This window comes from Ascidiella aspersa, chromosome 2 (genome assembly GCF_963924565.1).
Source record: "Ascidiella aspersa chromosome 2, kaAscAspe10.2, whole genome shotgun sequence".
Taxonomy (NCBI): Eukaryota; Metazoa; Chordata; class Ascidiacea; order Phlebobranchia; family Ascidiidae; genus Ascidiella; species Ascidiella aspersa.
Genome location: NC_139448.1, coordinates 15,260,533 through 15,393,317, shown reverse-complemented (window position 1 = coordinate 15,393,317; position 132,785 = coordinate 15,260,533). Strand labels below are relative to the sequence as shown.

Below are 132,785 nucleotides of genomic sequence, written 5' to 3'. Positions count from 1 at the left end.
TACAGAACCACTGTTCTACTGGGTATCTTTCGTGCGTTCTAACTTTCAGTTAGGGAGGTCAGCTTTAATTGGAATCTGATCGATTGCAACGAGAGCAAACAAGATCACCAACTGTAATCAATATGCATTGTTTCTTTTAAGAAGGTTATGGCAATCCTGTCGGCAATTGTAAGGAATGATTGGTAAAAATTCCCTTTGTATTAAATTAAACAAAAAGTTTTAAATAAAATAGCTTTATTGGCATTTCAGCATTTATTATTTAAAATGCATTTTATCAATTTTGCCTTTTGCGATTTACAATTAAAGTATGTCAAGCAAACTAGTAAAAAAATATTTTACATTTTATATTTACGTTCTTACAAAAATGTTGCATATTTTTAACTTGTTACTTTAAAATCCAGAAACCTGAATGTTAGTGTAATAAGAATGGATTGATGTGCCAATGCACTGAGGCAGACGTTTTGCATTTCTCTGTGTGTCTTTATACTTTTGTCCGTCCCTCCTGTAACATAATAACACGCCGGTACAAATTAGGACAAGATGGCATTTTCTGCAAAACACCACTAATTCCGTGATTTGAATGGGGAGACAGGTTTAGGTCCAGGAAGACAACGTAACATTTGTCCAGCACATCCTTACATTAAAAAAAACATTTAACCAAATACTTTAATTTGCTTTGTTTTTGCCATTTGACGGATTACTATAACAGAAATATTTTATTTTGGTATGTAGGTTTATGTATAGGCAGCATTGCATATCATTGATGCTTAAAGTCCAATGGAAAAGGTTCTATTGTGTAGATTTCAGAATCGCCGACGCCGCAACGCTTGTATTATCGACAAGACAATTGCCTTTGTCGCCCGTCCAGAAAAGAAAAGTGAGCGAACTGTATCACTGGATTCTTGCTGGTATTGATGCCGTGTGCTGCGCGTGACAACAACGCTGATTTGTGGTGAATCAGAGCCTTTTGTTTTGTACTTACGCTTTAAATAAGGGCACGTGAATCTGCGACAGCAGTAGTTTTTTGTTATGTTTGTGCAGTAAAAATGTATATGGCGAAGGTGGCAAAAGTTACACATCTTTAGTTTATTTTGCAGTGAGTAAGCAAAATATATGTTGCTGTGCGGCAGACTTCGAACAGCAACGGGCTTTTCGCTTTTACATCGTGACAGATAAAATCAGTCCAAACAGGCAGAAAATCTAGCAGACAGTGGGTTACAGCTTACTGGCATTGTGGAACCAATATCGTTATAAATGTATAAGGCAAAACAAACGTCGTTCCTTTCATTCCGGTGGTATAAAGAAATGATAGGTTGTATGGGTACGTTTGTAAAACCAAAGATGCTATTTATATTACATCTGCGGCCTGTCACTTTCATGCGTATCCGACTTTTATCCATATTTTGAGTGTACGATGAAGCTAACGATTGCGAAAATCACTCCCTTGTCGGCTGCCGGTGATAGACGTTTCCCGCACATCGAGGCAAATCCCATCATGCAATGAAAGGCAGATTGCTACCCTGTCGGACAGTTGAACTGTTCGTTACAACCGTTTATTTGCAGAAGAACTGTACAGGTTGTAGAGTTGGATGGTTATCTCTTTTCAGGTACATGAAGAGGCATAAGCATCTGACAGGATTGTTTTGGACGGTATTTGGTTGAAAAACTTTAATTCAAGCAAGAGTTCTGTAAATCGGCCACGCTGGACATATCACTTAAAAATAATGTCATCTGATAACCTCCGTCGCATTGTACGTATAATAGTATAGAATAGCTCTGAGGACAAAGGAACAGACAAATGTATGGCTCTTTGTTGAAGTTGGTCAAATCGCGTATGAATAATTGACGAAAGCATTCAAACAGGGATTCGTCTATCTTGGTGCGCTTTAATGAACTTAGACGGTATTACGAAACTACACTGGGTTATTTTCTACGCACATAAATTGTCTATGTTTGGTGATGAACAAGCCGAGGCAGTTTCGAGTTACCGTAAATTGTCATTACCAAAATAGAATTGTACGATTAAAAATGAGAGCCGTATCGTAGATTGTTATAAGCTTAATAGAACGATCAAGGAAATAGTGAAATCAATCGCTTGATGTTGTTTCCAGTATCTCAGGTAACGTCGTTTGTCCAGTCTCTAGTACTAGGAATGTAATGCGCCATTTATTGATTATAAACCGAGCAAAACTGATGTTTTACATTTTCGCATATTTAGATCTTAAATCAGTTTTAGCGCTATACTATACATTTTACGATCACATTGTTTGGCAGTTCTGGCACGTCGCTGTTTTACCTTGATTAGGAACTGTACCAACGACAAAGTTCAGCCCGTGGCCTAAAACAATTACCAGCGTGAAGGTGTAGGTCCATTAGGCCCCTAGGACAGTACGAAGTGCTCATTAGAAGACGGTTCTGTTGTGCATTAGTAAAATTCGTTGTCGCCGAGCAAGCTAACAGTTACCTACTTGGTCTTGACAAATCGACGATAAAATCGTATTCGTAAATGTTTAATTTGCTGTTGTCGTGAACTATGACAATAGTCGAAGATTTGTTAAAACACTAAAATCCCTTACCCTATAGGTTTTTTTGGACCACAGGTAAATGTTTTTGACCGTTTAAAATTAATGTTCCTGAACAAAAAACGAACGCTGATAATAGTTTATCCGATATTCTTTACAGCATTTTTTTATTATTTTCCGAAAGTAACCTCAGTCCATGGTGATTTTGGAAATTGTCAACGATCTTTCGGACTCCGGCCAGATCAGCGGGGCGACAACCTTAAGCGTGCATGATAATCACTAAACAGCCCCAGAAGAATGACCCATCAATAATGCATTACAGGCGCAAAGCTAAGTAACGGAATAAAATATTTTACGAATTCAGAAGCATTGGTTTTGCGCGTCCAGCATATAGCATCAATGTGAATGGCGCGTCATGCTTGTGCAGTTTTCCTTCAGGCGGGGCCGTGCTTTTAGTATGATCTATCGATTACTTATCACCACAATGTAACACGCGAGCAGCATGGAAGGTGCGAAGGTATCGCAACGTTTATTGTTCCGCACGTTCTTCCATCACCTGTTAGACCGTACAATCAACACAAAGAAATTACATGACGTTGACCATAACTGTACTACATTCTTACCAACTCTTCGCCCGTTTCTGCTTTTTAGGGCCTCAGGCGTTTAGGCGTTTTAGATTGTTTTAGCTACATAAAAATCAACTTGCCATGGATAACAAAATAACTGGATTGTCAAGGAAACCCGAAGGCCAATAATTCAAGGAGGGATTATTCATAATGCAAGTATGTCCAACGACAATGATGTTCTCGGAGAAGAAGAAGAGTACCGCCAATTTACGCCTGAAAGCTTGTCCACCCTAAAAACCCGATCGAGTTACCTCAAGAAGCACAAGGATGTAATTAAAACCTCGGCTGCCAAGCTAGCAATATTCAAAGGTTTGCAAATCTCTAACTATTTTTTATTTTTATTACCAATTGGATGTAGGATGACGGACATATCAACAGTTACCAAGCTGTTACGTTCATTAAAAAAGAAGCGAACTACTTTTTTTAGGTCATTAAGTATTTAGGTCTAAACTTACTTGATTTATGGTAAAATTACCAATATAACTGACAAAAACGGGAGCCAATTTCGGTCGCTATCCAACAGCAGGTGGAATTATTAGATTACGAAAAGCTGGTTTAAGGAGGCATGTCGAAGGTTCGACATTGAACGCATATGAATTTCCATTTATAGTCGGCTCGGCCTCGTGTGTTTTCGGCAGTTATGTGACACCTCGGGAGACGCCGGCATAAATAGCTGGGTCAATGGCTCGGTGTGATAACGGGATACGGTTCCCCGAGGATTGATAATTACCGAACGGTTTGGCAGTAACCCGTTTATGGCCATCTGGCCCACAATCTGCTGTACAGCTGTAACTGAGGTACCTGTATAGAAAATAAAGCTATTTGTTTACAACTTTCGCATGGAATTTAATTTAAGGCAGCACTAAACTTCTATATTTTCGCACAATTTTCTAATATATATTTAATTTAAAAGTTGTGGCCGAGCCCTAGTGGCATTTTCTGGGAACATTTGGGCTTTAAATGTCTTAAATATTATGTTTACGTGTAACTTAAACAACAAAGATAAACCGAAGATCTATTGTAATTTTTGTTTTTTCAGTTTTAGGCGGCAAATTTTGTTATTGCTTGCGAAATATAACATCGATGGAAATATAACAAGTAAACATGTATTTTTGGACCATTTCGTTTTGCATTTCTAAGATAACGTATGTACGTTAATATATTATAAAGATAAATCGAACGTCATAGGTCATACCTCTGCAATCACGGACGGCGACCAAATAAATTTATTTTAAGGTTAAAAAAATTAAATTTTAAATTTTAATGTACAGTCCCCCGGTGAAAGCAGCGGTCTTGTAACCAAACAGTGTATTTGTATGTGATGGGCAGGCGTAGATGAGTCGTACACACCTGAAGCAAACGAAGATGTCGAGTTCGAAGAAACCCACCCCGACGCCTCGCTGCAGAACGGCCAAACACTTCCTCAGTACTGCGGGAAATTCCCAAAACGCTTGTACAATCGTCCCATTGAGGATGTCGACACCTACTACAGAGAACGCGGGAAAGAGGTGCGGATTTGGCCTGGCTTTAAATATAAACCAGACACAGATTTAGTCAGTTCAATAATACATTTTGGTTAATAGGTGATTTTACGAGTATGACGAAAATGTTGTATGCTGGGCTTTTCTGATACCCCGACGTTGTTTTGTTTTATGACGATAACCTTTAGGCCGAATCATTGTTTTCGCTTTCTGGCCGCGTAACAAATGGGCGACCGACCGTTCAGCGTGACGCAATAAAATAAGGTCGCCTACTCCCACAAGAAATTAGAAATTGATGTTTCTCGCGCGCCTTTGTCCCAAATGCGAATATCGATCATACTTGACATAACAAACCTTATCTGATTTTCTTGCGTCTAGCGACAGTATGTGTGCGCGTGCGTGCGTGTATGTGCATGTAAACGTGAGCGCGTGTGCGAACACATAGTGTTTGTAAAATACGCCTGCATTTTCATTCCAATAACCCTGTGTAGGTGCATTTTTTTTTGGCGGCCTGAAAATATTATCTCGCGGTAGAAGTCTTTTTACGCAACATGCTGAAATAACAAAATGCGCGATAAGTTTGTCATGGCTTTAGTCATTTCTTTAATGATGCAGTAGTCCGCTGTTTCGATAATATTTCGCTCGTCACCTTGTTCCACTGACAATATCAGACAGCGGTGTGAATACCCCGCTTAATGTTATCAATGGAAATGCCTTTGTACATGCCTCCGACTTGCTTACACAAACAACCGTTGGCGCCTTGGCCCATTGTAACAATGTACAACAGGAACAAAGCGCTGGGAAAAAAATTGCTACAAACAAATCAGAAGACATGGAAATGCCCTTTGTTTTCTGAAAAAAAAAGAGCTGACATATGGTTCATCACTGTAGGGATTTAATTTATGCTCCTGGAATTTCGAAGATGGAATGTGGGACTACTATCAAATCCGTTTAAGGGATTAGCAACGTAGCCCTAAAATTGAAATTACAGCATGCAGCCAAAACTTTCACAAATTCGACGTTAACTCATTTATGCCTATTACCATTACCATTTATATTTTTACATTTAAAAAAAAAGTTTCTGAAATGATTCGATGTCGATTAAAATGATAGAATGTAGCTAATGCACAATTACAGCAATGCAGGGCAAGGCGTTTAACCAACAATATGACTTGACTTAATTGTGACAATCTACAATCCCACATCCTAGCATTTCCTAATTAAATGTTTTGCAATATTTTATCCGCGTTCACTATTTTAGGGACTCCGCTAGACTCCTGACTTTCCGGTTGCCGTAAAGTATAGCCATTTTCAATGTTAAACATTTATCCATAGAAGTATAGAAATTGTCGTATTTCGTTAACCTTTTAATTTTGTTGTATTTTCAAGATTAGCATAAATATTTTATTTATGTTAAAAGTCGTTTATTTGATGGTACGGCAAAAGCTCGACATTTTGTTGGTTGTAAACTTCATTGGATAAAAGTGTTGTTGTTTTTTCTGCTGCAACTGAATAAAATTCGATGTACCAAGCATCCATAGTTGACGCTAAGGTTCTAAAATGAACACCATTGGATATGGTGTGATTGTTCCCGTTAACTGGATTGACACTTTTTGCATTTCAGACTTTCTGTGTCGTCACACGTCGCTTCAACCGCGATCGTTTGTTCCGATTTTCCGCGTCCAACGTTTTATTTGTCTTGTCGCCTTTTCACAAGCTGAGACACCTCGCCATAAGAATTGCCCTGCACTCGTGAGTATCGGCTAGGCCACAATAAGACTATAAGGTCAACATCGAACACAGCTGACAATTCAAGGCTATTGTATCTATGTTATAACATTTAAGGTAGATTAAACTTAGGAACCCCTTGTCATTTACATGAGTTTGAAGTGTCGTGGGTATAGACAAGTTTATTTAAACTTGAAGTAATCGGCAAAAAAGCTGACAGCGTTCAATGTTTTCTTGTTTCAGGTTGTTCGATATCGTTGTGTTGATTGCTATTCTCATCAACTGCGTATTTTTGGCACTGGACAATGAAATTACAAATGCCGAGTAGGTGTTCTCGGACCTTCATTTGTCAACAACTGAGTTTTACAAATCTAAAAAACTAAAAAAAAACCTTTATATACTACATATGTATTGACATTTTTGTTGTACTACTGTTTGTGTAAATAAAAGTGCTTTCGATATTCGATAAAATGTAATAAATTTGCGTATAATCGTACAAATGTACAGACCTCCCGTATAGACCCAACTATCACCCATTGACCGATGTTGCACGTAGAAGTGCTCTAGTCACAATATAGTAACAATATCGATGCACAAACTAGGTTCTCACTTAATTTGGATATTTTAATTTATGTGTTTCGATGTTTGATTTAGATATTTCTTCACCGCGTTTTACACAGTGGAGGTGATTATCAAAGTGTCAGCCAGAGGCCTTATCATGGGGAAGTTCACTTATATACGAGACCCGTGGAACTGGCTGGATTTCGCCGTTGTAATCGTAGCGTAAGTTTAATTTTTCTTAGTTATCTAACAAGTTATAATAAACGTTTTCTTTCAGAACTCATATAGCGTGTCGTGCATTCCGACTAAGCACACTGTCGTTGACTGACTGATTAAATTCGGCTGTGTTAAACTATGTCATTGGGAATTGACACCTGAACGCTAAGATGTTCCACGAAAAATCCCCTTGTCCTACCTACGTAAATACCATAATAAGGATTACTGCCAAGGCGTTAACACTTCATTCTATAAATTATGCTACATATTCTTCCAAACTTTTCAAGTACATTCCAAATTTGAGTATTGTAAGCATTTCGCAATCCAAGATACAGTCAACTATAATATGAAAAGTGTTACTTTTTTTAGTTTTTTTTTTTTTTTTTTTTTGTTACTTTTTAGTGAATTTAGTTAATGTTAAAAGCAAACAGCTTATATTGGCGTTATGCATTAGGCACAAAAATACATTCGATTCGATATTGCTGGAAAGTACAATATATATTTTTTCTTTTTTAACAGATAGAGTTTGTGGCCTTTAGGCTCTATGTATTTTCTTGAAATAGACAAAAGCATTAGAAAATGATTCAAATAATTTTGTTTAACATTGCACAACCTGACAAAAAATATAGTTTCGGCGGCCATGGCCTGGTGCACCTCCCTGGACCCGCCATTATGTACTGACCTATTTAGTTAGCAATTCAGTTGCAATATTGTTTCGTAATTAGTTAAACGTGACTAAAAACATTTTATTTGTGCTTTGTTTTGCTTTAATTTGCATGGTGTTGTTACAATTGCTGATAAAGGCATCCTAAGTGTATAGAATAACGTTGGATAAAATATATCGAACTTAAATGGAAGATACACATCAGTACATTTTTAGCAGATTTGAATCGTTCTTGCGCCATTCATTTTTTACCCTTCGCAATCCATAATCGATGGCCTAATTCCTGAAGGAAATGTCACCGGAATTCTAGCAATTGTTCATTCATTCATTAATATACCACTTCATATTGCAGGTACGCAACAATTACTGGGTCATCGGACGTATCTAGTCTAAGAGCTATTCGTGTTCTACGAGCGGTAAAATCAGTGGCCATAGTTCCAGGTAAATGTGTATTGTTACAATTCTTATCAAATACGTATTAAATACATATCGATATACCGGGTATCTGACGATTCTACCTTTGATCATATTTTGCTGATATCTTTATTTTGACAAAAGTCTAAAAACATTTGTGATCCAATATATAAAATGCTGAAACTTTTTAATTCCTTTGCAGAAATTGATCAAGCTTTTAACTTGTTAAAGCGTCAATAAATTAGTGTTTGGGTCATTTGTAATTTGTGGTTGAACTTTATGCCTGTAGCCGCAGATTTTTCGCTTCACTGACCATTCCATTAAGGGTGAAGCAGCTAATTAGCCGCGTAAAGGTATAACGCCAATAACGTTTTTAATCAGAAGTGACCCACTTAAAAACAATCAAATTAGCGGCTGTTACACCACACGTATATGTGATTTTGTAAGTGTTTCGCCCGATTATTATTTTTATTTAAAAACCTTTTACTTTTCATTGTGGGAAATCTAACAAAATTCTTTGCAAATTCATATTAATTGATTCAACAGTTATGGTTTTAACAATTTAAATCCAAAACAAATTCAAACATTAATGACCAGTATTGTTCGAGTTGGTTTGACGAAAGAAATAGTTTTAAAGTAAACATAGCTTTTGCCACAATATTAAATGGTAACTAATTGAAACATTATTTTTTGGGGGTGGGGGGCATGACAATTTTTTTCAGAGATGACATCACAAAGCGATATAACGTAACGCTACAAAGTGACGTCAACATGTGACGTCATAAAGTTATCTACACGTGACCTCATGAAAACTAACCTTTTTAACACCACACAGTTCGTATTTTCGTTATATAGTTGTAGATTGAACAGGTACAAAAGCTATAGTACCTCAAAAAAAAAAAGCTATAGGACAGTGGTTCTCAACCTGGGGGTCGCGACCCCCAAGAGGGTCGCACGAGGTTGTCTGAGGGGGTCGCCGTGTAGTGTTTGATAAAGAAAAACTTCATAAGAAACAAGCAATATGAACCAAAAATTTAGCAGTATAGAATGCACAAAAGCAACGCCAGTCTACCATTTGTCTTTGTGTGGCTTTTGCTGCAGTGAACCTGTCGCGTTTATGACTTCACAATTACAAAATTGGGGCCAAAACGATAAATTGTCTTAATTTAACTGCTGCGTCCGGCGGTTTTTAAATTATTAGGACAGTAAGCTTTCTGTTCTATTTGGCCGAATTTATTTGAAACTTTGTGGGAAGTAAATCCACGGGCTCAAGAGGCCTCCAAAATTGTTTTTACCAACTTTACCACAAAAATCAAAAAATTTTCGCTTAGCGCGATTATGTGGCGTATTTCGACAATTTTTCTGTGCAGCATAAAAGCTTCAGGTGTAGTATAGGGCACTTTGGTACCAAATTTAAATTTAGGCCAAATTACAATAAAATTTGTGCTAGGTTTACAATAGGTGACAGGCAAAGTATTTCTACTTGCCAGCGGTATCATAACTTTTACATAGCCTTTTCTAAAACATCAACAGAATTCCGGTAATAACATTTTGGTGTTGCCGTTTTAGCAAAAGGAAATAGTATTTACAGAAAGCTTTATTATTGGACTACCGTTAACGACTAACCGTTTTTTTTGTAAATTTGTAAGGAATTTTGGCTGCTCACCAAGAACTGTTACCTCCATTGATTCTCTTTAGTCTTGCACTAGGTACATGCTTAATATTATTTGACCTAAAATATCTGAATTTCACACCAACAGTGTCCTAATATTTAACCGATCATCTGACAACCCTGCTGGCTCAAACCGTAACTTTAGCTTGTTGTGCAATGTGCATAGCACATTTTAGCCAAATTTTGATACAATCCTAGTCTATATTTTTTCGTATTCGAATTTTCCCAATTTTAAAATGTGTTTTTTATTTACTCAGGTTTTATCATACACCATAATTAGGGGGTCGCGAAAGTTATCGAAAACTTAAAAGGGGTCGCGAGAACAAAAAAGGTTAAGAACCACTGCTATAGGAGGTTATAGATTCGCGTATAGGGCAAAACGCCCTTATACCGTTTAAGTTGCCTAGACTTCTATTTTCGAGGGGGCGATGGGACGCACGACGCTTTTGGGCTAAAACATTTTTTTTAATATGGTAAGAATCCTAGAAACTATTAGAAATTTTGCATTTAAATAATTAAAATAGGCAAAAAACACAGTTTGAGGGTAGGATATGGCCACGTTGTTGTGTGATTGACGTGCGCGAACGGCCGAGCGCTAACCAATCGCGAATGTTACAGGCTTGCGGACCATCGTGAACGCGCTCTTATACTCCATGAAGCCGCTCGCCGAGGTCCTGTTGATTATGCTCTTTCTCCTATTCGTGGTGGCCCTCATCGCTCTTCAGGCATACCAGGGGGTGCTGCAGCGGCGCTGTGTTGTCTACCCGGCCAACATGTCCGACGCCGCATACTTCAACTACACACACAACCCAAGTACGCACAGTTATTAGGCCTCTTTCGCAACTGCAAGTTGCATAATTAAAATGAAAAAATAAAACAATGCTTGAACGGACGGCGACGGCAAATTATGCACCTTTTTATTTTGCCTAGACCTTCACCGCGCGCCGTCTAATAAAAAGCCAACAGCGCTTGGAAACTTCTTCATTAATTTTGCTTTAATTATTCATACCCGTCTCGGTTACTGGCGGCTGGTCGCTATTTGTTCGAGTTTTGACTGGACCAGTCAGCGCTTTCAGGGCAGGCAACGTGCCTGATCGGCAAGGGCAAACGCCTTGCGCTTTGAGTCATAATCCGACACTTACCCGAAAAAAGATAGATGTGGCTTGAATTTTGCTTTTTTAAAAGGTCATTTTTAACCGGGGTTCACGCTCTAGCCTCTTGTATAATTCATACCGTGGTATCCGTCCTGGCTGTTTTGCGTTAACAGTAAACGGGAACATGATGAGAGCCTTTTCGCCCGGCGTTATGCCTTTATTTGTCAACATATGTCCTTTATATATATACACTAAACAGTATTCCTACGTTAAGGATGGAAATTCGTTGAATGTACAGCACTGTGATGTTTCTCATTTATTTTTCAAGTGAATTGGAATCCTGTGGAGGGCGAGCAAGTTGTTTGTGGCAACGCAACCGGAAGCGGGTACGCAAAATCTATTTGTCGTTGTACACCTTCGGGAAAACTCCGCCTCTCGAACATTTTTAGTCATAGACCGGCGTTTAATCATCTCCAGTAGCGCAACTTTTAGTTCATGAAATAAAATCCGGTGCGCCCGATATCCGACAAGCTTTGTTCGGCAAGACAATGGCGTTCGGTGGGAACGCTTGTACGATAACAAAGCAGATGAGGCACAGGCATTCTAAATGAAGAACCTGTCGGTCCGGTTAGTTGGCACATCGTTAAACCTCCCGTTCGTACTCCCCGCTGTCAAGAGCCTTTTTGTTGTAATTTCGTTATTTGAATACTTCGCTTTGCCAGTTTCACCGTAATATCCAACCTTGGTAATAGAAATATAACAAGACCTAATGAATTTTGTGTAATTGGGCGTTAATATGTGCAATACCCTTATACTCCCGTCAGGCTGAATCCATTTTGTTTTTTTATTAAAATAAATCAACATTTAATAACCACAGTCCGACGTTATTGACCCGAACCCAAATAATTATACTTTAGTTAAACTAGTATCTATTTTTAAACATACCAGTAGGCCAGGATGCAACAAACCAGTAAAGCTTAGTGAGGACAATTATTTTGGTCCAACGAAAACCAAAGTACCGTTTAGAGCGTATAGACACATAAACGCAAAACATGACAATAAATGGAGACTATTAGCATTTAAATGACATGCCCGAAAATTGCCAAAATTGCTTTGTCCAGAATCTGTCCGGCCGGTTACATATGCTTGCCTGATGTCGGCCCCAACCCCAACTACGGCCACACCAACTTCGATCACATGGGCTACGCTCTTCTTACCTCGCTCCAACTTCTCACACTCGACTTCTGGGAAAACGTTTACAACATGGTGAGTGACTGGATTACAAAGCGTTGCTGTCGTATTGTTATACTAACCACGGTGATCGATGTCCAATGTTCATTCAATGCCAAATAGGTGTTAAAGGGATTGTGTAAACTGTTTGTTGATTCAATGTTACTGAAACGTTCATATGCACAGTGTATGCTGTGATCAAGCCCTTCTGGAGTCGTACTGACCAACAAACACGGCACACATTGTATAGTAGATTGAATTTTCCGTAGTCAACTATTTAGTTCAATGTACTATCGTCTAATTAATCTGTATAACAATAGTTGACGTCAGTAACTAGGGCTACCGAAGATAAGCGTCTCAAAGCATCGGTATTTTATACGAACAATTACAATAAATTTAAAGTTGTCATAATGTGGCTCGTTTTCAAAATATAAGGATAAAATATGCGTCCTTTAGGAAATACTCAGAAACTAAACTAAATGGTACGAAACAACTGCTTTGCTGATGGAGTCATATTGCGCAATTTATCATAAATACTAGACACGTTTTGTAATCAATCATACATCCTTAATTTTAAAATACTTAACGAGTCATTTCGTGCATCAAAGTAATAACAAATCTGCAGGTATGAAGTGCTACTTTTTATGTCTGCCGTGTGAACGGTTCCTAAGATCATTTGTAAAATTTGTATAGGTATGTCTGTAATTTTAGGAAAACCGCCGAACAAAGAACGATTTGCGAGATGACAGTCGTGTATTCATTGTTCCATTCGATAACACGCTCGAAAGCTAGAGTTTTTACATCTTGCTGTGGGACAAAACATATTCGCGGCGCAGCGGGGGCATTTGGCAAAGACAGAAAATGCAACTTTGTGTTTTGCCTATGGTTTAACCTTGTCCTGTTTGCTACGTTTATAAACCTGTTGTAGGCGTAGGGGTGGAAGCTTCAACCGATTTCTAAACTAATTTTCGTTTTTCGTACGCCAGAAATGCCATGTGAAACAATAGCGTCGAAATCAAATACCGCTGTTTCTGCCTCCAGTCGGCAGTTTCCCCCAACATAGGTTACTTTTGAATGAAAAGGTACTTGTCTGAATGCGTTCACTCCCTGTCACAACAAAGCGTAGATGGCCATCGGCTTTTCACGCCTGTAGAAACCGAATATGTTTCTAAAAGTTGATTCATCTCGCTGGCTTTGTAACGAACAGATGATTAATGTGCTGTCATATAGTTTAACTGGCGACATCAACATGGTTTGATCGTTCGACACAATAGCATATATTTTCCCATAATAAAGAATGTGATGAAGAACTTCCGTTTTTTAAAGATACAGTTCAAAACAGAGTTTTACTATATTTGTTATACACGGATAAAACCAAAATTTGAGTAACATCAAGGTCGGATCAACACCAGTATAAAACCAATACCTATATAAACTGACCTCTAAATCGGAGTAACTCTTTACCCGTCGAAAACAGATCTGAAGAACCTTCTCCCTAACCCTCATCCCCAACTTTGCCACCAAACCCCTTAATAATACTAACCCAGACTCAAATTCTAAACTCTTCCTTTATCCGATTCCTCCCACACACCAAAAAACACCAAACGATTCCGCTTAAACTATGTGGGGCTCCCAAATGTCGATACCAAAACGCCCGCTGCCAGGCTGGGGGCCCCCGATCACCCACACCCTTTCCCCAACAGTTTTTGTTGTGAAGCCCTTTAGATTTATATAACATTTTAGTCTATTTAATTATTGTAATGACGTTTGGACATATTCCGACAGGTTTAGGTTTTGTTAAGTCTTATTTCGTCGTCAATATTACCGCTTATTTGGCCTTATTTTGACGTTGGTCCTAATACTACAGTATTAAAGACAATTTCGCTTTAGATATTATTGCTTTACGGTCTAATTCCGTGTACCAGTACCACGTTACACGGTTACAATGTTACTGTTCCATTAATTTTAGCCTATGGAGTCCAGTCTATATATAAAAGTAAAACAATTAATAAATTGCAGATCATCAGAGCCGAAGGACCTTGGAACGTCCTCTTCTTCTTGATGTCGGTATTCCTCGGACCTTTTTACTTGCTCAACTTACTTCTGGCAGTCGTCACACTGGCTTACGTAAAGGAAAACGACAAAATGGTAAAACAATGCTTAAGTTTTAGCCTTATTAGATTTTCGTGTCTTCTGAACTGTTCGATAGCACTATAAACCATACGTAGTGATAGAACGGGATACGTTGCCTTAATTGTAAGCACTGTGTTTTTGTATAATGAAAACGACTAAAACGTATTCGTTGTAAGCATAACGTTTTTATTTTCATTTAAATAGCTCACGATCACTGTATTTTCGTAAATTTTAAATCTTTTTTAATAATGTTGATAAACAAGTAGCTGAAAATACCAATTCAAGCCTCGGTATAGGTGACTTGATCAAACCACCATCCACCAAAACTACCATCCATCGGTTATCCATGTGCTAAAGTATTTCAGCTTCTCGCCAAGACGCACATGAATTTACCAATCTTTGTAAATCGCCGTATGTGTCTAATTCTAAATAGAGGAATCAGGTGACACGGTATAAAGACAAATTGTGTTGAGCTATCGACAAGCTTTCGCACAACCGTGCTTCATCAGGTCAAAGTATCAGATACTTTGACTTTGACCTGATGAAGCACGGTTGTGCGCAAGCTTGTCGATAACTCAATACAATTTGTCTTTATACAGTGCCACCTGATTCCATGAATTTACCCGTTAGCGGCGTTAGCCGAATTCGTGTGGGCCCAAGTTTTCTCCCAGTAGTTTCTTGCCTACGTAGAAAATTAAAACATCTCTTGTCGACGCAGACCGAGATGAAAAAGAAGCGCGCCCAGGTCAAGGAGCGAGCCAAGCGACGACAGATTCGCAAGAAAAAGCTGGCGGAGCAGCGTAACACCAGACGACTCAACTCTGTGGCGCCCGAACGACAGCAGCCGCCCACGGTAACCTCGATCGGCGAGATTGTGGCTTTGGCGCGGAAGAAAGCGGCATCTCCCGCAACTGGCGGCGATCAGGCCGACGGCGACGGCGAACGGGTCGGCGTCGAAAGCAACGAAGCCAAGAAGAACGGCGAGCCGCGGAATAAGAAGAGTGCGTTTTCGAGCAGCGGCAAGCAGGCGTCCATGGACAGCTCCGAGTCGTGTAAGTGCACTGTAAATTTTTGAGGTTGTAATAATCGACTTCGGGGTGAAAATTTGTAAAAAAAATGGCTTTAATAAAACTCCTAAGCGTGGAAATCTCCATCCTGTGATCCTAAAAGCTCGGTGAAAGTCACCGTGCTACTGTCGTGTTTGTTTGTGGAAGCAGGGGGCTGCAATGGCTCAATTCGTTGGCTTAAAATCGCCATGTCTGGCTCGACTTGACTGTAGTCAAGGTACTGGAGTCTGACTCGGGACTCGAGTAAGACCATGTAAGACCACTAGAGTCCCGAGTCCGAAATTTCGAACCTAATATTGCCGGGATCTGTAAATTGCAAAGGTGAAATAGACTATATGGTTGAAATTTTGTTAACCATGTGTTATGAGTGGATAAATTATATGGGTGGATTGCTGTATATCCACCTTACCTAAGTTACGTAAAGAAATACAGGCTGTAGATTCGGAGTCGACAAAAACGCACATTTTGTCGGAGTCGACCTCGGTACTCAGGAGTCGGACTCGGGTTTATTTTTTAGCAGGATTCGGAATCGGGTTGTTTAACCGACCACGCAGCCCTGGTTTAATGCATACTGTACATTTAGGATTTCCATGCTTGCCTGTATGCCCACTTTTAGTACAAATGATTTCCAAAAATACAATAAGCTTTCGTCGCACACAATATTTTTTCGACCCTGTTTGAAAATCACCCGAATAAAGTATAAATCGTTAAAATATCTTTTGGCTTGAGATTTGAGTATTTTTGTGGTAAATTAGTTATTCAACCAGTTCTAGAGTTTTGAAAAAAAAATGATTGAGACTAACGTGTTTTAGCTAGTTTTGCCCGTTAACATTGCCATTGGACTTTTTATGTGGTATTTTTATTTGTTCTGACCTATCTTTTTCAGCTAATCTCAAGGAGATAGGAAAATGGGAAGGTCGATTAAAACGGTTAAAGGAATGGTACATGACAACATTCTGCGCTTGGTCTTGTCACCCAAAGTTCGAAAAGTTTCAAAAGAAACTGAAAAAGGTACGTTAAGTGGAAGAAACGAGTATATATATATTGGTAAATATATCACATGGTCAGGATTACGAAATAGTATTATCGACGACGAGGTATAGTTCTCGAAATACCCAAAATTGTGTGCAAGACCAAAAGGCCTAATCCAGGCTGGTGTAGCTTATGTTTCATTTATAAGGTGGAATGTATGTTAACTATCGTGTTACTGGAAAAGTCGGATTTCTTCAGTAACTTGTAGAAAAATTAAACGCAAGGGATTGTCGACAGGCTCTTACAAATGTGCCTAGTGTGTGTGTTGAATAGATAAAGGGCATTGAAGAAAAAAACTAAAATTCACTGGAAAAAAGTAATAGATACTTCTACAGAACAGTATTGTAACTTTTCGGGTACTTAAATAACTCACAAGTTTGTGGATATACCCTAGTTTAAAAAGTTTTGTATAATCGACTTTTGTAGTAGTCCTAAGCCTTACTTATCTTTGTTTGTTTAAGGTAATCAAACACAAAGTGTTCGAGATCTTTATTATCCTGTGCATCGTTATCAACACTGTGCTCTTGGCCATTGACTTTCACGGCATTTCGGAAGAACTGGAAAACGCGCTTGGAATCGGAAACAACGTAAGACATTGGCTCTATCAGACAGCTAAGACATCTTGCAGAAAATTTACTGAAATATGACTCTTATTTTGTTTTTGGGTTAATATTAATTTTTACGTGCAAAAAAGCATCTCATTCACCGCGATCAGATGCAAAAATCTATACAGGTTTAAATACACACGGGGCACGAAAAACGGTACCCACCAGAATTATTCCAGACAGGTTATGGACAAAGTTTATAACCTACGTAGATTAGCTTTGGTTTTTTGGCGGGGTACTCGAACGCGATAAAAACTTATGTTACAGTTAAACTGTCTGGCGCGTACTGTTTAGGTTTGACGAATTTTAGTCCCGTCCCTCACTTACATTGATTAGCAAACCTTATTCGGTTAATTGAATCGATAAATTGACTTACCAGGCTCTTTAAAATCGCCCTGTGCAGTGCAATGGAATTGCGCAAGGCACAAGTTGCGCAGAGTGGATTTAACGCTCGTTTAATTGTATTCGCCTTCAAACTCGGTCCTGGTAGATAAACTGCGCGTACAACCCAGTCACCTATTTGATCAAAACTGCGTAAGATGCGAATCGAACTCTACGAGTAAGGGGCAAAATGTGCGTTTTAAATACGATATAAAGAAACAAGTACTTAAGTATTTTAGCCGCAAGTACGGCTTATTCAAGTTTTCGTCGTTTCGTGATTTTCCGGAAAATAAATACTTTTGAAGTCACAGCTTTATCAAAATTATTTAGGTGATGGTAGATAACTTCTAAAAAACATAATAAAATGAAACACATACTTTAACGTCGTTGAAGTATATAACAACTAAACCAGTGGTTCCCAAACTGCTGGGAGCCGCAAGACTTTGCCAGGGGCTCCGTGAAAGCATGCGAAACTTTTTCGCGCTTATCCTTTTTCTCCTATAAAGTGTTGCGTTTCTGTCTATTGCAATTTTTTTCAACCTTTTTATAACTTAGGCATCAAATTCGTTCAGTATTTTGTATTTTTAACAAACATTATTTTATAATTTTATTCTATTTATATAACTTGAAATTTGCAAGTTTTGAATTCACTACTGCACCGCGAGTTTTAATAAATTTAAAAAACGCTAAAGTAAACTATTTTAGTTTTCGTTAGGATTTGAATTTTTTCGCATTAATACCTCTTTTTTTCCACATTCACACATCGTAAAAAAAACTTCCCACGGGATAAGAGAAACGTTGCACTCCATTTGGGTTGCACATATTTTTGGGCTGCGGGATACCTTTCGGCAGCTAGCTAGTTTAATATTTGTATATTAGGAACATTAAAATGTAATTAATAAAGAACTCGAACCGGTAACAGAATATAAATACGATCGCTGACCTAGCAACAAAGCCTACGTAACCTACAATTTGTTCCAATGGCCTCCTATTGACGCGGCGGCCGAACATGCCTAATATTCCCTACACAAACTTGGTACACACAAAGGCGTTATCGTTTTTCGGCTCGTTTTAATGGAATAACATGAAAAATCGACATCGCAGGTGTTCACCTTTGTGTTCGCCGTGGAAGCGGCGATTAAGATTCTGGGCCTGGGCCCGCTGACCTACATAAAGGACTACTGGAACCTTTTCGACTTCGCCATCGTTGTGATCAGTCTGGTGGAGTTCACTTTGTTTCTGATCGACCCGATGTCGACCTTGGCCGACCTGACAATGCTTAGGACCCTGCGTCTGGTGAGTTGCACAACCGCGTACATCTTTTCGGCTATTGATTGATTTTAGGTTAACTTCTGTTGCCCATCCGAATACTTTGGACGCCGTCAAGCCGGGTTACAATATCCCTTCGTTGGCCTTCAAGCCGAGCATTATAGTTCGCAGATGTGCTACTAATAGACGATAGTATATGTCTTTATGCGATAACACACCATTCTACTCGCGCTTTTTACTTAGATATGAAACGTAATTTTGCCCAATTGTTGACAAAAGGTGGAAGTTCGCTACCTAGTAAAAATAAATTGGCAAATTACGCATACTGAAATTGTTTTTACGTTTCTCTTAAAACTTGACTTTGGGGCTAATTCTACCTTGGCATGAGGATGAATTTATGATTTATGTCTTTCTGCACAAATATGTGACACCATTTTATGAGAGTAGGTCAGTAGAACAGCAGCTATATAGCTGCTATACTGCCCGGCTTGAAGGCCAAGGAAGGAAAATTTTAACCCGACTTGAATCCATAAAATCTGTCCGATAGGCTTGAATACCACTTAAATATTTTCTAAACTAAAACAATTAAAGTGTTTAACAAATTTGTTTAAATAGAGGTCTTGCATCAGTTTATTTTGCCTTATTACCGAGTTGCCGATTTTTATACCCATTTTTTATTTGCAGTATTTCTTATTATTTTTTGTACGTGTGGCTTACAAGTTTTATTGTGCTGGCCTAAATGAAAAACAACGAAGCAAGAATTACATCGGGATATTATATTTATTTTTAGTTTGATTAACACCTCGCGGCAATTAATTTCAAACGTTTGAATGCTCTGTTATGCGTTTTTCTTCTTAGCTTATAGTTTGTACCGTATTTTTTTTTTATTTAGTATAGGTTAGTTTACGGTAGCTTACGAACTTCAACGATTTTGTTGGTTTTGCCAACCATTTGTTAGCGTAGTGTTATGACAAACCGTAAAATACGTCACTCGCGAGTGTACACAACATGTTCCTGTTTCAGAAGCGAATCAGGCTTAAAAATACCAGAAAGAACAATGGAACTTAGCTTTATTATATACGGCCACAATGGCCAGCGTCCATCGATACAAGCCCCCAAGAATGACCGGACTATCAACTTACCGGTTATCGCTTGCGAATGGGATGCCATCGTCTTTCTTAGGTTACCCGTAACTTTTACCGAACGGGATATAACAAAGGCGGCGATTTTCGAACCCACAACAGCACACCCGTATGGTCACTCGGTCCAGCTTTTGCTTGGAACAGATGTAGATGACCTTTCAAAGTCGTATGGAAACATTGACAAACTACGATTGACGATAATCGTAGTTTGTCGGTAACTCTGCGCTTAAACAAAGGTGAAACTGCAAAACTATAAAACCTTCATTAAAATTCATGAACTTTCTTACAAGCACAGCAGTGACACGGATTTCATACTATTTTTCGCATTGCTGTGCAACAAAACCAACACCTATATACAGTATATATACAGAGTGGGCCAAAAGTAGGCTTAGAGTTATAAAAAGTAGGGTTTGGGTCCAAAAGTAAATTTATTGTTTTGGGTTTCTTATACACCTTGTTCTTTACAACACCCCCAAAAAGAAATCCATTAGTGTCAGGTCAGGTGAGTGTGGTGGCCATTCAATGTTACCTCTTCTTCCAGGCTAACGCTGCGAAATAGCTGTAGGCCTATTTTCGGCCCACCCTGTATATTTTTTTAAAATATTTTTTTAATATTAGCCCTGCTTAATTTCTCGCAGCTTCGGGTGTTCCGCCTTGCCCGTCTGTGGGGCACGATGCACAAGCTTGTGAAAATCATATGGAAGACAAGCCGGGCTGTCGGCTACCTCACCATCGTTCTCTTTCTCGTCCTCTACATCTTTGCCGTCATCGGTTAGTATGCATGCAATTTCCAGAAAGTTAGAAAAACAACGCGTGAAGTTAAAAGATGTTAGCAGTTGCCATTGGACACGATTTACTCCCGTTTTACGGTGGTCGCATATAGAGACAACCCCAAACACTATTTCTTTATTTTTTTGGAAATTTCATCGATTACCACATTGGTATCGTTTATATCTGTTTCCACCCTTGCTGGTTTCATTATAAATGCACTTATTGCATTTATTTTTTTGCATTTTATCACCGATAAATAGAAGTGTACCCCTTGTTATATAATTGCTATTTATTCTACAGTCAGAAATCAGGGAATACGAAACGGCCACCATTCAACTTTAATAAGGTTCTAAAACATATTTCGTCCTTAATTTAGTTTTATTATTGTCGTTGAGTGGTATACTAAAACTTGAACGACAGTTTGATTCGCTGTCAACCATAGGCGTAAACACATGGTCGAAAATCGGGATTCACGAATACCGTGTTAGTTAGTGATTTATGCATGTAACCATCAAGCATTAGTGTCATGTTTGTCAACATAAATGTCGCAAACAAACCTAACAGCGCACAAATCGACCGTTTTACGACAACTGATTGGTTTATGAGTTTTTCACACAAAATGTGCCGACTATTTGTATAAGGTTTTAACTCTTCCTTTTTACATCTTGAATCTTTCGTTGTTAATGGTAAATATATAGATGACACACTACAACTTACTCTGTCGGTACGAGTAATGCCGTTTTCTACTTAATTTGAGTGAATGAGAAACTCAATTGCCTACTGTCTTATATCGTATAAAACCAAACGACCAAACGTAAGTCCAAACCCGTCCAAAACTAATTGGTTCGTTTTTTGCAACGTGCAATACAGTTTAAAATTTTCTTAATTTGCATATGGTAGAATATTAACCACCGCGATATAAAACTTCAAAAAACTATCCCGCTTACCCCGAAGACGATTAAGTCTAGAACAGTACTCAGTAACCTTTTTACTTGCGGCACACAACGCAGCTAAGAAAGGTCGGCGACACACCCCAAAATATATGTCATAAAAAGAATATATACATATGTATACCGCAAAATTGACGTATACATTACTTTATCTTATAATTTTACAGTTTTGCGGTCCTCCCCAAAATCACTAGTACTCCCTTTCGATGGTGGATCAGTGGACACTACGTTTTAAAAAAGCAACAATAAAACCGGGCAATTTTGTACTTTTTCGTTAATTATTTTCGTCGGACCATGAGCCAAGCCCAAGATTAGTTTATACATTACGAACCGAGGCGATAATATAATAAGACAAAAATACTAAACAAACAGATTTGTATTTCGTGGGTTTTGAGCGTGTGGATAGTTTCTGTTTTGATATATAGTTTATAGACGGGGAAATTGCCTAGTAGTTGAGTTTGCTAACGATCTATAGCAGTGGTTGCCAAAGGTTTTTGGCTCGCGGCACACTAAAAAATCTTAACTTTTTGCGGAACACTTTTTTACAACCAACCTTAACACACGACAAACTATATGTAAATGTCTCAAAATCATTAGGTTGTATTGAATAGTGTGTATTTAAATCTAAAATGCTTGCTTGTATGCCTATTGGTATACTCTCTTTTCCGAAATTACAAAAACTTTCGCGACACACTTGACAATCTCTTGAGGTACACTAGTTTGCCGCCGTACAGAGTTTGAGAATCACTGATTCATAGACTATTTCGAAATATGTTTTATGACGATTGAACGTAATATAGATTAAAAAAAGTTGAATATTAGCGAAGTTCAAACAGTTTCACCTGGATTTTTGTATACGGTCAAAATGCCTGCCTTGGTGTATATTTTTCATTTTGGTCAACTAATCACTTAAAAATACCGTTAAAAAATACAGGTAGTTAACCTCGGGGACGCACCGCGGTTTCAGAGCACTGGTCTAGAATACAGGCGAGATAAATTCCTAACAACTAACAACGGGATTTTGTCCTTGGCGCAGGAAAGCAATGGTACAGCGTACAGTACGCCAACAGCGCGGCAAAGTTCGACGACAACGAGGTACCGAGGTGGAACTTCGTCGACTTTTACCATTCGTTCCTTCTCGTGTGGCGTGTCATGTGTGGCGAATGGATCGAGCCGCTGTACGACTGCATGTACATCACCGACAACGACGGCCGCTGCATACCGCTATTTCTCGCCATACTCTTCTTCGCCAACTTCATGGTAAGCACACGAAACGCCTGACGCGAATGTAGTGCAGCTGGCGTTGACCAAGCTGTCGCTGCTCCCAAAAAAAGGGATTTGAACTCATGGCTTAACACCTGACGGGCCCATATTGGCCATAAAAGGGATCCATCAGGCTTTAGTAATTGATTAGAATTAAAGTTTGTTTCTCAACCTTAAATAACCCACATAAATACTATAACCTCCGTCTGTAGGTTACATAAACATAACAATGCAAGGCATTGTAAAAATATGCCTATCTACAACCAATTAAAATGTAAAAGAAAACCCATAAAAAGGAATGAAAGAGTCAGTTACACATCGCATTTACATTCTTCAATTAAAGCAGAAATCGATCGCCATGAGCGTTCCACGTTGCGCACCTTAAATTAAACTTTATAGCTTATCGATACCGCTGGCGGTTTACTTCGCTGGAACCAACGTAAATAAGGCAGGCGCAGGAACATGTCACGTGCGTGGTAGCGGGGTCGCTCTTGGTTTGCAAAGCTACTTAAAACAATCGCAGAGAATGCATAGGAGTTGAGACACCTGCGTTGACACGCGCGCCTGTCACTCAGGTGCGGCGCATGCCAAAAAAAACGGGAAAATTGCAGAAACCCGGCAAATTGCCTTAAGTCTCTGTGTTTCTCTCGCACAGATCCTTAATCTCTTTACCGCGATTTTGCTGGATGCCTTCAACGTTGAGGAGCTGCAAAACACGAAGAAGAAGAACAAGAGCTCACGTTCAGAGTCGCCGGGCCCATCTTCATCTGCTGCGGTGCCCTTGGTATGCCGCTTATCTCGGAACTTGGATAACATAGTTTTTTTTTTTAATAATAGCATAAAACTCAACATTCTTTTAGCTTGCTTTTGCCGCCAACTGATGTTTTTGACTTTTACTAAACGTTTTCCGAAACTAACTATATAACTGAGTGTGGTGTCGCCTCACATTTTCGCAGTATTGCACCTTACACCAAAATGACCATCGTTAAATACGGTTTCGCGAACAGAGGATAATTACATAGGCGCGATACATTGTGTCCACTAAACACCAACATTTATCTTAGGCCATCGAAAAGTTCAAGCAACGCATAAAAAAATCAAAAAGTACTGACAAGGAAAAAGCAGAGGAAGACAACAACACAAACGAAGCCACAGGTAAGTCCCTCAAACATCGTACTCAGCATCCTAATATCGGATCTTATCATTGCGGCCAGGTTCATTTCTCTTTTTTAACTAATTTGAAGTAGAATACTAAATTATCAAAATGTTTTTACATAATTATTTATTAAGTCTTAATTTTTACTATAAATTTCGTTGTGGAAGGTAAAAATGGCTTATTGCTTTAACTTTTAAACTTCCGCTAAAGTGCTGTATCGTAATAATCTGTGGGGTCTTTCATGTTCATGGCGCAAAAAGGTACTTTCCAAAGAACCCGTTACGAATATTTTCTTAATTTGAAAATTAAGTTGTTTTATTTAAAACTAAATCCATGAAACAGACGAGTTGGTTGGTCTGTTTGAGTTTGCAATGGTCCGCGTACACCTTACTCTCGATTTTGGTAGCCTATGGCCCCCAAAGGAGGATCGGGTAAAATCTCTGATAGTCGCTTCTTTTTCTTACTTTCCAGCAGAGGACGAAGGCTCGCCGGGCAACAACAACATTAGCGGCACAACCTTAAAGGTCACAACTGTGAACGAGAAAAGTCACCGCAGGCAATCCATATTCGAACTAGGCACTAATGACAAGGCCAAGCCGCCCAACGCGAAACGAAAGAGCTCGTCCAACCTTGTTCAGGTCCTGGAACAGGCCGGTGACAATGAGGGCAACGTAACCGGCCACGCCAAGACTCGCAAGGCGGGAATGCCGCGGCAAAACAGCTTCGACAGGTGTTTGTATTTTTATGAAGCTCTAGATTGTGCCACCGTTCAAATAATAACCTATATATATATTCGTAAAACGTGCATCGCTTTGTCTAAAGATCTGTAAGCCGCCAAAAAACCCAAATATGATTATCCTCTTTATTATTTTTTGTTGGAAAAATTTTATGGATCATGAAAATGAATTAACTCTTCAAAATTATAATTTTGCATAAGTCGAAACTTGATTACTCGCATCATCTTTTTACCCAGTGGTTATTTAAGGATGGTCTGAATCCCCTTAATATTTGTGAGGCAACTTCAAAAAGTCCGCAAAAAAATTATTATTTCGATAACTCGACCGCCAAACAAAAGAGTAATTAAACCCAACCAGTCCATCCCCCAAAAAATTGCTTTCGTAATTATAGTTGCGCTGTATTTCGCTTTTCATCCAGTGAATCAGTAAAACAGTCGAAAGATGTAGCCAAAGCAGATTATTGTAAAAAATGTTTTCAACAGACTGAGCTAAACAAAACAATTGCCAGCCGTAACGTGTGTCGATTGCGCTGCAGGGGAGACGCAGCGAGCACCCAGAGCCCAAAGCCCAAAGCTCGCGGCACCTTCGAAGCGATCGCTGAATGCAGCGAAGATTGTCCGGCGTCGGCAAACGAAAACCACAACGTCGGCAAAACGCACAAGAAGGACGCAAAGGCCGCAAAAATCGACAACAACAATGGTGGAGATCATCGGGCGCCACAAAGCCCCGTTTCGAGCTGCTGCCGAATGCTTTGCTTGTGCAGCTGCAACAAGGCGCGCGAGGTGGAGCCGGCCTCCAGCGACGTCGAGAATAATGCGGAGGACGCCGCCACCTCCTCATCTTCCTCTTCCGCTTCCTCGTCGGGTCGCCAGGACGCGGAAGGCGAAGAAGTTGTGGAGGAGGAAAAATCGCCGACCGAGCCGCCGTCGTGCTTGCCGATGTTTGTGTTGAACAGGTATGTCGCAAAAAAAGACAAATTGTACACATCGCCTGATACCTCAAGCATTTTCCATCGCTACAGAGACTTGAAGAATCGCTGTGTTTCATCGTCGTCGTTAAAAAATGCCACACGGGGAATAGAAATGACCCTTTACTTTAAAGTAATTTTATCTACTACCGTTGGTGTCATTTAGGCGCACTGGGGAAAGACTACATCTCGGGGGAGTCTTAACAGATCGCCCGCCAGAAAATGCACAAAGGCTGTGAATTAGACAGAAACGTGTAGGTATTATTTTTCAAACAGCAAAAAGGAAATAAACATTTAAGTTTCCACTAATGTCCTGCATTTAATTAGCGAAACTTTTTGTGAAAATGGGTATACCATATATTTCTATTATGTTTACTTCAGGCTATACGTAAATGTGAAACGTTATTGTAAAATAAATCAAAAACAGCTCCTCTGGTAATTGTAATTGTTAACCAACGTTTCGGCAACTTATATAAGCCGCCTTCGTCAGGGTGAATGACACTGAACGCTCGTACAATAAATGGAAAGCAAAAAAGGAAAAAAGCAGAAATAAACGCAAGCAACGAAACGATAAGAAAATAATTAGCGACTGCCTCTAGTCCTTCAGCAGGTGCTTGTAGCTTGCAGAAAGCATCACGTCAGTTTTGACGTTCATGGTGTTACCCTTCTTATGGATGTTCCACGATTCCAAAAATAATCAAATTGTTGTGAAAGTCTTTTAGAACAAGAGTTAAATTTGTTTATATTGTGACCTAAAGAGCAACTAACTTGCAGTAAACGATACAAAATTTTATCTTAAGGTACCCAAGCCTGAAAGAACCTCCATCGTCCGCCCACGAAAAGAACTGGCACGCGTTTCGAAAGGCCTGCTTTCGTCTGGTCGAACATCAGTTCTTCGAGTGGTTCATCCTCCTGCTTATTCTGGCCAGCACTGTTTGTTTGGCAAGTCACTCATTAGAAAGACTCATATATTTTGGCGCCGATCTGTAACGGTGGCCTCCATGATCGTCCCATACAATCCGATAATATTGCCAGATTTTCGAATTATTGTAGACTATAGTTTTTCCCACCCTTCTGGCGAATCAAATAGTACTTTTTCTGTCGTTGCGCAACACCCTGTTTCAAAGAAAACAACTATAGCTCAAATTTAGTAAAGTTTGTTCAAAGCACAACGTAAACAACAAAATCCTGATTTCTCCACTAGCACCGACTTTAGATTTAAGGTTAATTTGATAATGCTTGGAAATCATATACGTCATGACAGCCGCAATAATAGAACACTTACGTATTTTTATCCTAGATTTGGTTATATAATGTATCATTTGAAACGAGTGCAATTCTAATGGGATCAACTTGTTCGTAGAATAGGAAACTGTACGCAACAAGCAAACAAAAAGTTTTTAGTCGAACCACGGCAGTTTAACCCTTTGATGAGAGTAGCTATAATCGCACTTCTGCGTTACTTCAATGACTATTTTACAATCTATCACAATGTTCACCGTTAAACGAATTTGATTTCTGTTCAGACGTTGGAGGACATCCATCTCGATCAGGATCCTTTGCGCAAGGACATCCTGCAGAAGTTGGAATACGTTTTCACGATTCTCTTCACTATGGAAATGCTTCTCAAATGGGCTGGAATCGGCATCTTTAAATATTTTACGACGTTTTGGTGCATCCTCGACTGTGGCATCGTGGCGGTAAAATAAATATTTTTCTAGTGTTTTCTTTAGCTTGGTAATCATAGTTGTTAAGTATACAGACGAATACTTAACCATGTAATTCACTTGCGTTTAAAGAACTATTAAAACCACCTAGTTAAGACTATTATTTGACAGCAATTATAATTTTATAAAAAACTAAAGCAAACAATTCTCATACTTAACCTTGGCGACGTCTTCATTTCTTTAAACTGAAGAATTTACGCAACCCAATTAGGATGTGAGCTCCCGGTCTTCAACATTTCACCGTTTGTGGTTTTGGGTCGTTAATTATTAATCACTCAGTCTAATTTTGTAGGCGTCTTGGGCCAGCATTTTCGTGTCCACCCAGGCGTCTCAATTCCGTGTGCTGCGAGCCTTTCGGGCATTCCGACCTCTCCGAGCCGTTTCTCGGTGGCAGGGAATGAAGGTAAATGCGGAGTCTGCCAGGCGCGAGCGATATTAAATGCCTTATGCCCGATTTGCTGTAGAATATCAATTGAATAGTAATTAAAATGCTTTACATTTATAGCCCTTGTACAGTTATGTGTAAACCAGCAGTTATTTTCCCCAGCATGTTTCTCACACATTTTACGGCCCGGCATCTATATACTTATCCTACCATAATTCAGGCGATTTCCTTTCACAGATGCCTGTTAACCAAGTGCTAGGCTTTCACCATAATTCTGTAACACAGTGGGTCTGTATTTTTCCTTATGTTAAAACTGTTGCAGTTTCCCAATGATTCCAAGGAAGTTAAAGGAGGGAAAACCAATGCTCGCCCGCATCGTTAAAACCACTGCTGTTTTGTTTTTATAGGCGCACAACACCTTCTATCGTGAATATATAATACTTTTTGTTGGCCTATTTTAAAAATCAAGGTTTTTTATAAAAATAATTTTTTTGACAGGTCGTGGTGAACGCCTTGATTTACTGTATACCTTCAATCGGAAACGTGCTTTGCGTGTGCATGCTCATTTGGTTCGTGTTCGGCATCATGGGGGTCCAGTTCTTTAAGGGTCAGTTTTTTAGGTAAGTCACTATAACCCAGCCTTCTTTGTTATATTGGTAAAGCGACAGGCTATCTTGGCCTTCGCTCCTTTTGCATTGGGGCATGTGCGGTTCAATAACAACGAACAAGGTAAGAAACACATAGCGAGGGCTTCCAAAGGTTCAACTTCCCTAAAATAAAGTTGTTAAATTAACAAAATTAGGCCTTTTTGAGGTTCGCTTAACTGGTAGTTTTTTATAGGAATAGATCGCATTGAATAACCGAAAATAGAGATCTGGTCCATAATATCCGGTTTATTGAAAACAGAAAAATGTCGCATTGGCTTGTCATGTTTACTCATTAAACCGAAACTAGCTAACAAAGGTAAAAATGAATAAGAATTATTCGAAACGTACAAAAAACGTTACTGCTTCTATTTGGGCTTAGATTTGTTCTACGTCCAACAAAAACCTTCAACCTATATGCTCCAAAGCTAACAGCATTTGGGGAATTTGCCTTTAAACGATTGTTTTGTCGCTAACGTCGTATCTAGGCTTTTAATACCGCTTCTAAGACGCGTTGTCGTATTTGTTTTTAGATGTGTTGATGGTTCCAACAACGACGTGACAGATCCGAAAATAGTGAACATGACGCAGTGTATTTCGAACAACTACTTTTGGGTGAATAGTAACATCAACTTCGACAACGTCGCCAACGCCATGGTCGCATTGTTTCAAGTGGTAAGTTTCCAGACGTCCGGGTGTGAAACCAAAGTTTGTAATTAGGCTGGTCAGTCACTTAGACCCTGGTAGTACAACAAATAGTCTCTCGGGGCCATTTTTTTGTGTTCCAAATGGAAAACGGTGAAGCTATTCGGGTGTGCATTGTTGTAGGTTTTGCGACCTGACCTACGACAACGCAGCGTTGGCTCGAGAATAAGATTTTAATCAATGTCGCGACATTTTGCACAAAGGTCAAGGCGATGTCGCGATAAACATCCGCTGCAGCCGGGTAGTTTAGGCATTGTAAAATCTGCATTGCTTGCCACTGCGTCCCGTAATGGTATAACGATAAAAAAACTTAATTTTAAACGAGTGGTGCTGTATCTTGGTGTAAAAGTTTATTTTATGGAATATAATAGAAAATCTTATCTATCTGTGTCCGTACTTTTTAGTGTCTGATTGGCTGAAATGGCGATTTTGAAAAGGCATTACAGAATACAGTTTCACATCTATATGTCACATATACCAATAACGTTCAACAATCATTTGTAAATTTGAAAAACAATGAAACTGAAATTTAATACAAGACAGAAAAACAGCAGAAAAAACGACATCAATTAAGTCACTGCCCGTTGAACAAAGCATTGGAACTGTAGGAAAACACATTTTCACCGCTTACAAAAAGTGTACGTAAAAGTCGTATTAGTCTCTAGATTCTATAAAATAAAAAAACTTACATACTATCTAGAAATAAAAACTTTCCAAGGGTTAGAGTCGTTAGATTATTAGTGGTTAATTCAAACAGAAACCCCAATATATTTGAACAATGATTGTACCGCTTCAAATAAAGGCGACGTTCGAGGGTTGGATCGAAATAATGGCGCAGTCTACCGATGTGGCGGGAGTTAACATGCAACCGGTTCGAGATCGCTCCCAGTACAGCACCATCTTCTACGTGATCTTCGTACTCATAGGATCCTTCTTCATTCTCAACCTGATCGTCGGTGTGATCATTGAGAGCTTTCAGAAGCTCAGCAAGCAGGTCGGTGTGTTGAACAGACTTCCGAGTAAAGTGCTGTTATAGTTGGTAGGGAGCCAGTTGGAAAGCCTTGTTATCGATAACCGCCGCAAATACTGTGATAAGCAATTGTAAAAAAACTCAATCTGAAAACCTTTCACCGAGGTTAATCCAAGTTTAAGTGATGTAGAAAGCCTTAACGACTTACCCCACTATACGTATTAACTCATCTGTTTGTTTAATACTCTAGTCATTGGTACAATGTTCCTTTTCGGCTCATATTGACAAAAAGTGGCACTTATTAGTGGTCAAGAAATGCTTATAAAATAATTGATCAATTAACCATTCATCCTCTTGCAACTTACCTATATTTGTTTTGTGCGATTTTAACACTAAACCGTACTTTTCTAAAAATCTGTTAAACAATTCGAAAAATTCCCAAACAAATAAGTAGATAAAAAGGCCATTCGCCTTATGAGATAGGAACTTTCACTGTAAGGTGTCAATACTTTTGCCATATTGTTGTATTTTCGTCATACTGCCCTCTCGTTTGAGAAACTAGGAGCATTTAGGAATGTAAACATTAAAACTTTTTTTTTTAAATTACGAACCATTTTAACTTAAATAGTCCTCAAATGGTTGTTTTGTTACTAGACGGATTCTAATTCAGCTGTGGAAACCCTTCTGACGGACTCTCAGAAGCAGTTCTATAAAACAATGAGAACAATGTTGAACAGAAAGCCGAAAAAAACGATTCCACCACCTGAGGTAAATGAATAATAACTTTTTTTTATAAACTTGTCTCCACTACATTATGAGGGTTTGTCGAATTTTTTTATAGCAGGCAAAAAATAAGCCACAAGTTACGCTTAAAAAGGGCAGTACATGGGGCAAATAATAATTCCAAACTTTTTGAAAGTTACAACTGATTTTCTCACTCAACAGGAAACAAGTTTTTTTTGCAAAAAAAAACAAGTATAACTTTCCTCAACCACCTTCGGCTTACCCATGTTGTTCCTTCTATATTATTTACATTTTATTACTCAAGTGTGTGCTATACCATTTTTGCTGCACAACACAATTTGCTGTAAATAAACATTCTCGAACGTTTCCTCCTTTTAAATTCAAAAATAGAGTCGGTTTTTGGTATACCAGATAACTTGATGTAGATAGATATTTTGTGCGCCTGAACTGCAGCCATTAAATGTTTTGATAAAACCGATAACATTTTTGTCTACACTTTTCGAAAATATGCGAAACACAATGTCGGTCTCGTTTCAGAACTGGTTCCAGCTAAAGTTCTTCAAGCTGGTGACCAACAGCCGCTTCGAGCTTGCCGTCTTTATCCTCATCGTGCTTAACATGGCCACGCTAAGCATGGAGCACTACAAGATGTCGGACACCTGGGTGTTGGCGCTGCGTGTGAGCGACATCACCTTCACCACTATGTTCGGCATCGAGGCGATCTTAAAGCTGATCGGGATGCGCTACTACTACTTCCGCGACGTGTTCAACGTCTTCGACATGTTGGTGGTCGTCGTGTCAATTACTGGTGAGGGGCTGTGGCCTGATATACGCAACAGTGACGCTCTAAAACATTGATTCCCAAACTGTGTGTCTCTAGAGATTGTCAAGTGTGCCGCGAAACTTTTTTGTAATTTCGGAACGTATAGTATTTGTATTACCAACGAAAACATTTTAGACTTAAATACGCACCACCCATTACAAATTAATCATATTGAGACATTTACATTTAGTTTGTCGTGTGTTATTGGCGATTGTAAAATGACTCTATTAATGTTCTGTTAAAAGTGTGCCGCGAAATATTTAAGATATTTTAGTATGCCGCGAATCAAAAAAGTTTGGGAATCACTGCTCTAAACGTGTTGTGCCCTCATAGGTTATAGGCCTAATACCCAAAGTGGCGGACTGTGTCAATGTGGGCAAATTCAGACAATATAGGTAAAACAACGAACTATATGCACAGATCCTAACGAAATGTATGGCAGGTTTCATCTTGGAGCGTCTGATTGCCTTCATCGTGTCGCCCACACTACTTCGTGTCGTCCGTGTTTTCCGTGTTTTCCGCGTTTTGCGCGTGGTCCGCGCCGCCCGGGGGATCCGCCGTTTAGTGCTCACCCTAATGATCTCCATCCCGGCACTTTTTAACATCGCGGTTCTTCTAAGCGTTTTCATGGTTATTTTCGCCATTCTTGGTAAGTAACCTAAACGAGTTTTGCAGTTAACCTTGTGTTCGTTATTCGTTGGTTTAATTTTTATGCTGAAGGAATCTGCTAAACTGTGAATTTGGCCAAAATACTGGTAATGCTTGTGATAGACTTAACATGAATTTACACCACAAAATGTTATTACGAAATGACGTGAAATGTTCAACATTCTACCTCACAAACAATGTGGATTGCTTTTAGAAACTATATGCAATAAATTACATTCAGGGGTCTTTAAACAATTGTTGTGGATGACAAAAAGGTTATAAATGTTATATATTTTACCTATAACATTGCAGTATGTCACTACACCTGCCTAGCGAGAGTAAAATTAAAACTTAGTTTTCCAAAAATACTTATTTTTTAGAGGTAGGAATTATAGACAAATTGAGCAATAAATGTGACACCCATTACCAGGCCAGATAATAACTTGATAGTAAAACGTGATTTTTTTCGATTGAAAGAAAAAACTTGACCACACGAGGGCTGATCTTACCACAAACTTTAAGACTTGAACTGTTCAGCACTTTAATTTTATAAAAGGTTGATTGGCTTTTCGTGCGAAATCGCCTTTTTTTCTGTGTCCCGTTTCATCGCCAAAGCAGAAAACCGTATTCCATTTACACGATAAAACCCTTTGGTGAACGGCGCAGCGTACAATGCTAATATTAATCCCATTAACCTGACATTTTCCGCCAGGCATGACGATGTTCATGCACGTCAAGCTCGAAGGCGCGCTCAACGACCTGGTGAACTTCCAGACTTTCGGCAACTCGCTCATGGTGCTTTTCCGGCTCGTTACCTCGGCCGGATGGAACGACGTGCTCGAGCCCTTAATGAACACCCGAAACTGCACCGCCGCCGTCGGCGACTACCACGGCGACTGCGGCGAACCGATCGGAGCCGTCATCTACTTTGTTGTCTTCATTTTCGTCGTCTTTCTAGGTCAGTTTCGCCTTACGTTTATTTGCTATTTTTACGCTGCATGGTACTTAGTTATTAGATGGTCTGTGCGGATTGGACGTGCAAACTGTGACTTAGTCGCAAAAAAACCCACCAACAAGCCGTGAATAGGGCTTTATAGTGGATATGTGTAATTGCCTATGCCAGTGTTTTAGGTTACGCGACCACGGAAAGAAACTACCACTATAGGTCTAAATGTAAAATAGTTTTACGTTGGGTCTGCACCGAAATCACAATAATATTATTTAGTCATCGATATTTTTTTATTATAGCAGGCAATAAGATATTAGGGGCATTTAGTAAACGATATGTTTTAGAATAATAAATTTGTAAAATATATTGAAAATATCCTTTAAACAGACGTTATAGCTTGGCCGCGAGGTTAAAGGAAAAAAATGTTGTGAATTTTTATCTTTGGAAACAAAAACATTTTGTGTTATAATAAAACTATTCAACAAAAGCATTAATATCAAATCCTATACCTTAACTAGTACACCTAAAATACCTATCTAACAAGAGCATTATTATTAAATAACACACCTGAATTATCACGCCTCAAATACCTTCCTAAACAAGAGCATTATTGCCAAACTTGATTATTTTACCAAAACGGGCCTCATCTTTAAAACAACGTTTCTGTTCAGTGATCGTCAACATGTACATCGCCATCATCCTGGAAAACTTCCACGAGATCTTCAAGCAGGACGAGAGCGGCGTGTCCCAGGGTGACTTCGAGACCTTCTACATGGTGTGGGGCCGCTACGACCCCAGGGCCACCCAGTTCGTCACCCTAACCGAGCTATCCAACCTACTTCACGACCTCCATCCACCATTTCAACTTCCCAAACCAAATCTGGTGAGCTCGAATTAACTTGTTCGACAAATGCAGCTGTAAGAAAAAACAGAAATAAAGAAAACGTTTAAAGCTTGCAATGCGTCCTTATTACAATTGGAAGTTTTGTCTTAAATCGTTTAACTTATATGTATTCACTTCTTATTACAATTGGAAGTTTTGTCTCAAATCGTTTAACTTATATGTATTCACTTTTTATGTGCTATATAGCCTTATTTTAATTTAATTTTGCCTTACCGTGCAGCTGACTGGAAGGTCCATTGGGCGCATCGCTGTTCCGACCGTATCGCGCATGAATTTGTTTCTTGTCAAAGCCCACTTGGCGTATTTTAATTTCAGCGCGAACGAAAAATAAAATTACTTATCTGAAAATTGTAGTTTGGATGATAAATAGGCATTTCGCAAGCGTTTGCTAACCTGGATAACCATACGTTCAAGGAAAGTGTATAAAGGTATAACAATATAATCATTTAACGTTATCGATATCAGGCACATGTTTCCAAGTCCTCCTCTTTACGTTTGACTTCCAAAAAAGTGTTTAAACAAAGCAGTCACGCAGAAACGCACTTTTTTCAACAACCGCATTTTTGAACAGGTGAAAATAGGCGCCCTCGATCTGCCGGTTCTCTACGGCGACAAGGTCCACTGCCTGGACGTCCTCTTCGCGTTGGTCAAGCGCATCCTAGGAGAGGTCGAGATATCAGAGGAGATGCGCCAGGAGGCGGAGGAGCGACTCCTCAAGTCCTTCCCAAACCGAAAGACCCTCAAGGCAGAAACCACCACGCTCGTGCTGCGACAGCAAATAAGGGCCGCCAAAGTCATTCAGGTGAGAGATGGTAATCGCCTAAATGGGGGTGTTATGTGTAGTTTGGCCGGTCCCGGTTGCATTCAAGTCTCTTTTTCGCATCTTTGGCTTGAACTACTTGCCGACAAACCTCATTTGGTGTGAAAGTAGATAGTCCTTTCTGGCGTATATATTTTGCACAATCTTGACATAGTATTGCGGCCAAAAAAATGTTTATCGCAAATCTTTGGCGGAAACTAATTATAGAATGTAGTCGGGTGGTCACGCCAGACTCAAATGCTCTTTCGAAAGTTTTTTTAAGTTTTAAACGTCACTCTTTCCAAAGGTACCACTTGCAATTTAAAAAAAGGCTGTACTGATGGCATGTTTAACTCGAAGTTTAAAATAACCGATCGGAATTTGCATATACTTGGGTAAACCTTGTTTTTTTATTTTCTACTTAACTGGCATCATCAAGCAGTGTTCATTCCAGTTGGAATTCGATGCACATTAGAAAAAATACATGGCATAGATAAAAATGACACATGGATTTTAGGCGTTTGTAAGTTTGGTTAAAATCGTCAGCAAAATGTCATCAGCATAGCCCCTTTTGCATAGGATGCTTGGAAGGCGTTTTCTGCCAGGCGACGAAAAGAGCCGTCGGATCACAATCTCAAATCCCACACCCTTCAACTGATGGCGCCTTCAAAATCCAAAGTAAAAACCGAAGCCACCCTTCATCGTATGGAGGGCGTCGGTGACCTCGTATTACCGTACGACAAGGGTCAGGAAACTGCTGATGTACCGGCGGAAGCTAAAAAGCCTGTTAAGGTGGTTACTGGTGCATCTAGCGCTGCTTCACTTGTTCAAAGTTTAGCGGCCGGAATGAAAATTCCGTTTGGCGAATCGAATTCAAAGGAAACGACAGCGACTGACAACGCAAAGTCACCTTCCGAAGTAAAACAAGAGCAAGAAAGAGCATCATCGACAGACGCGCAAGCGAAAGGTGCCTCTCAAAAGGCTGACGACTATCTCGGATCAGCGTCCAAAGCACCAAGCGAGAATACCGAGTCAAGGGATTCCAAACAACCAACCTTAGACAAAAGCGCTAAAGAAAAACAAACCGGCATTCCGCCTGAGAAAACGGACTCGATCCAGGTTACTGCGCCGATTGCTGGCGACGCCGCTACAAACGTGAACAATAGCAACACCAGTAAGCCAACCGTGAGACGTATCGGTTCGGCCAAGGCACGCGGGCTTTCCACTTTGGCGAAAAGCGACGCCACAACTCCCAAGCCTTCTAGGGCGGCTTCCAAACCACAGGTCAGCAACAGCAATAACAACAAGGAAAGCAGCGAAGGTAAGGGACTAGCCGGAAGGCCTAGCACGTCCACGGGTGTGCAGCAAAGGACAACAACCGGAGAAAAGACGCCGGAAATGCGACCCAAGACTTCGCTACCCACGAAAACCCAGCCAGCAAAGACGACTGAGAAGCCGTCGGCCAGCACGACCACATCCGAGACAAAAGTGTTCGAAAGCAGGCAGCAGGCCGCCACCAAAGCCCTGCAGAACTTCAACAGCGACAAACTTAAAAACGGCATTGAAATGAAGGGCCTTGCAAATTCAGGTCGCGAAATGCAAAAGGAGGTTGTAAATAAGCGAGGTAGCGCGTTATAACAGCAATCAACCAATTGTACCGCCTTCGTTTTTTGTTTTTTCACTCGTCGACGTCATGAGCGGTGTCGTCTTACTTTTCGTTTGTTACACAAATGCATTTTTATTTATTTTGCTCGTTTTGAACCTTGTTTCGTTCGCGCGCATGTTGGATTTAAGCCCACGCCGATGTGAAACCGTATAGCGTTGGATAATTTATTCCATAGAACGTGAAGTTTGTATGTTTTTGTTTGCTAGTGGTTCGTTTGAAGGCAAAAACCAGTGAGGGTTGAGAAAAACGGTGATAACAACAAAAATGTACTTGTACCTTGAACTTACTTTAGGTAAATCTAAGCAATCAAAGTGCATTCGTCTGATACAAAGCTGGTATCTGTGCCAATCCCATACCAAATTATTAAAGAAGTGTCAGCCATGATTTACGATCCAACATAGCAAATCAATCTTATAAGGTAAATTTATCAAAAAATAGTAGGTTTACACTTTACAACTAAAAGTACTGTAACTAAACGTTTTAGCAAACAACATGGCAAAAGATCTTATTTAAGCATAGCAATGCTGCAATTTGATATAGGCCTAAGGTCGAATCGCGATATATTTGTCAAAATAACAGGGTATCGGTATCGGAATAAAATAAATAAAAGTATAGTTCATCCAAGCAATATTCGTTACTCAGGTAAAAAAATATGCAACAAAATAGATAGAATAGCTAAACGGTAAACAGTGATTAAAAAATTACTAGAAAAATTTAGGCATGTTATTAACCTGCTTATCAGAAATCAACTAAATATTTTTCACACTTCATATTTAATATTTAAATGCGTAAAAAACAAATCAGAGGAACAACAACAAAAAATAAGATAGCGTTAAGCAAGCATACAAAACAGCGCCAGATGAGTAAAGGCATTTACATGTATTTAAAATGTCAAACCTTTTGCCTAAAGGTGCTTAAGACATCATATTTCATTTTTAGCAGAAAATTATGTTGTCACTAATTATAATTAATACGGCGAAATACATATGCAGTTTTGTAAACAATAATTACTTATTGTAACCTAGTTTTACGTGTTGTATGGAATTTTTTTTATTCCAAATAGCAATGAAATACACGAGCAGGAACATATTGCGACATTTATTGGTTAGCACCATTTCGAAATAAGTATTGTCGGTGCAATCTTCGAACGGAATAAACGGCTTATGATATAACATGTGATGTACAAATAATCCAAAACATACAGCACACAATCACACAAAGGTAAAAAGCAAATTACTTTAACTCCAAGTATTCCCTCAGTGTGAAATCGACGCGCTGAGCCTTAAAAACCAAAAAAGAACATGAAATGAGGTTGTTAAAAATCCTCGGTAATTTTATCAGCAATACTCACCTCTTCTGCAAGACTGACGACAATGGTTTTATGCGTTGGTCTGAATCCGTCGTGTTTGGCAGTTACAAGGTAGGTACCGGGACTCAGAAGCCTCCAATACTCACCTAGGTGCGCTGTTTGAGACATAAAAGGTGGTAAAATGTGCAGGTTGTTCTTTAGGACCAATACAAGAAGGAAAGTTGTAATCAAACCTGACTTGTGTTGAATAAGCTAATAATTTTAGATTTTTATAATGATTATACGATACAGCGCTGTCTTTTGAGGTTGGATGGATTTTAAACGACTTTAATTTTATTTCTGATATGAATACTAAACAAGTTCCCTAGTCTCTCTCCCATACTTTCCTAAATACTTTCTGTTCACTTATAGGTTATACTTTGTCATCTATACAAATTCGCGTGTACTTGTTGTCAAGTCATGGTCGATGCCGTTAACGTGGATAACTGCGTCGTGTAAGGCTGTTCCGTTCGTGCTCTTGACGATACCCTTTACTCCCCAGTGAACCTGCAAAAAACGACAGAATATTACTGCAAACTATAAGTAGGGATCCAAAAGCTCTAAGGGAGCATTTATCGTTAAGCCCATTACCTCAGTAACATAGGGAATTATATAAAAAAAACACCTAGGGAATGATATAAAAATCACCTAGTTTTCGCAAAACGTCTTGACTTGGTCTTCATAATTTTACCAAAAAGATTTGTCCAACGATTTAAGTCAGTTCAAAATAAATTGCTACAACACTTCAATGCGGATATTTTAAAATAATAGAACACTAATAGTAAACATTATTATCATGTTTTATTTCACGGTGTGTTTTTAGAACAGAAGGTATGTTGTCTAGTGTGTGACAACGTAATAGGTAACGAGTTTGCGAGACGCTATTACCAACCGCTTTTGTATACAGGATCAATGATTGCTTGTTGCTGATCCACTCGCCGTGAAGATGACTTGCAGGAGGAAACTTTACGCAGCCGAGTTCCATCGTCGTTTCAAAGCAGTTGCTATGAAGATAGTTGAAATCCTGCATCCCTTAATAAATATGGTAACTCGACTATATCAATACTGATACAATTTCGCAACAATATTCATAATATAAATCAAAAACAGCTCCTCTGGTAATTGTAATTGTTAACCAACGTTTCGGCAACCTATACAAGCCGCCTTCGTCAGGGTGAATGACACTGAACGCTCGTACAATAAATGGAAAGCAAAAAAAGGAAAAAACAGAAATAAACTCGAGCAACGAAACGATAAGAAAATAATTAGCGACTCCCTCTAGTCCTTCAGCAGATGCTTGTAGCATGCAGAAAACATCGCGTCAGTTTTGACGTTCAGGAGCTGTTTTTGATTTATATTACCATGCCTGGTAGCAACAGTTTAAATATTCATAATGTTAGTAATTTGTTTAATAATGATCTTTAAAGATTTTTTCAATGGATTTCAGTTAACCGAGCATACAACAGTTAAAAAAATTGACCCTGCCCTAATTTTCTGCATTTAAGATTGTGCCGTCTATAATCCTACAACCAATTTGCTTTTGTAATAAGTAAATAAACCACAACAACACGTCAATATAAGGAATTTGATTAAAAACAATTGACAGGCTATATTAAACGACACTAGACACCAACATTGCCCTGATAACCTATGCAGAATATTTCTTTCTTACCTCCTAAGAGACTATACCAGGCAGCTCCGTTTGTAATTCCACCTTGTCGCCCAAAGTAAGAACACCTGTTGAGTGTTGGACTGGACATTTTCCCGTGGTTCTATTACACAAAATGAGCCCGTTTAGGCCTAGAAGCAAAATGACATTCCACAAGGGGGCGAAAATTATATTGTTTGTTTTATTTTAATGGTTTATTTCTTTATTAAAGTCTAAGACTAGATTAAAATGTTATTTAAAATAAAATTTTGTGTATAACTGATATGATGTTACTATGAATGGATGCAAAGTTTACATATAAAGGAATCATGTTAGTTGCAGTCCAAATGTCACCATTTGCATTGCTGGAAATGTCGGTAGTACAAACAACGACATTAAGTCTGCAGCAAGTAGAATTCCTGCAAAAGGTTTGCTGCCGTAAAATCTCAACGACGCCACCAACCGTCGCATAGAGTGCGGAAAGCTGCCGAAAGACTCGGTCGTCGGGACACCTCGAGTAGTGCTTGTTGCGACCTCTGCCATATCGCCTCTTCCCTGAGCGCCTCACGTCGTACGGGTAGTTGGCCACCAAATCGCCGCCGTGCAGTTGCGACGAAAGCACAAAGGGATAGCGGTCTATCCAGTCCATAACCGCGAACACCTCCGGGTCTTTGCTCTGCGAAGCAAAATGACTACAACTGAAGGTCACCACTTTTAAAAGCCATTAAACAAACGTTGGCCACCAATTGCCTAATTTCCCGTCTGATCATTTCTAAGATTGCCGGATGGTGAAGAAGACTCTTATACTACTTTTGATCTTAGTGGCACAGATGTTTAACAGTTATATTTTAGAGCAGTGCTCCCAAACCAGTGGGTCTAAATGTTAACGTTTTCTAATCGATTGGGAAATTATTGAATTATCATGACGTACAATTTATGCAACCACATCACAAATACGTAACAATTAAGTATGTTGTGCCATATTAACTATTTCAGTACGTACGTCAGTAGTAAAGATGCATTTTTTATGTAAATTTGTGTATATTTGTGTGTTTGGTTATATCTCATTGTGACTCGCAAAATAAAACTTGCATTAAAAGTGGATCGCGAACTGAAAAAAGTGGGAAGCACTGTTTTAGAGCATTGCTTACGCGTTTATAGACAATTATTTGTGGAGTTAAAACCCTAAATAAATAAGTCACTAAAGAATAGAGATTAATCTATTTGTAGTCATTTACATAGCTTGCATGCCCAACAATATTTTACCAGTCATTCCAGTATTCACGGGTCGATTTTCCGAAATAATAAAACTTACTAGTTGATTGTTACCTGGGTGTGAGTGCGCCAATAGGATGTCGGTATCTTCAGGTGATTGTTCGGTCCTCCTTTTTTCTCGTATCGGTAAACTTTGGAAGTAAGGTCGGGAAATTGACGATTAAGGTCGTGGCCACGAGCTGAGAACCTCCCAGTTAACCAGTCTCTCGCGTTCGGTGCCTTAAATAAAATAAAAGTTAAACTTTGGCCTTAAAAGCTTTTGATTACTATTGGCGAAGTTCTCTGTACCTGTTTGTTTGCCAAATGATAACCATCCGGGTTCATGCACGGCATGATGTGAATTCGTGAGCTCGTGATCATGGCTCTCACGTCGGTATTGTTGTTTTGCCATTCTTGGCAGAAGAAATGTGCCAACTTTAAAAGCAATTCCTTACCCAGAACCTATATAATTACCGCAAAGTAACATAAAAATAAAAGTAGGTGTTAATTTTAGCCAGCTTATCAGAATGTTGTACATTAATGGGTGATGAATCATATTTCTAACAACGTGGAAAAAATATTTTTTTTGATATGCGTATTCCGTAACTTTTTTGTTACAAAAAACTCACAATACACAATTCTTGTTCATATTTACTTAAACATTGAGTTTAACAGCAGCACCTCGTTGCCGTGGATAGCGCCAATCCACTTGAACTCGGGTTCCAGTGCTTCGTGTTTACCAGGAAGGTCGGAAAACTCAAGTACGAGCAGCGATCTCTTTTGCACCGACTTGCCCACCGTATAGAGACGAGTAATATCAGGACAGGAGCGCACTATTTGTTTCAGGACCTACAAGTAAAAAATCATTTAGGCGGATATTACCTCAACTCGTAGACTGAAAGCTATTTTTTTTTATAAAAACACTTATATTCCAAAGTGCGAAACGAAGGTAAGCGATAAACACCCCATGAGGAATTATATGCACCCTTATGGCGGCCTATTAAAAACAATAGGAAAATGCAGACTTAGCACACTCCTTTATTTGAATTAAACTAATTGTTAGAATAATAATATTTGAAATTGTTTGCAAATATATGTGCAGCATTTCTAAAGTTTGTAGACCTTGTTTAGCTATTTAGTTCATACCTTCATAGTTGCAGCATAATCGTGGTGAATGTATGAAAAATTGTCAAGTGGTTTGTGGCTGAAACCATGATTCTTCCACACGTTATCAAGGTGACTTGATCGAGACAACGGAACTAGCAAACATTAAACAGTAAACAATCGTTTTTTGTTGATGGATGCCAGGAAAGAATAAATAAATTGAAATGGGTCCTGCTATTAACCATGAGCAAAGGGTAAAAAATGTCATTACCGCGATGACACTTATCATTACAGATGCATTTCCCCTACTGTTAACACCAAACTTTTTTCATAAAGTTCTGGATAACTGTAAGGACTGGCAAGCGGGTCGGTTATCTGTCAGAAATGAAGCTCGCGGACCGGATTTAAAACCTTGCGTTGTACCTTACTGACTTGTCTAATTAAGAAAAAGATAAAACAAAATTTTCAACAAAACAAATACCAGTGATAGGATTATAAAATTGTCAATTTAGTTAAAATTTTATCAAAATTTATTTGTATCCGACAAACATTTTGGCTTTTACAAACTTTGTCACGGGCCGTAGTTTGGAGCCTCCTGTTCAAGGATATAAAATCATATTAAACAAACAGTCTATAGACAAGTGGTTCTCAAACAGTGTGCCTCTAGTTATTTTCTAGAGTGCTTAGGAACGTTTTCTGATAATTGGTAATATCACATATTTACCTATTCATATTGCTTTGTCATGTATGAAAAGCAATTATCAAGTATAATGATAATATTGATTGAAGAAACTGTGCCGTGGTGTTTCTTTATTTGTTTAGTGTCCGCAAGCAAAAAAAAAACAATTACTTTATAGGCCTGTAATCAGTCGTAGCCAGTTGGCAAAAACAATTACTTTATAGGCCTGTAATCAGTCGTAGCCAGTTGGCATGGCAGCTGCCCATCAGTTGACATGTTGTAAGTAAATATTCGCTTATCCAAGATACTTTAATATTGGTTATAAAGTAAACAGGTATACTTTTTAACAAGTCGATAACTAAATGTATTCGTATTAAATCAGACGCGGATCCAGGATTTTGTATGGGGCATGATATTTTTTCAGATGTGACGTCACAACGTTACGTCATATCGTGGCGACAAGTGTTACATCTAAACGTGACGTCATGAAAAATAACCTTAAGAACACCACATAGTTAATTTATCTTGTTTAGGTATACGGTTACGTATGGTGTTACTTTTAATAGAAAAGCTTCGTTATAGAGATGTTATCGATTCGCGCAAAGCGAAAACGCCTTTTAATCGTTCAAGTTGCCAAAACTTCGATATTGCGATACAACGCAGGGCGCCTTTGTTCTAAAACTATTATACAAATCGCTTTAGACATACTAGAAAACATAATTCAGATTCGCACCAAGCCTGGAAAATTTTGCTTTGGTGTAGTTAAAGGGGACAAAATGTCTTGTTTTCCACGGCCACGTGCCCCTGGATCCGCCCCTGTACTAAATCTAACCTAAAAGCTGACGCGATGTGCGACAGACGCTTGACTCGTCCGAGTCCCGAAAGCTGTCGCACTCCAAAAACTCAGGCCACTCCAATCCATGAGCTTCGAGTAGATCTCTGCACCTAAAATTACAGCTTTATTGTGTTTGCTAAAGTTCATACCTTTGATTTTGAACTACACATTTAAACAGTAAAACTATATAGTAACGGGATTAAAATACTTAATATATAATATTTTGGAGGCATAAGTACTACATGACTTATATAGGCAACACTGATTTGAGGGTCAGATGAAGTTTTTGTTTTTGATGATCCCCATACCACGTTGTCTCCCATATAAATCAATAAAGTACAAAAAAACGTATCACACCCTTATTCATTTCTCCCAGTACTTTCGTATGTACGGTGTTGACTTACCCTGCCTCGACCTCCAAGCAAGTGCTTTGGCACGGGTATAAACCGCTTACGCTGATTCGATTCATGTAGAAACATTTCGGAGCCAAAACTCCACAGGCAAGCTGATATATCTGTGAATTCATTTTCAAATGGTGTGCAGGCGCATATAGCACTATAGGGATTTCTATTTGCACCAACCTAAAAGGCGAGCAAAAATATTTGCTTACACAGACAATCCAGACATGCTTTACATAAAATCTTTGCTTTCGGCAAAAAAAACACATTAGCGCGACCTAAACCATATTGATATTAACCATATTGTAAATCAGTGCAGAAAAACAAATCATGACAACATTATTCACCTGAATTTTGCAATCTTTTTCGATGTCTGACGAAAACATATTTTCGCGATCTTTGTTGCCACCTAGCGATTCCGATACATTTTTCAAAAACCTGTTTGTAACGTACATGACATGTTAAGCTTCATGTACTCACAATAAACTTTTAGATTTTATAACATCTAGTTTTACATTACTTTGTTTTGGTAAGCAAACATGTTTAGAGGCACAATTAGGGTTGTTTGAGTCGCTGACCTTGGATAAGGTTTCTATTAAATAATTTTTTTTCTAATTGTCAAGGAAAATACGTTTTTGATGACAGTATAATGAGTATTAGTAGTATAGCAAAACATTACTTTAAAATATCCTTCAATTTAAAAGACGTCCACATTACTGGGGCCAAAAAAATTTTAAGCTCAAGTGGTGCACAAACACGATATATAGTCACTGATGTTTATACCTGTATTCTGGCGAAATGATGATTTCTGCTTGACTTCCGTAGCCAAGTTTGTTCGGAAGAGCAATCCATCCTTTGGCAACACGTCTGCAGGCAGGTAGGTTTTGATATTCGCACTCTGCTGTAGTAAAAGTTTTTTTTTATAACATTTTCTCTCCAGCAGGGGCGGAAGCCGGAAGGGTGGCGCAATTTTGTAACAAAATTTCATTAACTGCAATTTATATGCATTTAACGCCACCCAAATTAGGAAAAGATTCACAACGCCCCCTTGTAACTCTTAAATGTCCACATAGAGGTGGTACCCACCTATAGGGAAACACTGAACTAACCGAATCAATCGATCAATGATGCAAGCAAGGCACGCTAAGAAAACAAATATAGACTGCGGTAAGGTTTGAACTCACGACCTCCAGCCATACTGGGACCGTCTTTCTACCAACTGAGCTACACAGGTTTAGTGCAACAAGAGAAACAACCATAAGACCATTGCTTGCGGCATCCTGTTAGAAACCACAACTTCATATTGAAGAGGATTTACAGTAACATGTCAAGTCAATGTAAAATACATACACATAGGTTGCCTCTGAAGTTATATTTAATGGTATTTACTACGTATAATAAATAGATATTTCCGCTGTAGATACTGATACTTTATAGATACTTTATACGTCTAATTGTGTGTTCCCAACGTAATCTATCTCAGTGTATCTCAACAATTTTTTTGCCGGTTTGCTACAGGACTTTTGGCTTGTGTAGTTTTGCCAACTTTACTTACCGTATGTAAATGCAAAAAATGTATGTAGGCTACTATTTTAGTATGTGAAGTGATTATTGTGTTCCTTCGCACTAGGATTATGCTAACTATTGTTGCCTTAAAATGTCCGATTTTCATACTAATATTTCCAGATTACCTAAAGTAACCCTGTATAATACTATATCTCCTTGAAAGTGTTCTTTATTATTAATAGCACTATAGTTAAAGGCTAAGGAGCACTTGTCGTAGAATAGGGTGTTCTTTTTTGTAGTGCAAATTTAATGCAGATAACCGAGACAAAAAACCCTTTTAGTTGTTTGCGAACCGTTTTTGTATGAATCTTGTTAAAAATAAATTACTACAGGCAAATTTTGTCGAGCGAATTATTTAACTTCCCAATTTGTCGTGAACACAGTAGTAAGACATTACATTTTTATTTTGATTGCAAATTTGCGCGAAAATTTGACTGGCAACAAAAAGCTTTATTCAGTTAATTGTTTTATGACGTCATTCTTAAAAGACTAGAAAAATGCTGGATAAGTTAACGGTTAGGAAGCGGATTTTGAGCTAAAAAATCTGGTATACCTATATATGCAGGGTTTTTTTAAGGTTTGGTTTGGGTGACCGCTAAGTAGTTTTAAGAGACCGCAAGTGTTTCATTTAAATACCAAAAAGTTGCAAGTCCAAAATTTGGGAAACCGCTGGAGAAATTTGGGGGACCGTTTCGGTCCCCCAAAACACCTTAAAAAAAACACTGCCTATATGTATTACAAAACGTTTGTTTCAAGTAAGCCGTGACCTCTAACCTAGGTCTATGCATAACAAAGATTTGTATATGTAGTATTTTTCTAAACAACCTTAAAACTATCTGATTGTAACTCTTATATACAGCAGGTGATCTACGCAGGCATACAGTTAGCAACACGCGTGATTATGCTGAATAATGATGTTTTATTCGAAATATTAAACAAAACATGAAGAGACATTTTCAACTTCGTAGTTTAACGTTGAGCAATTTCGTGAAAAAAAAACTAAGGGTTATATAGATTTAAATTGTTTGTAATTAGTACGCGTGACATTAAAATGTGCTGGTCATGCTCGTTGCTCAGCTGAATGTCATAATGAGATTGCGCGAACGGATAGTCTGGATAAAATATTGGGGTCACGAGTTTAATAGCTGAGTAAACTATCAGCAGACGGAATAACTGGTATATAAACGTTGGTACCGTACAATCAAGAATATGTTTTTCGTATTTTGTCTCTTGTCAAACAAAAGTCATGTATAAAATAGAATTTAAAAATACTGTGTCCTTTTTCATTGGTGTCAGTCATGGCCGCAAAATCTGAAGCCCTATTTATGTTTTTTTTTAACTTTTACGTCGGCAATTTAGAGCACTGTTTTGACGCCTAGGTTGATAAATATCCAGTTTCGTTTTTTTAAAACAAAAAGAAATAAAAACTTTATTGTGGGTTTAAGAACGATTTAGATCGCTAACAGCTGCTTAGTCGTTTAATATTGTAAATAATATTTTCACGTGGCTTTTACAACATCTATATGCACAATAAGTTTCTACTAATGACAAGTGATATGCTTGATTGAATCACTTTGATCGTCGACATGACGTTATGGATAACGTTAACCGCTAAAATATGTTTTACAACTTGTTTTTGGTAATAAAAGGCTTACAAATATATTATTATTATTTCCTGACACTTGCATTTTAAATCGTTAATTGCTACGAAAAACTACAGCGAATAATTTTGATTTTCTATTACGAACCAACACATAAATTGAAATTGGTGAAAATTCTAAATTCGTCGCAAGCAAAATGTTCGAAAACCACTACGCAAACACTGTATGAAAGTTGCCTACCTTTAAACTAGTTCAAGGCATTCAAATAGTTTTAGTTTTTTTATAATTGTCAATTATTGAAACATCACATGTGACATTAAAAGCATATTTGCTGGCGACAAAGTTGCACAATGACCTTTTATTAATCACTTCCGTTGCTACTGAAAAGCTGCTGCTATACCTGTGTTAAATTGATAAAATTTCAGCGCTAAACGGTATGTACAGAAACCAGCAGCAGAAACTTAATTTTAGTAACTCTATCAACTGTTCACTACTGACCTGATTTAGCAATAGATTTGTAATTCATCGCACTCGTCCGTACTAAATGTAAAACGATTATAGTCAAACAAGCGCTGGACATCGAAAAATGCCTCTTTACCTTTACGGACGACATTACAACCTAATACGAAGTTTTAGTCCCAAATAACCTGTGTTGTTCTGCAGGCAGTTGCCCGCGATTTGGTTGAATGGATAAGGAGGTATTTCGCGGATGGGCGCACTCTCAGTGAGGGGTTAAATTGTGCAATCCAAACTGAATACAGATTAAAATATACAAATCAGAAAATACCCAAAAAATGTTCAGGATGCCTAAATATTATTTCATGTTTTTGTCATGTATTATTATCAATACAAAACTTGGATGATAGGGTTCGTTGTGTCGGAAGGACGTTAAATATAATATAACGTATTAAACTTTCACGATATCATTTTCTCTATAACCTTAACCGGTTGGCGCCAGAAAAGCAGTTGTCATAGTAATATTTTTTTTTATTTTATTGAAGGTACGATACAACATCGATTCGGCGAATATAATTACAAAAATGTTATAGTCATGCAAAAATGTTATAGTTATTACTATTAGATGGGCGATAGTTAAGTAAAGTCTATAAAATGGCCAAACTCAAGTAAAGCCTATTTCCACGAAAATAAGGACCAAAGCAACGGGACCAGTAGTTTTAACAGACATTTTTGAAAGCTGAAGTTTCCTGTGGTTCAATACCTCCGTTCGACGATGCTGCTCTTTTATCTGGAAGGAAATATCAAAACGTGTTTATAGTTTCCAGTTTTTTGACGCCCTATTGGTGTTATCGTTATGGTAGGCCGATGACCAGTGATTTAAAAAAGTTATCGCAAAAAATAGATCACAATTAACACGATAAACTTTATTTATAAAGGCTTTTCACAATAGCAATACAAAACATCATAAAAAACATCTTACCTTTGTCTGTTCATTTGGCATAAGACATCAATTCTCAGCTGATGTTTTTTCGTCTTTAGGGTTATGTTGAATCTTAACTAGATGGCCATACCAGTGCGATATCGAGTTGCTGTATGCACACATTTTCTCATACAGTGAAAGATAAAAACCGTGCTTCAAATTCGCACAATCTTTACCTCCACTGTGAAGAACTTGCTGCCTGGTTCGACATCACGCTCCAAAGCAAAAAACGCGTTCTGAAGCCAAAGCCAACTTCTTTGCGTCCGACCTCGCACTTCGTACCCCTCTAAAATATTAATGTCGCAAGCTGTGAGCATTTCTGTAGTCAGCAGCAAGTGTTAGTAAAGCTGTGGCCTTAAAACAGTTGCTGACCCAACACTGCACCACGTACAAGCCTTCCTCCTGTACAACATTGCCTAGCTACGTTTTAAACCCTTAAAACCAGCTTGATCATTTGCTGTTTGGTTGCAACACTACAATTGCTGGAATACTGTGGGCCACAGTTTATATAGTGTAGAAAAATCAAAATTAGCCATTCGTCATTGTTGACTGAAAGTTCCTGGGCAACAGCGGAATACGCTGCTGTCGCGTAATACCCGCACCCCGCCCTAGCGCTAATGCCGCGAACACTCCACTCACTGGCACGTTTCACTGCGCGGACTGACATTCATCAAAAGTCTCTTTGCGTGCGGCTCGGATAACGGAAAACGTGCGCATCTATTACAGCACGGATTGTGCGCGACTATATGGGCATCCTGGCGCGCTCGGGATCCAAACAAGCCGGTGATGAATGTTTGAATTCACCTCGCCTGCTGCCGTTTGCATCGGATGCGCAAAAACAAACCCGACCAGGCCGTTTATTATGTCTCTCATTGATAACTGCGCTGGCGCATTTATGAATTGCGTTTTCCTGGAAGTACCGAGGTTACGACATATTCCGTCATGAATCACACAAGCCGAATCGCTGGCCCGACGCAGGAACAGGCACAATTTGCGTTAAAATCAACACCTAATAAAGTCAAATGCAGTAAATACTGCAACAGGGGTGACCGCTGCCTTGCGAACCGGCTTTTCGTGTTGCTTCATGGGTGCGCAACAATGAAACTGCGACGACCCCGCAAGCCTTAAGCGGCGTCGAGTTCGCGACGAGCTTCACGACACAGGCTGCAGGCCTTGCTAAACAAAAGTTCACCCTCTGTTCATAATCGACTTTCCTCACACTTTTAACTTATACTTGAAATCTATGTAGAACTAATATTCTAAGAACGTTGAGAAAAACTTCGTTGGAATAACTCATTCCTACCATACGTACCCCCTGGAAATGTACATTTCAAAGCCTTCTAAATCGCAATAGAGAAATTAAAAATTACTAAACAATTAAAACTTGTTTATAGCGGTCGTATTGCAATATAGAGTACTTTGACTTACGAGCTCTATATGCAACACTAATTATATGCAAGGCTGTAAAAACAACTCACGCGTGGTCTCATGTGTTTCAAGCGGCTTAACATGGGCGTTAGACGTGCACTGTTTTGGACTCTATCCAAATCAAAACGATTTACCTAATTAATCGGATTTTTTTAAATTAAACGTTGTAAATTGTTATTCATAAAAATATAAATGTATAAGTGCATGAAATACAGTAGTCTACCGAAAAAGTCAACATGTTTATGACAGCTAAATGTTTGGAAAGTTGTGTGCAATGTCTAAAAAGGAAAATTTCTTGTACACAAGAAATAAGCTACAACAGTCTAAAATCACTATTTTAATTTTTGTGAGAGCATATTGCCCATGATTCAAACAAAAGGTGTTCCCGGTTGCCAATGCTGACAATATTTGAGACGGTTGCAGCCAACAGAGCTAGACAAAAATATAACACGCCAAAATGTTTTGCATTGGGCTGCTTTGGTGTGCCATGGCAGCAAAAGTCAGCGCAGGAAATCCGTGCAAAAAGCAGACATTCATCATGCCGCTGCGTCACGATGTGTCAGTGGCTAATTAATGCCTATAGTTGCTACGGTCTGCCGTGATATAGTAAAGCGCAACTGTTCTCTGTGCGGAGCCACTAAAACTGCTGTACAGCAACCGCGACTGAATTGTAAAATAAGGCGTTTTTGGCTGATGCTCCCGATTGGAGTAATGTCGAATGCTATCGGCAAGAGCGGCGTAAAAGGAAATATTTTACCACGAATTTTAACACTTTTAAAATCATTCGATCTGCCAAAATACCGTTAGTATAAAAGAATTATCACGTTACTGTACACCAAACTTGTGCGACCAGTTGCGTTGGCCAATAGAGTGAGCGAAATGCACTTTTTAGAACACAATAAGAGGAGGGCGTTTCGACTATGAACCGCCCGCGGCCTTTCTCCGCAGAAATCATCACCTGGCCATTTATTATGCTCTCCTTTTAAGACCGATGATTACCGACGAACGAAATGACGAGTGCGTCAGTTTAAAACGTTTGACGAAATGTCCTTTCAGCTTTAATTTATGGAACTGATTTGCACCTGCTACAATATAACAAACCGGTGTCCTGTGCTGCATTACGTGTCAAATATTAAGTGTTTTATTTTTTTAAATATATTTTTTAAATGACCCTATGTTTGAACCCCTTTGCTAGTAACCTATGTTTGAACGCCTTTCTAATTTTTAGGTCACAGTTAATACCAAATTGAGTCAAATTGAGCACAAAGCCATCCTGTAAAGACGGATTATACAACTCCAGCCATAAGATCGAAATTAGAACAACATCAACGTTGGAATAAAACTCAATTCGGAGTAAAATCAAAATAGAAGTAATAACAATAGTCGTAATTACGTCTAGATCGGAATAAGGCCTAAACCCGCTGGCATAAGACCTAAATGGCCAGAATAAGGCCTATACGACCTTTTACCCAACCTGATTTCTAGCCCGACCCATTCCTCGCCCCAACCCCCAAACAGGAGCAAATAATGTGGTGCCAGAACAGCGGCATCCCCACTGCACCGTTCAAACATGGGCGCCTAAACGTCGACACCAAAACTGCCAATACCAGACAGGTGCCCCAAAATCCTCTCATATCTACAGTTTTGCGTTATTTTATCTATTTGGGCCTTATTCGGATGAATATAGTTTTTTTCCGGCAGGTTTATGTCTTATTTCAACGATTTTAGATTTTATTCTGTCGTGGTTATTACCTTATATTTGGCTTTGATATGTCGTTGGTCCTAATGCTATGGTATTATATATTATTCTGCTTAGATTTGCTTTGTAGGTAGGTCAGTGTGTGTTCCCAAATTATATTACTTCCTTCTATACACCTAGGGGGACTTAAGAAATTTGATCGGTGATGCTCACAGGAAAATATGAAACTGTTGAGGCGAATATAGTTCAAATTTTGAAGAACTGGGAAACTATAAAAAGAGCATAAACATTTTGTTCTTTAATCAAAAATACTGGACAATCAATATAAATAGAGGTGCAATATTAGTTTGAAATTTTATAAACTGTTACCGGTACAGTTAAAAGCTGTGTCGCGTAAACCATGATTGCTAAGGTATAAACTATATCGATCTTATTTGTTCCTAACTGTATATCTCCTTAGCCAAAAACCGAAAGCCTGTATGATACCGAAATCGTACAAAAATTCGTAACCAAATTTTATAGATCCTGAACCTTGGCGCCAAATAACGCATTTCCTTCAAAGAGTGCCGAAGGAAAATAACTGCGCTTGCTCCCGTGCCTGGTATTTGGCAAAAAAATAATTTGATTGAATTTATTCGAAAATTAACTAATTTCAGCAGCTGTGACGCGCACGACGGACGTAAAAAAACAGCTGCATAAATATATCCCATGTAAAATTATATTTTATTGTGGTCATGTAGTGCTTCGTGTAAATTTGTATAGCTTTCTAAGTAGGCTAATGGATTGTTTTTTTTTACTTTTGTTACGAATACAATACGTTGTTAGGTATTCTTGTGTTAGTACAATTTTGTGTTATAAGGACATTTCAGTTTGTCATGTAAATTGGCATCACCATTAATCTTTGTTTCCTGGGTGCTATAAGACACGGTTTTTAAAAGACGAACTTTGCCCTTCAAGTAATCATCCCTTTTTTCTAACATGAAACTCTACTGCTACCACGCGGGAACGATAACCGTGAGTTAGAGAGAGTATTTGATTTATTTGAAAAAAATAAGGGCTATGTGAATTTCAAATTGTGTTAATAACTTTACAGCCCATCGCATTACGGTACAGGCATATATCAGCCGATAGAAATAGCTTACAGATCAACGTTGTGTTAGAAAATGTTTCTTTTCAATGCCAAACGTATGTAAACAAAAATATTTTAATGGTTTGTATATACTAAATCCGCGATTTTAGTTGACAAAATAAAATGACAAAAACACAAAAGGAACGTAACAAAAAACTACTATGATTGTTCAGGAGTAATTCTACAAGAAAATCTCCTTGAAAGTCCGTAAACCATCCTGAATGTGTGTCTATTTATTTGTATACGACTCTATACTGCTCCCCTGTGGCCTACTGTGACCGGTCCTTCGCGCCACACTAATAGCCACTTGTTTTATCCCTTAGCTAATTTCTAGCCCTACACAAAAAATGTTGACAAGGTGGTTGCATATAAAGCACTGCTTACTACTACGGCATCGGAGCTCCCAAAAATGTCGGCTCCCCATAAAAATAAAATTGTAATATATCATTTTTACATTAGGAAATAACAAAAAATAATTTACCATAAAAAACGTATTGTCGCTAAAAACGGCAAACACATTGGCCGATGCGAATTTTTGAAACAACTGATTGAAGTTTGATTTAGCGTTTGAAACGCTTATATGACAGATTTGGTTATACTAAATGACATACCGTTTATTCATACTGTTAAGAAGTTTTTCCGGTACTTATATGTTTTATCCGACGTTTCGGCTATTCCAAGATGCCTTCATCAGGGAATGTAATACCACCACGGAAAAGTAAGCTAAAAATACAAATAAGTACCGGAAGAACTTCTTATCAGTAAATCCAATGCCTGGTAGCAACAGCATATTAATTTATACTGTTTATTCGCGGCTCGCCTTTCAGCACAAATATTTGAAGCAAATTAGCATCAATACGATCCTGCAGTATCTGACGAGTAACAACTACTACACTGGCACTTAGTATAGGGTTTCGGTTCCGAACCGATTTTATCGAACATTCCTAAAGACGACAAGTGCTATAAAAAACGACTTATCTAAAATGCTAGATAGCAAGCCAACAATAAAGTAGAACTATAGTTATTTACGATAAGCTTAAACACACGCAAGAAGCCTACCTGCTTCGTCACAGGGGTAAAAGTAGCGAAAAGAATCGACAACAAGCAAATCAAATGCACACCGTTTTAGCGATGAAAATGATTAAAGTGCAATAAACAATTAACAATGAATGTGTTTGCAAGTTAATTGTGATCATCTGAGGTTGCAGTTTTTTATCAGTACAAAAATACGTACATACACAGGTTTAATAAAATATATAACGAATGTGTTAATAAAAAGTACGAAGCAAACATTTTACGACTAAAATGATTCAGTGTTGAGGACAATATTTAATATAAAAAAATAAATGGATAATAGTTTTGGTGACTTCGATAACTTATTTTCTTGCTGTAGGAAAAAAGTAAAAATATACTCATAACATTTCCGCATACAATCTTCTTTATTTAAATTTAGGAGTTTTTTTTAACTTGAATCTCAAGGTTCATTTGGAGTTTCTAATTTAGAGAACTGCAAAGCAGATAAAAGTAAGTTATTTTCAGCAGATTTTAATATTGACTAATGCAAAATTCGTTAGTATTTAAATATACAAAACAGATTGCAATTTTTTTTTTTTTTTTTTTGAAAACAAAGATTCTATACAGCCGGGTTAAATGGCTGACTAACGAACGCGTTTAGGAAAAATTACGCTAGTTGTTGTGAAGTAAACGCTTTAAAAACTCTCTGACTTCGTTGTGCCCTTATATTAAGGGGAGTGTCTAAAGTGGCAATAATTGCAACAAACGTCCTTTTTATTGCGCCGCGAGGTCGGGGTAAATTTCGGTCGGCTTGTGATTCGGAGTCGAATCCTCGAAGGCGGTGTTAACGTTGCCCATTTCCAAGCTCGCATCGGATCTAATTTTTTGGTCTTCCTTCTCGTTCTTGAGCACCGTGGCTCGTGCGATGCAGGCGCGTAAGTGATACAAACCAAACGACACGGCCTGGATTACGATTGGTAATACAATGGCGGCTGCAACGTTATAACCAGCGGCCACTCCTGGATTGTTCACCCAATCCAAGACCGGGTAGATAGCAGAGTCTACGCCGGTCCAGTGCATAATCAGAATGAACACGGTGTAGACAAAGGCAAACAACACGACGTAGATAAAGTGTAGGAAACGGATTGGAAAGGCGACCATGAATATATCTATCAAGGCCAGCAAGGAATTGGTGATGTGCAGGTGAATGGTGCGTGGTCTCAGGTTCAGGGCGGCGCTTCTGGTTCGTCCGATCAAAACCCAGTAAAAGATGCTGATTACGAAGGCGGATGTGGTTGCCATGGTGAAAAGCGCCCAGTTCATTTTAAGATACCACGGCAGCGTTTCTAAACATCAAACGATATGTTAGTGACGACGCGGATTACTTTGCATGGGTAATTCACCTCTTCCTTTAATTTTCGGGCAACTCGCATATTACAACTGGAGTATTTATTGTCACTATTTTTATGATTCTAGAAATACAGAACCCGCTTCTTTCACGAATAGCTGAAAGGTCCCGTGAGATACTGATAATAGGCTAATGACGCCGAAGCACAAATTCCCAAAAATCTTTTCTATTTTTTTAATGCTTAAATTCCATATAGATGTTGTTTAATAGTGTTTATAATTAAACTATATTGGTGAATAATGATTATAGCATTTTTTTCATTTGAAGTTTGTGATTTGTTGCTACACATTATTTGCAAAGTCTCAACTTATTGTTATGCGAAACATAGTACATTTTCTAACCTGCATTGCTATGTTCGTCGTTGTGTCGTCGACAAAGGCCAACAATCGAGATCACGAACGCGACAAAAAAGTAAAGAACTAAAAGATATTCGCCCCAGTTGCTCAGTAGCCGGTACTGTGGCTTCTCTCCGGGGGTATTCTGCCCAAGGTCCAACGCAAAGTCGAGGATAAGCCAAACAAGCATATAGATGAGAACCAGCAGGCGGTAGATCATGTACACCCATCGTTTTTTTGTCCACTGCATGTAAAGACAAATTAGTCCCTGTTTCCAAAGTGAATTTTACATTGCGACATCTAAAGCCGTGTTAAATACTTGAGGTCCATTACTTATGCGAAAACATTCATGACGAATAGAAGTGTTTGATACAAAAGAAATACAGCAGCAGCCTTGTAAACTTCTTTAAATAATTTAGACAATAATATTAGTAGCCTACATCGAACAGCAAATTAATAAAATCAATGTAATCGTGATTTGACATCGTTAAAGTGTGGCAAAATATCTATAAACCGTCTACTCACTTGCAAGTGATAGAACTTGTCCGGTGAAACATCGAAAAAGCCGAAGTTTTTGGCTTGAAACTCAAAGCCGCAGCTTGTAGCCATCGTCGTTGACAATATCGTGAAATATAATTTAAAGTATAAATTGTGGGCACTGGTGGTTCTAAATTAAATTAAAAAATAAAATTGTTATACTCTTCGTTTGCCTTACAATGAGTTTTGGCTGCCTTAATATTTTAAGCTGCAATTTGACAAAACTCGGCAGGCAACTGATGCCATAATTGCACTTTTCAATTTTAGTTATTTAATTTTCAATATTTTTCTTGTTGTTGTTATTTTGCTGTATGTGTGTTACAGGATGTGACGTTTGTGGTTATTGGTAGCATCATCGAAAGCCGGATGAAAGTATGCGGAAAAAAATTGTTTTAATGTTATATGTTGGTTGGCTGAAGAGTATACAAACCTCAATATGAAAATATAACGCACGACATTTACTCAGCTAGTTTGGCAGTCCAAATAACTGCTTCGATATCGATACAAATGATTAATAGCACAAAATCATATTTAATAAAACCAAGTCCATTTCATCGCTTCATTGGCCGTAGCTTGTCCTTTGTACCAAAACTAAATTACACGTCGTTATGTTAGCTTAACTATAGAGACGCTAACGCCTGCAATGTCGTATAGTCCCAAGTGAACAAAACACCCTGTTTTACGCACACAAATTAAATTAAGTTGATTGAAGTTATTGCGGACGTAAATGATAAAATATGGGAATTTAACACGATGCACGGGGTTTAAAACGTCACAGATAACTAGCTAAGGCTGTACTCAAGATAAGTCATGCATTCCTAAAGACCAGTGGTGCATTTATAATTATCACTGTATTACAGTTATAGTGCGGTGGTGATTCTATGATGCCCTATTATCGTGCTTTCTTTATGAGTCACACGATTAACTTTTTATTCTATTAAAAAAACATCTTCAATAGATTTCCTAAATCACGGGTATCTCGTTTCTTATCAACCTCAACTCAGAAGTTAATAATTTTTAAACTTACACATTACGTCTGAATAATTGTTAAAATCACGTTCGACGTACTATCTTAACCTCGCTCTATTTAATGGTGAACGATTGAAGTTGTCAAAAGTAGACTGTGCAGTGTGCACACATGATATTTTAGCAATGTTTCACTAGAGTTAAATTTAGACCACTTTTTAAACTGCTGGTTTACCTTGCTAACATGATTTGGTGCGTGTAAAATAACCTCGCGTGGCCTAAACTTACGAGAAATACTTTTTTTAACTCAATTTCTCATTTTCATGTCGCCTCGAACGTTTGTAAAATTTATGCGACATAAAGATGCGCGTTATACATATTTTGAGCAATCCAACTGTCCAGCATAAACTCACCAAAAGAACTGATAAAAACAACCTTTTGATTCTAAACTTATATTCAAAGGTGGAAAGAATGTCCGCCTAATTGCAGCACCCGGGTTTTTTTATTACGCAATTACACATTGTCGGACATTCCCTTATTTGGGTGATGCAGTGCTGCAACCAAAACAATTGACGTCATATCCACAACAACAGCTACACGTTCTACTAGTGATGCTTACAAACTATTGACGCACGGAACAAAGTTTTCCCCAGGTTTTGCGCTTACCAAATATGTTGCATTTTGTCAAATTATTATGATTTTGTCGGTTTGACAGCTAAAGTATTGGTATTTAATAGGAACAGCCACCAAATCTTTATATATGTTTCGCTGTAAATAAAAATGAAAATTGTTTTGTGCACTGCAGGCAACTTTAATTTTAATTGATATTACGATACAAGTTCCTTTTTATTATCTTTCCGGTTCTAGTTTTATGTGGCCAAATCCAAAGTGATAAAGTTCTTTAAAAAAGACTACAACAACCAATTCGCCTGTAACCTTTGCTTTTAACAAAACAACTATAGGCAATTTTAAATATACTATAGGCAATTTTTGATAAAGCTATACGATGAATTCATCAAAATAGTTGCTGTTGGATTTTCAACATTGACAGTTTCAATTTAAAATTCCTAAATATTGATGTTCCCTAGAAAACCACAAAAATACATATTATACATTATATCAGTGGTCGGCAAACTTTTTTGTGAAATTAGTATGCAAACCGCCGTGGGGCTGAATAGATTTAATTAAAACAGACTAAAACAAAAATCGAGCAAAATAGTTGTGTTTACATTATTAAAACTTGGTTAAAATTATAGTTTTGTGGGGTCATGGCCTGTTGCCCCTGTGATGCAGCACCAACTAGGCCTGTTACCCCTGTGATGCAGCACCAACTTTTATTACACAGTAGAATGAGGCCAACAACTATACCGAATCAATAATAAGCAGCTTCGGGCAACTAAAAAATATTAAAAGGCCCACTGCATTGAATGTGATTTAATACAAACAAAAATTTAGCGGAAATAAACAAGACAGCTTGAGTGACTATACATTTTGTTTAATCATCATTTAACAATGAAGTATTTAGTGATACTTCCGTTGTTTATTGGGCGTGGCAGAGCACGGTTTGTCGCACATGCGTGCGTTGTCGTGGTGACACACCTCGCGGCTATAGTAGGCTACGTCATAAATACGACATTTGTCAGAAGAAAGTTTCAACGGGAACACACAATAAGAGCTATAAAGCAACAGTATCTAAAGCGGAATATTCATAATACCATAATACCAAGGCCAACGACCTAATAGGCTATCTAAATTCGACCAGAAGCGCCCAAATTAAAGCTAAAATTGTAAGAGATGGTATAGGACAATTGAGGCCTATAAATTTGGTAAAGGTGTTTTGGGCACCCTACTTCAAACTGCGCCATTGGGATTCTTTATGTCGCACCAGACTGTTTGCTCCTGTTTAGGTTGAAGGGTGGGAATAATTGGGGCTAAAGTTTGCTTGAGGCATGAAACTATCAGGGGAATTAGACGAAGTTAGGGGTGGGGTAGATAAAAGGCTCACGTCTTGTTCCGATTTAGACCCTAATCCTACTATAAGGTATTATTATTCCGACCTTGATGTTATTCTAATTAAATTCTTATTGCCAGGTCCTTTTTAACCTCATGATCACCACAAACTTTTAACCTGACGAAACGTAATCTATAGTTGGGTGTTTCCGACAGATGTAATTCTTCACGGCGACAATTATCTGATTAGTTTTTTTGGACTAAGCTAGTATCTAGTCTTACGTACAAAGCAAAACCACTTCCAAACTTATCACTGCTTATTACACAGCTCTTGTTAATTTACAACAAGCTGAAATTGATTACCACTCTTACTGCTTTTTAAATGCATAAATTTCAAGACAAAATTGCGTTTAACCGAAAATTGAGTAAGTTAAGATGCACGTTAACAAACGACAGGAAAATGTTTTCATAAATTCACATAAAATACTACATAAATATCAGCAACCGTACTAAACTAAACTAAAATTAGGTTATAGAAAATAGGCTTCATAAGTGACAAAAAAAAAATAAAAAAGTAATCTTCCGGTCTAATGTTGAACTATTGCTGGCCTATGAAATATAGCTAGACAACAAAAGTCGCATTTCAAAAGGCAAAAATTCTCCGAAGTGGCTTTTAAGCTACCTTGTCTCTAACCTTTACAAGTCTTTCTGGCTATTTAAAAAAATTCTTTTTCATGCGTTTTTATTTATTTGGCATTGATGAGTCACCGACGCGCGTAACAAAAAAGCACGCAAAACGAACTGGACTCGAGATCCAGTAGAGAAAAGCTCTCCGTCATGGCGGCTTGGGTTTGCGCAAACGTAATTTGCCACGTTATCTCCCAGAAGCACCGACAACTATTTTCGACTGTGCTCACCATTGCCAAAATGCCGGCTTTAAGCTACGACGGTTACCGTCTCAACAATACAGCCGGAGGCAACGTAAACGAGCGGATTTTGTGAGGCGTAAAACTACATTGTATAGCATGGATAGGTCACTTTCGTTTAGATCGCTTCAATAGAGCGTTACGCAGGGCGACTTGCTTCTCTTTGAACGAACGTCCAGATTTCTTGCTGTTGATTTTCTGTCTCACCATCATGAACGGCTTGTTCTTGCGCTTTTGCTATAAAAATTGCAACACTATTATTGCACTTGTAAGCAAGGGAGTGCGCCCGGCAAACGCTGTTATGAGAATCTGCTCCACAACTTTGCAGAAAAAGAGGCGAAACGGGTTGATTACACACTGCTTTGCATTTTATGTATGAAGTCTTCTGAGCTGAATAAATAAATCATGCTTTTTGCAAATCAATCAGCAAGATCATTAAATGAATGAACTGTAAACAACAATCATTTTGTGGCGCAATGCGTTTGAATGCAAATTTGAAATTGCTTAACGAGCGTTTTCTAAATGCATAAATTTTTGGCAACACGAGATGTACGACTTGTGGTTTTCCAAATCACGCGTTACATTCGCTTCACAAATCCATTGTTGGTTTAACTAAACCAGTGCTTGTCAAGGCCCTCCTTCCAGTTTACGAAAATCTACGCGACGCGGCAAATCGAAGTTTCTATTTAAAATAGACAAGGTGATTAGACTGGAGACATGCTTTGGTGATAAATTAAAACAAGATTGTGAAGTGATAAACACGACTGGTTTACTGAAGCAAACTCCATTAACACAATTTAGACTAATAAGTACTTCTTAGTTCTATAATGCTATTAATTTAGTTTATATTGGTTTGTTTTTGCCTTGTTAATTTTGCATTTACGCAATTGTACCAGGCGACGCCTACCCACAGGTTATTGCGACACCTAATGGTTGCGAACCACTGACGTGTGATTTTTAGCGTGGAATAAGGAGGACAAGCAAAACGTTTAGTAAAACAAATCGCTTCTTTGCTATAGTTTGTCAGGCGGAAGGGGTGACGTTAAAAAACATGCGCCGTGGTTCGTACGCAGTGACGAAGCACAGCTAGGAATGAGACTGACGACATGCCTACCGATTAATCACTTTACCAACGCCTTGTAGACCGTACTGGGCCACCAAAACATTGACAGCAGTGATTACACTGGTCATGTTTTTACGCACTTAAAAAAGTAAAGAGTGCTGTTGCACGTTTTGGTTTAATCTTGAAGTATGTAAATTGTACATTGTACACTAACGTAACCAAAACAAAAAGTCCTTTGTTGCCCCAATCGAAGCGTACTGTATAGTTTTTGGATACATTCTTTGAGAATAAAATAACGCTTCAAATATCGGTGACTTTGTAACTCATAACATAAAGCATTTAACAAAACTCCTAAAGAAGTCAATAGAGAATGAATGTATAGAAGAATGTCGCAAAACTATCTGCAAAACTGCAACTTAACAAAAACAGGTAACAAGTTATAATTAAGTGTATCACTTAAAAGGCAATATGAAATGTACATTACAGCATTAAACTGTTCAATAAATTCCGCGAAATAATCAATGCCCAGCAAGCGTGTAATTAGCCAAGATTCGACTGGGTATTTTAGCGAAATAGTACACTAGGCGCCGAAATTGAATAAAATGGAATATTGAAAATCTCCGGCATAACTGTACAGTACCTTGTTGGTGGAGCTGGCGTGAGGGTTGAGTTTGGCCTTTTTACTACCATATTTGGGGCGGTCCTCTCTTCCGGCCAGCACGGTGGCCAGCCTACTTTCGCGGTCGTGCGCAGGTCTCTTCAGGACAAGCTCGATGTCGTTAAGGGCCACCAGTTCACCACTGGAAATAAAAAAACGTTTGATACCTTGAAACGTGAAACCTTTTGAAGTTTTCCGCAGTTTAGTGGTTACTGGCCAAGTTCTTGATATGTACTAGTACTTCGAACAATTTTATAGTATTGTTAATCGTTTCAATGTACTACAAAATCCTTTCACTCCTTTCCCCTACAACTGCTTCACGGACCCCAATTGTTTCGCAGATCCGATATTGAGAACAGCTGGAAAAACCGTCCTTACGATAGTTTCTAATATGGCGTTACAGCAGAAAAAAACAAACACTTTTTTATTCCAAGATAATTACTACTTTAAAGCAAACTTTACATTTATAAGAAATATTGTTAAAACCCATTGACACAAAAATAAGTTCAAATTCGTATTTAAAGTAGCAACTCGATTGCGTTTGGTTTTGTCTGTGCATTCGCACAATATTTTTAAGTAGCAGCCAAAGAATATTTTTAAGTAGCTTATAAGGTCTCCAAAGTGTTTAGTCCATATACACCACACTTCTAAAAAAACTGCCGCTACACCGAGAATTCCAGGCATTCGGGCGGGGCAGTATAATTAGGTTTGGCACGTGACCAACCAAAGCGGTCACCGTAGTGCAGTGTTTCTCAACCTATTTTCGCGGCGAGCCGAATATTAAGCGTAAGTGTAACAGCGAAGCTTTGGAGACCTAAATCTATTTACTAAACATTTAAAAAATTCATGCGAATTTACTTAATAACATAGCATAAATATAATCGAATTTAATATATGAGCCATGTCTTCCTATTGTCTTCAATAGTTATCTCAAATTTCAAAGAAATCTTGGTGGACCGATCTCAATAAATCTCCAACCATGTGAACTACTGCAGTCGGCGACCCGACCAAATTATACGGCGGCCCAAATTGGGGCGGCGGCCAATAGATTGAGAAACACTGCCGTAGTGAGACCTAACCTCTCTGTGGTGCTGATGTCGGTCGAAACCCTCTTAGTTCCTCGCCTGGGCGCCGCCTTCACTTCGTCGGTGGCCAGCTTCGCTTTGATCTTCTGGAACTCGTCCTGCGTGATGAAGCGACTCTGGCTGACCAGCTTGGCCCGGGCCGCTTTGGCCTCCGGATCTAGGGCCTCTTCTTCCTCTGGCCCCTCCCCGGCAGCGGCTGTTGTCTGGTACAATTTGAGCGTTAGCGTTTGGTGCTTTTAAATACGCAGATTGTTGTAGCCTAAGCCCAGACGGATAATTTTTTGCAAGCGTACAACCTGTTTTTATCGATTTTACGAACATGGAATAACCATTTTAGGAATTCACCACTGTCGACCTGAACATTAACGTCAGTTAAATAACATGCTCCGAACGTTTACATTTTGTACCGGTAAAACTTGAATTAAAAATCGCTTCTATTTACCTCATTTTAACCATAAAGTAAGGAGCCAAAATGTGGTGCTTGTTGTACATGGCTGAGGTAGTTGACGTAAAATGATGGCTAAGAGAAGCGCCTATTTTTTTAAGCCTTTAGGAAAACAGGTGCAAATATGAAGTGGCTCAAACCTTTACAAAAATTTTCTATTACAACGCTTTTTTAAAACGAAGTTTTAGGTTAGGCTGTTTATTAATTATTAGGAGATGTGAGTGCAGCTACTTATTTCGCGACCAAATAGAGAATAGACAAAAACACTTTCGCTAACTTAAAATAGGGGCAACAAAATTAAAACAGTTCTTGCAAAATTGCGCTGTTCTCCAAAATGGCGATTTAACTACCTCTTCGTCGGATGAGACATCGTGCCAACTTCCATCGTCATCACTATCATCTGAGCACGATTCCCATCCAGCTGTTGGAAAACAAATAATGAGCTTTCATTGTTCAGTAATGGCTGGTCTGGGTTAAAAAGTGCTTACATAAAACTGGTTTGAAAATGCTTCAGAATCATTTTCTCTTAGCGCTTGGAGACCAAGCTAAAATCACTCGATGTTTTACCACGTTATTTGTGACAAGATAAAAAAACACCGCCTTGCCTTTTTAGCATTCCGTCCACATTGGACTATTTTTAGTGTAAGCAACAGAATATAGCCAATTAATAAATATGGTGTCAAAATCATCTAAATGTGGTAATTAATTTAACAGCAAAATACAATGGCAAATTCATAATGGAAACAAAACAAAAAAATCCTGGAAAGGTGTTTACTATATAATCACACCTTATGTCGAGGATTTGTGAAAAGTTTAGAAACATTACATGGTGATTGTTAAAATTTAAATTTTGTCACGATAAAAAAAACGTAAACTATTAGTAATGTCAAACCGCTACCAAGGGGACTAAAGGTCTATTTTTACCTTGGTGGTTACTTGATGAAATTTTGGAATTTTTCTTTATACCAGGACTATGGCGACACGCATCCATGTTGTTGTTATTTTTTTAATACATATTTTATTTGTAGTATTGCAGCAGGACAACCAAAGGAAGGTAAATCCTAGAAACGGCGAATTGCGTTTATCAGTTGTTAAGTTAAAGAGCTAATAGACATGCCTTGATTCTTTTCGTACTCTTCGGGTTCTTCTGGCAGAACTTCGGAGCCAGGCAGAAAATCGTTGCTGGTAATTTCACCGTATGCTGTGCATTTCAAGTCACGACTAGCTTCGGTGGGTTTACCCTGCATTAAACGTTGTATTGATGAAAGGGTTATCTTTCATAGGCGGATGAACGTTTTAAAATACTTTAGATCAGCATTGAATACACAGTTAACTATAACAGGGTATTACAGTACAAAAAGAACCCTTATGTCAGGGGGGTCCGTGAATTAGTTTTAGGGGGTCCATGAAGGCCAAATCGAAATAGTAGTGTATATTTAAAAAGTAATCATTTTTTCAAAGACAGCAGTTTAATTACAAACAAAACGGTTTTGCACTGACTGTATTTAAACTCCATTTCACTTTCACATTTTTAGACCGAAGTCAACAAATTTATGAAGTTTATTTGTATTGTGACGTCAATTTATGACGTCATTTAAAAAAAATTGTATATGGTGGTCCACGCGACGTCAAAAAAAAAAATTGTTGGGGTCAACGGTAAAAAAAGTTTAAGAACCCCTGCCTTAAGTGTTAGTCGGCAAAAGTAACTAATCTTTTAAAAGAATGTTAGGCGTGATTCGTGAGATGGCAATAAAACGTTTTTTTTAAGGAAAGTAGACATTACTGTATTTGTTTCAACGTTAAAATTAGAGTCACAGAAACGTCGGTCAATGAAACTAGACGACAAGATAATAAATGCGAAATAAATTTGCTTCGGATCTTAAACACTTTGAAGGAAATACAGTGTGTAAGCTTAGCGCCTGTGGATAACCTAATGGTAGTTTAAGGTAGCCAAGAAAAATATAGAGTAAAGGGACAGACATACAGGCTCTCAAACACGTTCGTTTTATATTAATGGTAATGCAACGATTGTTAACACAAAGCCAAAAAAGGCCAAAAAATAACAATCTAATGCAAAACCCTCACATGGTATCATAACGTATTTTTGAATTGTATTTCAAATACAACTCAAGTACAATGATAACTAGTTCGATTATTTAATCTCGAAAAACAGCACTACTCCCGTCCGAGCTTCTATCCCAAACTGTCATTTAGCCGGTGACCACGAATAAACCAATTCGTGGTATTCTTGATTCGCAATCAAGATTCTCACGAGTTGTTGTATGTTCGCGGCGGTAGTTAGATACGCAATGCCGATCTACTGAAGTTGATTGACGTATTTGACACAGTTCCGCCCGAATGATTACTAAACTTGAAACAGTGTTTGGAAATACAGCCTGATAAGTGTGGCCAATTAATCCAACGTTTCACACAATAAACGAGTGGCTTTTAAACTTTTTTTAGCTTGAGTCAAACTACGAAAATAAAAAATAAGTGCTTCACTTTATACAAAATAATAATAGCCTATTAGAACTTTACTTTTACCCCTAATACCAGGAAATAATAGTTAAATAGCGCTATATTACTATTAGTAATCTAAAAGACAGTGTGCATCCAAGCATGCATGCTCGCCTGCATGCCTATTTGTTAAACGAATATGTTATTTTCTTAATTTATAAAAAATTAAGCAGCACTTGAAAAATCTCTAGTGTGCCTCGGTTCAAAGTTTCAGAACTACTTCTCTAAACAGGTCCCTAAATGTAATATTTGTTGTCAAATTTCAAACCAGCTTGTTTCTAGTGTGGCCCAAAAAGATTTGGATTCACTTACCCTGTCTTTTCTGAGCAGCAAAGCGGGATTGACTTTCCTGTAAAGTTGCAGCAGCGATCGAGCGGCAGACGTCACTGCTTTGTCGTGTTTCGTCTTGTATTGCGTCAGATCGCGGAGCAGCTCTTCGGTCATGGCCAGTGGACACCGAGAGCAAATCTCGCGTATGGCGTTTAAACTACGAAAGTAAAATGTTATTATTCAGTGTTGTGTGTCCACAGATAATAACACAAATCCATGCACACGACATTAAGTCATGTTTAATCAGTAAACTATCTGTCTTTGGTATGAACAATGTTACAAACCAAAGTTTTAAAGACGCTTTAATTGATAAAAGTCTCTTCCATGTAGTTTAAATATAGTTAATTCCAATGTTTTACAGCAATTTTCGTTATTAACTGTTTCTGTGTTATAAATCTAACTAACGGAAACCGTATGGAAATGTTGCATACCCGACTCCCATAACTTCGCTGGAGTTTCGCTCTGACACAAAGTTGTTTGCGATCGTCATCAACAGCGGATAAATAATCTCTGGCGGAACAACCTCATGACTTGCTTGGGCGACCGCCAGAAGGATCTTCGTGACATCTGTAGAGAAAGTGAATTCATAAAATACATCATCGTCGGCCATGTATAGCAAATTACGAGGCGAAAGGTAGTGTGATTTTGTATTTCAGTAACAATCTTTTTCGTAGTAATTTGTACAATAGTGATCCACGTTGTTTACCCAGTTAAAAAAAGATGAATCAATTTTTTAAAATCAATTCACATGCACTAGACTTTTAGTTTTATACCGGGACTTATTGTGTTTTTAACGGACTCCGAAGCCCTGTGTACAACAAATTTTAACGAAAATATAAACAAGACTGTTTCTATAGAAGAGCTTTTCACTAACCTCGCTGATGGGGTTGCAGAAATCTTTGAAGAAACGGATAAAAGTTGAAAAGCATTAATTGATGAATTCCTACAATTCTTGATATGACGATTATCATCATAAGCCGTATTTCAAAACTTTCATTTGAACCTTGAAGCTGCTTAAATAAGCGTTCACTAAAACCTGAAAGTGCAACATACATTAAAAATAGATTGAAAACACAAATAACTATTTTCCATTATACAAACTGCAGTGTTTCCAAAAGTTCTCAAACTGCTTGTGTTTGTGTTATTGGCAGAGTGTTATTTATCGAAAACATTACCTTGAGGGTCATATAGCAAATGAACAGCTGAGAAATCTGTGTTGCTTTTCTTTGTTTTCTTTTTATGTTTGTGCAAGGCTTTTAAGGCTTTGTCCCTTTTTTGTTTGGCCCGAGTGGTTTTCTTCGCAACAGCAAATCTGTATAAATGTTCAGAAATATGATTTAAAATATTTAAATAGTTAAACAATACTGCCATATTAAGAAATTTAAATAAATATATTTTGTGAACTTAACCATGTTACATAGAAAATATGTCCATGCTAGACCAACACAACAGTAAAATTAAGCCAACTTTCAAAAACATCACTACCAACATAAGTAGTCATTTTGTATCAACCCCCTTTTGGCATTACTGTTTCAAAGTTCATATAATACCACAAACAAACGTTTTTGGCATTAGTTGCAACCAAAAGACAAACAAAAAAGTGCTTTCTATATTTCCCACAAACCAGTGTCAATGTATATTGCAAAAATATTTGTGGAAAAAAGTTCCTATTTAGCTAACAAGTTTTCCTTGAATTACACTACTACTCCTTACTTAAAATCAATAAAAATAAAGTGTAACAATTTTATATTTTAATGTTGAAATTCGGACTCTATGAATCAAACATTTTTTTGGAAAAATATGTACCTTTGCGTGTATCTTAAGAATTTTTTACCACATATAAACAGCTACGGCTAAATAAGCAAAGAGAAAACAAATCCTAAGAACTTTTGTAATACAAATCTATCAGAGTTTCCTGCCAGTGCAATAGAAACAATTTGTTAGACGTAAAAAAAAACATTTCTCTGGTTGTCGGTATTACCTTATAATAATATCCCTTGCGCTGGGTCCGTCTTCTTCAGAGTCTGAATCCGATTCTTCTGAAGGCTGATCTTGTCCTAGGAAATATCTGAAAGCTGTTCCTAGTACCTAAATAAATTAAAGATTAATTATAAATGCCGCAGTGAATTGTTAGAATAATAATAAACTTTAAATTGTATAAGTAGCTGTATACAGTTAATAAAAATAAACTAGTTATTACAACCTTGGTAAACTTTGAAAAGCAGGCTGTGCTAATCACATTAACAGTTTTGGCATCATTCCATATTTTTCTGTGGTATAATTCGGTCATGACATTTAATGACATCTTGGCAGCCGTGGCATTGTTGTCAGACAACATTGTGTACATGAAGTTTTGAAGACCCTTTAATAAAAAAAACATTTTATGAACATTTAGATATGCAGAAACATAAGAAGTGCATATTATGTATGAAACACATTTTGTATATTCAGGAGAAAAATGTCTAAAACCAACCCACCTTATTAAGTTTGTTATCTTTATGTCCAGTATTTAACTTTTTTACATCTTGTACAATAAAATTAAACAGCGTCTGAAATTAAAACAGTTATAATAGCAATTAATATAAATATTCAACGAAATAGTTTTAAATAAAAAGTAACAAATTAAATTTAAGTGCTAAAAAAAATTCTAAACTTTAAGAGTGGCAGACTTTTTTTACCTTTTAAGGAAAATAATATTATCACCTTTCTTAGTAGTTTGTCTTGACATCTGAAAAGTTCAAAGAACAATTCAAACAAAGAAGCTGGGGTAATAAGATTCTTATTCCGTAAGATCATCAAAGCTCGACATAAAGTCTGTAATATAAAATTGCAATTGCTTTGTTGACATTCAGTTTTTGAATAATGTTACATGGATACAGAAAAAGCATCTTCAAAACAAAGTAAACTTTCAAGCATTGAAACAGATTTGTTTACTGTACCATTCGAGTTTCAGAATTTAGTGAAAGCATATGTTTCTGAAGTACATCTTTTAACTGCTGAGGAAACTCCTTAACCACATCTGGATAACAATGCGTTACCTAAAAATACAAAACATAAAACAAAGGATTGACCTAGGCAACAGTGCCTGAATGTCTCAACAAAACTAAAAGATTATATAGCTATTTCAATTGCATTACAGAACATATTCAATTGCATTACAGAATTAACGAATGTGTGAAGTATTTTTAGAAGTAAACACAGCTAAATTGGTAATATTTTTTGCAATAAAAAAATAGGATTAATAAAGTGTATTGCCAACAACACCTGTGCAATGAACATGACAAGTTCACATAACGTGCTTGCATCTTCCTTGGGTTGCAAAAGAAAAACCTGAAGGTTTGACTCATAGCGACGATATTGTTGCTCAAACTGAGAAATTTAAAGAAGCATTTATGAACAGCAACATATAAAATTACCACATTATTCAGATAATGACAGGCGTTGAACAATATACAAAATGTCAATTAATCAATAAACACTTTTCTTTCCTAATTGATAACAATTTTTACACTTTTTAGTAGTTACTTTAAATATCTTCATGAAGCAATAAACAATTTAATAAGACCAGTGATTCTCAACCGCGGCTCTCAGAGCCGCATGCGGCTCTCAACTGTACATTTTGCGGCTCTCACTAACGGAGTGAAAAATTAGTTAGCAGTAGCAGAATTGCAACAAAGGAAGTAAAAGAAAATAAAAGTGAATGAATTTGATCAGCAAGGATCCTGAGTACGAAGTACTAATTGTTCCCGGGAAGTACTTATGTTCCCTGGTACTTCCGTTCGGGTCTTTAAAATAATTTTGTGGTTTGTGACGTCATAATATATTTAGTCTTGATCGACAAGCTATGGCAATAAGAAATAGCTGTTTCAACAGTGATAATTAGTTAGCCTAGGCTAGCGTAATGTATTTTTGTTGTTTTCTTGTTTCTTTCTTAATGATTTTAATTATATGCCTACTGTTGTTTTTTATGCGGCTCCTTGCAAACCTTAGGTTTGAAATGCGGCTCTGGCTCTATAAAAGGTTGAGAACCACTGAATAAGACTATACAGTTAATAGAAAGTACCTCTGCTTTGTAGGAAGCTTTATCTCGCTTAATTAAATTTTGAAGTTGTGGCAAATTGTCTGGAATTTGATTAGCTCCTCCCATTACCACTGGATATTTCCCCTACGTCAAAAGGTTGGCGATGCCAAACACATACAAGTATAACTTCGAAATATGAAATAACTACGAATATGAATACATTCACGTGTCAGACAATGAGAAAACATTGACACCTAAGGCATATCTCATAGTGCTAAATACTACTAGTTTAACGTACATTTATTTTGAGTTTATGAACTAAATTAAATTATTTGTGTTGTTAAAAACATAACTAGATAAGGTACATCCAAAATATTAGGAATATAAGAAATTAAAATTGATATATCAGATGCACCGTAATATACTTTCATTTTTTACACTGCGAGTTGGTTGTAGTTTAGGTTTCATAGTATTATTGCTTCAGGGACTTACCCTGGTAGAAAGCTTTACCTTTATACTTTTAAAACACAAGTTTTTATTTTGATTGTTTGTACTGGTTTGTTCTCTATTTTACAAGAACCCATAGCATGGAATCGGAAACCACTGGCTTTAAGAAAAAGGTATTTTCTTTTTGTCATCAATAAATCATAAAAAAAGTTACGTGTTTGCATTTTTGTTGTCAGCGTGCATGAATCAGTGTTTGATACTATACAACTTCATTTTCTTGAAAACTTTGCCTGCATATTATCTAAGTTTTTATTTTAAGAAACGTCCAAATGTTGCGAGACGTCAAATACGTAATAAGGAAAGTAGTGAGGAGAATGATGAAAGCTCTTCTGTGGTGAGAAAACAACGAAAAACAAAGCACAACTTCATGAAACAAACGGTGAATTCATATATCTTTAATGTAATACACCTTAGCGGATTTTATGCAGTCGTTTAGTAGTTTTGATATCCTAACATAGTTGTTGGTATTGCTAACTTATGTTGGAAAGCGTTTAACTTTGTCGTACATTAACCTTGTTTGCTTGTTTGTCATAAAGCATGTTTTTACTGACTTCAGACAAACAAGAAAAAAGCTGAAAGAGTGGAGTACAGTAGTAGCAGCCCATCTGACAATGAAGCATCAATTACAGTGTCATACAAATCAACTAAATCAGCGGTTAGCTTTTCTTGTTTTTTGTACTAAGCTTGCTGTCAAACTTAGGTTAGTGATGCATCCATTTATAACTAATTAGAAACCAGCAGGCCCAGATGATATGGGTGCCACAAAAATATATGAACTGGACACATCAAAGGATCAGGATGCTCAAGCTGTTTTCGAAAGAGGCTTGAAGCTTCAAGATGACCTGAAGAGTGGCGCAGCAGATGACAAGTTGTATCATGGAGCTGCTGGCTACAGAAAATTTATCAAACCAAAGGTATGAATGTTTCCAGAAAATTCCTAAAAGAGTGAGTAAATTTTCAGCAAAGTTTGTGGTAATTGTTTTCATGTAATAATGCGGAATGTGCAATTGTACAATTAAGTAGCAACATTCAATGTTAAAAATGTAGGACACAGTGCAAGGAAATGCCTCATCAGGAATGGTACGAAGAGGTCCGATCCGAGCACCTGAGCATTTAAGAGCAACTGTGAGGTGGGATTACCAACCTGACATCTGCAAGGACTACAAGGAAACTGGATTCTGTGGTTTTGGAGGCAAGAAATTGGCATTTATTCCAGTTCTTTTAAATTCGAGGTAATTTCAACTTCATACATTATAATAATTTTAATCTATGTTTGTAGATTCTTGTAAGTTTCTCCATGACCGAAGTGACTACAAGCATGGTTGGCAGATTGAACGCGAGCTAACTGAGGGTGTCTATGGCCAGGGTGATGAGAATTGGGAGGTTTCTGATAGTGACGATGAAGATCTACCTTTTAAATGTTTCATTTGTAGGGAGAGCTTCAAAACTCCTGTCATGACAAAGTTAGTTTTAAAGATTTTGCACATAAAGATATATACATCACTTGTTATTCTTTGTAACATTCATCAAATGTAGCACCACTTATTATTTTACATTATTAATTACTGCTGGCCACATAAATTCTACAACACTTGTGAAAGAACTAACATAACATTTTTAAAACTCGCATAAAAACATAGCAAAACATTTATAGTAAAATAACATAAACTTCTTCTGCAAAGAAAATGCTACTTACAACTCCATTTATGCGACAAAAGAAGTTGGTCAAATGTGTCGCTGCGGTTGGGCTAAATAATGAATGTTTCGACTTTTAAAGCTATGTTATACCTTCACAAAATTAGGATAAGAATCATAATATATAATGAATCATTGCATCTGGGCCCTACCCTTGGCTATATTATAAGCTACGATGTAGTTCTAAACCAAAGAACATTAATTCAAATGAAATTTTTTTCTTACACCTATTAACTCTTAATTTGTAAACTTGCCAGTCCATTAACATCAAACAAATAATACTCACATTTTTTTCTTGTTTAGCTAATATAATGCGGCACTGCTATCCAATTTTGGTGAGTCACACACATTTACTTTTTATGTTCTTTAGGTGCAAACATTACTTTTGTGAGAAATGTGCTTTGGATCAATTCCGTAAATCAAAAAGATGCTTTGTCTGTGGTGCTCCAACAATGGGTGTATTTAACCCAGCAAAAGGTAGTTTACACCTTGTAAATTTCCACCATAACTGTTTATATGAAAATAATAAATGTATGTACGTTTAACCAAAAGGTTTATTTGTGTGCAGGGTATTGTCTGATTAAAACAATACCTAAAAGAATGTAATATTTTTATTTAAGAAATAACCACGCGGATGGAAAAAGAAGCTACAAAAGTTGCACTTGAAGCAGTTGGTGATTGAAACCCTAAAAGACAAAATGGTTATTATTGGGTTTACAGTTTTTTACCATTACTACATGATTGGATACATAGAGAGCTTGTCTGTGTGTCATACCTCCAAAGTGAACTCTGTTGATTACTTTTGTTAGACATATTGCTATGAATCATTGTAGTAAGCATTTCAAATAAGTAATCCATCTTTATGTATAGAAAATTTTTGACTAATAAAAGCCCGTCTTTATACATTCGTCAAACTGTATCGAAAAGAAGAGTTTGTCCTGCAATTTTTTACCAAAATAAACCTGCAAAAAGGTATTTGGGGTAGTTTTTGTTGATCAAACTATTTTTTTTAATCTATTCCGCACACAAAGAGACGTTTTAATAACAAACTGCTTAACTCTTTTATTAAAGAACAGCAAAATGTTTTAACTAATTGTTGTGGAAGTAATAACATACACATGTCATAATAATCATCCAGGTTGAACAACACAATAAAAATATATATTAACGATTTGATTCCACCAACGTGCAAATATATTTTTTCATTAAGTCAAGCCAATGCGGGAAGTATACAGTTCGTTTGAGTCTGGATGTTTACATCACCTTAAACAGTAGTTCCCAACCTTTTGGGGCACCCTTCATAAGATATAAATAGTTCGCGGAAGTCTAACTAGCCATAATAAACTAACTTGAAACAATACACACGAATTGTGCAAGAGGTAAAAAACAGCTTTGTTTCACTCTTATTGTAACTAGAAGCTCACCAATAGAGCACAAAGGGGTATCAGAAAGAATTTAAAATGTCTCTCGGCACCGAAGGAGTTATAAAACGGCACCCCGGTTGGAAACCACAGGTTTAAAAGGTTGGTGCCAGTATAAACTAAAAAAATATTTTGCACGAACTTCAAAATGGAACGTTAAATCTTGCGTTTGGTAAAAAATCCAAGTTTGCAAGCATTCCCGAGTCCATTAAGTACTGAATCATAAACAATTAAGTATACGTTAGCAAACAACTGGTTAAACAATTTCGTCAATAGAGCAACATTATAAAAAAAAAAAATATCGTTCGCTTCAACGCTGCAGTTACAGCAGCGTCTTTGTTTCAATTTACTACACACTACAGCTTTTCATTCATTGGTAGGAGTTCATCTCGATGGTCAGGTTTCTCCTCGGCGTTACAATATGTGGAGTGACCGGTCGAGGTGTTTTAAATGGGGAAGTAAAAGTTCTTAAGTTCTTCGATTTCGTTCTCGGCGTTCTTCGTTGCGATAGAGGGATTTGTTCAGTTGGGGTTGCAACTTCAAAACAATCAAGGCGTGTGTTTACATTTTTATTGCACAGAATTTTACATTTGTATTGTACAGCAAACAGGCCTACATCTGAAATAGAGATACTGTTGGTGAACTTCTATCTAATCCAGGGGTTCCTAAAGGTTTGGGGTGAGCCCTCCTTGACACAATTTAGTAAAACACGCGCATCCCTCTGTAAGTAATGTTTATTAGCCACAATGATCGACATTATATAGATCAGGGTGGCCCAAGGTTAACAACATCGCGGGCTACAATTTTTCTTGCATATTCTTCGCGGGCCACAATTTTTCTTGCATATTCTTCGCGGGCCACACAACGTAGGCTGCATTCGTACCAGGAGCGGATCAACGATTTTCGTTTAGTCGAGACATAAAATGTTTAAAAATGATGGTATCGTCGAAGACATGTATAAGTAGAAACTTGCTGCTATCGTCGAACTTTTGCGCAAATGAAATCGAGTTTTATGAGACTTGAAAAAAAATGCGTATTTGACAAAACTTTAAGCGGCTTCTCTCAAACCGGTCTAACACATAAGTTAGGCGTTCTTTCCATCCCTGGATCCGAATTAGGTCCGAATTTTTCGTTTATTTAACCGTATAACCAGAAAAATGTAATCATAACCAAACAATTGCAGTATGCCTTCACGGTTACTTAGATTTCTTTGATTTAACTCTGCAATAATTTAACAGTGGTTCACGGGCAACGAATAAGTATGTGGCCACATGTGGCCCGCGGGCCTGGGTTTGGACCACCCTGATATATATAGCGTTTTAAGATACATAGAAACATCGCACAGACAGTATAAAAGGTTCCTTTGGAAGAGGCTTAGGTGCAGATTGTTTGGTACAAGTCTTAAGAAAAAAATATAGTTTTGTGTTGTTGTCTGGTGCAATTTCGGGGACAACCCTGAACAGTGTGTATAGTAAACATTAATGTTACGAGTAGGATGAGTAAGTGATAGAAATAAAATAATGTGTCAGTCAACGGACAAAAGTAGTTAAAAGAAAAGTCGTGTTGCCAAAACTGTAAATTAAATAAATGTATTTGATTTTCAGTAATTAGCTTCACATTTTACGCCCCTATATTAAAACAATGGTTTAATTTTGACCTAATCTGTTACACAGTTAAATATTGGTGACCAGGTAAGAAAAATATGTAGTATACACTACAGTAAAAAACGATGCAGAAAGATATTATAGCAATATATTTTTGTTTTTCACGATTGTCATTACAAAATATATATAATATTCTGAAAATTTGGTTATTAAAATATAAATTGGGTACACTAAGCAGTAAGCACGGATCTGTTATGTAGCTTAATAATGAAGCCAAAAGGGTCGAGTAGATCGACATAATCTTGATTAAGGCGATAAGATACGAGCTTGTATCATCTTCAGTTCATTTGACAGAGAAGGAAATGAATGCACCACTTTAAAAAGGTGGGACATAACTGTTTTTAGATAAATTGTTTAATATGTAAAGCCCTAATGTCTATCTATGGACGAAACTGGTTTAATCCATTAATTTTCAAGGTTTGGTAGGCATTTACCTTGCGGGAAACCTTCGTTTTCCTTGCTGTCTTTGTCAAACTTCACTTGAGGAATAATGTGTTTGGCGAGTGTTTGAACTTGGCTGTGGAACTTCTTGATATTTTTCAACGCCGGTCTGTCCTTCACTTCCTAAAAATGGTTTTAGATTGACTTGTTACACATTAAACTATGTTCAGCGTGTTTAAACATTCGATTGTTGTGAAGGGCGTATTTCAATATTTTTTAGGGAATTTTTTAAATGGTTTTGTTCCAAACAAAAAATATAATTAAACAATCTACTTGCTGCACTTGTTTAATTTAAGCTTTTTCTCCCGTTTGATATAAACATACCCTTTCTTTTGATTGATATTTTTTACAATTTTCGTTTCACTGGCAAGTTACGCTTGACAAAACAAATGACCGGTGGAGACATTTTGAAAATGTTTCTAGGAAAAATCTTCTACCTTGAGCATGTTTTCACACAGCACAATGATGTCTTTAAGGTTGGTCGACTGCCGTACGTTCAGCTCGAGCATTGGAAGTATTTTACACAGCGTGTTGACGTATGGCGAATGAACTTCGGACAAAACCTCGCTGGCGATCATAACTGCAAGGTCGTCGTGGGCTGAGCCCTCTTCCAACTTTTAATGAAAAAAATAAATTTAATGTTACAAGGGTACTGTGGAGCAGGGGTTGTTAAACTGGGGTCCATAAACCCCTTGGGGCCCGTGAACTAATTTTTTGGGGTCCATGGAGATAAAATTGAATAGTTAATGTATATTTAATAAGCAATCAATTTTTACAGCTGAATGTAGTTAGACTTCATTTAAGTTAAATCATCAGCTTATTTCTAAAAGTCTAGTTGATTGTGAGGTCGTTTTTAAAATTTCTTGCCTCCCGGGGTTCAGGCGAAGCCAAAAAAAAAACTTAGGGGTCCGCGGTAAAAAAAGTTTAAGAACCCCTGCTGTAGAGTGTAGATAGCGGAGGGGGCATGTCATTGACTTAATGGTTTGTGAAAATAAACTGTAGTTCACGAACAAGTAAATAAAAAAAATGGTTTTAACCATGTACATGTACACTTCAAACATTTAAAAACCCACAAAAGTGGCTAAGCCGGTGCCGTTAAATGCCTCGGCAAGTTGTGTTTTTTATACCGCATTTGTTAGTATTTTTGGTAACTAAATCTATTGGAGAAGATCAAACGATCAGAATACCCATTTGCGATCGTGCTCGCAGATGTTGCTCAGGTCGGCTTTCACTATGATGGAGGGCGAGGTTAAGCTGACTAGAAGCTCGGCCACGTTGTTGATGTTAACGGACGCGAGAGGAGAGGTGGGCGGGGCGTTGAACAGAACGCGTAAGATAGGAAGGATGGCAGCCTCCACACACTCGTGCGCCTCCCTGAGAATAGAAGCAATCAATCAACGTGACTGTTGATTTGACAACTATGGCAAACGGTATTAGGGAGTGTGTAAATTTAACCGTTATTTTTTTCGGAAATCATAGGCGAATTCAGGTGACCGTCAAGAATTTACTTAACCGCTAGAAAAGGCTGGCATGCCTTGTAATACGTGCTCAAGGCCCCATTCTTTAGGGCTGACGAACTACTCAATGAGCTACGCAGAAACAGTGGCATCGCTGTCGCACGACAATGCTTCGGGCTGATTGCAACACCCTAGCAGTACGACACGTGTAAACTTTACTAAAGGTTTTAATTCTACAACTCGTAGTTATACATTTACTGCACACAGATCTGCCATTCTAAAATCGCACTGTCCAATAATAACGGCACACATTGATGGTACATCGACTGCTTTTAATTAAACAAGGAGAGGTCGATAGAGGTTGTAATCAACACAAATGTGCGATCTAGATTTCATAATAATCTACAAGGGTTGAGCAAGAAAAAAAAAGATTTCAGTAGCGAAAAATGATAACGTAAACCGGCACTATTAAACAAAGGCAACTCACTTGGACATGTATGGAAACGTGTTAAGGAAGTCGCTAATCATGTGCAGTGAGGTCGGGTCGTCTTGCGTGGCGGGATTATACCAGAGTAGTATGAGCCTAGACACGACCGCCGGTGACAGGACTCGATGAGACACCAAGACACGCGACAGAAAACACACCGACGCTTGCCGCACTTCGTCTTCCTGCAAATATCCTTCAGCCGTAAAATTCCTGAACCAACTACAACTTTGATATTGAAAAAAAACTTTAATATATAAAATCATTTCTCCATATAAATCAAAGGCATCATTAGTTTATCTTATTTTGACTGATTCATTTAAGTATATATATAGTTATATTAAAGGTGTTTGACCTTGCCGACTGATTGTAGATCGAAGCGGTGCGCTTCTCAATTTTTTTACTTTTATTGTCAGTATTATGTGTTTTGTTGGCGGGTGAGATTATGTTGTGGAAACACATACCAAGCTTAATTAGAATGATTTATGATTTGTCTAAATAAAAGCAAATCCCGCATTACAATTTGAAAATGTTGGGCAAATTATGTCGTATCGTTTTAAATAAGGTTAAACAAGTTTAAAAGTAACGGATCGAGAACATGGTCTCATAGATAAGTTCTCTACAAATAATTGCGCGATAATCGCGTTTGTAATTAGGTTTTAAACTAAAATGCAAACCGCGGAACACTACCTCATCATTAAGCATTTCCATTATTTTTGCCATTAAGGTTGCTCCGATATCTTCCTCGTCTTCACTTACTTCTGATGCATCGTCCTCCTTTAAAACGCATGAATAAATTGTTATTAGATCAATTAGGGGTCAAGTTTATTACAATTAGCAAAGTATGCGGTGGTTAAATACTACTCAGAACGCAGAATGTGATGTAACGTGGATAAAAACATGTATATTGCATATGCTATATCATTCTATGTAACGTGGTTAAAGATACATTTCCGTTTAGACAGCTTCCTTCCGTTTGGATTACTGTAAATAACGTTTAAATACGTGCAATAAAATCAACTAGTGGATGAAGGATTAACGTGAAAGTTTAATATTGCCTCTAATAGTTATACCAGTCGATTGTTGATAAGAAATTACTTTTTGACTAACCGTTTCATCGTCCTTGTTTAAATTTGAAACCAAGCCCTTTATGCCAAACCGTCTCACAATATCGTTCATCGTGTCAATGGCGGCAACTCTCACAATATAGCTGTCAACTTGTGCAACCTGGCAACGGACATCAAGGCAGCTAGTCAGTATCCGCTAATTGTACAATTTTGAATATAGCACAAAAGGGCAATTCAACTGAACTTGAATATAAAAAAAAAAAAAAAAAATATATATTAAGTATTATAAGTAAAATATATAACCAAGTATTTAAACAGAATATTTTTAAGCACGCGGCTCAAACAAACGCGAGTCATAGCATGTCAAGTAATTGCTTTGCGAAAAACTAAGATTGAATAGAACCTGCGTTTTTTTAACGTCATTAACGTCTTGTATGTAATTACGCCAAAAAGTGGCAATTTAACAATCGTAAAAAGAAATACCATGGCGAGTTGTTTGCATTTAAAATACAAATATGTAGGTTATGGTGTGTTTTTATTCATAATTGATGCAGGACATCTATTTTATATATTTTGAAAGGCTAGTTTAAATTTATAAAGATCATCTCAGTGATAACGACACTCAAGTCGTTAAGAATCACTGCTCTGTACTTAAGTGGGCCGTCTAATATTTCGCTCACCTGTAAAAAGAGGAGGAAGTGTTGCGAGGCGAGGTCCTTGGAGAAGAGACAGCTGATCCCCAGCGCTGAGATGGCCTCCTTGCGTACGTCGTTGTTCAGTACACAGGGTATGACCAGGGTGTCGAGCAGGGAAAGCACCGTTGGGTGAAGGCCCTTCGAGTGGCCCTTCCTGCGGCCCGACTTGCATCGCAGCAGAAAGAGTGACGACATAAGCGCGGTGAAGAGCTTGAGGCACTTTACCACCGTCCCGACGTCGGTCTGCAAGCCACATGTGTTATAAGCGCGTTCTCAATATACGTTTACTGGGGTTGTGGTCTAAAATGAAACAGACGTAGGAGTTTTTCTATTGTTTTACAGTTTCCCAAAACTTGGAAGTTGTTACAAACTTGACTGAAGTGTAATTTACCTCTGTTTTTAAAAGAATGTTTTTTGCACTACTCTTTTTTTCTGTTTTTGTTTAGTTTTTAGTTTTTACTTAATTATAGCTCGGAATGAAATGAGTTAAGCAATTTTAACACCCAATTTATTTCGAAAATAAACGACCTATCTGCTAATGGCATTTGAGAAAAGTGTAAAATCGCGGGTAGACAAAAAAATACCTTTTCCACAAATTCCTGCGACTGCTGTTCGGGAATGGTGGGGTTTGTCATTGCCTCTTCGATGGCCGCCTTTTTCCTCGTAATTTCGTCGATTTGCTGCTGTATGTTTACCGCTTTGTCGAAGGTTTTCGATGTCACGCATTCGTGAAGCGCCTCCTTGGCCTCGTTTAGCTCGACATTCAATTTTGCAATCTGTTAAAAAGGAACAGTACATCATCAGTGGATGAAAGCCTTAGGGGTTGTAGGTAGACTTGGACAATTAAATAATTCTAGTTTTTCTAGTTCAATAAATTAAAGCTAAATGCGTTTAATTCTAATCTGATTTGAGAATTATATGTTGCTCAAATTCTTTTTCTAATCTAATTCGGATTTTACCAAAACATTCTACTTTGTCCAACGGCATTTTTAGTATCTCACTCGGAAAAAAGAATTTGATTTAAAACTCTTTGGTCGGAACGACTTATTAGAATAATTTGCGATTTAACTTAAATAGATTGCGATAATAAATGTAATTCTAGTTCAAATTCTGATTAAATAGCGTTTTTTATAAGAATTTGGTAATTCTAATCTAATTTGAGAAAACTTAAAATGATCTAATTCTAATTATTATAATCTAACTTTAAAAAGCTAAAAAGTCTGGTTGTAGGTACCGAACAGTTCTAAAAAATCTCCCATACAAGGCATCTGTTATTTTTAGTTATTCGTAAGACAACCGCACTTCTGCAAACCTCGACTTTCTTTTCCGTTAAATCCCGTTCTGGCAGGCACAAAGGCACTTCTTCAGAAGCAGGTTGAGAAGTTGGCTCCCGGATGGAGGCGATGAGGGAAGCGACGAGTCTAACTCTTTCATCCTCTTCCCTTTAAAGATGCAGACGTTTTTACTCGTTTCAAGTTTTAATTCAAATTATTAGATATAAGTCCCGCTACATTTGAGATTGTAGTAAGACGTAATATGAATTAAAGCTCATACAGAAGTGGGTATCATTTCGAGCGTTTCGAATAACTATTCATTCATTTTCAACATAATGGGACAATTATTTTTTTTAAATAGCGTTAAAATTGGCCAGCCTGAGTCAAACAATGGAGGATATTGCAAGCAAATGAAAAAAAGTGTAAAATATTGGTAAATAACATAAGTGCCATTTTAGGTTGGTTACCTGTCAGGAGCCAATGAATGTAGTTCGATTAAGTATTCGGCAACAGGCGTAATTAGGCAAGGGAAGCACAACACGTCTATTTTTAGCACTACGCCCTTCAGGAAATCAATCATTTTTTTTCTTCCTGCAAAATACAGACACTTTTCCCAAAATGCAATAAAAATATTTTTCATATCAGTAGAGTTAAACAGCATTTACTTCTTTCTAGAACGCAGCTTTAAAAGTTAAAATAAATTATGATTGGCTTCTGTAGTAAAATAAACCGGTCTGTCAATACTAATAAAAAGAGTTGCCCCCAGAATAATTCTTTTATTTGTTTTAATTATATCTTTATAAACATTAAACTATTACCTGTGTTGTCACTGAGGTCCATCTTCATAACAATTTTAATTAACTGCTCAGCAACAAATTCTTTTTCGATCTTATCATCCTCTTCTGATTGAGAGAGGCTTGACTGACTATTCGAGTCAAAGCGGTTCATAAATGGCTCCAAATAACTATACAACAACATAATACACCAATGTCCAACGCCAGTCAAAATATTATTTGAATGAAATAACAAAGCAACAGGTGGATACAAACTAAGCTAGGATCCAGTCACGTTGAAACAATATATATTGTTAGTAGGGATAAAAACGATTGTTTTTATAGTAAAAAGTTGTTTAAAAGTGTTTCAAATACTAGAGAACATAAATAAATATAATATATATATTTATATTATATATCTCAATTCTTTAGCATGTTTTATGAAAATTGCAGTGAAATGCAATTAGGTTTTATTGATGGGCAAACTGTTTTTAAGATAAATCTCTCTTTTCAAACATTATGTGTTTTTTTTTAATATAAATAAAATACAAAATATTTAGTACTCCTCAAAGAACTTCTCCATGTAATCGCATAAATCAATGACACTGGGAAGAAATCTTTCCAGAACGTAACCATCCTCATCGGAATTGTTTCGAAAATGTTGACACAACTGATACCAGTACAAAGCTGTCTCTGGGGTCAATTTGTCAAACTCAATAAGTTTTCTAAAGCAAAACAGTCTGTTCAAGTTCAGGGTATTTACCAAAATAAATAAAAAATAAAAGAAGACATTTTAGACCAGTGTTTAAAAAAACAATTAACAGGAGGAAATTTTTCTACTTGTCATTCAGCAATGTAAATCCATCAAAAAGATCCTGAAGCTTTGTTGCCTCGAAAACAGCCGTAAGAAATCTGGAAGAGGTTTCATATGCTCCAACCACATCAAGTTTTTTCAGCAGATCAACAAGGTTCGCCTGAAGAATGAAGCAAACAACACTTTTGTACAATAACTTAGACTATTCTCTTGTTTGAGGTAAATTGGCTGTAATTACAAACACTATGGTTCAAAATATAACTATTGAAAAATAAATACTTTACATGAATGATTTGTTTTGTCCTGGGTCTATTTAATAAAATTACATTTAAGTTTTAAAATAATCCAGGGTTTTATTGGCTAAATGTTCAATTGTAGCATTACCTGATAGGTCAAAAGCCAGGCTTGAAAGAGACTAGACTTGACAACTTGTCTAACTGTTTGCGATTGATCAAGCAGACCTTGTTTAATCAAGTAAAGTCTTTGTGAACTGGTTAGTGCTTTGATACTGACTTTCTGAGATAAAACCTAAAATAAAGTATAAGGGTTACGCAGAGTAGGTTATGTATAACTTATGCCAATTTCATGAAAACGTCTCTAATATTTAGCAAGTAAACATCAAGTTAATGTTTAGATCAAAGAGTATTCATTTCAAAATGTTTGCAAACAACATACCCCAAAAAGATATGTTGCAAAAATTGTGAGTTTATGACAAAGCATATGTTGTTTGTAAAGCATCTTGTTACTATACAGTTTTCTATTAATTAAAAATCTACCATACTGTCCTTAGTTTCTGAAAAAAAGTTGAGTAAATACATTTTACAACTACAGTTTAGTTCCCATATTCATAAATGGGGCTTAAGCATTGCAGTTTTGCAATCAAATATATACAGATGGATATTTTATATTCTTACCTGGAATGCAGTTTTTCGCACGGATTCTGACACATCCCGTGTCCTGTCCAAAACCTCTGGTAGGGTTTTAGTAGTGAGTGATATGCAAGAGAGTACTGTGGCACGTACCATTGAACTGTCATCACAGCTCATGCGCAGAATGTAAGCTGGTAAAACAATATGAAATAGAAGTTATTGGCCAAAAGCAACATCCCTACAAACATGAAAATAATTAATTCAACAAAGATAATGTGCAGAAACTGGATTACATAAAGTAGAAAAATTACCCGAGAAATTTAGATTTTAAGCAAATACAACAGTATTGGCAGACGTAAAGCATTTATATACACCTGGGGTAGCCAACATGTTAATCGCAATTGACCGGTTGGTCGCCACATTTAACCTGGTCAATCACGTTGAATATGTATTATGTCATTACAGTAGCTGTCACCCACAAGTTAACATTGAAATGACCAATTAATGCCTAGACAAGCCTAATAAAGCGTTTTTTGACGTAACGAATTAACCTCCATCGCTGGAATGCAATTACTGCTTAAAATGTTTAACAAGTGTTTTGTGATTATCTAAAACATATTTCATTTGATCGCAATCAAACATAAGTTGGCAACAACTAATATACACAATGTGTATTCTGTGATCAGGCACTCCTGGAGTAGTACTGGCCAATCATAATGGCACACAATATATATATACATAAATGTATAGTACACCGTATGCGTTCAGCCAGTGTATAAAATACCATTCATATTAAAAAAAAATAAAAAAAATGATCTATGGGATTGTATTGCACAGGCATACAATTATATATCAGAATGTTCAATATTAGACACTTCTATGTTAAGGGAAGAACTAAAAAATAACTAACAACACCTGCAATTATTGGACAGGTCTGTACAGTTGGTTGTTGTAATCTGCTTAGAGCTTTTGCTGCTTGACAACGCACTCCAGGAAGTTTGTCCTGTATCCGATCAAGCATAGCTTTGGCAACACTTGAAACAACAAATTAGACGTTGTCACTTCGATAGCATTAATCACAATTTTCCTTGCATTAAATCACATTTCTATTATTATCTGAACCAATAACCCTGTGAATATACAAGTTTATTTTCAATATGATAATATAAATATGTTTACAGAAAACTAATGGAAACAATACATTTTTGTAACACCCACACATCAGTAAGTAAAGCGTGGTACAATATGCATTACTTACTTGTCCATTAGATCTGCATCCATTGCTGCATCTCGGGGAACGGCTGCCAGCAAAAGCTGAATAAGTTGACACACACGGAAGCGGATTGTTTTGTCACTATGAGAGTGATACTGACAAAAAAATAATTTGGAAATGAAATGCCTAATTTTTGGTAAAAATGCAACCTTAGTGTTACTCAAGAAATAAAATTTAGTTTAAACAGGTTTAACAAAGAAAACTATTTTTTTTCTATAATATTATTTAATCAATTACTTGTTCTCTTTTTAAAATTGTTCTTTGAAATTAATTAAAATAACTATGAACTATGAATGGAAGTAGGTATCATTTTTTTATGTTTTGATGATTACCATGTTTTTTTATCACCAAGAAAATTAAAATAATGTCAATCCTAAAATAATATTAATTTAAAATAGACATCACATGGAAAAGTTATATACTTAAAACAACAAATATCAGCAACTCTGTTATATTACCTCTGGTTTAATGATGAAGGTTAAGAGGAAATGGTACAAACTATCTTCCTCTGCCTCATCTTGGTCCTCATCATAAATATTGGCAAACAATGCAGCAAACCTAAATATATATAAAGAGGCTATTACAAACATACACAAAACAGATCTTGACATGCAGCATACACCAGTCAGCTGATCATAGGTATAACATTATCCACGGTAGAAAACACAGTAAGAGTTTGATTACCCATATTTAGGAGAGCCATTAAAAGGTACACAAAGCCATTTGGTATTGTAGTAAAACACAGCATATTATTTACAGAAAAAAATAAATAAATATACACATGTACCACATACAAGTTCATGTTGATTGAATTTCTACTCTTGTTTTGCGGAATGTTTGTGCTTTGTTTAAAAGCATACGATATGGTTAAATATACTATATGCAGCACAATGAATCTATTAACACTTGCAATATGTATGCTTAATTACAAGTGTATTACACAGATCATTTGAATTACGTACTTTGAAATAAACTGCATGCATCGCTCATTGGGTGATTCTCTGCTCGCCACTTGTAACATGCATTCAACATAAAATTGAAAGCACTCTACAAACTCTTCTTTTAGGTCATCATTACACTGAAGAATAGAATGGTTGATGGTAATACAATTATAAAGCAGCCCTGGGTTGCCATAGATTTTTTGCAGTTATGGTCTGACTAGATCAGGGGTTTTCAACCTATGGGCCAAGGCCCAGCAGTGGGCCACGGCAGTGTTTTCAGTGGGCCACAGAGCTTGGCATACAACGATACCAGAAATCATGTCATTATGAACACATAAGAGTAGGGATGTTCAAAGTAGAATACCAAGGTATTCTAGAATAATAGGTTTCGAATCTAGAATAACGAATCCAGAATATCGAATCCTAGTATAATTTTATTAAATTATTTAACCTCGATTTTGTTTGGGGAAGGGATTTTTTGCTAACATGTGTACATTATAATAAGAAAAATCTCCCATATGTTTAACATTCTTAACAACTGTCATTTGAAGCAGTTGTGTAAACTGTAATATGTCCACTGTCCAGGTTGTTGCCAAAACTTATATTTTTGCCAATAGTGAGTACAATGTAACACCGAACACAGAACTCTTTAGCAATTCGGCCCTGTTTTTAAAGCATTGTTGGGTTTTTGTGCTTCTTTTTTTGACTGAAATGATCTGTTATGCAGTCAAATAATGTACTGCAAAGAATAAGTTACTATTGACATAACGAATACTTGACAATTACGCTGTGCATTACTGTATAACCTCGCTGAATATTGGCCTAAAGTTGACCTTAAGTAACCCTATAGCGCATTTGGTGATATCCAGCACCTCTTACAACGTAATGTTACCTTTGCAACTTAACGCATTTAGGGAAATTGGAACTCCCTACCTGAAATTGCATGTTAGTCGCTCGCCCAATAATGCTTGATTGACACCTAATTATTAGACTAACGTTATCGCGAGACGCGGTAATTGGTCGCCCGAAAAAATGCTGACGTTACACTAACTGGTTCCATTTAAAGCCATCACTATAAATTGGTCGCCGCAGCGACAGGCCAACTTACCACACGCGTTTGTACAATTAGGCGCGACGGTCGGCGGTAAAACATTAAATTATATCGGTTCCAATTACCCGAAATAAATGGCAGAATTGGATTCGATATTCTACTTTGAACATCCCTACATAAGAGTCCGACAGATAAATAACAAACAACTCGACATAATGCTATGTTTGTAACATCATTTGTTTTTACAATACAATGTGTTTTCTGGCCACCCAACATGTGGTACGGATGCCGGGAAGGTTTTCCAAACGTATCCTATGTTACGTTTATTTTTTGTTTGCGAGCATTAATTTTGCCTGGTTTAGGACAGTGCTCCCACTGCTCCGCAACCAGTGTGCAGCGACATTTTTTTTGCGCATTTCATTATAAACTGCTCCTTTTTGTATTGGCTGCCCAGGATATTTGCTGCCCCGCTTTATATATTAAGCTACTCGCCTGGGCTGTCCCAAGCCATGCCATTAAGTATGGGGCGACCTAACACATTTGAAATAATGTACAAGCTTTATTAATTTATTGTATTGTTGAAACTTGGTGTTTTTCATCGAACGTTAATAATAATGGGCCAAAGCCATTTGTTTGCTAATTTAGTGGGCCCTGAGCAAAAAAAGGTTGAAAACCCCTGGACTAGATAGATTGTATGAAAAGTTGAATAGGAATTTTCAGTCTATTATAATTTATATTTTTTTACATAGTCTCCAGATTGGAAACTTTAGATATTGGGTGGGGGCGATTTTGCAGCCTAAAACTGTGCAACTGTAACACTACTTTTACTAAAATTTGCACAGCTGAAATTATGTAATTTCTAATATTTTCATGTCTGAAAATGAAGTAATATACTGAAAAACGTTAGTGCAACTAAAGTTATGCACTTTGGAGCTAATTTGCGTGGCTGATTTTATGGTGATATATCACAACATGTTCGGTCATGGCCACGGCTGAGTGGGCAAATTTCCTTGCCAACTTGGGTCATAACTAGTGTTTATAGTGTATTAAGGTTTGTAGCACATGCCCTTGCATTAACAAGGTTATGTGGTTACACAGAATGCATTCCAGTGCCTTCCTAGGATGGTTACCATATAATGTACATTGACCAACTAAATGAAATATAAGAGGAATAAAAAGCTTTAGTTTTAGATTTTTTGTTGAATTACACATTGAGTTTTAACATGGACTGGCTAGGAGGCGGCTAAAAAAATGTGCCCATTTTGCATCATATGCGCAAAAACAACAAATGCGCATATTGCGCAAATGTGCAATTTATGTGCACCGAATGTGAAATGTGCATTGGATGTAGAATATTGTGTGTTGTTATAAATTGTTTTAACGCTGTGAGCTAAGGTATAGTACAAGGTAGTTGCAAAATAATTCGAAAGCCATTTACAGAACTTTACATTTCAGACTTTAGGGACCGATTCATTCTTTCATATTGGAAAATAGATTCGTACCCAACTTCGAAATAATGGGTTGGCAGGAAAATAGCCTATTTTAAAATATAGTACTATTTAAAATATATTTGAAAGGAAAACCCTGCAATCCTGTCTAGAAAGTATAGCAGATCTCGACGAGATCTTGCGGGTGTACGACAAAAAAATGGGGTGACCGGGTGAAACTAAGGGCAAAACTGCACCCTGCCACTATAACATATGTGAAAACCGGGTTCATGTTCATTTTCTCGGGGCAAGTCTAGTCTGCTGAAAAAAAACGCGGGTGAGGCGGTGACTTACCATACTTTACATAGTAGACTGCAACATTTTCACCAAACAAAAACTAAATAATTGACCATTATAAAGTTAAAGGAAATAAAACTACTTACATCATCATATATTTTCCTTAGTGCCTCAGAAAGCTTTGTGAGATTATAGCGACTTTCTCTCGATTTTTCAAAAAAATCAAAAACTGTGTCTTTGATTGACTTCATGACTATGTCCTAATAAAAACAACAACATTAGTTCGGGTTTACAAAAAACATAAACATCGCAATGAGTAAAAAACAGCATTGCTAACAGCTGTACATTTAGGTATTTCAAGATCGGTAAAGTAATAGAATGCACTTCGCCGGTACGATACTACGGACATTGCAGGGAGTTCTCGAATGCATTGTTTTACAATTTACTACGTTCCTGTTTACAACAACTTAAAACGCTACCACGTCTCATCCGCTTTAAAAGTTTCAAAAATTTCCCGCGTATAATTTTTATTTTTAAAAATCTTGGCGAATTTGTGCAGTTAAATAACAATTATTTAAAACTATACCGGTCAAAGTGTCCAAATTGATAAAAAACATTCTTAGAAACAAAGCAAACTAAGAACACAGAAATTAGTACACCAGTATTTTTTATAACACTGCACTTAAAAATAACACCCGATCCGTTATAAATTAGTGCATTTCTAAGCAAAAGTCTACGATAATTAGTGCATCCAAAGGATTAAAAAGTCCGACTTTTAGACTTTGAGGTCTCGGACAATGCACTAATTTGACAACAATGTGCCTAAGAAGATTAGGTTTAATAATACTTGACCCACCTAACCTAAACTCAAACGCTAACCAGCACCCTAACCCAAATAATGTTCGTTGAATTTATAATTACATAAACACTTCAGGTAACAATACCTCAATTTTTGACGTAACAATCCTATATATCAGCGCTTCTCAACCGGTGCGCCGCGGCACACTGGTGCGCCATGGAAGGCTGCCAAGTGCACGGCCGCGAGCTAAAGGAAAAAATAATTCAACATATAAAACATGTATTTTTACTTGCCTATTAAGCTGAGCTCAGTGATTCCACAGTACATTTAAGTAGAAAACACAATACGACCTACAAAGAAACAATATCTAAATCAGATAATCTATAACACCATAATACTAAGACCACCCACACAATAACGCCAAAATAGCAGTAATGACCACGACAGAATAAGATCTAAAATAGTCTAGATAAGACCTAAACATGTATAACTAAGCCCCAAATTAATCGGAATAAGACTTTAATGGACAAAAATACGCCAAATAATGTGGGATGATTGGGGGGCACCTGTTTGACATTGGCCGTTTGCTGTCGACATTTGGACGCCGCTGATTTGACCCGGATTTTTTGCCCCTGTTTGAGCTTATGGGCGGGTTTTTCGTGGTGTTAGCAATTGGGTTAGGGTTGAAAATATTCGGGGAGTTAGCGATAGTTATGTATGGTGTTTGGGGATAAATAAAGGTTGTATCTGGCCTTATTTTGTCATTTATGTCTGATTCCGATTTCGTCATTATTACGGCTATAAGGTATCCTATTTACGCCCTATTCCTAAAGTTAATGTTGTTCTTATTTTGGTCTCAAGGCTGGAGTCTCTTTAAAGATATGCAACTATAAATCTCATATAATAAAAAAATGCAAGCGATTTAAGAGAAATATAGGTACACCTCAAAAATTTCGCGATCGCTTCGCTCGCAAAGCTGCTCACACTTTTGTAGGGGAAGTGCGGGACCCATGGAACATGGGGACCAATGGAACACCGGCATATTGCGTTGGCAGAACTAAATAAAATTTTGGTTGTGGGAATGAGATTTTGTGTACGGAACTTTGTCCAAAAAGTTCTACAGCGTGCATTTGGAAATGATTGATTTATTCCAATTTTTCACTTTTCTAGGTGAAAAATGTACGTTTTAGCTTGATATTCGTAAGTTGTTTTGATGGTCTTTAGGTAATTGTAAAGCAGTGAATATTTTTTTGTGGAGAGAGGGGTTATCTAGGTACATGTTGAAAGTAAGTTTGACTAATTGTATTCAGAGTACCGGCTAGCCATGAGTGTTTTTATTAGAATAGCGATTAGAGGACCTTTGAAACAGCCTGTTCCATTGGTCTCTCGATCATTTTGTGATCATATTCTTAGATTTTAAGGATAGTAGTTTGCCAACTTTTAAGACAAGAACATCTAATAAGGGGTTGTTCACTGAGGGCCAGAGCTGCGGAGTCGGACTCGGCACTCGAACTAGAGGTTCGAGTAAGTCCACGTAAAACTACCAAAGTCCCGAGTCCGACGTGCGCATGCGCAGTAACAAAAACTGATATTGCCGTCAATTGCAGTTTGTTATAGCGGAATAGCATGTTGTGTATATTTTCGAACCATTTATTGTGAGTGGATGAATTATATGACATCCCTATGAGTGGATTGCTAAATATCAACCGTATTTAGTTACGTAAATAGGCGGAATATAGGCTGCAAAGGCAGAGTCGGAGTCGGACTCGACGAAATCACACATTTGACTACTATTATATTTGCAGATATGTTCTCCTAAAAAATGAAAAACAATTGATATAATAAACCCGGGTTACAAATTCTACCAAAAATAAAAAAAATATCCTTTCAGCATTTTGTGCTTGTTTCCATGTGTTTTCATTTTATTTTTAAAAAATTTCTTTTGTCACTTTTTCTACACCATTAACTGAGTAGTTATGCACTTCAATACTCAGCGCAGTGGTTTTAGATGCAGTCATGCTCTGTTCCATAGGTCCTGTGGGGTGGGACCGATGGAACAAAAAGTTACGTTTTTTATATTTAAAAAAAAACTTAGAAGGATATGTCAGATTTAAATTATTTTTTTCATGTAGGTACCCATAGCTGTAAGCTTTCCAAAGAAAATAACCGTGAGTGTTTTTGAGTTGTATTTCGAAAGATATTACCGAAAAAACAAATTCGTTCGATGGGTCCCGCACTTCCCCTAATCTTTCGTGAATTTTAAGCGAATATTTTCAATTTATGTACGCCGGGAGTTTACCTAAAGGTCCAAATTTGTGCATTGCCACGACCTCAAGGTCTAAAAGTCTAGACTTTTATGCCTTTGGATGCCCTAATTGTCGCAGAACATTTTGCTTAGAAATGCACTAATTTTTAACGGATCGGGTGAAAATAAGCAAAATCTTAGAAATAGGCCTAAGCACGCAATTGTAATAATAGGCACTATCATTATTAATGATTCTCACCTATACGAAGACACGGGTAGTTAAAATAAACCATTCGATGAATACTTAACTGTTGGTAGTGCTATTTTCGTGACTGGCGCTGGTAAAGGGGGCACTGTTCCAGTGCCGTTCTTGGCGACTGTATTGCCACATGAATCTACAAAAAAGGACACTTAGGACAAGCCCCTAGGGTTTTTCTGAAAAAAATTCAAAGACGTTTTGACTCCATTAGCATTTGTCGAACGAATTTTTATTAATTACCTTATACCAAAATAAAAAGGCGCCACTTAATTATTTTTTTAAAACAGGCAATATTGTACTTCATTTGCACAATAATTTTCTTGCGATGCTGGTTGTGTAGTGCACCTACACCTTATTAGAAGTTGTTTGATGGACTATAGCAATAAGACCGAAATTAGAATAACATCATCATCGGAATAAAACTCAGTGCGAAAGAAGACTAATACAGGCCTTTAAATTGTAATAGTCGAAATAAGGTTTAAGACCCGTCACAATATTACCTAAACGGCCGCAATAAGATATAAACTACCTTTTACTAACCACAAACCAGGGGGAATTCATGGAGCCGTTATCTCTCCAAAAATTTCATCGCCCTTTCCCATCAAAACGAAAATCCTGAAACCGCGCCTCCAACAACCAAACCCAAAGTTTTAATCCACATTGCAACCCCATCCATTATGCCACCCCTAGCCCTAAACGGGCCATTTAGATCCAGGCCAAAATATAATAATCTTCTTACCGGAACGGTGAAAACTTCAATGCACTAGGTTTAAAAAAAACAAGAAGTTGATTGTAATCTCAAAGAACAAATTATATTCTTGACTTAACATAGTTCAAAAGGTTACTAGGCTACTGAGCAATTGGTAAAATCTGCTTTTTGGAATATTGTGAACATGCAATACGGCTCATTGGCAATAACAGACTTTGAACCTTTCAATACTTGACACTAATTGTGATAATTATACTTTAACGATGAAAACTTTCGCTAGTTTAGTGTATTTGAATGCATTTTATTGTCATTTGCACGAAATCCCTGTATCTTTTATATATAAACGTGAAGTCAAGAGTTTAAGTCACTTTTTAAATTGCATCAGAAACAAGATCAGTGTTTCTCAACCTTTTTAGCACTCTGACCAATTTCATTAGTAAAAGTATTGTAGTAAGAAATAAATAGTACTTAGGTTGAAATTACTTTCACAGTGGGCATAATTTGAAAAGCAAAAGCGATGTATTTATTTATTTATGGGATGCGCATGTTGTCTACTGTAAATCGTTTTACAAATTAGTCCAGGTGTCGGGAACCTTTTGCTGAGGAAGCCACAAAAGCCAAGCGTTCTTGGTTGTATTTCCATGAGAGCCATATAGCATTTCTTTTAAGATCTAGTGAATTGAGCAGGGCCGTTTATTTTGTTCTCATTTAAAGGACAGAACATATACTTATCAAGAATAAAAAAAAAAAATTATTTAGCTACGTTTGTTGCACTGAATATGTGATAGTGGAAACAACCTTGACCCTTGCAAGATAAATGTCGACCTTAATTCCTAACAATTCATTCTATGCCTTTGTTGGCGGCGAAATATATCTAAAAGATATTTTAGTAGTGTCTGACCTGAATTTATAGCTTTGCTACGGGATTTTGCTGTTAGCTAAGCTTTTGCACAACTTGATTACGGAGTTTTTACTTCACAAACGATGTAGTTATTACGGTACTACGTTTACTATACTTATTAAAGTAGTTTTACTACTTTTTAGTCATTGTTTTTTTCTTTTTGAATGTTTTTTTAGTATTGCGTTAGAACTCCGCTAGTTGCTGCTCGAAACGGTCTGCTAGCATATTTATTTGTGTTCGATGCGGTAGTTCATACAACGGCAAAAGCTAAACAAAAAAAGTTCAAACTTTTTGACCAACCCCCCAAAAAATGTCGGCTGACTACGCCACTGTCTTTTCGATATAAAGAGTTTTCCTTAGCTGGGATACCAGTCGCGAAGAACAAATAATATTTACGCGAATCGCCAAAAACATTTATTCTGTGTGTAATAAAAAAGGAAAACTAAGTTATAGGTAGCGGCCGTGGCCGCGTACAGTTTTATTAAAATCATGCTTACAAATTCTACAAGCTCGACTATTTTATCAAAAAAGTCATATGGCGTCACAAAAAGAGCCATAGGTTCCTGACCCCTGATTTAGTCAAATCAAGTTGTTTTTGGGCGGTTAAACTTGTGCTGCATTCGCTTAAAACAATTTATTTAAAATGGTACCCCCTCTCTTGCTATTATATTAGAATGATTTGCACTATACAGAACTGTTATCATGCAGTTAAATACAAACATAGTACGGTACAAACAAAGGAGCTTATACTGAATGTAACTGGCTAATTGACTCCAGCCATAAGATCAAAATAAGAACAACACCAACGTCGGAATAAAATACAGTTCGGAATAAGGCCAAAATAGGACTAATTCCTAAAGGTTGTAATACCGTATAAAGCGAAAAGTCCTAAATCTGTCGAAATGAGACTTAAATGTCCAGAATCAGACCTATATATACAACATTTTACCAAACCCCCACCCCCAACCCCTGAGTACATCACAATCTCCCCTAATATAGTTTCAACCCTAACCAATTTTCGAACCCCACCAATTACCGACCGCAACCCCAAACAGGGCCCATCAATCCGGTACCAAAACAATGGCGGTCCAACGGCGTCGTTCAAATTATGGTGCCCAAACATCGACACCAAAACGGCCGATTCCAGACCGATGGCCCCCGATCGTCCCATACCCTCTACCTGCAAACGTTATTTTGGGCATTGGCCTCTTCCGATGAATTCAGGACTTATTCCGGCGGGTTATGTCTTATTTAGACGATTTAGAATTTTCTGTCATGGGTGTTAGGCCTACTGCGTATTTGGCTTTTTATGTCACTAGTCAAAAACATTAATAATATCTGTTGTTCCTTTAGCCAAACTAGTAGTCCTATTTTAAGGCAAATAAGGCCCAATTAATCTGGAAAATAATGGAAAAAGTGTTTCCAATTGATTTGTGTCATTTCAGGTTTATATGTGCACCAGAAAAAAATTTCAGCTTATCTGACCTGGAAAAAGTCGACATTTTGGATTTTGTCATTCCGCGACAATTGACCAGGCGATTCAATATATGGTTTTAGATTCTCAAAATTGTTATTAAATTGCGGAGAACAGGTCACTTAAAGAAATATGACGTTATTATTTTCTTTAAATCTCGTTTGCTAAGTTTGCCCGCCGGTCTATTGTCGATGCCATATATATTAATTGGCCGGTCGATCGCTGGTATGTAATCTTAAAGAGACAGACAGAGCAACGTCGCCCATATTGCACCCTCTTAAGCGAGAAGTCTGGCTATGAAACAAAGTCGCACATACCAAGCGAGCGCCGCCGCAAACCGGTCACAGGTAAGGAATTTTTATTTTCAAAAGGTTTTTTCTTACATTTGACGCAATTTGGTGCAGGAATTATTTGCTTAAATAACACAATTGCTGTTACAACTTATAGTTTTACGTCACAATTGCTTTTACAACTTAAAGTTTTACGTTTATTAGTTATTCTTGACCGATAAATGTCACGGGTTTTTGCCACTTAAAAGCTGTATGACACGCTTAGCCAAGTGTTGTGTGCTTTAGTCGAGCATTTTGTCAAACCATTACAGAAACAACACACAACGCTACACTTTGGTTGCATGTCAAATTGAAACAATGTTTTTTTTCTAACCATCGGCTGTAGCGTGCGGCTTCAGCAAACTTTCATACCACGCCAGTCGAGAAAGCATTTAGTTAAACCTTTCAGGCACAATCAGCGGTCACCAATCAAGAGACAATCATCGCCTTTTCAGAAGCAATTTACACTTTCAAACGGGATTATACCGTATACTAAACTTACTTCTGATGAAACATCAAAAAACCTACACGGATAATCGAAAATCATATAACAAACCTTCCCAAGAACAATTTCACAGTGATTAGGGCCAAAGCCTAATGGGTTCTTACTTCTTACAATGTGTTTAACCACGCAACATTTAGGCAGAGTTCGCAAAATATTTCATTTATTACGGCAGTTTAACAGTAGGCAATTTTTTATTTTCAACGGAGATTTTCCTAACGTTTTACACCATAATTGTAATATTAGCCGACTGCTAGGTTACTGTTAGCTAATATTGTTTATTCCATCACAGAATGTAGACTAGAGGGAAAGCGAAGAGACCACACAGAGTTAGGTCTGGTCTTAGCGAGAGACGTGAGCGATCTCTCTCCAAGACAGTAGATCCGAGCATATAAGAAGATACAAGAAGAAAGCGATTAATACAACACAGCAGGAATATGTCTCTGCCGTTATAAACGGACCTATACAGAGTCACTACATTGGTACCGAGATTACGAATTTGCCTCAATATTACGCTGTCAAGCAAGTCTAAAGTGAACAATTGTTGCCACAACCTAAAGTTTTACGTCTGAGAGTTATTCCAATTGACAAATTTCGCGGATTTTCGTTACTTAAAATATGTATGACATGCTTAGCCAAGTGTTGCGCGCTATAGTCGATTATTCATTTGTAGCCTACCGTTTCAAAAACTTCACACAACATTGCACTTTGATTGCATGTTGAACGGTCATAATCGTTTTTAAACCATTAGGCTGTAAATGCGGTTCAACCAAGTTGTAATCAACCACCAAGGCTTGTGCGTTTGACGATACAGTTGACATTTTTTGTTTATTTAACAATTGTACCAGTTGTTTATTGCCTAATGCAGTGATCTGACTCATCACCACTCTTTTATCGTATAAATGTACGAAATTTCGAATACAGGAGGTGAACCCTGACTGTACAGTGAACAGCTTACAGACAAACCCAAGTATAGAAAAAATGGGGAAACGAGTGTTTTAAAGAACATTCAGTGCAGCAACATATGGTTGACAATATGACATTTTTATTTGGCACCCCGGTTTTACCGGATGCAACTTGAGACGAGCCCACGTTGTGGCGTTTATGTTGACGCACCGGACAAGTAAAACTTTACTGCAAGAAATAAACGGCGACTATAGTCCTTCATATAACAGAAAACTGTATGAGACTTCAATTGATGGTTCGACAGTGTTGTATCCTTTGCCTAACAGGACTATTTTGAAAAGCTGATTTTAATTATATATTTTTTTCAAGCCAAGTACGCCAATGAGTAACCGACACTAGACTTTGACCAAATGAAACAGGACTTGTTGACAATACTTTAGGTCAGGGTGGTTAAGGTAGCCGACATCGCGGGACACAATTTAAGTCGCTGGTTGTTCGCGAGCCGCACATAATTGGCTATAAACTTCTATGATAAAATTTTATTATTAGTTATTTAATTTGTTAACTTTCTTGCCTTTCATCATACATTTTTCAACAATAAAAATTGGTTGTACGCGAATAGGAAAAGTTTGGGCAGTAAAATAAATTATTCTTGATGATATGAGATTTCAAATTAGCTTGGTAAAACAACTCAACAAGGGGATTTCCGGGATTGATACTTACTTCCGAAGTACCAACGTTCTGTCGTTTTTGCACAGATGTGACTGCCACGAAATTAAACAATGATGAGGCCACGATAGAGGTAAAACAAACTTCCCATATATTTTAAGTTGATTTTCTAGGGAAAGAAAAAAAAATACATATGGCAAAACTTTATTGGCATTCACAGACAAACGTTTTTATTAAATAAGCGGAGTCTAGTTTTTTCAAAGTGATTCAAGTTTAATATCATTAATAATAAATCATGCTGTAAAACTCTATATCGTTGTTACCACAAAAAAAAACGTTTTACAACGGTAGATTTTGTTTTTCTTGCCATGGCAATATCCACAAAGCAGCGTTAAATGATTTACACGAGACGGATTCATGTCAACAAAGCGACTTTTTTTTAAATAACTACTCATCAGCAACTGAAAATAATAATTAACATTGACACAGATTATGCTCGCTGCTATAAAAATGTCCAAACGTTGATGGATCTACTTCTACATGAACATATAGCTATCATAATTGCCAAAGAGAAACCGAATAAACGTATGATTTATAAAGATGATATTAACAATATTGCAGTGACGTCTCGCGAAAACCGATGGTCGCCATACTTGATGCGTTGAATTTTCACACCGGATGCGGGTAGAGGGAGGAGTAAGGTGCTAGAAAAGAAAAAAAGGTGTATTTCGTTGTACCAAAATTACATCGGAACAACTCGCCGACGATGTCCACATTTGGGTTTTCTCCGACTTGCAGGCGGCGGTAAGGGGTTAAGTTCTGGCCGGGATCACTTAGGACTCGTTGTGAGGTACTTCGCCGTCGCTCTTGCCGATGATGCCGGTGGGCGAGACACGGTTGACGATCGGCGAGGCCGAGGACACGCGCCCGGGAGCCATGGTCTGACTCGGCATTACGAGAGAGCTGGGAATTGAGCTCGGCGGCATGCGCTGCTGCTGTTGTTGCTGTTGTTGTTGTTGTTGCTGTTGTTGTTGCTGTTGTTGTTGCTGCTGCTGGTGAATATTGTCTGGCGGCCCGACCACGTCCGGCACTGAAGGCGGCACCACCGAGGCTATGCTTCCGACCGCCGGCGGGAGGCCCGGGTAGCCCCTGAAGCTGGTGCCGTTAGTTTCCGGGTGCGAGACTGGGGCGGGCGGGTGTTGTGTGGGCAGGCTGGGGACGGGATGCTGCTGGCTCTCGATGCCACCCCAATGCGGCGGCTCGAGGCGATTGACGCCCGGGTTCACCGACTGGCCGAAGTATTCCTTGTTGACGCAGTTGCGCAGATTTTCCGGGATGCGCCCTGCGGTTAAAACAGGAAACAAGCTTAGTGATTCAGACGTTGATGTACCTCTGGGCCAGCCGCTTTCAATCCTTTGCCAGCCAACAGTTTAAAAAACGATGAGTAAAATGGACGAAACCTTACTTAGTATTTTCATACTAAGTTTGATTAACATTTTAACAAAGAATTTAGTTATATCATTTGAGCATTGGAATGTCATTAGAAAAAATGCTACAATAAAATTATAACGATAAAAACATTATGTATTTATGTTACATTTATTTTTGTTTCAAAAAGTACTTAGGAAGTGAACATTCCAAAATTCTAAAAAATTCAAAGCAACTGTCAGATATAAAACCTGAACTGTTTCAATTTTTCAATGTTTTTTAATTTCCCCCATTACCTTCTTCCACAAACCACCATGTCATAGCGGAATTTGTTTGTTTCGACAACATACAGCAACTTTAGTTTCACAAAAAATACTGTCGTAGTTAGAAGCATTCGTCTGGCATACTGACAAGGGCCTGGTATACTTAAATTACCAAAGTGATTCATGCGAAAGTAAAATTATTTTCTCAACGCAACGCAGACGAAACTATTTAAAAGCGGATTAGAGATAGGAACACGAAATAGAAAGAAAAAACTAAACCGTGATCAGTGATCACCAATATATGTTAGCGTAGTTTTTGCCCAGGGGCATGATAACAGACCAGCGAAACAAATCCTCTGTTGTCAAAAACCAACATCAAGGCAACAAAAAGTGCCTCGATGTATTCCGTGCTTTTTTGGCAAATTTGCCTCACTCTGGTAACTTTGCCTTTCCCAGGGACATGACGCCTTCTCGTTGGGCAATCGGAAAGCTGCCTATCACGACCATTTTCATTTAAAAAAAGTGCGGCGTCACATTGCGCGCGTTAATCGAAATCAGCAGGTCGCCTTTCCGGCTCTGAAAAGTTAGCGAAACGCTGGCACCGATGCCCTACAATCGTTCGAACTGAAAACGCGCGAGGCGCACACGTAAGCGGTCCAGCAGGTGCAGCAATGTGGAGACGAATGGTGTAGCAAAATCAGTGGTGTAGCAAAATCGGCGTTTGGCTTGGCGGGCTGTCGATCGTAAAGTCGAATTAGGCGCCCACAGCGGAAGAGGCTTGGGTTACTGCCGCACAGTGCTGTAGTATGGTGCTCGCACAGTTACTATAATTCTACAAACCACAGCTACTGACCCAGAAACCGTGGAGTTGTAACCGGCGAATAGAAGGCGTCACAATTGTGTTTGCCTTGTTTAAAATGAGTCGTATTAAGAAAAAACACCACACAAAATCACTTTAAAGAGATGTAGAAAATGCACACAGACTGTCACTATTGAAAAACGTTGTACAAGATTAAGAACTAACATCATTACTTCATGTTTAACTCATAGTATGTTTTCTAGCGCTGATAGTATTTTATTTTTACCATTAGGAATTTCAGGTTGTGATACTTAATGTTTTATTTGTAATCAAAATTCTATAATAAAATTATATTAGCAGGAACATTAATTAGGTTGTGTGTTCTACCTCTTTTAAATATAAAGATTTTCAATGTTAACCTGTTATCCCTCTTCTAATTTCTGCTGCAGCAGCCTCTCTCAGTTCAGTACAGCTTTGTTCACTGTACCATGCACTATGTGGGGTAATGATCAAATTTGGTGCATCTCGGAGTGGCGATGTTGCATATGAGAAAGGTTCATTTGCCTAAACAGTATAATTTGTGTTATGATACAAGATTGCCGGTGTGAAGATAAGCTTTGTCTGCAGATTTTACACATGCAAAAAACTTAAAGTTTTACTTACCTGTACATCAAGAGCTGCTCCTCGAAGTCTACCCTCCTTTAATGCAATAGACAAAGCCATTTCATCCACCAAGGCACCTCGGGAAGTATTAACCAAAAAGGCTCCCTGCCTCATTTGCTTAATGGTGGAGTCATTGATAAGGTGGTGGTTGTGCTCATTCAGATTGCAGTGCAAAGTAACACAGTCACTTTGATAAAGAAGATCCTAAATAGAAATAGACAGGAGTTATGTTTGATATTGTTACTTGAATACTCTTTTACTTTCAACATAGGATAAAAAATGCACATAATGTTTAATATGTAACTTTATTGTTCGTACTTAAAACAGTTGGTAGTAAGCAAATAGTGTGTAACATAGTTATATTGTGTTGGAAACTAGCTTAAAAATGCAGTTAGATTGTGTTTACATAAGTCACGTTTACAATAATAACAAATCAAATCATTTTAGCAATAACAGAAAAAATATAAATAGACAATTTTATATGTAGAAACAAAAAATATCTAACAAGATTTAGGATTGAAAGCCATTGCAGACTCACCGAATCTGTCGATCATTGATGCAAGCAGGGCAGACTAGAAAAACAACTAGCCTGCAGTGAGGTTCGAACTCACGACCTCCGGTCAAGCCGGGACCGTCGCTCTACCAACTGAGCTATGCAGGCTCAGAAGGGAACGAGTCGAGAAACAACCATACGCCAATGCTTGCTCACTCTGTTAGTACAAGCAACTTCATATTGAAGCGGATCCTCTGAACCATATCATTCATACAATGAAACATATGTACACACATATGAGTGTTAACAACTGAGATCTAGCTCTTCTGAAGCTGCTTTTTGACCAATGATTACGGCTTACATATCAATAGTACACTGAAAGCCATTGTCGTAATCGTTAGTCAAAAAGCAGCTTCTTCTGAGCCTGCATAGCTCAGAACACTCATATGTGTGTACATATGTTTCATTGTATAAGATTTAGGGTTAATTTAAATCTTGCTTTACCTGCAAAGTCCCAACTCTTGAAAATCCTAAAGCTTTTCCTATTCCTTCTGATAAGTATGGGTCATAAAAGAGAATGTTAAATCCAAACACTTTTGCTCTTTGCGCAACTGCTGTGCCGATTCTTCCTGTAATGTTAGGATGAAATGTGCAATATAACAATGTCAAGCAGATTCACAGTAAATTTCAAAATTGAAATTAAAAAAAAGTTATAGTTAATTTTTATTATAAAATGCAAATAAATGATCAAGGTTTATACATTACATACAAGAATATGTGTACATATATTTTAACTCTAGATTAACATTTATGGTCAATAGCAGAAACAAAAAAGCGTTATTATGTTGATCGACAACAATTTAAACTACATATCAACTCGTACATACCCAATCCAATAATTCCTAATGTATCTCCACGGATTCTAGTTGCACCTGCAGCAAGCTCACGAACATTTTCAGCACTTTGTGGCCGACTGCCTTCTTTTACTGCCATATGTAGCCACACTGTTCGTCTATACAAGTTTAAAATGTGTGCCAATGTTGTGTCCGCCACCTCTTCCACTGATGCAGAAGGCACATTACAAACGGCAACATCTAAAAATGTACAACGTAATACAAAGAGATGTCCAAACTACCTACAGGAAGATATATGAAGGTTATAGATGATAAACAAATAAAAAAATATCTATCCATAAAACTGTTTATGACCTAGCCTAATTTATCTTTATGTGAAAGTACCTAAAAAACAATATATACTTTTAACTCTCAAATTTATACCCATTTCAGCAGCTGCTTTGATGTCAATGTTGTCAAATCCAGCACCAATTCGAACAACAATCTTTAGTGCTTTAAATTTTTCTAGGTCCTCTCTGGTCAGAGTAATGCTATGATACAAAAGGGCTCCAACTGCTTCATTTAACACCTTAAACAAATAGCATAGTAACAATTGACATAGCACTATATATTACATCACATGGCATTTTATCAAATTATTTTGAAAATGCAATAAAGAATAAACATTAATATGATTTTTTAAACATATTATTTAACATTAATATGAAAGTTGCTTGGCAAACCATTCCACACCAATGCAAATGTGTTTAGCCACTAAACCGGTAAATATATATATATTAACTCGTTGAAATGTTTATGCTTAAAGATTGAAAAAACAGGTGGAATAATTTTTCCCGACCTATTGGGTGACATGTTTTTTAAGCATGTAATTATACTTTGGAAGAAAAAAACTCAAGATTCATTGCTATAGTTTAGAGTTATCGGCATGAATAAACATTAAAAGCTGCAAACCTTTTCATGAATTTCTTGAGTGGACTGCGCATCACAAAATGCAACGGTTGCAACGTCCTTAAGTATCGGCATCTCAATACTGCAATCTCTGCCATCCAGCAAAGCGACGAGTGGCCGACCACCAGCCATATTAACTTTTGATCACACTTACAAAAATACTTGTCAATTTTCTACAAATATTTATAGTAAAAATTGTTTAGCAATTTAAAGCAAGTTAAGTATGAATAGGCTTATAGCCAAATAGTGCTGCAAGAAAACATCCATAAACATAATTATTCATCTTCTAGTAAAACATAAACCTAAAAAACCCATTGCATAAGGATACCTTTCACCCAAACCTCTAATACAGTCAAGGAAAGCCATATCCTGCATGATAACATAGAAAACAATCTTTGGATCAGCGCTGGCTGCAGTTATAGGAAGCTGCTCGAACATACACATGAGAACACCATTTCCTGAACTTTGAGGTTTACTCATTTCAACAGTACAATATTCCTATGTTTGATTGGCCTGCCATTTGTGGCATCTGGCTCAGTGATTAAATTAAGCATTAGATGATGTATAAAATCGCTAACATTATGTTGTTCTGTGACACAATGTAAGTAAAACTGTTTCCAGGGGCTATTCCTAGAATAAAAGTTACCATTAGTAATTCATTAATTCTTGATAAAGTAGCAAATGTTTGTGGTCGAAACCAAAAAAAGATTTTCTTTGAATAAATGTCATTTGTATCCAATACCAACAGCAAAATTCTGATTTTTGTGGTTAACTTTACTAAGAGAAGTTAGCACAATAATAAAGGGGTAGAAAACAATATTTTTACTACTAAAAAATAGGAGTTTAAAACTAAGGATTGTTGATTTGATTGTTGTAAAACGAGTTTACAAAACAAATTTATTAAAAATGTTACTTAAATACCTAAAAACAGATTATGATTGATTAGTAATACAACATGACTTTTTCCTTGAATAAGTTCATTACATTTACGTTTTTTACAACATATAAATTTACTTCCTTAATAAACTGATGTATTTTATAAACCATGTATACAACAAGATACTTTTGTACACCTTTTTAGTTGTTATTTTGTTTTTTATTCCCTCAGTTTTCTTGTTTATTTATATATTTTCATCACTAGGTTTAATCTGAAACACAGTTATGCCCAAACAAAAAAAGCAATGAACCACATTCCTAAAACACATGAGCAGATTTAATAGGACCCATGCAATTCTAAGAACATAAGAACTACTTTGAGTAAGTAAAATATTTTAAAAAAAAATGGTAATTAGCAACACAATACATTGGTTGAATTAAAGCTTAAACTTTTTGATAAACACCCTCTAATTTATTTTATGTGTCTTCAAACTAGGATAAAGTTACAAAATAACCATTATAATTAGGGGTAGGTAAGATATTTGGAAACTATCAAAACTAAATGCCATACACAATATTTTTTTTTTAAATTATACAATAAAAGAATAACGATTCAAAACTATTTTAAGTGATAACATCTTTACAAGATGCCCAAGCAAACAAAATTAGTGTTATTGGTTACATGGAAGAAATAAACTAAGAACAGTTTATTATATATAGTACTGGGAGTATCACCAAATCCCTCTGTTATTCAGTATTACTTAAATCCTATATTATTGAATAAAACCAAAGAAAATGATGTAGTGTAAAATAACATCAATGTTTTCTGGCACAAACCAGCAAACTTATCTTTCATCCAATAAGATAAAAAGGGCTATTTTTATGCAATATTTATTATTTTCTATTCATGGAAATTATTTCTGTTTAAACATTCATAACAATGAATGACAATATAATTAAATATGTAGCATGACAGACTCTCACATTGCATCAGTCAAACTAATCTATTTGCCATAAAAACAGAATTTGCTATAAAACATTTTATGTTGGATGATTATCATTAAGTGATAGTAAAACAGTAAGACAGACAAAATAGCTCTTTTAACAGTTTAAAATCTACAGGTACTGTTAGGGGCCAGGACGGCACTAACATTTAAATAAAGTAGGCAACACAATCAACATGTATTTGTTAACATTTGACAATTATGCTTTTTTAAGTTTTTACAAATAATAGCATGAAGGTGCCTTAGTGTTTTTGCAAACTGGCTTCTATAAAAACGCCTTTATTGTCATTTTTAATTTGTTTTTAAATTTCTACTAAAAACAAATAGCACTGTTCCAGATTTGATTGCAGAGTATTGCACTCAGTTCAAATACCTAATTGAAGACATTTTCACAAATATATTTCATAACAAGCATATGTACCAAACTTTACATATAAAACTATGCACATAAAATCTTACTAGTACAATGATAAAGCATTTGTTAGACATAGTGCAAAAATAAAATGATAATATTGTAAAATCTATTGACGCACCTTAACAACAAACATCAATTAAACAGATAAAGTTTACTAAACCTTGAAAATCTAAAATACTAACCACATGGCAGGAAGTCTTATGCGTACCTAAAACTATAAGCCTATTTAATGGAAATATTCATTCGGTATACATGGCTGAAAATTTCTGGGCGCTGATCTAGAAAGCTACCACATTTTTGCTCGGGGTTTATATTGCTAGCAATATTTGGGTTAGGGTTAGCGTTTGGGTGGGTGTTATTGTTATATTTATTATTACATGTTTATGCCTTCCTGGCAATTTCAACTGGAGTACTAAAAAAAAATGTGGTAAGATTCCTGACCAGAGCCAATTTCTGCACTCTGTTATATTGCACTTTATTTCAAAGATAGGGATTTATTATCAAAGTCATTCAAATCTTAGTGCCAAACTGAACCATGCTTTATGCCGAATGAAAAATAAGCTTGATAATTTCTTTTTGAGTAAAAGATTCAGTCTGAAAAAAAAATGCGAGTGAACTTGTCCTTTTCCACAATGAGTCATAAATTGTCATGTTTTTCCATTTTTTTCAAGGTATTAAACTTTCAAACTTCAGTTCATATTTCTGCAAAATTATTATACATTTTATCACTCAAGAGAGCAAGGCAACATGCTATCTTCTTAAGGAGGTCTTAACCATTTGTTTGTTAAAAAATCTAAATATCAGTTGGGACAAAATCAATATGATTTTTAGGAAAAATTCAACAGTAATTTACACATATCTAACACTTTCATTATATTATAAATTTACTATTCCCTAAAATTTTTCTAAAAGTAAAGCTGATTAAAAGGTGGCAGGCGAGTGCTTTGCTAAAAATTGCAGTTGGCTCAGTTTTTTGGCGTTAACGTATCTTAAAACATATATTTTAAACTGTTCAACAACACTATATAGCTTCATAACATGTAAGATTAAATAGCAAGTGTTACCGATATATCGAATTAAAACAACATATAATATGACTGTCACTAAAAACTACATCTTTGTTTTTACATCGAATTCGAAACACGCAAAAACGGAGCATGAACCTTCAGGAAGCCAAACCTACCGCAGACCAAAGTTCGAAGTCGCCCTCTGTTGAGTTGAGTCATATGGCGCCATTTTTTGTCTTTATGAGAATTGTAAAGTAAGTAAGAAATAGATTAGTACACCTCTTTTCTCTGTAAATCCCAAGCCCCTTTTAAAAGTCTGCTTTTTTTCCTTGAACTGTTTTTTGTAGCATAAATTGCATTTCTTTTTTTAATTGTTTTGCAACGTCATGTTATACCAGTTGGCAAAAATTATTATTCAACCGCACATTAAGGTTATCTCTTATATTCTGGTTAACAATTTGTTACGAATACCTCTCTTCCCTTGCGGCCATAAAATACTTTACAAATAGGTAATGACCTCATCAAATGACTTTGTGCAGCTGTCTGCAAAGCATACTAGTCGCTAAATTTCCACATTGTTTAAACGGGGTTTTATTATTTGTTGTAATGTAACCTATTAAACTAAGCCGATGTTTTAAAGGCTTGGGGCGACATGTCTTTAAAAATGTACCATTTGTTTGGAGAGAGATATTTATAAGAATCTTTGGTGCTGGTCTAGTCAACGTTCGGTGGTTAAAATTGCTTACATTGTTTGGGTTGGGGTGGGTCAAGCATTATTATTATATTTATTCTCCAATTTTTATTTCTTCCTTGTAATTGCAGTTGTGACAACTTGTTTCGTTACTGCAAAAAAGCGTATTGTTTGAACATGGGGATTCCAAGCGGTTGTCAGGGAGTTTGCTCTTCACTATTTGTCATATAAAAAATTGACAAGAAAAAAAACAAAAAAATATATAGACTAAAAATGTAGCAGTAGTAAAAGAAGCATGAATCGCCACCAGTCTAACAATTGTGTTTATAACATTTGCATAGCAAATCAGTCTGGTTTACTTTTAATTAATGGCTAAAGCTCAAGTCTAATGGTTTTGTCTTACATACATATATACTAGGTATGTTGCTGTTCAACAACCAAAGACCAATTTTGCAGCATAACTCAATGTAACAATATTTAAACATTTTCACCACTTTAACAATTCAAAGGCAAACAAGATGTATAAAAACATACATGAAAAGTACTTTTAATTATTTTATGAGTTTATGACAGTCAACTTTTAATTGTTTTGTCTAAAGCACATAACAATTTTTTTCTTTGGGTTAAAAAAGTTGTTATGACACGAATGGCAGCTTAAACTGTTACGTTAGTTATGTGTTTCTGTGCTTTTTATGTAAATGGACATCTTGCCAAGGTTTAAAACAATCTGCCAAGAAATGTGAACTTTTTCTAAAATAATATATAACTGTAATTTGGTTATTCCAAAATTTGGGGGTTGTTTAGGAAAAAGGTTAGGAACAACTGATCTAGGGAATGCCTTGGTTGCTGTATAAATGTTGCAAATCAATCTAAATCAAAATTTAAATCCATTTTTTCTTGAACAACCTTACTACTTTTGTTGCAAATTTGCTATTGTATTCTAGTTATTAGTAACTTAGTTAAAACAAACCTATATATCTTTGAAGTAAAAATAAAGTTTATGTAAAAAGTCTTATATAAGTTTAAGTTGCTTTATTTATAAAAAGTTGTATTGTCAACTTTAAATTTTGTTTATAGCTCGAAATATATAAATATAGTGATAATGAAATATTTTATATAAGAAAACAAACTTTTATGTCTTCTGTTGCATTTCTGCTTAAATTCAGCACCCCAAATGTTTTTTTTTTAATAAAAAAATGTTTTTTGTTCAGAATTTTGGAAGTCAATTCTAATTTCAAAATTGATACAATTATATTGTGATGCACAAGGCTATACACAGTTACAATGCAGAGTCAAGCAGCCATACCCTGTCTTTCCAACAAGATGACGTTTTATGTGTCCTTGAAAAAACCAACGGCTCATGGTGGTTAGCAGCAAATTCCTTTGGAACAGTGGGCTATGTACCAAAATCCTACATTGAATCTTACTCACAGGTAATCATTAGATAATTTTGCTTTAGGTTTGAACAACTTTGCGTTTTCTTCAGTGCTTGTTTTATCAACATCGATTTTAATGTATGTAATTTTTGATTTAGATAAATTCTAATGATACTGTGATTCAATCAGTGGATAGAGCAATTTTCGCTGTTAAATCTACTGCAAGAAATGGACAGCTTACAACAGATCAAAAGTCATTATTAAAGTAAGAGTTTTTGGTATTAAAAATAAAATAATTTAAATTAATAATAAAAAACACATTTATTAAGAATTTAAGACCACACTACCTAATTATACTTATTTTGGTTGCTTGCTTGCCCCTTAACCAACTGCACTCTTACCTCAGTTAGCTGTTAGACCAGGTTATTAGCTTGTTATGGTTAAAAAAAAGATTTAATTAGAGAATATTTTAGGGAATTGCTAATTTTACCCCTCTCTTTATCATAAATAATTTATTTAAAAAATTTTACTCAATTTCAGAAAATTATTAACTCACAAGCAAGGTATTGTGTCATCAATTCAAGCACAAGAAAATGACACTGGAAAAAGAAAAGCTCCCCTTCCTCCTGGTCAACTGGAGGGAAAGGTGTCTTCAGGAAGAAGTACTTTTATATATATAGCTAACTGTTTTAATGTTTTCAATCTTTTTTATTTTGATGTATGTATTTCAGGATCTGGCAGACCTAGTTATGTTAATTTCAAAGTGAAACTAGACTGGGTGCGTGATTGTTGTATGCCTTGCCAGGGGTATAGCATTGTGCTACTTTATTTTGCCCGGTTGGCATAGTGCAGTGCTGTTATATTTTACCATAGTGGTCTTAGGTTATACAGTATTCTTCCAATGGATGTTATTTGTGGGTGTCCATATATAGTTGCGGATTTACAAGATATGTTGCCCATGGACTTTGTAAAAAAAGTACATTTAAATGTAAATATTGTCTGACTAATTTCTAATTATTTTCCTAAGGATGTTTATTTGAATCACCCCCATTTCTATATTTTTTCTTCTCTAACTTAATTCTTATACGATAGTGCAACATTTTCCTGTTAAGCAAACCTACAATTTGTCGATGTAATTGAAAAATATTTTTAATTTATTTCTATTTTTAGGCACTTAAAAAACAAAAATTGGTCGAAATTAAACCCCCCATAAAATATCCTGTTATTCAGAGTAATAAAATGTATATATTTTTCAAACGTTTAAATGATTCTCCAACGTTCATGAACTTTTTAGATTTCTATGTGCAGATTTTAATAGGGCTTTTGCTGCCTGACAATGTTATATTTTTATAATTCCCAAATGGATTGTAATACTTGGCTTATACCAAATTTTGGCTGCTCTGGTATCCAAACACTTGTTACTAATGAATATAAGTATTATATTTTATTAAGGTAGTAATGTTTTTATCTTGTTTACACGTTTGAGACAAAAATGAGATAAATATTTACACAAGTGCAGTGCCCCATGGGCAAAGTAAGCAGGGTTAAACTTACAATTTTAACAGCCATTTTCTATGGATCCAGGCAGTTTGTTTGTTGTCAGGTTTGGATTGACTTTTCACCCCAATTTTTTGTTGTGCTTTAGCTCCAGCACCACCCCCACCAACTAGAACTCATTCTCAAAAGTTGAAATCATCAGCTCCTGCTCCACCACCTCCAGTCGAAAAAAATCTACCCAAAAGTGAAACTGCATCACCCCCAGTTGAAAAGCACATTCCAGCAATTGCATCTACAGAGCCACACAGTAAAACAATTGACGAGCCCACGGCAAACATTAACAGTCAACTACACATTCCTGCAGATCTGGGGCATGACCTGATGGATGCTGTGGCCGAATATTCCCAGCTTTCTAATGCTAAACTAAGGTCTCGAAACTAACAGATTTTTCACAAGCCACCAAAATAATTTAACACATGATTTGTATTTAAAATGTTTGGTACCAATTTACCATGTAGTATGTTATGTTTTAAAGATGATTTTGTTTGCTTTTTATTGCAATGATTTTTTAATTTTTTTTTTTGTTTTAGACAAATATTGAAGATCTGTTTCACAAAAGTCGGAGAGCGTATTCCCACTTTATCAAAAACAATGGAAAGTATAATTGAAACATTTCCGGATTACGAGGTTAAAGAATTATTACAATTTAGTGAATTTGAAAACAATTAATTTTATTTATAATTATTGTATTTGCAGTTTAAATGTTTCTTTTTTTCAAAAATACTAGGCCCCAGACCCTGCCGTTGAATCACTTGGTCTTGCATTTGCCAACCTAGCTGAGATAAAAGATGATGCCCAACAAAGAAATTGGGCTATTGCTGATGATAAGGGCACAATAACTAACCTTCTGGGAGAGATCTTAACCATTTTGGTAGGTCTGTACAAAACTTGTACAATGACTGATTATAAACCACTTTTATCAAGCTGCTCAAACTATATTTAGTCAAAACATTAATTAAGGCTAAAAGTAACAAGGTTTGGTAAGTATATGTTATATGTTAGTGGTCGGCAATCATCGGCCCGTAGCAGTGTTGCCACATTAAAATTTGTATTTAAAGCCAAACTGTACGTAAAAACCTGGAAAAAATTCAAAAACATTTAAATGTATTTTTATATTCAAAACACATTAACTTTTGTTTGAATATACTTCGTGGTTGTTTGGTTTAATAAAAAATTAGAATTAGAATCGTATTAGAAGGAAAAAAAATCAGAATTAGTATTATAACAGCATTAGTATCGTAAAGAAAAGGCGTTAAGGCCCAAAGGTGGGTTAAATGCTTGACTGGCCCGATGCCGCCAGCGGGTTTCATTAAGTAGAATAATTCCTAGATGGGAGCATCTCTTTGCGGCAAAACCAGCCTTAAGTTGGCATTGAAAATTCTTGTAATAATTTTTTTTTACTTAACAGTGAACATACTATCTTATGAATCAAAATTTATAATTATAGGGCTGTGATAATTTTTGGAGAAAGTTTAGTATTATTTTGTTATTTAAACTAGTGGTTTGACAAAAGTAATTAAAGGCAGGATGAAACAAGATATTCTTATGTACTCATTGTCTTTTTACAATATGTTGAAAAAGACTGGTGATTTGCGCGCATGAATTTTTTGGTAGTGTGGAAATTCCCAGATTACTTATTACTTCCTGTACTTACTGATCTGTAAGCATAAACAGAATTAAAGCTACCGATTCATTTTACACATTTATGACTATGTATAATATACACATAAATCGTATATATATATATATATATACTATATAAATAAACACACAACATGTATTAATATATTAAAATTTCTAAAATAAACAATGTGTTATTTTTAGTCTAACACAGAAAGAAAAGATTGCATTCAATCGTTGTCTTATGATCAATACACTCCAATCCTGACACTTGCTTCTTATTATCAAATGGAACCAAGAACTGAAATCCGCATGGAAATTTTACAGGTCTGAATAATGTTGAGCACATAGTGGAGATACATCTCATTCCTGTTTTTCAATTATGTTTTTCAACTTAGATTTTGGGGTTGATTTGTTCGTTTTCCCCAAAATGCATCTCCATACTTCTCTCCTCTGTTCTTCCTGATGAACTTGCACGTGAAATTAAAGACCACACAGCTGGTATTTGCTATTGCTTTGATTTTAATTTCTCTAAAAGGTTTTCACGCCAGATTGTATTGCAATGCCTTGTTTTGTTTTATTGCTTTATTATGTTTGGCCAATTTTTGTGTATTTCAGCATTGTTTGTTATTGGGGGGGGAATTTATATAATAATTTTGTTTTTAGAAGTGGAAAGAACTTGCTATGTCGCCCTAGTATTGAGCATGGTTTTTTCAACTGGTGAACCAGTTCCAGTAAGCTATTACGGTAAGGTTTATGTTTCTGTAAGATCATTACAAAGTAACTATACATATGTAAAAAGTAATATATGTGCCAACATTTCTATACACATGTAAAAAGTAATATATATGCCAGCATATCTTGAAATGATATTAAAATAGTTACAAAGCTCCTGTACCTTACATAGGACTTGTTTTTCTTTCTTTTGAATTGCTAGGACTTTCACATTTCATGTCCAGCTATTTAAAGCCTTGTCACCCTTGTGTGTATAAAATGTGATGACTAATGAAGCATGTAAAATTTGTTTTAGCCATTGTCTAACACTTCAGTTGGCTTTTAACTGTATAATTTCAGAAACAATTGGAACTGAATTCATTAGCTTTATCATTGAATGTATCGAGGAAGGTATTGCACAGGATGAAGATGATCGTCTGCGAGACATCTTTGTTCGGCTGCTTCTTGCCATTAACCTACATTTTGTTGGTACATAATAGCAAGGTTTCTCATTTGGTGCATGTGCTTGTCAATTTGTACATATAAGGACTAGAAATATTGTAATCTTTTTAACTTTAAATGATGCTACTATTAGCGTCTTTTATGATTATATATACTTAAAAAATGTTGCAGCCCAAAGTAAAAAGTCAAAAAAATGCCTAAATCAGTAATATAAATTTACTAATTTTATTTTAAAACTCCTGTTGTAGTAATTTTAGATACACCTATAGAAAGTTGTATTACATTATGTCATATTTCAGTACACTCATCAATTATCTTTTTTTCAGTCCCAGCTGACAACCTGCTTCTTAAAGTGATCTCAGAAAGACCAGCTTGTACCCGTTTAAGTGAATGTATTATGCTGGTGTTTAACAGAGGAGGTGTGTAAATTAACAAGTAAAATTTATTTTATGTGATGATTATTCACCGTGGTTACAATAATTATGAGGCAGTTGATTTGTGAATTCAAACTCTTTTGCACTTGATTAAAATACTTCACGTTAAATTAATGCAGACCAATTTATTACCTATTTTATTAATGTGTTGATCTAGTCTGACTTTAAGCAAACTTTCTCCCATTTTGCAATGTGGCTTTAAAACTTATGCCTTACAATTACAACTAATGTAAAATACATTCGCTTTAGTTTTTAGGTAGGAAAAAACAGATTTACATGGGGCATAACTGAGAAAAACAAACAACGATTTTTAGGGTTAAAACTAGAACTGAATTATAAAGTTCATTTCATGTATCACACTCTACCTGATGCTCCCTTGTATTGTAATAAACTTACTGTAAAAATTTTTAGCAAAAATCACAAATGTTGACCCTTTTTAATGCCATAATATTTATGTTAACAAAAATCTCAAGCCTTACATGCTACTTCAGATGATCCTGTTCCTGTCGTTGAGCAATTGGGTGACCAAGATGACAGTCAAGCGCCCCCGCATTCAACTTTAAAGTTTTTACAAGATATTTTTTCGCTGAAAGAAACAGCTCAGTCGTTTCTATACACCAACGACCTTCTGGTGCTGATTGATATCATTGTACGAAATGTTGCTGACTTATCTGCAGGGAATAAGGTGACTTTGTTAAATGTTTACATATGTGGTTTTTAGAGGGTCATTGAGCTTGTGATATTTATATTTTTATTGAAATTCGTGCAACCAAGGTCTATTGTGTTTTAAAGGGTTTAAATTCTTAAAAAAGGGTGTTTGTCCTAAAATGACAAGGATCCAGGATTTTTACATCTACATTAGTTTAAAAAGCCATAAATTTGTTAAACATAGCGAGACACATTAGTTCATGTTGTACAGTTTTTCAGAGTTAACATTCCCAATCTCGTTTTGCCTATTAAGCTGAATATAACCGGTTCGACTAGGATTTGTAGGATTCTTCTGTAGTTTTAAATCAATAGATTGCAGCTGCTTTACAGCGTAATGCAGCATAAATGACCTGTGTGAGAGGGGCAAGGAAACGGAGTGATTTTTATTTCTGACGATATTTAAGGTGTGTGGCTCTTTTGACCATATTAAAAAAACAAGTTGATCCCATTAAAAAAAAGACATTCAAATATATATTTTCATTGCATTTTACTGTTTAAAATATGTGTGCGAAGTACTCTTTGTAAGATACTCAAATTAAGCTGTTGTCTTTTTCTAGTTACGGACGGAATACTTGGATCTTCTTTTGAACATACTGACTAATTCTATTTACCATGAAACCATGCATCGTTCTTCGGAAATAATCACCCTGTTGCATCGGATCCAAGACGAAGAAGAACAACCAGATGTTGAGCTGCGAAATGTTGCACAATTTGATAAAAGCATTGTGGCCAGAATTTTATCTAAGTTTGACAAAATTGTGTAGTAATTACTTGTATTTTAGCCTCTAAACTAGATATTGCAAAAAACATTTGTGGTGCTTTTGGACATCGTTTGATACAGTAACTATTAACGGTACCATACATGTGTTTTGTAACGTCGTGCTTTAACCTGTTTGTTGCAACAAAAACATCCTAACTTGCCATTTCTAGTAAGCACAGACTAATTAGGTTTTACTGTATACTTATGTTGACATATCTTGTTTTGCTTGAGGATTATATGCTTTGCAGTATTTACTGCTGTCGTTAATATACATTGGCGATTTGTATAAAATATGTTTAATTTCAGTTTACTCATGTCAGTTTTTTCAACCTTTTACATCTGTAATTGTCAACCCTGGGCTCGCGACCCAAAATACGATTGCTGACTGCGCTGGTATATATTATATGGTTAGATTTATTGAGATTGTTTCTAAGCAAAATTTATATCCAAATTTAAGTTTATGATTAAAGACGTACGAGTACATGGCTCAAACTTATAGATAAAAACTATGTTTGGCTCACCTAAAAAAATTTAGTAAAGAGAATTGGGTCGCCAAAGCGTCGCTGGTATACCTTTATATTACGACGATAAAAGGTTGAGAAACATTGGTTTACGACTAACAATGTTTCAGCTTTTTGCTTCAACAGTTTCTTAGGCAGATTAACATAAAGTATAATTTAAATGTGCAATTGAAATACTGACAAATTTATTTTATTATTTTTTTACAGTTGTATATATTCAAGATGTTGTCCGATATTATTCCACATTTTAGTGTTTAAGTTAATGTTTATTACAGTTTTAAAATGTATTTCAAAGAAAAATGCTTCATTATCTAACTGTAAAACGCTACACGTCACTAATGCAGTATTGGTTTAATGTTTTTTAAGGTTGTTTTAGCCGGCAACCTTAATTGAAAGCATGTAATGCACTAGAAAAAAGAGATATAATGCACTATAAGGCGTATTAGTAACTCGTTTAAGTCTTTCGCTTCCAAATTGATGTATTTTTAAACTTAAAAACGCTTACAGTTTCCGAAATATGCATTGTTGATATTGTTTACCATAAAAGTTACTTAACTTTAATATAAATTACGATGTTTTTATATTCCCGTGCTAATCATCCTTCGCGTCCTTCCATCCACAGGACGCTTAGGAAATAATGAGTATACAGGATAAGCTGGACTCTGTGGCAGACGTAAAGATCGACAGCGGCGTCTTCAAGTACATCCAGATACGAGTCAAGTCGGGAAGCCTCGAGAAGGTGGTGATCAGGGGTTTAAGAGGCGCCGAGTATCACGCCGATATTGAGGAGGAAGAAGCCCCGCAGATACGATCCCTGGGCTTCAATGCCCAATGCATAGGCGGCGGTCGTATTAACCACGACGAAGCTGCGAAGACAATCCACGTGTACGGTTACTCGATGGGCTTTGGCAAGGCCGATCATCGGATAACTGTCGGCAAACTGGAAAAGGAATACCCGGACTACACGATCACTTGGTCTGACGAGGGTTATTAACGACAATAAACTCTTACCAAAACAAAAACAGTTTTTGCATGACGATGAAGATCGCTTTGATGCGGTCCCGGACTTTGCCAGACGACGAATATCATGACGTCTTGCAGCAACTTGGTGAGGTGATCTCCATACCGGCACTGGCCTTTCGATTTATCAATCAAGAGAGTTTATTTGAAAAGGTTTGTTCCACTGTATCGCGTAATCTATTTTTCATTATTTAATTTACAAAATTCTAGGCGTATATTTCTATTCCAAAATTTTCCGTTTCACCTAATTTGCGAGACATTATGCTAATTAAACTTCATCAGGTACATTCGGCGGATTCTTTCAGTGGAGTTATAATGACTAGTAAACGTTCCTGTGAAGCCATCGCGCGCGTATGCCAGTCGAAAAGTACAGCTCTGTCCAATTATTGGACCTCTAAACCCTGCTACGTTGTTGGAAAGTCGACGGCCGAATATGGTACCTTGATTTAGAACTAATATCTAAAAGTAGATGGTATTTAAAAAAAAGTAATATACAACGATTGCTTTTAGCTGGGAGGAATTAATAAACATTTCATGTTTTTAAACTGGTTTTATTATTAAACATTTTCATGTTTTTTAAACAGACCTTGATTTAGAACTTATATGGAAGACTCTTGTAATACTCATAATCTCCTTCCACTAAGAGTAGTTGGTATTTTAAAAACTAAAGTACGACAATTGCTTGTTAGCTAGTAGGAATTAATAAATATGAAGTATTTTTAAACTGATATTTAAAAAGAAGTTTACATTTTGAATGTTAACGAATGTCTTTCCAATGCTGTAATAAGCTGCGAAGCTCGGATTTAATTGCTCTGGGATGGACAGCGGGAATTCCGAAGCGCTTGCCAACTTCATTGTTCAACAGAGAGGTACGTTCAGCAAGCTTCCCCAAAAATTTGTTTTTTTAACTATTTGTGCGTTCAGCTTCAGACATTGAAGACCTACCTCTGCTGTACGTTTGCGCGAAACAAAAACGCGACACCCTTCCTGCGATTCTACAGAGAAGTGGTAAGGCACGTGTTTCCATTGTTTTTTTTAGGTTTTTTAAATGACCAGAATGGCTTTTTTTAAATGACCAGAAATTTTTTTAAGACCATATTTATTAAAAAAATAAAATAAACCGGTACATGTTCATTGTTCGTCTATTCTAAGTCTTTTTTTTTCTATTCTAACGACTTGTTGTTTTTTATATTCTAACGTCTTGTTTTTTTCATCACCGGCATTAATTTTGCCGTTCCAGGTGTTGGCTTTGTGGTACTGGAAACCTACGAATCGCACCCAGATGGGAGCATTGAGGCAAATATTCGAGGTTATCACGAAAATCTAGGTGCGCCCGACGTGATTGTTTACTTCAGCCCGCTTGGTTACAAGTATAGCTTTCCCGCCTGGAAACAAGTCCTGGGCGAGGAACACCTGTCTTCCGTTACCGTAAGTCAACGTATTTGCCTGGCACGTCCCAAGTGTGTAATCATGTGATAATTAAACGTATTTAATAGAAATCTCGGCTTTCGTTTTTACTCCGCGATAATTGATTTAAGGACTTTCAAGTTGCGTTAATTTATTATTATTATCGGCATTGATTGTTTTGTTTGGTAAAGTTGGTTGCCATTGGACGAACTACCGCCTCAGCACTACAAGACGACAACCTCCGAGTTGCTACTGCTCCCAAGCCTTCGGCCCAGCACGTATACGACGCTATAAAGGACAGCGTAGAGCTCCATTAAAACGCTTTCATAGATGAAACTCGCCTGTTTTCCTTTTTTAGATAACCTCTTGTTTAATAACTTCTGCTTTTTACTCTCGTGTAACGAAAATAGGCTTATTTAAAAAAACGAAATCTTAATATTAACAGGTACATCTATGATTATATATTTTGTTCAAATCATGTTTATCGCGTCACTAAACTTTTACTGCACAAATAAATAAAAACTTGGCGGACAGTGGCCCGAAATTTATACACACCGAAAGGGTTATTTAATTTATTTAATTGATGGTAATCCTATTTATGAACATTGGCAGACAGATGAAAAATAATAAAATATTTCGTAGCAAATAGTGGTTGCTACGACGAAGTAACCACATCACATTCAGTGCACTTCGTAATTACAGCCGCATCACCGCCGTTGCGATTCGAAACGCCAGCGTTTTTCAATGGATGTGCCGGATTAAGCAAGCTTCGAGTTGTTACTGGCAGTGAGGTAGCAGTCGTTAACTGTAAAAGGTATAAGCTTGCTGAAAGTTAAATGCGGCAGTGGGCACGCTTGCAGCTATTGTCACAAAGTTTTTTTTATGTACACAGCAAAGCCAGCTGAAAGCGATACCGCGACAATATCAAGTCAATGGTAATAAACATTTTGCCCAGAATTGAACAGTTTGCACAGTTGCACAATGCTTGACAATCCAGCACAATAATTTCGTCGTGGTATTAATTTCTATAAATGCATTAATTTTACAAAGATGGTTGGTAGATAGGAACACACAATAAGACCGACGAAACAACATAATATAAAGCAATCTACCTGTAATACCATGGTATTACGACCAACGACACAATAAAGCCAAAAACGCAAGAATATCCACGACAGAATAACATCTTAAGCGTCTGAAAAATCCTAAACATGTCTGGCATCGGCCGCTGTGTGGACGTTTACGCCATGGGTGGGGTTAGAAAATCTGTTTAGGGTTAAAATTATTTTTCTTTTGAGAGGTGGGTTTTAGGGTAAGGTAAAAGGTTATATAGGCCTTGTTCTGGCCATTTAGTTATTGTTCTAACGGTTTTATGATTTATTCCGGTTTAGTTGTGATTACGACTGTTAGGTAGGCCTATTATTCCTAATTGGGTCTTATTCCGAACTGTGTTTTACTACGACGTTGATGTTGTTCTAATTTCGGTCTTATTGCTGAAGTCCCGTGGATAGCCAAGATACTTACCTGGAATTTTAGATTAGTGAAGTTTTTGGCACTACGCGTTAACCAGTAACGCGATTAGTTTAATGTGACAGAATTAGTGACCAGCACAAAAAAGGCGCAGCATGCTTAAATTTAATGCTCCTTTGGTTAAATCGGTGGTGACAATGTTGGACAGAAAACAAATGTTTGTTTCCCTAGTCGGAACGTAGTTAATTACAAAAATACAGTGTTATATTCTAATGCTCTGGTGACGAGAAAAACATTTACCAAGGTTCAAGGCCAAAAACATAGGCCTAATTCGCCAAGAAACACGAACTTTTAAATAGTGGTAAAAATTCTCGTTCCTAAATACATTGGTCACGCTCACACCTTTTGTACAATAGAACTGTTAAAAGCAACGACACGAGTCAAGTTAATTTGTCAAGTCTCTTCGTGGATGGATAGATAGGCACTTCTTTTAGAAACAAATAACGAAACAAAAGTTAGAAAAATAGGTCGCCAAATCTATTGGCGAAAGTAGTTTATTCGACTGTAGCTGCTCTCATCTGTGCGAAGAACAGAAAACGGCCCTCGGCAACATAACGCTGCCATTAGCCTTCCATTTAAAGACGTAAGTGTGCATACGCGCGCGTGTGAAGGCTGGCGGGCAAGCGTAAGAGTGCAACATCGCACCTGGAATCACAGTCATTCTGCTTAACGGCAGCGACCGAAACGCAACAAACGCATGCAATATAGACAGCGCACACGTCCAAGTACTTGAGCGGCGTCTCGCTAAGGATCTACGTGGTGGGCAAGGTCATGATAAGTTCAGAGCTCTCGACATCGCATAGATCCCTCCACTGGTCGGAGATTAGTTGTTTTGGCCCGATCGCGTTGTACTTAAACTCCGTGCCAATGTTGATGGTTTTCTCGTTAGCGCCCGCCATCTTCCAGTAGTGAAGGCCCTTGAAAAAGTAGTAGGCCTGCTCCGTGTAAGAGTAATAAGTGCTGTCGATGTTTCCCTCAAGCGGGGAAGCACCGCCCCAGCCCGGGAAAGCCTCCCAGATCAACGTGATGTCCTCGAGCGTTTTCTTGCTCCATCTGAATCGATACACCTGCGCAAAAAGGTTTTGTATGGTTATTAATTGTCCCGCTTAAAACACATGTGTTAGATGTAGGCCTACGCAATAAACAAGAATAGAAATACCGGTGATTTTTACCACATTTCAATGACTTTTTTTTATATAAACCTATATATATGTGAATGGTATACTCTCAAACACAACTTTTAAACAAAACGTTTCGTCACTATTTTTATGTTTTCTTGCTGCCGCTCTGTTACAATGAACCACTTGGAGTACTTTAAATTACTAGCATAAAAATATATAGGCATATATATTCACAAGAATAAAAACAAAAATATCCTTACAAAGTTTCCTTTAAAAAAGTAGAGAAGGCCTTCATCCCATTTGTAGAAGACGGTGTCGATAGGATGAGGAATGCCGGGAAAGTCGTCCTCGATCTTTCTCGGATATCTTTGACCGTAATTGTTGAATATTTTGGCACGGTCGTTTGAGTTATCGTACTCGATGTATGAATCGCCTGAATGTTGCAGATTAAATGATTATTTTATTACAATCTTTTACATATGGTGCTTTTCGGTCACATATCCCACATAACTTAATTACCGCAGTAATTTAAGCGTTGTTGCTGTGTTTTGACAAAAAGAAAAGCCAAAAAATATAATTATATTGTGCTGAACCATTTTACATGGCAAAAATGACAAATATATAATTAGTGTACTAAACCAGCGCTGTACTGAAAATGGTGATGTTGAGAGCCAATAATTTGAAAACAAATCGTTCTATTAATATCGGTTAAGAGCGCAAACATTTTTTAAACCCAAACTTGCAACTTTGGTATATTTGTCGCGTTGATTGTCGTGTTGATCGAATGCCTATTAAGTATAACCATGGCTGTGTAATACCCCCAAAATGCAGTTCATACAACTCTGCATACCCTGCGGTTAGCTCGTGACTAATAAAACAGCTGGTTTGCGAAGTGTGTCCTTGCGGTTTCCGAATTATGCACACTTATTCATACGATTCTGCCTCCTCGCTATTGTCACAACATGTTTCGGACACGACTTCCAAGTATGCGTGACTGGGCGTAATTTCATATTGTTAGCGAGCAGTGCTGTTTCGCTTTGATACCACGTAAAACACTATACTATAGGGTTACCTACGTATTGTGTGATTTATGAATAGTGAACGTGTTTGGTCTCACTGAGAGTTTCTAAATGCTAACATCTAATCATACTCAGAATTCAGATAAAATATATATTTAACTTTTTAGTTTTAGCAATAAAAAACAAAAATATTATTTGTGTTTCGTATGTTTTACAAAATGTTGAATCCCCCTGCTCCTACATGAAAAGCCGATTCTCCCATATTGTTGTGGCTGTATTTAGAAAATAAATAAATCATTATTTCCGCCCACTACTTCACTTGTCTGGCGACACAGTTGAGTTTGTTATATAGATGATAACGTCTAGTCTACCTTATTGTTGCTTTACGTTCTACGCTATTAAAAACAACGTTTAAGGAACATAAGCATTTTCACATTAAGGAAACCAGTTAGATGGCGCCACTCGTTGAATATAAAATACAGACAGGGTCTTATACGTGACCATCACACGTGTTCGCCTCCGTTAAAAACCACCTATTTTATTTAACTAATCCCCAATTTACTTTAAAGTTGATACCCGTTTAATCGTGGTGACAACCTATTTAAATATCTATCCGGGAGTTGTTCGTTCTATCAGTATGGTTGGAGAAAATCGTTCAAGGTTTACCTTTGAAAAAGAAAGTTGGTCCGTGTGGTGTTCCCCACTCTCTGACGTGCACGACCCCGTCAAGTTTCTGACCCGAGGATGGCCCGTCCATGACTCCGCTCCAGTACTGGCTCACCAGTTTGGGATCGCCGTATCGGGGGTGGTTTGCTCTGGAAAAACAAATTATCCTTTGTCAAAACGTTAAGCATATAGTATTTTTTACATATTTTATTTTTCAGACTTTTATTTGTCAGCGTAGGCGACCACTGTTTCCATAAAAACGGTGGTATGTTTATCCCATCGTGGCTCAGGAAACATCTGCTGCTGGTTTTTGTATGCAATAGGAATTTTTGTTATTAGTGGTGGTTATGTATGTTTTTCTGCTAAAGCATAACTAAAAAAAGCCAATATTTTTTTAACAATAAAAGCGTTTTACTGGGATTTACGATCCCAGTAAACATATAATATATGAGTCGTATTAATCGACTGATCGCGAAACGTAATTAATTAGCTTTGAAGAACTTAGAAATAAAAAATGAAAAACAACTTGAAGTGCTTCATCGTGCTGTCAGACTCACTTAAATGATGGGCCAACATACCCTACCTCTCAATATGGCTGTCTAGATGTTTGTTATATTTATAACTTGCCAATAATCATCAACCCCCAACAAGTCTTTGATCTGGACAGCCTGTCTAAATTGGCTTCGGAAATTGCCCAATTGCCTATCAAGTCGTTGTAAATTGGGCACAGTAAACACCTACTATTTCTGCCCTGCGATTAGCAGACATAAATAACATAAAGTGCACCCACCTGTTGTCGTACAGCCAGTACCACGACTTGCGGAAAAAATATGTGTTAAACTTCCAACGATTGACTCCGTCCGGTGTCCTAACCTGGCGTACCCAGTCGAAAACAGCGTCGAACGATAACTTGCACGGTCCTGAAAATATTATGTACATTAAGATAAATAAGTTCGAGCCATAACATTGCCTATAATTAAAATAAACGAATGATATATACCCGTGTTAAAGCAATATGCTTATTTTACAAAGTCCCTTACATCTAAAATGTTTATCATGTATTTCACATAAATTGCTTTATTTATTTACTTTACTTATTTAATTTTAATTGTATTTTGAAACCAATTCAGATGACTAGAACAACATATACTATTGGGCAATTTTAGTAGTAGATTTGTCTCTTTGGTTCGGACTGAATATACTATTAGAAATATTTGCACCCTTTTTAATACGTATCACCTTGTTTATTATATACTATAATATCTCAAGCAGCGTAGTTTTATGAGCGGCAAAAAACAATACGCCAGAATATGTAGCATCAGATGTGCGTTACGTGCAAATGCCCCTAAATATTTGCGACGTGTTTTACGAAAGCCGTCTTTGCAAATAACATATCAGGGTGACATTTGTGCGGACCGCAGCATCGCATGTATGCGTGCGAGAAGGCGTCGGAAACAATTGCAGGAAATTTTTGGACACGCCCTAGCTTGAGACGACTAGCGGGACCAGATGAAACGGCGCCGCCAATATTGAAACCTTGAACGGGGAAATAATTTGAGTCGATTTTCGATCCGGGAACATGCGCCAACTGGGTGCGCCCGCATCAAATTGCAGTAATTTCGCCCTGACCGTCGCCGCTCTACAACAGGCTGTATCGAGTTCCTCTTTCGACATTGCCAAGGGAGCCGCCCTGAGTGTTGCCTTTTAACGCGCAGACTACATCGGCAAAGAGCCTGTTTTCGGCCCCAAGCACAAGTACTGACTTTATGCTCGCACGCGACCTTCAGCCGCACCAATTATCGGCTCGGCTTTCGCGCAAATTCGGCAAAGCAAAATAATTAGCGGATCGACGGCCGGCAATTCGTCGGTTGACCGCGAAACACCGCGGGCTGCATCCGAAAATACTAAGGTGGTCGTCCCACTTTCCAAGAAACGGCGACCTTGTTTAGGTTTGTCAAGGCCCGGGTTTGGCAACCTTTTTTTACCGACCTTATTTAAAACATATGGGCCCCAGTGAATACGAACAAAAAAACAAACAAAAAACATCAAATACGAGTTATTGTCACGTCTACATCTGCAATGCGAAAAGCAACACTCTTCCTATTTCATTAACCAATAAAAAGTGCGAGGTAACTGTCCATATAGATTCTTTTATACGAAAATCCTAAGATCATTTTACCAGATCACCATAGACGCTAGGGGTCCTTGGAATCCAATGTAGGAACCCTAGTTTATAGGCAGGATCCTCATGTCACAAATAATTAATTTAGAATAATTGGAGGGAGTTCTCCATTAGGCTACCGACAACAAACGACTGCACTGTACAGTTTATGAGCGTAGAGGTTTTTAGAATTCAATTCACCTTTAATTTAGCATAAGCTCGCTTGGCATAAAACGGTATGCGGACAACTCCCAAATCTGAACACGATTTACGGTGTGTGTAAATTAACTCGGACTCGGCGGCGACGAGGCGTCCATTCGGGACTTACCGTAGATGTGTTTGATGCTCTTACGGTCAGCCGGGCCCAATTCAACGGCGTCCTTGCTTTTGAAAGGCTTGTAGTAGGGGTTCATGACCGACACACGACTTTCGCTGTGCGGAAGGCCGAGCGTGTGGCCGATCTCGTGGATGGCAACCTGCGAAGAAGGAATAATGAAAGATAAAATTCTTAAGGATGGCCAACTCTTGTGGTCAATAGCGACTTATCGGATCGCCAATCACAACTTAACCAATAGACCACGTTACAAGTATAACTGGAAAGTTTTCTAGTTCAGTTCCGTGTGTAATTAACGAAATAATAAAAAAAAACTTTCTTTAAATCAAATGCCATTTTTTTCTTTTTATGTAATGAGTCTAACCTTTACCCTTTACAACTTTTGCGTGGCATTTGTACGTCATGGCGATTTTTAGAAATTTACATATCAAACGTGTTGGTGGCGCCTTATAAAGATAAATGCTATCTTTGAGGATTAAAGTTAAAGAGAAATAATTTCTAGACCTTATACGGCTATAAGGTTCGTTAAACCGCAGAACGGCCAATCTTCGTTTAACTGATCCATACCTTAAGCAAACTGATGGGAAATCTCGTCGATTGCTTTCGCGTGAGAGAGCTCTGTGACCCTGGCACCCAGCTCACGGGTACGAAGGGCTGGTAATCGTTGAAGTGAATCTCAGCGTTGGGGAGGGGCCAAGCGTGAGCGTATTCCTGCATGAATGGACCCTTTCGGAACTCGACCGGACATCGGTTGTGTTTCCCTACGCAACATTAGCCCAAACGAAGTTACATTAAAGGTTTGTCAAAACAATATATTGTATAATATTTATAGAACGATCGCAAAATTTGCGAGAACTACCGAATATTTATTTTTAGGGTAAGGTGTTACGTCTTTAAACGATACTACAAAAAAGGGACTTCACTTTAATGAAATTAGCTTAATAGCCAAAAAATAAAATGTGCATGATTTCTATACTGAGCGAGGACGATAGGCTTTTCAAAATGAAGTACGTTTATGGAATCTCGACTTTCCGCACTATAAGACGGATATTCGTACTCCCGTCGCCGTTAAACATTAAGTCTCCCGTAATTCCAACATGTCGCAGCAGGTGTCAATTAGGGCTCGTAGCCACAGCGCCTATCCCCTGTTTCCAGTGGAATTACAGTCGCCAAGCCGTTTTGCTGTGCAGTAAATGAAGCCGTAAGTCGATAATAGCGCGCCAAAAGCAGGCTGGCCGTCGTCCTTTTCCCGTCATAACATCCCCGAAGCAAGACACAGCCGGCCTCGGGCCATATAAATAGCCTCCCGCTAGATTACATGCTTTCTCCGTGACTGGATTTCGCATTAAACAGCACAAGAGGCTAAACAAACCGCGCTGGTAAGCTCAGGTTTCTCGGTACCTTCTTAGCGCTTTTTCAGTCTTTGCAGTTTTAACCACATTGCAATTGTAAAGTCACTGTTTTGATAAAATATTGCGGATTATATATCTTAAATATAGATCTCATCAGCCATATAACTCTAATCTCGGAGATCGGCATCCATCGCATGCAAGATTATAATCTAAAACTTGCGTATTCGTATTGCCTAACGCAACGCCAGACCTGGTTGTCTGCGTCAAAATTAAATGAAGCGAAATTATGGTTCACGTCATAACTCTTTTCAACCCGTTGACGGTAAAGTGGTAAAATACCGGTTTATGTCGCAGAAAAAGTGATTTGAGAAGTGGCAACCAAATCTGACCAAACTTGGCGTTTTCGTCACGTGCGCAATTGTGACTTGAACAAAGATACATAGTTTGTTTACCACTTTTTAACACGTCATATTTTATTTAATTTTTTTCAAAACTTTTAAGCATTTTTTAATACTTTATAATGAACTAAGCGTTAAGGTAACATTTTTTTTAAATGCAGGATTTTGATTTCTCTTTCAAAAATAAATTTTATTTCATAAACGTTGTTTTAAATATTGTAAACTTTTTTTATAATGTATACGAGATCTAACCACCGGGGTTCACCGTTTTTTGACGTTATGTCGATTATAGTACGCCTTAGTGCTATCACTGGGCAAATTGCTTAATGCTCTACCTTAAAATTAGGTTGGAATTACGCGCTCTCGAATCGGTCACTTCCGCTATTGCTAATAATAGTTTCCTCATAACGACGCCGACGGCAGCATAACCTAACAACAGCGGGTAATTTGCGAAGCGTTAACATAGCACTTCTAGCCTATAGTAAGCCGCCGGCGAATTCCGTCTTGGCGTAGGCAGGCAGCAATCCTTACCGGGACAACTGTGACACGTATCTATAGCTGCTCACGTTCAATGCGAAGTTTATGCATTTTTAACGGCGGGTATAGTTACGCTTCTTTTTCGGTAAGCGCATATCACGAATACGGGTAGATTATCGCAGTCGCACATTTCGGTGAAGTTGAACCTGTCAGAAGTGAATTGCCACAGTTCAATAGTTCACGCGAAATTGGCAACAATTCCGTTCCGTCTACTCTTTTTCTTATTACACCATCCCATGTAACATGATTTTTCTCTCGAATGTCAAGTATGACATGATTTCAATATAAAAATTGCATGCCATAATTAAGGTAAAGGTAATATATCTATTCAAGTACACTTACTCGACCCGAAACCAATGAGAATGTCAACCTTGTTGACCGGCGACGTGTTGTCTTCGAGAAAGTTTCTTGGCAGAATCTCGCTCCACATCCTGAAGCCGAGCTTGATGGTGAACCAGACCTCGTTGGCGCTCATCGAGGGATTCATGCTCGGCCACTCTTTCACCTTTCGTAATAGTTGGGCTCGTTACAGAAGGTCGACAAATGAAAGATGACAAATGGCACGCGCAAAGAAAATGGGCTCATTTCGTGCGATTTAACACGTTTTCAAGTAACGATCGCGCGTTGGCAAAACTCTGTGAGGTGAACTTTCGCCATTTTGAACGCGAAAAACTGCATAAAATATTTTATGCACTTTATTTTAAATCTAACAGTTTTGTTATAAACATTCGCATTATACTTGTCTTAACTAATTTAGAGAAATTGGAAAATGGCACAGAAATATTTCGCTGAAAAGCCCTGGTCAATCAAGAACGCCCGTGGTTTAGAGATACAGGTTAAGGCGGGTGCAAAGTGCGAGACAACGAAAACACTTTCAATTCCAAACTCGTATGGAATTTTACGGCCTATCACGGAATTGCGATTTGGTGTTTAGTCTGCATTTTGTGCACGTCAGCGTACACGTACTTGGTTGTTTACTTGCATGATCTCTGTCGCTTCGGGGTTACCGATGACGCTGTACTAACAATAAACTCTGGCTTAGCCATGCATTTGCTCAATGGATTCGCATGTTGTTTTGCTTTTCTAAAGCGAAACTAAGGGTATCGGTTGACAACTTGAATAAAATACCCCCTGAAACAGGGTAGTGAAACGGACTAAAAGTTAAACTACTAAATATGAGGGCAATAGTCGAAAAACAAGAGTTTTAGCAAAATCGCCAGACAGTAGAACTGAACGGAGCTAGGTCTTACCAGACGCCACGTGATGGTTTTCTTGGCGAAGGCCAGTCCCCAGCCGTTCCTTTGGAAGATTGTAAAGAGCAAGGAGCGCTTCTTGCGACGCCGTTCGTTGCCGCGCGCGTACAAAACCATGCGTGACGTGAAGTCCGATTGACGTGGTTCTGACGTAGGTCGGCGCACGGCGGCGCCACCATCGATTACCGGTACCGACTTTTTGCCAATTTTCTGTTGCCGCAGCTCTTCCAGCACGGATTCCATGCTTTCCACCCTGCAAAGCAAATCAGCCCGGGAAATATAATTAGGTGTCAGCTGTTAACAGAACTACGTAAGCCTTTCCGTTTTGTCCAGTTGCCGGCCGCGACAAACGAGGTCGGTTTGCCGCCTATGCACCATGTACGTATGGTAATTAACGCGAACTTGTTGGCGTGTACGTTTTTTAACTTTTATAACGAAATCTGTTCAATATATATTACTCAATAGATAACTCTAAAAATGAAACAAATTTGTAACGTCGCAACGATAGTGTCATAAAATTAAAATATATGTTCATAATTTTATACTAAATCGCTGAAGGATTTTTCATTAAATACGGAACAACTCGAAACTTTCTTATTTGTTGCAAAACAACTTTTAATTCCGCCAGAGCAATGCTTTATATATGAAATTCACAGTTTAAAAAGAATCCAATAAAGTTTGGCGAACGAAGGTCGGGTTAAAATCTCTAAAAAGCGAAACGTGTCGGCCAAACCCTGTCGAAAAATTCGCAAGTGAGACATCGGTCAGCTCATGTCCTAATTACGGCATTCCACTTGGATTTTTTCTCAGTTTAAAAGTTTTTAATTTAGCTAAAAAAAATTGTAGCAAATTTTTTTATGAAATTGTGTAATGTTAGATCGGTAATAAAGTATGTCAATAAAGTCGCTTTTAGTGCGCCCGGTGAAAATGTGTTGTAGAATTATATTTAGCTTGGAATATATATCGCGATCAATCATCCTCGGCATAGAAAGGTGATCGGAAAACGAAACCAATGCTATGAGTCACGTCATGCACAACGCCACTTATGTGGCCAAACAATTTAGCTAATTTCGAAAAAGATCCCGTACTTGTGCAAGAAGGGCATATTGCGCACCATCATAGGCATGTTTCCTACCTGCTAGTGTGTGAAAGCTCTGCTTCCGAAACAATGTCCTCGGTCACGAAGTTTGCAAACGCTGTCTGGCCCTTGCCGGTGTCCGAGGCCTCCTGGATGTTGGACATGGGCGGCAAGCCAAAGCCATCATAGTAGTACAAGCCGACGTTTTCGCCGAACGCTCGTTTTACCCGGACCTGTCGTTGGAAGCCTCGAGTTTGTCTCGTAGTGGTGGAAGCGGCGACAGCAGTCGTTGGCGACACACCCTCGCCTGATGCAAATCCGCTTGACTGATAATCTCCGCTGCTGTTTCGGTTGGTCGCGTTGTGGGATGTCGAGTTGGAAGCGTAGCCGCTAGTCGTGGTTGAGTTCGCTTTCGGTTTGGCGGTCTGGTCGGGGACGCCGCACCTGGCAAATTGGGTTCAGACGACCTTTAGGTTCTGTTTATCGGGCGCCATAAAACGGCGAAATAGCGCCCCCGTATTTATTTTCTCATCAAGACAGTCTCATTTTTATAAAACATTGAATTTTCTGGGCGGCTATTCGATAATGCCAATCTACGGTGCGTTTGCATTTAAGCGAGCGGGCGACAAGACCGCACCTGTCCAATGATCGCTCGTTGAGGCACTTGACTGAAGAACCAGCAATTTACAGAAACTCCCCGTTTTTTACGTTGTCAGAGATAATGAGGATTAGAAGTAGATAAGGAAATATTCGTAACAGTCACTCAACTGTCAACTAAGATATTTCCGTTGTAAATTGACACTAAAACACAACTATTTCTAAAACTGCAATCTTGTTGTCATGATAGTTGCAGTTTGCACAAAGGCTTATTACTCTACTTGTCAGAAAATCTAATTGTCAAGTCATATTTATGTCGTCTTAAGGACAAGTTGGTATTTAAAGTTTATCTCCAGTGTAACACCATGAAGCACGAAGCAAGTTCAGCATTCTTTCTATTCGTGATTCACGACAGGATTATTATTTAGAAATAATAAATTACAAGTTAGACATACCTTGGTTGGGTCATGACAAAAACCGTTGGTTCGTCAAGGACGCCGGTTACAACCAAACCATTGGACTGTTGAAAATTCTTTAAAGCTTCTTCGAACTTCTGTTCAGAGAGCGCCTCGAATTGACGTTTCATTAAATATTCGATTCCAGGCTCTTCGTCAATCTCCTCCTTTGAGATTGGGGGTCTTCCTTCGAGTAAGTTACCCTCTTGGATCGTTTCGTTAAATCTTGGGGAAACGGCGGTCCAATCCGGCGGCTCCACCCAACCAAACTTTTCAAGATACTCCTAAAGTAAAAGGAAAAAACACCTGCTTATTTAAGCCGAAATAGGGTATTGCTCATAGGTGTTGATGAGCAACTAAAGATGGCGTTTAATTAACAATATAATTGTTTACCGTTATGATACTGAAAATATTTACTATTCTTGTGTCGTTTTGTGAACCCCAAGATCACACAAAAACTCTAATTTTAAATCTACCAAAACACCTGTTATAGCCAATTGAACAATCGCTGATTTTCTATTCAAAATAAGGAACTTGTTAATTAGAATAGTGCCGTAATTTAAAAAGTAGTTTACCTTTGCTGAAGCTTTCGGGTTCGAAGCATTGTCGCTGAAGAGTGCGTTCAAATCAGATCGGTAAGGCTGTCGAATAGGCGGTCCGTATCTTCTGCTGAATTGTGGTTCGGCGTGCAGTTGGGTGCTGCAGTGCAGAATCAACCCAAAGTATAACAGCCAATGCCAGGTCATATGATAAGGCCGCGCTTGGCGAGGCAATCGTCGCTCCGTTACGTCAGCCGCATTGAGTTTGTTGTGGTTCAGTAAAGTGTTGTTGTTGTTTGGCGCGCGAACCTTGCCTTTGTTTGTGACGTCATAAGTAGAAGTAGCAGAACGTTGTCCTCTCGCGAGCGCGTTCGTTCTTTGTCGTGACAGACTCTTATCCAAAGTAAGCTTGTCCGCATCCATGTTTTTCCGTGTGAAAATGGCGAGTGTTTTTGTTCAGAATTGCTAAGGCAACACAAAATGTATTATTCCCGGCCCGATTAATTAGAATGTCTTTAAGTTGATAGGTGACAAATACCGGCCGGGCAAGCAATCAAAATGGCGGACGCGGGTTTGATCGCAAGGTTGACGGGAACGTGACTTTATGTTCATAAGAAATGTTATTTTCAGTCATGCAACCTACTTATAATGGTTTTCATGGTGTCCTATCCCACTTTCACACAAATTTTCTATCAACTAAACACATATTTAATCGTGTAGTTTCGTTCCTGTAAGAATTTGAACAGTGCTTTTTAAGAAGCTTTCTTATAATAGTTTGTTTGCCTGTCACAAATTGCTCACAAGGTTTCGTGGGTGGCATTTAGTAAAATTCAACAAAGCACCTTTAATATATGACAATACTGTAGTGAAAACGTGATATCACAACTCGGAGGCCATACAGATACTGAGCAAGACTGCGTCACTTAATTTTATTTTTTTGGTAGAAAAGATTTATTATAACACATCAAAAAATAATCATGCAACGAAGCGAAACAATTTATGCTAATAAACCCGCTAACCTAATAGCAGCAAAATAAAAAGGCTGCCAAGCAGAAGATTAAACTGTGGACTTACTTCTACTTCATTAACTTTAAAAGGGATCAGCGTGGATTTATTTAGTAATGTTGTAGCACTGAGAAAAATAGTAATCTGCATTTGTATTACTCTATCCAAAAGCTGCAAACAGGTCAAATGACTGTAACAATTTAAATAATTTCCTACAGGCCGAAAAGTCCTGCGTATTTTAGTCTTATGCTGAACTTTAAATTTCAGTTTATCTAATCTTAGTAAATACAACATTTTAGTACATAATGCCTTTTATTTAAATATAGGCACGCTTCATTGATACCCTGTTCGCGGTTTGTCAAACTGCTGTCAAAGTTTAAAAAAACGTGAAACGCCTTTCTGGGAATGATCGATATAACCGTGAGTACCACAGTTGACAGACTCACGTTAATTACATTCAAAGCCTGTTTTATATTGCATTGTCATCTAATAAGTGTCCCTTTACTCACAAAACTACGAACTAGCGACATGACTGTGCCGGTAGGAAAATACTTATACTCGTTTGAGATTTAGCCTGAAGCAGTGAATTATTTGTTTTACGAACATAAACTTGCTACAGTATTGGTAGACACCAAATCGGATTTTCTAGTGTTGTACAAAGACAGCCGAACTTATATATCAACCAATTTTTCTAAAGCTTGTATTTTAAGATTTTTAAATCTCTGTTATTCAAAACATATAGTTCCCACGAAAAACAAGTTTAAATTTGCACATGGCATATATACTTTTAATAAAACTAATCATATCTCGCGTAATTTTCCTACTTAAACTGCTTCACCTATTCACTTCACAAAATTTGCGTCATATTTACAATATAGCAATAACGGCTTTTAGTAAACTCCTAGGATTTTTTCAAACACGACGTATTGCTTTCAAAGAACGTCTGCGGTGCTCTCACAGTGTGACTCTCACCTGACAGCACGTGAAGGCAGTATAGATTGCTGGCTTGTTTAAAGTACGATGTTATGGCGACGTGCTGGCGTCGTATATGCTGTTGATTTCAATCTTTGTCGACCGGACACAAAAGACTAATTGTGCTGCCTTAGTTTCGACGGCGGCAGCTCTTCCCCAAGTTTCCTTTGTTTGTAGCGATCTGACAAACCAGATCGCCGGTCTCGTCGCTTTTTACAGGTTTTATGCAAAGGGGCTGCAATAAAAATATTCCAATAACAAACTATTAGACTTTTAGAGTAGATATAATGTTTAAATCGGTCTTCCGAAGATGGTTCAATCCGATCTATCGATATTCCAAATTTGTACGCTCAAAAATAAAATAACTACGTTTAACTATTTTTTAACGTATCTTACAAAAAACCTCTAGTAGGCAAAGCAAAAACGTATAACGTCTGTGATATTCCTTACTCTACTCCATTCCTAACGACCATAAACGTAACGGAATATATTTCGTGCTGTGTGTGCCTTTTAGTGGCAATATGTTATAAAAAGCTGCAAAAAACATTTCTTGGTTTTTTCCAGTCGACCTCTCGGAACGACGCACTGTACCAACTGGCGATCTTAGCTACCGCAACGCGCTTTTATAAACCCGACAAATGTTGTCGAGTCATATTTCAGTCGCTGGGTCAATCTGTTTTGCATTTACAGACCAGCGATTTAACGATGTACTTATTATGTTGCGCACCTGCTAAATTGAATCAACACGAACAATTCGGAAGGCGCTTCGAACGCGATC

At 37.3% G+C, this 132,785-nt stretch overlaps 11 protein-coding genes and 1 non-coding gene across 13 annotated transcripts; 5 read left to right on the top strand and 7 right to left on the bottom strand.

Moving 5' to 3' along the window:
• Window positions 1-3,189: 3,189 nt before the first annotated feature.
• On the top strand, window positions 3,190-36,822 carry LOC146163920 (sodium channel protein 1 brain-like). Its single transcript, XM_083383125.1, has 33 exons — window positions 3,190-3,457; window positions 4,478-4,656; window positions 6,254-6,381; window positions 6,601-6,681; window positions 7,012-7,140; window positions 8,151-8,239; window positions 10,503-10,697; window positions 11,307-11,364; window positions 12,100-12,244; window positions 14,228-14,356; window positions 15,060-15,393; window positions 16,295-16,419; window positions 16,902-17,027; window positions 18,531-18,722; window positions 20,476-20,608; window positions 22,595-22,818; window positions 23,477-23,605; window positions 23,886-23,976; window positions 24,449-24,707; window positions 25,250-25,669; window positions 26,482-26,623; window positions 27,208-27,381; window positions 27,701-27,811; window positions 28,292-28,413; window positions 28,971-29,112; window positions 29,945-30,136; window positions 30,767-30,880; window positions 31,394-31,664; window positions 32,122-32,328; window positions 33,040-33,285; window positions 33,948-34,159; window positions 34,752-34,982; window positions 35,559-36,822. Exons 1-33 carry the CDS (start codon window positions 3,307-3,309, stop codon window positions 36,615-36,617), a joined length of 6,540 nt encoding a protein of 2,179 aa, XP_083239251.1. The 5' UTR covers window positions 3,190-3,306; the 3' UTR covers window positions 36,618-36,822.
• A 743-nt stretch (window positions 36,823-37,565) lies between these two features.
• Window positions 37,566-47,736, bottom strand: LOC146163919 (carboxypeptidase N catalytic chain-like). The gene is made up of 15 exons (XM_083383130.1): window positions 47,577-47,736; window positions 44,695-44,812; window positions 44,259-44,349; window positions 43,918-44,027; window positions 43,511-43,623; window positions 42,042-42,154; window positions 41,577-41,744; window positions 41,205-41,357; window positions 40,971-41,135; window positions 40,105-40,317; window positions 39,666-39,765; window positions 38,886-39,025; window positions 38,401-38,500; window positions 37,997-38,109; window positions 37,566-37,926 (listed from the first exon to the last, which is right to left on the bottom strand). The coding sequence occupies exons 1-15, from the start codon at window positions 47,689-47,691 to the stop codon at window positions 37,879-37,881; spliced, it is 1,860 nt and encodes a 619-aa protein (XP_083239256.1). The 5' UTR covers window positions 47,692-47,736; the 3' UTR covers window positions 37,566-37,878.
• Window positions 47,737-53,641: 5,905 nt separating this feature from the next.
• On the bottom strand, window positions 53,642-59,620 carry LOC146163918 (protein rolling stone-like). The gene is made up of 3 exons (XM_083381217.1): window positions 56,055-59,620; window positions 55,536-55,773; window positions 53,642-55,132 (listed from the first exon to the last, which is right to left on the bottom strand). Exons 1-3 carry the CDS (start codon window positions 56,136-56,138, stop codon window positions 54,561-54,563), a joined length of 894 nt encoding a protein of 297 aa, XP_083237343.1. The 5' UTR covers window positions 56,139-59,620; the 3' UTR covers window positions 53,642-54,560.
• A 150-nt stretch (window positions 59,621-59,770) lies between these two features.
• Window positions 59,771-70,247, bottom strand: LOC146163917 (protein SDA1 homolog). The gene is made up of 16 exons (XM_083381360.1): window positions 70,070-70,247; window positions 69,271-69,375; window positions 68,946-69,044; window positions 68,710-68,820; window positions 68,484-68,555; window positions 68,210-68,368; window positions 67,988-68,094; window positions 67,182-67,318; window positions 66,881-67,042; window positions 66,438-66,573; window positions 65,989-66,163; window positions 64,277-64,400; window positions 63,510-63,580; window positions 62,709-62,917; window positions 61,612-61,771; window positions 59,771-60,145 (listed from the first exon to the last, which is right to left on the bottom strand). Exons 1-16 carry the CDS (start codon window positions 70,151-70,153, stop codon window positions 60,017-60,019), a joined length of 2,040 nt encoding a protein of 679 aa, XP_083237486.1. The 5' UTR covers window positions 70,154-70,247; the 3' UTR covers window positions 59,771-60,016.
• Window positions 70,248-70,538: 291 nt separating this feature from the next.
• Window positions 70,539-73,371, top strand: LOC146163916 (E3 ubiquitin-protein ligase RNF113A-like). Its single transcript, XM_083380407.1, has 8 exons — window positions 70,539-70,647; window positions 70,794-70,913; window positions 71,091-71,189; window positions 71,266-71,448; window positions 71,582-71,726; window positions 71,814-71,997; window positions 72,600-72,706; window positions 72,850-73,371. The coding sequence occupies exons 1-8, from the start codon at window positions 70,615-70,617 to the stop codon at window positions 72,909-72,911; spliced, it is 933 nt and encodes a 310-aa protein (XP_083236533.1). The 5' UTR covers window positions 70,539-70,614; the 3' UTR covers window positions 72,912-73,371.
• LOC146163915 (condensin complex subunit 3-like) lies at window positions 73,129-88,560 on the bottom strand. The gene is made up of 21 exons (XM_083380405.1): window positions 88,324-88,560; window positions 85,424-85,539; window positions 84,920-85,019; window positions 84,447-84,556; window positions 84,104-84,222; window positions 83,234-83,379; window positions 82,704-82,847; window positions 82,346-82,479; window positions 82,069-82,230; window positions 81,551-81,696; window positions 81,200-81,323; window positions 80,771-80,900; window positions 80,043-80,234; window positions 79,444-79,701; window positions 78,807-78,923; window positions 78,387-78,473; window positions 77,700-77,881; window positions 76,943-77,129; window positions 76,193-76,369; window positions 75,749-75,878; window positions 73,129-74,187 (listed from the first exon to the last, which is right to left on the bottom strand). The coding sequence occupies exons 1-21, from the start codon at window positions 88,426-88,428 to the stop codon at window positions 74,021-74,023; spliced, it is 3,033 nt and encodes a 1,010-aa protein (XP_083236531.1). The 5' UTR covers window positions 88,429-88,560; the 3' UTR covers window positions 73,129-74,020.
• An 8,358-nt stretch (window positions 88,561-96,918) lies between these two features.
• On the bottom strand, window positions 96,919-102,923 carry LOC146163913 (C-terminal-binding protein 1-like). The gene is made up of 7 exons (XM_083383060.1): window positions 102,422-102,923; window positions 101,894-102,038; window positions 101,504-101,710; window positions 101,121-101,245; window positions 100,124-100,327; window positions 99,880-100,024; window positions 96,919-98,312 (listed from the first exon to the last, which is right to left on the bottom strand). The coding sequence occupies exons 1-7, from the start codon at window positions 102,548-102,550 to the stop codon at window positions 97,804-97,806; spliced, it is 1,464 nt and encodes a 487-aa protein (XP_083239186.1). The 5' UTR covers window positions 102,551-102,923; the 3' UTR covers window positions 96,919-97,803.
• Window positions 100,710-100,784, bottom strand: Trnaa-ggc (transfer RNA alanine (anticodon GGC)). The gene has a single exon. It is a non-coding gene; the product is annotated as a tRNA-Ala (tRNA).
• Window positions 102,924-107,627: 4,704 nt separating the features above from the next.
• Window positions 107,628-114,839, top strand: LOC146163912 (NCK-interacting protein with SH3 domain-like). Of its 2 annotated transcripts, none has more exons than XM_083382733.1 (13): window positions 107,628-107,844; window positions 107,946-108,052; window positions 108,328-108,449; window positions 109,433-109,712; window positions 109,875-109,971; window positions 110,072-110,215; window positions 111,169-111,291; window positions 111,363-111,465; window positions 111,634-111,711; window positions 112,039-112,167; window positions 112,467-112,559; window positions 113,066-113,259; window positions 113,840-114,839. In XM_083382733.1, exons 1-13 carry the CDS (start codon window positions 107,671-107,673, stop codon window positions 114,044-114,046), a joined length of 1,851 nt encoding a protein of 616 aa, XP_083238859.1. In that variant the 5' UTR covers window positions 107,628-107,670; the 3' UTR covers window positions 114,047-114,839. The 2 variants fall into 2 exon arrangements, with proteins under 2 accessions (XP_083238859.1, XP_083238858.1); XM_083382732.1 differs by having other exon boundaries at window positions 111,631-111,711.
• Window positions 114,840-115,184: 345 nt separating this feature from the next.
• On the top strand, window positions 115,185-115,567 carry LOC146163911 (14 kDa phosphohistidine phosphatase-like). The gene has a single exon (XM_083382735.1). The coding sequence runs from the start codon at window positions 115,201-115,203 to the stop codon at window positions 115,555-115,557; it is 357 nt and encodes a 118-aa protein (XP_083238861.1). The 5' UTR covers window positions 115,185-115,200; the 3' UTR covers window positions 115,558-115,567.
• Window positions 115,559-117,523, top strand: LOC146163910 (uroporphyrinogen-III synthase-like). The gene is made up of 6 exons (XM_083382734.1): window positions 115,559-115,736; window positions 115,866-116,019; window positions 116,372-116,452; window positions 116,508-116,591; window positions 116,824-117,011; window positions 117,182-117,523. The coding sequence occupies exons 1-6, from the start codon at window positions 115,596-115,598 to the stop codon at window positions 117,305-117,307; spliced, it is 774 nt and encodes a 257-aa protein (XP_083238860.1). The 5' UTR covers window positions 115,559-115,595; the 3' UTR covers window positions 117,308-117,523.
• LOC146163909 (matrix metalloproteinase-21-like) lies at window positions 117,355-132,220 on the bottom strand. The gene is made up of 12 exons (XM_083382730.1): window positions 132,008-132,220; window positions 130,067-130,495; window positions 129,492-129,775; window positions 128,497-128,883; window positions 127,359-127,614; window positions 126,451-126,613; window positions 124,389-124,582; window positions 123,816-123,963; window positions 122,117-122,246; window positions 121,327-121,475; window positions 119,902-120,074; window positions 117,355-119,587 (listed from the first exon to the last, which is right to left on the bottom strand). Exons 2-12 carry the CDS (start codon window positions 130,451-130,453, stop codon window positions 119,273-119,275), a joined length of 2,586 nt encoding a protein of 861 aa, XP_083238856.1. The 5' UTR covers window positions 130,454-130,495; window positions 132,008-132,220; the 3' UTR covers window positions 117,355-119,272.
• Between the last annotated feature and the right edge of the window lie 565 nt (window positions 132,221-132,785).

Bases quoted from the DNA above. Each gene is read 5' to 3' on its own strand.
- LOC146163920 (XM_083383125.1), top strand. From the start codon at position 3,307: ATGTCCAACGACAATGATGTTCTCGGAGAAGAAGAAGAGTACCGCCAA. The intron at 3,458-4,477 runs GTTTGCAAATCT...TGTGATGGGCAG, and splicing joins CAAGCTAGCAATATTCAAAG to GCGTAGATGAGTCGTACACA. The intron at 34,983-35,558 runs GTGAGAGATGGT...CCTTTTGCATAG, and splicing joins GGGCCGCCAAAGTCATTCAG to GATGCTTGGAAGGCGTTTTC.
- LOC146163919 (XM_083383130.1), bottom strand. From the start codon at position 47,691: ATGTCGTCCGTAAAGGTAAAGAGGCATTTTTCGATGTCCAGCGCTTGT. The intron at 43,624-43,917 runs GTAAGTCAACAC...CTGTAATTTTAG, and splicing joins TGCTTGGAGGTCGAGGCAGG to GTGCAGAGATCTACTCGAAG. The intron at 39,766-40,104 runs GTTGGTGGCGTC...TTTGTGTAATAG, and splicing joins TTTCCGCACTCTATGCGACG to AACCACGGGAAAATGTCCAG.
- LOC146163918 (XM_083381217.1), bottom strand. From the start codon at position 56,138: ATGGCTACAAGCTGCGGCTTTGAGTTTCAAGCCAAAAACTTCGGCTTT. The intron at 55,774-56,054 runs GTGAGTAGACGG...CTTTACATGCAG, and splicing joins ACAAGTTCTATCACTTGCAA to TGGACAAAAAAACGATGGGT. The intron at 55,133-55,535 runs GTTAGAAAATGT...TTTGATGTTTAG, and splicing joins CGACGAACATAGCAATGCAG to AAACGCTGCCGTGGTATCTT.
- LOC146163917 (XM_083381360.1), bottom strand. From the start codon at position 70,153: ATGGGAGGAGCTAATCAAATTCCAGACAATTTGCCACAACTTCAAAAT. The intron at 69,376-70,069 runs GTACTTTCTATT...TAAATTTCTCAG, and splicing joins AAGCTTCCTACAAAGCAGAG to TTTGAGCAACAATATCGTCG. The intron at 60,146-61,611 runs GTACTGTACAGT...CAATTTTTATAG, and splicing joins ACGCCAGCTCCACCAACAAG to CAAAAGCGCAAGAACAAGCC.
- LOC146163916 (XM_083380407.1), top strand. From the start codon at position 70,615: ATGGAATCGGAAACCACTGGCTTTAAGAAAAAG. The intron at 71,449-71,581 runs GTATGAATGTTT...TTAAAAATGTAG, and splicing joins GAAAATTTATCAAACCAAAG to GACACAGTGCAAGGAAATGC. The intron at 71,998-72,599 runs GTTAGTTTTAAA...TATGTTCTTTAG, and splicing joins AAAACTCCTGTCATGACAAA to GTGCAAACATTACTTTTGTG.
- LOC146163915 (XM_083380405.1), bottom strand. From the start codon at position 88,428: ATGAAGTCAATCAAAGACACAGTTTTTGATTTTTTTGAAAAATCGAGA. The intron at 82,480-82,703 runs GTAATGCTACAA...TTCATTCTTCAG, and splicing joins CCTGGCTTTTGACCTATCAG to GCGAACCTTGTTGATCTGCT. The intron at 75,879-76,192 runs GTAGAAGATTTT...AACCATTTTTAG, and splicing joins TGTGTGAAAACATGCTCAAG to GAAGTGAAGGACAGACCGGC.
- LOC146163913 (XM_083383060.1), bottom strand. From the start codon at position 102,550: ATGGCTGGTGGTCGGCCACTCGTCGCTTTGCTGGATGGCAGAGATTGC. The intron at 101,711-101,893 runs GTATAAATTTGA...GTACATTTTTAG, and splicing joins CAAAGCAGCTGCTGAAATGG to ATGTTGCCGTTTGTAATGTG. The intron at 98,313-99,879 runs GTTAACATTGAA...TTTTAACCGCAG, and splicing joins AATTAGAAGAGGGATAACAG to GGCGCATCCCGGAAAATCTG.
- LOC146163912 (XM_083382732.1), top strand. From the start codon at position 107,671: ATGCACAAGGCTATACACAGTTACAATGCAGAGTCAAGCAGCCATACC. The intron at 108,053-108,327 runs GTAAGAGTTTTT...ACTCAATTTCAG, and splicing joins GATCAAAAGTCATTATTAAA to AAAATTATTAACTCACAAGC. The intron at 111,466-111,630 runs GTATTTGCTATT...TTTTGTTTTTAG, and splicing joins AATTAAAGACCACACAGCTG to AAGTGGAAAGAACTTGCTAT.
- LOC146163911 (XM_083382735.1), top strand. From the start codon at position 115,201: ATGAGTATACAGGATAAGCTGGACTCTGTGGCAGACGTAAAGATCGAC.
- LOC146163910 (XM_083382734.1), top strand. From the start codon at position 115,596: ATGACGATGAAGATCGCTTTGATGCGGTCCCGGACTTTGCCAGACGAC. The intron at 115,737-115,865 runs GTTTGTTCCACT...AAACTTCATCAG, and splicing joins AAGAGAGTTTATTTGAAAAG to GTACATTCGGCGGATTCTTT. The intron at 117,012-117,181 runs GTAAGTCAACGT...TGTTTGGTAAAG, and splicing joins AACACCTGTCTTCCGTTACC to TTGGTTGCCATTGGACGAAC.
- LOC146163909 (XM_083382730.1), bottom strand. From the start codon at position 130,453: ATGGATGCGGACAAGCTTACTTTGGATAAGAGTCTGTCACGACAAAGA. The intron at 121,476-122,116 runs GTGGGTGCACTT...TTGTTTTTCCAG, and splicing joins TACTGGCTGTACGACAACAG to AGCAAACCACCCCCGATACG. The intron at 120,075-121,326 runs GTAAACCTTGAA...TGCAACATTCAG, and splicing joins ACCAACTTTCTTTTTCAAAG to GCGATTCATACATCGAGTAC.